Source organism: Mytilus trossulus, chromosome 6 (assembly GCF_036588685.1).
Source record: "Mytilus trossulus isolate FHL-02 chromosome 6, PNRI_Mtr1.1.1.hap1, whole genome shotgun sequence".
Lineage (NCBI taxonomy): Eukaryota > Metazoa > Mollusca > Bivalvia > Mytilida > Mytilidae > Mytilus > Mytilus trossulus.
The window spans coordinates 19358111-19502289 of NC_086378.1; the positions used below are offsets into that span (position 1 = coordinate 19358111).

At 33.4% G+C, this 144179-nt stretch overlaps 1 protein-coding gene across 1 annotated transcript; it reads right to left on the minus strand.

Moving 5' to 3' along the window:
• Positions 1-33734: 33734 nt before the first annotated feature.
• On the minus strand, positions 33735-105073 carry LOC134723247 (integumentary mucin C.1-like). The gene is made up of 4 exons (XM_063586872.1): positions 104979-105073; positions 101807-101860; positions 70764-71036; positions 33735-34172 (listed from the first exon to the last, which is right to left on the minus strand). Exons 2-4 carry the CDS (start codon positions 101853-101855, stop codon positions 33862-33864), a joined length of 633 nt encoding a protein of 210 aa, XP_063442942.1. The 5' UTR covers positions 101856-101860; positions 104979-105073; the 3' UTR covers positions 33735-33861.
• Between the last annotated feature and the right edge of the window lie 39106 nt (positions 105074-144179).

The window sequence follows — 144179 nt, forward strand, 5'->3', positions numbered from 1 at the left end:
TTCCCATAGGGTCCTATGTTAAACTAAGTCCCCCGCTGGGTCATCTTGAATGATGGATCGGCTACAAAGTAACAACACTTGGTCAGCACCTCATAAGGAACATTCATGCCATGTTTGGTTTCATTCCATGCAGTGGTTCTCTAAAAGAAGTCATTTGTATGCATTTCCCATAGGGTCCTATGTTAAACTAAGTCCCCTGCTGGTGGCCATCTTGAATGATGGATCGGCTACAAAGTAACAACACTTGGTCAACACCTCATAAGGAACATTCATGACATGTTTGGTTTCATTCCATTCAGTGGTTCTCTAAAAGAAGTCATGTGTATGCATTTCCCATAGGGTCCTATGTTCAACTTAAGTCCCCCGCTGGCGGCCATTTTGAATGATGGATCGGCTACAAAGTAACAACACTTGGTCAGCACCTCATAAGGAACATACATTCCATGTTTGAATTCATTCCATTCAGTGGTTCTCTAAAAGAAGTCATTTGTATGCATTTCCCATAGGGTCCTATGTTAAACTAAGTCCCCCGCTGGCGGCCATTTTAAATTATGGATCGGCTACAAAGTAACAACACTTAGTCAGCACCTCATAAGAAACATTCATGCCATGTTTGGTTTCATTCAATTCAGTGGTTCTCTAAAAGAAGTTCAAAATGTAAAATGTTAGCGACGACGACGACGACGACGGACGACGACGGACGACGACGGACGGCAAGTGATGAGAAAAGCTCACTTGGCCCTTCGGGCCAGGTGAGCTAAAAAGGGAGCATAGAACTACTAATCAAAGATAGTTTTGAAGATAAGGTTCAAATCTCGGTTAGACTTTTTGCATTTTTTGTGTTGTAATATTAGATTTTAATGTTTCTATCATATTATTTCGAATGTTGGCTTAGTTCATAGAGTCATTCTGGTTCATTTTGACTATATAGTTTACTAGTTTATCATTTCATTAAAGAAAAATACTGCATCGCTTATTGTATGTATTCCTATGACCATACTTTTGACTTACTTTCTATTCATGTGTTTACATTTACTACATATATGCAAGGAACAACTGCCGTCAAACTGATAATGGTGCCTGTACATAACCAATAACACGAGAAGTTATTTTACAGCAATAAAGCCCAAATGCGTCGTGTGTAATAAACACATAACTTAAAATTAGGCAATTGTATACAAGTTTCAAAACAACACAAATAATTTTTCGAAACCTATTTTTAACGTGGTATTATATGTAACAAATGCAGTCAACAGTCATTTTGTGACAAATTCACTAACTATGCTGTTCCCACGTATCGACAAACCTGAAGATCATAAATGCGTATTAATGTTCATTAATTAAAGTTTATGTAAGTGTTTATTTCCTTGCAGATGCCATTTTTTTTACTTTATCTCTTATCTTGACTTATTTATGGAAGTCTTGGAATTGTCTGACCGCAATGTTAATAGTCTATCTTGTTTGATATAAGGCATGTTAATCTTAAGTAACTCCTCCCTTACTTGTCTAGGGTACATTCGAAATTTAGTCAGGTTGCAGTGGTAATTTTTTTATATGATTAGATACACATGTTTATTTTTTGGACTATTTCTATTTGAAATTATTTACCCTCCATCCGTCCCTTACACCTCCGAGATTGTGGTTTGTGTTTTGGCAACATGTGCAGCAATTTCGTTCGGACAATGTAATAATGAATTTGAATTTCATCCATTCTTTACTTGTCACAAAATTATTATCTGAGTTCTCAGGCAGCCCTGAATAAAATGGATAACGAGGCAGCCCTCCCGTCGGGTGAAGTAATCATTTGTTTGTCCATTTGACAGTTCTTTTGGATACATGTTTTAGTGTGCAAATGTTTTTTTCACTCGAGGTTATCCATCTCAGGTTGTAAAGTGAGCCCATACCCTCTAAGCATGGGCTGGGCCAGCGCTCAACATGCAGGTATTAAAACTAAAAGAGTGGGTATACTTGAGGTACATATGTTTGACATGGGTTGGGCCAGCGCTCAACATGTCACTCGTAGAGAGGTATTTTGAAGTAACATATTGTTCTTTGAATTATGCTTCGAGCTCTTGTAAATAATCTCCTTTAAAAGGCTCGCTTTGCTATTAAGTTCACATTGTTTGAGGTTTCATTCAATACTCTACGAGTTATGTTTCTGTTTGATGTATACTAAAGTGGCTCGTGACTTTCTACTTAAAGTATATGGTGAAAGTTATTTGAAGTCACGGTACCACATCTAAACTCTGTCGTCAAGTGGAAGTGCCGCGATAGATGCTCGAATAATGTGAATTTAATTGAGATATGTATTTTATTTTTATTTTTTAAATACATATCAATTGCTAGCATGTTGCCCGTAACGCCAATTTTATATTTTGTATTTTTTTTTTATTATATTATGTTTTTATTACTTTTGTATATATATATTATGTCTTGAATACAAGCCTGTGTAATTCTATACAATAAATATTAGTCATTCTGAATTGATTTGATTACTTTAACTTAAGTGGCAATTTGTTATACTTCATCAGTCGTTCTATTCTGTATCTATGACAGATCTAATCTGTACCGTTACACACATTTAAATCTTAAACAGCTGGAGAAAGTTCATCGCTCGTTCAAATCTTTATCAAAAGAAACACGGCTCATAAACGTCATTTTTTGAAAATTTAATATATTAGCAGAGGTATTGATTTTATCAACTTATCTAGTATATTTATAACTCTACCGTTCAAAACTTTATACCTCCCTCTTTTGATAATATAGAACCACCTATAATTTCATACACATACAAAAAAAACAGCAGAAGTTTAATTTTTAATTATACGTCGGTTACATCCGACGTGAATATAGATAGTAATACTCCCTTAACTTGAAACTGTGAATCGTCGAAGTTTAGATATGTTCCCTACGGCCATGTTATTACAGGGGACCTCAATATGGGCGTATGACATTTGCGCCGATTTTGAAAATTTTTCATTCTTTCATTTGCGCCGATTTCATTTTTTCATTTGCGCCGATTTTATATTTTTTCTTAATTGGATTTACAGGTAAGTTACAGGTAAGTTCATACTTTTACATTGGCTGAGCAGAGAGTATAAAGACAAATCAAGTGACATTGCAATTGGTAAATGGCTATCCCAATGTTTCGGGTTACCATTCCTTTCCCTAAATGAAATCGATGACTGCTTCACGTTTGACATTGCCTGACGCTCCGCTCCTTTGATGACAAATATCATACATTCTTAGACAACGTACGTACAAGTACACATTCGGCATAACGGTCAACCAATTCGTGATGGCGTCCATAAAATTAACGAAAGGATGAATTTAACTTCACCATTTGGAACTCTTGGTTTAATAGCTTCCTTGTGAGAAAATGCGATCTCTAGAAATGCCCCCACCAGTACGGATGTCAGACAAAGAAAAGATGGCCTTCGTTATCGACAATTACGCCAAATATAGAAGAGACGAAATCATAAGAAAGATGTGTTGCCTTTACATACTCGGAAAGAACAGATTTATGATTTGCATGTATTCCGTTTAATGATATTAAATGAAAATAACATTACTGGATGGAGAGTTGTCTCATTGGCACTCATACCACATATTCTTATATCATTTCATCTGAAATTTACCTGTTATTTACCTGTAAAAAAATCGGCGCAAATGAAAAAAAAAATCGGCGCAAATGAAAGAAAAAATCGGCGCAAATGCAAAACGCCGCACAATATCGTCCAGGACAGAGAAAATTTTTTGAAAAAAGGACCAAAATATCGTCCTCCATCTAAAATAGATTAGAAAGAGTGTCGTCAAGTCACCAAAGATGCTCTTTCCTCATTTTGTAAAAATGGTGTAAACGGGAAAAATCTGATAAAAAATCTCTTGATTCTTATTTAAATAAATGTATGAATGTGGTAGATAAGAGAATATCACATTTTGAAAATAATTTAGAAGTAAATAATAGAGTACATAAGACACCTATTTCCAGAATAAGAAATAAACTTCAAATACTTTCAAAGCGGTTTGTGTTTGTACCGGCCGACAAAGCAGCCAACAATGTGGTTGTGGCATGACGTAAATACTACACGGACTTTCTTATGGAAGCAACATTTCTCGCACGATAAATGGAAGCTTTGAATAAGACGACTGGTTCAATTCACAAAGTAAAATTTCTTTACCAAGATTCATATTTTTCTATTTTTGAAAAAAGTATAATACAAATATTTTTCCAGAGCAAATAATCCGAATTTAATAGTCTACGAAGAAATTTTAACATAAAGGCAAACAATTTGAGTATTATGTCCGGAAAATGCAGTCCACCTTTAGATTTTCTCCCATGTTAAAATGTCGCATTTTTCTTGAAATTTTCCTACCCAAACTCCTTAATCTTCTATCACATTATCACATATCTTAATATTTAAACGCTCACTATTATTTTGTAACAAATAATCATTCCCTTATAGTATTTCAGATGTTTCTTTATTGATTTTAGCGCATGAATCACCAATATAGATCTTAAAATTATCAAAAACAATAAAAAAATGACTTCCTATTTGCTAAGGAAAAGGTTGTGTCATCAGCATTCTGGAAAATAGTGGAATAAATATTTGTGCCGGGTATTTTTATACTAGTAATTTCTGAGTTTTGTAAAATTGCCTGTTCTTATGTTTCTGAAACAACAGTGTATGAGATCGAACTTAAAGAACATCCTTGTTTTATTCCGTTATTAAGACTGAAATATGGGGTCAATTTCACAAGTTAGTCCATCAGGACCTTTTGGTTTTCCCTTTCCATTCCATTTACCGAACGGCAGATCTCATCAAAAGTAATATCGTACTCACACAATTCATAATCTGAAATATCTATTGTTCTAATAAGAAAATTCAACATCTTGTTTTGTCATCGTCATTTGTTTTAATACAATAATATAATTTAATTTTGGCTGACGTTATTTTGGTATCAGCCCATAAACATAATTTAGTCATGTGACCATGACGTCATCAACGTTTTTTTCATGGTTTTCTACGGTTTAAAATGGAATTTAGAATTAAATTATAAGAAATGACTATAATATTTTTTCTGTCTCTTCGAAATAACATAAAAAATGTGGTGCAAACTGTTAAATAACCCTCTACGCGCTTCATTCAGTGTGCACCAAATTTCTTATGTTATTTCTTCATAGACAGAAAAAATATTACAGTCATTCCTTAAATAGATTAGAATAGAAATTAAAAGTTATATCTAAAATTTCACCAGTTTTACGAGAAAAATTTAAATGAAACTAGAACATAGATACCCTCGACATTGCATACACATATAATATAATTATTCACCATTTCTGTGTCAGCATCTTACATTAATTTGTAGGATTCTCTACAATAGATAATTCAGCTGATCTTTAACAACTCCATGCCTTATATATCATGTACGGTGTTACGAAGCTACATTACAACTGACGAGGAAAGGTTACACCCGGCCACATTAAGCTCTTTATTTTGAGAGCCTAGGTAGTCGAGTGGTTTAGCGCGTTGGTGCCGGTGTTAAATAGCCATTCTTCTAGTATGATTGCCAATGAGACATTTATCCACATGTGTCAACTAGTCTGTCTTTTCATTTTTTTTCCTGATCCAATCTTTGTTGTCCCGTGTATTTCAATACCCCACTTTTTATAATCATATTACCAACATCCCCTCTTAGTTTGTAGCCTCCCCCTAATGTACTACTTTAAATAGATAAAGGAAGCTAGGCTCCTTGCAAGATTCATTTTTGGAATAAAATTATAAGCTCAATTTCATTCAGTTAGACATGCAAAATTGTAAAGGCCTTTCTCAACTATGCTCTTGCTTTGAACATATTTTCCACCCTTTACATAGCTGTAGCGAGTATAATAATTTTGTAAAACCGATCAATTATCTTTCATTTTCCATTTTCCTTGTGATTTCAATTTTTTAGAGTCACTTTTATAAGATTACATCATTCTTGGAATTTATACTATCGTATTCCATTGTCAAATTCCTAAAACTGCAAAAAATATCACAAAATTGATATTACTGTTTTCAGCCATCTCAAAATTGAATATCAGTGATCAGATTACACGTGCCCCCTTGTTGCTACTGGAGATAATATTACATTCGCGTCCGAACGCACATGATATGACATGCGCATTTCCATGGCCGTACAAATAGCTCTGGCACTATTTGTCCGGCTAGCCGGACAAATAGCCACTCCGTATATATAAATATACTAAATAAATAAATGATTTGGAAAATACGTTGAAGGTATAAAAAGTCATGAGAATTCCAAATGCAATTAGGTTATATCCGGGCACTCTGGTTCTAAACCTTGGTTCCATCTGGGTTTTCTGGTTCTGAACCTTGGTTCTTTGGTTCGAAACCATGGTAACTGGTTCAACATCCGGGTTGTTTGGTTAAAGCAACCCAACTTCTTGGTTCCATCTGGTTCTGTTCTAGATCATTCTAAAGTTCCTGTTGAACATAACAGAAGATAACCGCAAGTATCCGAATAATAAGGTAAAGTAGGTCAAAGACGCTAAAATTGTTTTATAACATTAAACATTTCAGCATCGACGGTAAAGGAATCTGTAAGGTATTTATCTTCTCATTTTAAATATTTTGATTAGGAAACTAGATAAAGATAAAGCATCGTATAGATTTTAAAAATAGACCGAAATATACAGTATATCGAACATTCTTTTATTAACTCAGTCGTTCTGTAAATATGTCTAGAAGTTTTAAAACCACCCAATTAGGACATGTCGTTTATATGACCAACGATATGTGCATCTAGCCACCTGACCAGTTGACGACTTGCATATATATTTGACTGCACATTTATTTTAAAGTTCGACTGAATTTTATTTAAAGCCTTTGTAATAATGTCAAATTTGATAGAAATACATGTGAGGTATATGTAACATATTTTTGTTCAAAACAGAATGTTAAAAGACATATACAAGGAAAGTGATGATCGATAAGTTGGTAAGCTTTAATTAGTTGAAAAATAAGTTATAAAATATTACATAAATGTATATGTACAATAAATTTGTCAAATTTGATACTCATTATGAAGGGCATGTATATATTCATTCGGCCCAAAAAAAAGAAATCAAAATTAAGATTGAATATTTTTATAATAAAATTATGTGCATGTGTTAATTACAGTGCTAGTGTGATGTGTATCATCAGCACAATAGTCAGAACTTCTGTGTTGGTGCCGTTCCGAACGTCTCATAAACGGGTTCCGCTCTCCTATCTTTAGTTTTCCTCAACCAAATACTACAAAACTTATACGCAATATATAAAAGAAGATGTGACATGAGTGCCAATGAGAACTCTCCACAAGAGACCAAATGACACAGAAATTAACAACTATTATAGGTCACCATACGGCCTTAAACAATGACCAAAGTCCATACCGAATAGTCAGCTATAAAAGGAACCCAAATGACAATGTATAACAATTCAAACGAGAAAACAAACGGTACCTCCATCTAATGTGACATGAATGCCAATGAGATCTCTCCACAAGAGACCAGATAACACAGAAATTTACAACATAGATGGGGCTGAACATATTAGCGGGATCCCCAACCATCCCCCTAACCTGGGGCAATGCTTATTACCACGCAACACAAAATCAAATTTGAAAATTCCTTTAAAAACAAAAACCTTATACGCAATGTTTATTACCCCATATTACAGATCTATTAAGTTTGATATTGGGTGGCGTCACTATCCATGAGTTATTAGATCTAAAAAGATGTGGTACGAGTACAAATGATACAAATGTCAACATGGAGCCTAGTGGCTTTGAACTAGCTGTCAGACAACTGCGAGTACTCTCAGATCTGTTCCTATTGTCTTTATGTTGTCGGGATGTTCAAGTACCCGGCTACGTCCAATTGTGTTTTGTCCATCTGATGAGTTGAGCCCTTTTCAACTGATTTTTAAAGTTGGTTTTTATGTTGTACTGTTATACCACTGTCCCATGTTAGAGGGAGGGTTGGGATCCCGTTTACATGTTTAAACCCGCCACATTTTTTATGTATTAGTATGTGCCTGTCCCAAGTCAGAAGCCTGTAATTCAGTGGTTGTCGTTTGCTTATGTGTTACATATTTGTTTTTCGTTCATTTTTTTACATAAATAAAGCCGTTAGTTTTCTCGTTTAAATTGCTTTTACATTGTCATATTGGGACCTTTTATAGTTGACTATGCGGTATGGGCCTTGTTCATTGTTGAAGGCCGTACGATGGCCTATAGATGTAAATGTCTGTGTCATTTTGGTCTCTTGTGGACAGTTGTCTCATTGGCAATCATACCTTATCTTATTTTATATGAATATGGTGTTTCCTTTCTTAAACTTTAGTTTCCCATAACCAAATGTTTTGAAACCTATACACAATGCTTATGGTCACAAAACGGTACAAATTACGTGAATCCTGCATCTATATGTGGAAGTTTGCTTATAGTTTTTTTTTAAAGCAGGGGCATCTGTGGCCCATAAACATATTCTACATTTATTTCAGTAAACAGCTTTCATTACTGCCATTGAATTCCGGTCGAAGGCCACCAATGGGTCTTAAACAAAGCGATAAAATCCCTCGCCCGAAGGCGGGCTTCATATGGCCTCTTAACAAAATGTGTACTAGTTTAAACTCCAAAACATAAAACTGAACTTATAGTTAAAACATACAAGACTAACAAAAACCAGAGACTCTTGACTTGACGCCAAGGTAATCATATCAAGTGACACACCCAATATGCATAGGTCAAGAGTCAAAAAGTCATAGTTTCGTCAAGAGTTCTTTGTAAAAAAAAACCTCACAAAGCAGATTTTTAGGAAAGGGTCATCGTGGTACACAAAACTTATCTTATATCAAATATATCTTTATATATAATATAGATAGTAGTATATCATATATAAGAAGATGTGTCAATAAGACAATTCTCCTTTTATTTCAAACAAAATATACAAGTTGTACATTGAGGGCAAAGGTCAAGCTCACACGAAGTTTCTCGGGCCAGTTGACTCACCATTCTATGACAATACATCTACATGCCGCATATTTAGAAGCAAGGTCAATTGAAAATTATATTTTGAGGTCAAGGTAATATACATACCGTATCATGATGACACATCCAAAGTGCATAGGTCAAGAGTTAAAACGTCATTGTCTGAACAAGAGTTCCAGGTCAAAAATACACACAGCAGTCCTGAACGAAAGTTTAATGGCTAATGCCATGATGCACTATGCATGTTAAATACAGAAAACCTAGGTCAAAGACAGAAACACAAGAAATATAACTCATTTCAATGGAACGGTACTTGTATTGCAGGTTACTATATTTGCCTTTAAAATAGAACAGTCTTTCACAAAAGTTTGAACACGATTCTTTGCAACGATTATCTTACCATTGTTAAACGAGAATCGAGTCGTGCAGCTTTGTCAATAAATTTAAACTGTAAGATTAGACATTAAAACACTAAAAACTAGAGTTAATGTTAATTTCTAACCTTTCCATGTGATAGTACTATCATGGTAAACAGACGGAAAACATGATACAGTCATGAAACTTTCGAGCATGATTTCTGTACTCAGACTCGAGAATCAACCAATCAAATTGCTGGATTTCATGTTTCGAGCATGATTTTTGTGCTCAGAGCACTGAGCAAAGTTTTATGCCTTCAAGGCCAGAACAATACAAAACAAAAGAAAGTAATGATACATACTAAATTTTAATCACAATGCACAAAAAAGGAACCTTAGTTTTCGTTCAATTTATTTATCTAAAATATACGTTTGCGTTAAACAATGGAAATAAACACTGTATATTTATATAAACGATTTATCTTGTAACATTTAAAAAAAAAAATGTTTAATATTTCGGATAACAGATTTCCTTCTGTGAAAATTTTGTTTACGACATTGAATGCTGCGGTTGCAAAGAAATTTACATTGGAAAAACCGGTAATAGTTTAGTAGAAAAAACACGCGTTCATCGATAACACATCTGACAGCCGCAATACAAGAAAACCCCTCTTAGTGAACATTTAGATCGTTGCGGTAGAGTTTTTTTTTTTTAATTTTCCCGTTCTTTAATTTTAATGTAGAATGTGACATTAGAAAATTCATAAAGAAACAATACTTTATAATCAAATTCAAGCCAACACTAAATCACCCCGTATAATACCGATACAAATGAATACTAACGTTGACACGTTCGAAGCGATAATCAGGACAACATTTGGGATGACAACAATTTTGAATGCCTCTCTAGAACTTATTTAAGTATGTATAAATATGTTAATGTGCATGTTAGTTTATTTATTCAATTATAAAGTTGTTGTAAGTTTTAGATATTGCATAGAACGTTTGATAAAACTGCTAGATGCAAAACGCACAGACATGGTGCAATTTCATACGTTTTATGAGATAAACAATGCTGAATATCTTTTCGTGCATACACATTTGCGTATTTTATAATATCTTAAGCAATAAGAAATAACTATACGTTGAATTACTATGTGCTTTCAAATGTTCCCTATAACTTAGAATAAACGCAATATCATACTAAATAAGTTTTCTCGAACTGTATTGTTCGTTCCACCAAATGTGTCGCGTTGGTTGTGCGGTTTCAAAAAATCACTGTACAATTCGTTGACAAGATCCGTCACAAATCACTTTTTTGTCAAGGTATTCTAGATGGTGCCGGCGACTCTTTTTCTGTATTTTATTGTTCATGTTTATCTGTTAACTTAGACAAAATAAGTTAAACTTAAAATATCAGTCACTCAAAGTCAAAATTTCAATGTTTAACCAGCGTACATCAGATATGAATGTTTCTATTTGAAATTGGGACTTTCAACGTTATTCCGGATGAAATAAACCGTTAATAAATATATTCCAGAAGAAATAGAGTTTCAAAAAGTATAGTGCAGTCAATAAAACTTTAATGAGCAAATGCCGATGTTGGTCCATATTCGCCTAGACGAAAGTAGACATAGGAGCTCGTTGAGTTCAGTTTGCCGAATGACTTACATGTACCTGGCATTCTTATTGCTTTATTTTTTTTATTTTTTTTTCATATAAAGCTTTTTAGATGTGGTGTGATGGCCAGTGCGACAACTTCACAGCTAAGTTTAAATGAAGTGGGTGTCTTTATAAAACAATTATTATAGTCCAATGTACATTATTTCAAAATGAGGCATAAAACCTATACCACATAGTCTGCTAAAAGAAGCCCCGATATAAAAAATATGTGAAATAATTAAAACGAGGAAACTAACGGTAATATATTGATAACTTAAGAATTATGTATTAAAGAAGAAAAAAAATATGACATATCTATATAACCAATGCACTATAGGCTCCGTAATTGATTTTTCCTTGGCCATTCACGAAGAAATAATTGGACTGGCAGAGCAAAGCAGTTTATAATAGACTATTCGGAATAAAATTGAACGAGTTATTTTGTCTTTGAACTGCTCTTATATTTTGTATATTTCTTAAAAAGTAAACAAACAAACATTAAAAAAAGACAAATTAAAGAAACAATTAACGTAAACTGAAAGGGAAATAAACAAAACAAATATACAATCGAATTAAAAAAAACCATCAAATTCAGTCGTTCAATGCCGTCGTTTTTCAACGTTTCATTTTTCCATGTAGAAAACGTCGTAATTCGACGTTACGTTTGGTGCGTAACGTCATTTACGTTGGACCGACACAAAAAAAAGCGTCGGGATTAAACAAGTGAGCCCCAACCTTCTCCTCAACCTGGGACATTGGTGTAACAGCACAACATGATAAAAAAAACACCTGTTCAGTTGCAATTAGCTCAACTCAAAATGTCGGTACAAGACACAAACACTATACACATAAAATATCGACAAAGGAGTAATTGTAGTAACTGATAGTATTTTTCAAAATGCATTACAACTAGGAGGTAAATCAAGTATTAGTCAATATATATCCAACAGTTTTTGGTAAAGACGTAATAAAACGCATGAACTTGTGCAATACCAAATAATTTTAAGTAAACAGTATCAAGAGAATGTACGATTTTATAAGTTCTCATACATAAGTATGCATATTTTAATAATGTTAAGTGATGTTTTTAATTTAACAGGTACAGCAAAACTTTCTACATTGTAGCCAATTTTTATTTTATTTTTATTTTATTTTATAAGCGAATTTGGTAAAGGGTGACTGGGAAATATACTATTAGATATGGTCATTTAGGGCTTTTTTTCGACCGGCAGTAAAACCTGACCGAAGTTGGCCACCGGTTTAGTTGTGTGGGATGTAAAAATACGCAGTCACGCCCAGTCCGAATGGGAATATAAGATCCAATGTCTCGTGTAGAGAGAAAACCAAACTTATATACTGTGCGAATATATATATAAAAAAAAGAAGATGAGTTATGATTGCCAATGAGACAACTGTCCACAAGAGACCAGAATGACACAGAACCCTTGCAAAAACTTTATGAGAGGTCCATAAATGGCCTGTTGAAAGGCAACCTTTGTGTCCTTATTCAATATACCTCATCTTATCCATTTTGCAGTCCAAACTTCTCTGACGTAATTCCGAAGAGACTCCTTCCAGGACCTACATGTAGTATGTGTTGCTACTTTGTGATTATCCTGAACACGCATGACATATTCGCATGTGAACGTTAACAAATAATGGGGTACAGAAATTGGTCAGTATACCAACTGTGAAACGTTTCATTTTTTATTGATAACTTTTACGACTTGAAAGAAGAAACAAAGCAAATGACTAAGGTTAGGTTGATCATTGATGCTTTGCGCAACCGCATTATTTACCAATGACGCCAATAGTAACCGGAGAATATAAATATGGTCCCTTCAGTCTTCTCCGAAATAAGTAAAAATTCGAATAAATGCATATGGGTGGGTAGACATTAAGGTGCTTATACATGTAGTAACCAGAATTACGAACCATTTAGATTTAGCCACCACAGTAGAAAGACTGTATTGTTCGAGGAAGTTAAGCACAATCTTTATACCTTAAAACTTAAACAAACAAAAATATAATTGAAGAAACCAAACCAGTTGAATAATGAAAATTGTCTCTTAATCTTTACATTTTCACATTAATGTATTACTATAAGTTACATGGTCATTGTATACATATATTTTGCAGCCTTAATGTAACTTTATTGTAATCTATGACCCCCTATGACTCGCCTCTAAGATTCAGCCTATAATCCATTGATTGTTTTTGATTGCTGCATATATTAAAAAGAACAACTTTAGGTCAGCGTCCAAACAACACAAAATGAACAGCTATAGGTCAGCGTACGGCCTTCAACAATGAATAAAGCCCATAATGCATACTCAGCAATAAAATACACAAAAATGAAACATGTAAAACAATTCATACGAGAACACTAACGGCCTAATTTATGCACAAAACAGTGAATAAATAATACATATAACTACTGAATTACACGCTCCTGGTTTTAGACCAGGCACATACTGAATATGGCGGGATTAAACATGTTACTGGGCATCCAACCCCCTAACCGTAAATTGACTGTCACATAAACACTTTCAAAAATTGTATCCAATTAAAAATTGGACGTGTGTTACTGTTACTGTCTGCTTAGCCATATATGCATCTGTCGAGTTTATGTTGTATTTTCAGTTTTGAATGTGTTTTTAATTTTTTAATCTTAAACAATGAAATTTCCAAAAAATGCATGTTTTAAATGCTATGAGGTACGAGAAACATGAATTTTTGAATATCTAAAAATACCAAGCACGTTTTATCATCGATATCGTCGTGCGTTTTTTAATGTTTGTATATAAAAATGTCACATATTCGAAAAACCTTTTACTTACTAATGAGTATTAGCAAAGAATATATTGGAGCAAAATATCCGAAGAATAGATATTGGATTTTCTATAAAAGTATTATTTTTTATACTGTCTGAACTCAGTGTTACACGGTGTGTTCGATGATTCGAACGCATCATTGTCCGGTTTCAACTGTATCGGGGTTATACAGGGTGTAAATGCGCATTAGGTTGCCAATAGCATTACAATTGGCTTTTCATATTTTACTTTAAATTAGAACTTTTATCTCCCTTTTGTAATTTTTACATAATACGGCACCTTTCATTTGAAGTTTTTACATATTCATTTGCTTAATAGTTTGGCTTCTGAAAAAAAACCCATGGTTTTATATAAAGATTGATATGTTATTCCATTAAAAAGAATCATGATGAACTTTGTTCTTGCAACTTCGTATAGATAGGCGGAGCATAGACTATGGTATAATCTTTTTTTTTTTTTTTTTTTTTTTTTTTTTTAGGTTAAACCATGATTTAAACTCCGCATCTTTGTATAACTCGGCCAGTTTTTAATAAAAAAAAACAGAGAAGGCATCTGGTCCCTGCTTTTAGTTTTAGGAGTAAACCGTTTAATGATACATGCACACTTTTAGAACATTAGTTAGTTTGGTATATACAAACACTTAATGACTGTGTTGTTCAGTATAATAAAAAACATAATGACTGGTTGTGCGGGTAATAACAAGTTTGTTGTCCCTTCGCATATCAACTATTGCTCTCGAAATTCAGAAATGCTTAGGCTACGTCCTGCACTGACTACAACCATAGACAAAATAGGTATAACGCGACATCGCAACTCCCGTGGTAATTTAAAAAATCCTCCAATCCCGAGGCTGCATCTAAAAACTATTGAACGGTCAAATAGTTCAACACTTGCAATTTAAAAAAATATTCATACTATTGTGTACTTAGTTTATATGGAAAACGATCACTGTGGTATAATAACTAGCTATATTTGCCAGCTAATAGTTTTAAAGACAATTACCCCGGTCAATAGTATTTCCAGTTCTTTTTCATACTACAATGTAATTTTTCAATTCACAATACTGACACCATTGAATGTTCTGCTATTATTTGTGCGTTTAGTATCGGAAATATCGTAAACGGTACCAGACAACTATCATTTGATTTGTATGGGAAAAAGGGGGGGGGGGGGGGGGGGTGTTGCATAGTGTCTCATACTGCCTTGTTTTTTTTTTCTCTCTCAAAAGTCCTGTCCTGTCTTTTTATCAAATTTCATCCTGGCGCCTCATAAAAATCTAATGGGGGTCTCCTTTCGTGATACACGGTCAGTACACGCACAGCCAAAACAAACCAAACAGCAAAGGAACAGCGCTTTTGTTGCTTCATCATTTGTATAACATTTTGCCTAGTATTGAGTTAAATTATCAACTTTCATCTTATGTCTGAAATGTGCAAAAAGGGACGTTTTTCTTTTCAGTAGTTTCTATTGAAAGTGTAGAGATAAGTATATTATAGTCATTCTATCGTCACATCAGTATCTAAATTTTTTGATTAAGCAGACGCCACTGAACCACATGTATGCCCTGAAAGTGATTAGCTGATTAAGAGTTAGGAGTTTTGATTACATGTACAAATATAGAAAAGGAAATATGATACAATCATACCTCATTTTGATTAATTTTTAACACATTATTAAAGACAATCCCCCCCCCCCCCCCCCCAGGACACAAAAGTGTACAAGAGGTCAAGTGCTATGTCTAAGTTAGAAAGGAATCAAAGTAAAGTTTTGTCCAAGATTCCAATACTGAAAACAATTTTACTTATTTGTTTCATTTATGTTATAATAAAATGTATGCGTGTATATTCAAATACATATAAATATAATAAAAAAATATTCATTTAAGGTTTAAAAAATATTGTAAAAACTGTTATCTAAATAATGGAATTGACTGTTTAAGTTTGCTTTCAAAAACATTACTTGCTAGATTCTGCGTTCTCAAAAGGGCCGCGTAAGGTTTTCAGAGAAATATGAGGCAGGCATTACCTGTGAATGGGGACGAAGTCTGTATGAATTGTTTTTTTCTAACTTAAATATTTGTTAAAAAAAAGAAACGGAAATTCCGAAACGTTTTCGATTTTGGTTCTGTTGTTAGGGATTTTACTTGTGACGTTATTATGGGGACGAAGTGCCCAATAACAGTAGAAAATTCAATAAAAAAAAATTCGGGAAAATCTCCCGAATTTTTCATTGTACTAATGAACTCAAAATCTATCAATTTTTTCTATTTCATGTTTTGAAATCCCGGACCTGCGCAGAAATATACAATGTACGTCCTTTTTTTCCCGGTCTCGTTTGTATGAAACTTTGAGTAAAATATATATTTATCAGTCTAGTATAAAATAGGAAGGAACTAAATACCAATTTCATTTTTTAATAATTCCTTATATAAAAAAAACGTTACCTGATGAAAGCGTTCCTTTGTTTACATTGCATATGACGTCATAACTTAAATAACGTCACAACTAAAATCCCTAACAACAGAACCAAAATCGGAAACGTTAAGGTATTTCTGTTTTTTTGGTTTTTTTTCAAATATTTAAGTTACAAAAAAAAAAAATTCATACAAACTTCGTCCCCATTTACAGGTAATGCCTGCCTCATATTAAAGTTATGACGTCATGTTCAATGTGAACAAAGAAACGGAATGCATCAGGTATCTTTAATTCATAAAAAAGACAAAGAGTTATTAAAAAAAATGAAAAATTGGTATTGTGATCCTTCAGTTCCTATATTTTACTAGACTATTCAAAGTCTCACGACAACGACACCGGAAGAAGAAAGTAGATTTCTGCGTTCTGCGCAAATACGGGAATTGAAAAAGCGACAAAAAAAAAATTTGAATGATTTTGAGTACAATGAAAATTTCGGGCAATTTTCCAAATTTTTTTAAATTTTTTTTAATTTATTTTTCTACTGTAATAGGGGTCTTCGACCTCATAGTATTTTCAGTAACTTTTTCTCTTGTATTCTACTTTTAATCGACCCTATTTGATCTTCATAAGTTGGAGGCAGGTGAAACGGTGGACATTACAAGAAAAATTAAACTTAATCATCAGTTATGTTCAAAAGGGTGCTTATTGAAAGACGTGGATGAGGTATTCAACAGAGGATATATGCGTTTTCCAGTGACTGAATAGTCAGGAAACGCTGCCTTAGGGGGAATACTATAATTACTCCAACTAATATCATCGCAATCTTTAGGAGGCTTTTAATTGTATTTTGACATATACAACTCGGCAAAAATCATCAATAAAATTACATATGATGTCATTAGGAGTTCTCTGAAAGAAACAGATTCAGACAATGAATTTATAAAAAAGAAGACAAATCTTTAGATGAAGTACCTATTTTATTATATGCATTGCCACTGCGTGTCCGTTGAGATGAAGGTGTTATCATTGACGAAATCTCTTTACTATTATAATGGATGGTTGTAGCAAACCATGTGGCCGAAGTCGGGTAAAAAGGTTGAGTGATTTGTAAAAAGAAACGTATATTTTGTAAGTATACTAGATTGAGTTGCAAAGTTCTGCATGTGTGTTGTTTTAAATTAAGCATTAGTCTCAGTAAAACTCGTTGATTGCAAAACATTTTCAGAATATTCAGATCTTTTTGACGAATTAACCTTATAAGAGAGTTGGGAGTGTTGATCGAAAGATGTCGATTGAAAATCTGATGTCACCTTTTGAAGGTCGTTTAAAGACCAAAGTTGCGTTTCAGACAGCATTGCACTTGTGTACATATCAGAACTTCTTGAACTTTATATTCCTGAAGAATAAACCCCTTCTAATTTTTAGCTCACCCACCTTGCCCGAAGGGCCAAGTGAGATTTTCTCATCACTTGGCGTCCTGCGTCCGTCGTCCGGCGTTAACTTTTACAAAAATCTTCTTCTCTGAAACTACTGAGCCAAATTAAAACAAACTTGACCACAATCATTATTGGGGTATCTAGTTTGAAAATTTGTCCGGTGACTCGGCCAACCAACCAAAATGGCCGCCATGGCTAAAAAAAGAACATAGGGGTAAAATGCAGTTTTTGACTTATAACTAAAAAACCAAAGCATTTAGAGCAAATCTGACATGGGGTAAATTTGTTTATCAGGTCAAGATCTATCTGCCCTGACATTTTCAGATAAATCTGACAACTGTTTGTTGGGTTGCTGCCCCTGCATTGGTAATGTTAAGGACATTTTGCTGTTTTTTGTTATTATCTTGAATATTATTATAGATACAGATAAACTGTAAACAGCAATAATAATGTTCAGCAAAGTACGATTTACAAATAAGTCGACATGACCGAAATGGCCAGTAGGTCCGAGAACACAATTAATTCGTAGTGCATTTCTTTTAGAACATAAATGAAAATTTAAAAAATCCCACCTGCGTTTTCTCAATGAAACTTTTACAGTGTGTTGTACTACTTTTGGGACAAATTATATCAAAATTATAGAAAACTTCATCGTCTCTAACTCAAAATATGGACAATTTTATCTTTAGGCCGTCTTGAAATCTTTTGACAGGTTCCGAAGTGCTATTTTTCAACCTTTTTCACCTGGACCAAATCACTACTTTCCTTTAAAATTCTGGACCCTAATTTCTTTACAGTGTAATTTCACCCCCCCTACTTACAATTTGAGGCATTAAACATGGAGAAATAAATTTGGAAGGGGTATAAAAAGTAATGGCAAGTAACCCACTGTTAACACTAGGGACTATATTCGTGAACAACGAAAATCAAGGGACGACAATTGTGGTCTCGGACCAGTAAAGACCCCTTTAGGAGTTATTGCCCATTATAGTCAATTTTTAACCATTTTTCGTAAATCTTACTAATCTTTTACAAAAATCGTCTTCTCTGAAACTACTGGCCCAAATTAAACAAAACTTGGCCGTTATCATCTGTGGAGTATCTTGTTAAAAAAATGTGTCCGGTGACCTGGCCATCTAACCAAGATGGCCACCACGGCTAAAATAGAACATAGAGGTAAAATGCAGTTTTTGGCTTACAATTAAAAAATTAAAGCATTTAGAGCAAATCTGACATAGTTAAAATGTTTATCAGGTCAAGATCTATCTGCCCTGAAATTTTCAAATGGATCAAACAACATGTTGTTGGGTAACTGACCCCAATTGGTAATTTTAAGGAAATTTTGCCGTTTTTGGTTATTATCTTAAATAACATTTTAGATAGAGATAAACTGTAAACAGCAATAATGTTCAGCAAAGTAAGACATAAAAATAAGTCAACAAGACCAAACTGGTCAATTAACCACCTAAGGAGTTATTGTCCTTTATAGTCTATTTTTAACAATTTTCATAAAATTTGTATATTTTTAATAACATTTTCCACAGAAACTTACTGGGCCAAGTTCATTATAGATCGAGATAATTGTAAGCAGCAAGAATGTTCAGTAAAGTAAGATGTACAAACACATCATCATAACCAAAACACAATTTTGTCATGAATTTATCTGCTTCCTTTGTTTAATATTCACATAGACCAAGGTGAGCACTACCGGCTCTTTAGAGCCTCTAGTTCCTACTTTGAGCATGAATCGAAAATTGTAGCTGTCACAGGAGTTTGGGACGTCTCAGTTGTCACGGAAAACCCATTTACAAAAGATACATTTGAAATTTCAAAAACACTGGCCGTTGTATCAGTCATAAAACTCGCAACATAGGAACTAGTGCTTAAGGTGCAATATAAAGGAATTCTCAATATAAAATGGAGATATTGTCATAGAAAAAATAGAGTATCTATGACAATACCTTCCATAGAATCAATGAAACAAAATTTATTGTTAGTTTTAGTTTGTTCATTTTATTTTATTTCAAATAATGACGAATTGACATTCAGAATAATTTCATTATGATGTCTTTTAAGTTTAAGTTTGAATGAAAAAGGTATATTTGTAGGACCTGGTATCAGTAATAAAAAGGAATTCCTATTTTTTATCAATTTAATCCTGTCTTGATCCAGTATTCATGAATATTTTGTCTACCCCTTGTATTAATGTAGTAGACATTTATTTGTATAGAAACTATTTGGTTACATCTGTAAAAACACTTACCAATATTCAAATTAATTCTTGGAACAATAATAATTGTTATTATGAATTTCACTATATGCACATAGTTCCAAGGCCTATTTCACTGAGAATGAGTTCTGAAAAGTGATAACATGTGTTTCTCTATTTTCTAAACATGTCTTCAGTATCAACATATATTTGGTAAAATTAATTTAATAATATCCATATGTAAATAACAGCATATGGTGCTTCAGGGCATACGATACAGTTTTGAACCTTTATTTACAAGTTGATGAAAATTTGCATATAGGCTATTTTTTACCTGATAAAATCAAATGTGTAATAAAAAATATACCTTCATGTTCTACTTTTTGAGTAAAATGAGGTCGAAATTTTGTATATTTGCTCAAAATTCAGATTTGTGTCCGTATTGTCTTTTTCGAAAGAAAGACATAACTTTTTTGTTTTAAAAGATAAACACAAATTGTTTTTTGTTAAATGATCGGTAATTTCTGTATTTTATAAATATCATTAAAAATTATGCAATTTTTCTTCAAAAATGACTCATATTTATCAAATGTTCATGAATAGAGGAAAAACGTAATTTTTAGCTGCATGTTTATCAAAATTAAAAAAAAAAAGCGCTATTTACAGTTTTATAAAATTTGGGTCACATAATCTCCATGCAAAATGAAACAAATTCCCGTTTAAAAAATTAGAGTTCCATGCACTTGTTTTCAAATTAAATCAGTTTGAATGACAAAAATCCGTCGGAAATGCGTCTTTTCCCGATATATCAAAGTTTGACGTCGCGAACATAACATTTTACGTTGGCAACGTCATTACCTTCCCTTTTTAAAGTGTATCGTATGCCCTTAATATAACAAAGCTTATTCATGAGAGTGCCAAACAAAGGGACGTCACTCTTAAATTTACTATCGGCACCGCATCGTAAGAAATAATGCGTATTTCAGCGTATTAAATGACACAAATTCGACATGTCATAGTTCAAGTTATGTTACATAACATAATTCAAATTCAGCAAAGCTTCCCAGCAAGTTAAGAAAGAAAATTACGATTTAATTTCCTGTTCTCTTCACCGATCAATATATTTCTTACATACTGACAAATGTTCACTTAAAAGCGAAAAGTTTTAATTCATGCAAAAAACTACAAATTCCCCAAAACAGGCGTCACTTTTTACGGTTCACTTTTTTTGGTAAAAAAATGCCCATATATGGTAATCACATGACGTCCGTTGTTGCTTTAAGAAATGGGACCAAACCGGGGTCAGCTTTCCGACTGCACGCGAAAATCACACTAAACAGCAAAGGAACAGCATTTGTGTTGCTTCATCATTTGTATAACATTTTGACTAGTATTGAGTTAAATTATCAACTTTCATCTTATGTCTGAAATGTGCAAAAAGGGACGTTTTACTGTTTCAGTAGTTTCTATTGAAAGTGTAGAGTTTAGTATGTAGTCATTCTATCGTCACATCATTATTTAAATAATTGATTAAGCAGACTCCACTGAACTACATCTATGTACTGAAAATGATTAGCTGATTAAGAAATAGGTCTCTTGATTACAAGTTCAAGTATAGAAAAGGAAATATGATACAATCATACCACATTTTGATTTATTTTCAACACATTGTTCAATGCTATGTGTAAGTAAGAAAACATGAAAGTAAAGTTTTGTTCAAGTTTTCAATACTTGAAAATAGTTTTATTAATTTGCTTCATTTATGTTAAAACAAAATGTAAAGCGTATATTTTCAAATACATATAAATATAAAAAAAAAAAGTATTCACAGATAGATTTAAAAAATATTGTAAAAATTGTTACCTAAATGATTGAATTGACTGTTTAAATAAACTCAACATAGATACCAGGACTAACTTTAATATATACGCCCTTCAAAAACATTACTTGCTAGATTCTGCGTATTTAAAAAGGGCCCTGTAAGGTTTTCAGGGTAATATTTTCAATACAATTTTTCTCGTATATTTTTTTTTAATCGAACTTTGTTCTCCATAAGTTGAAGGCAGGCGAAACGTAGGGCATTATTTTTTTTAAGCTAAATCATCCCAGTTATGTTCATAAGGGCGCATCTTAAATGACGTGGATGAGGTATTCAACAGAGGATATATGCGTTTTCCAGTGACTGAATAGTCAGGAAACGCTGCCTTAGGGGGAATACTATAATTACTCCAACTAATATCATCGCAATCTTTAGGAGGCTTTAAACTGTATTTTGACATATACAACTTGGCTAAAATCATCAATAAAATTACAACAATGATGGTAACTACTGCTGAAGTAGTAGTTATGAAGATAATGTTTTTGTTTTTTTCACTCAATCCACTGTTTATTGTACTGGTTGACAATGTACTTATTAGTTCAATAACTTCGGATGTCATTAGGAGTTCTCTAAAAGAAACAGATTCAGACAATGAATTTATAAAAGAAGACAAATCTTTAGATGAAGTACCTATTTCATGATATGAATTGTCACTGCGTGTCCGCTGAGATGAAGGTGTTATCATTGACGAAATCGCTTTACTATTATAATGGATGGTTGTCGCAAACCATGTGGTTCCGAAGTCGGGTAAATCGGTTGAGATTTGAATAGAAGAGTGATTCGCAAAAAGAAACGTATCTTTTGTATGTATACTAGATTGAGTTGCAAAGTTCTGCATGCTTGTTGTTTTAATGTAAGAATTAGTCTCAGTAAAAATCGTTGATTGCAAAACATTTTCAGAATACTCAGATCTTTTTGACGAAATAACCTTATAAGAAAGTTGGGAGTGTTGATCGAAAGATGTCGACTGAAAATCTGATGTCATCTTTTGAAGGTCGTTTAAAGACCAAAGTTGCGTTTCAGACGGGATTGCACTTGTGTGTATATTAGAATTTCTTGAACTTAAGATTCCTGAAGAATAATCCTCTTCTAATGTTTCCGACTTTCCGCTTGAATCGAAAATTGTTGCTGCCACAGGAGTTTGGGACGTCTCAGTTGTTACGGAAAACCCATTGACATGAGATACTTTTGAAATTTCAAAAACATTGGCCGGTGTGTCAGTCATAAAACTCGCAACAGAGAAACTAGTGCTTAAAGGTGCAATAAAGGAATTCCCAGTATAAGATGGAGATAGTGTCATAGAAAAAATAGAGTATTTAGGAAAATCTGAGGCAAATGAGGTTTCTGAAAAAGTTTCAGGAACGGAATTGCTTGTTTGGAATATTGTTGGTACTGTTATTTCATTATAATTATACGATAATGTTGAATAAGCAGGCGGCGCAAACGGTTCAGTCATTATTTGGCTAGTGGTATCAATTGATCCTGGTGTATAGTTTGCGGCTGTTGTAGTAAACATACTTTGATAAGTGGTCATATACTTTGATACAATTCCTAATGTTTTCGTCTCAATTTCATAGGTTTCAGTACTGGCACCAATGTTTGTTGTTTCAGTATTAGCATAAACATATGTAGTTTCGATATTCGCATTTAAGCTTGAAGTTTCAGTACTCGTATAACTTGTTGTTATTTCAGTTTTCGTATAAAGGTGCGCAGTTTCGGTATTAAAATGATAAAATGTAGATTCAGTATGCGCACTCATGTTTGTACTTCCAGTGTTAAAGTCACTTGCAGATGTTGCTGATATTTCAATCGTTGTTATTGTTTTATCAGAAATCATGGATAAAGTTATGTTGCTAAGTTCAGGAATACTGTTGATACTTGTCGTTCCTTCTGTAGCTATTGAGGTACTCATCTGTGATGTCGGGCCTAAAATGAGGTAAAAATCCTCAAATAAAAACCAACATACTGTTTTTTTATTAGTCATTAGTAGTATATCGCCAGCATCCACTTGTGCAACCGTTATATATATATACATGTAAAGCTGTGGCATATATATATGAGTATATATTTAACAAATATATAATTGGAAATCACTGTGTGCGCCGGCGTCTTCTTTTTCCACAAATGATCATAACGAATTTAATTCATAGATTAATAAGCTTGATTATATCGTTGATTTTTGTTTATCAATGATATTAATATGTCTCCTCCAAACCTATCCGTCGAATATGTAAACTACGCCAACACACAGTAAATATTAACTTCAACTTTCATACAAATGATAAAATTTCATTTTAAAACATAGGCAACACGTATAGTGACTTAATCGCACAGATGGCGCAAGATCTTTTAACTTGCAAGGACAAACCTACAGTACGAATTGAACTAACAACTTCGCAGTATTTGTAGGAGAGACAAGCAAATAATCATGTTAAGGTCATTATTTGTGGGAAAATATCTTAATCTTCGTTAGGTCATTTTGATTTAAAAGATATTCCTAAATTACTTGAGTTTAAATAAAGTCAAAATTTTGAGTTTAAAAAAGTCGAAATTTTTAGTTTAAAAAAGTAGAAATTTTAAGATATTAGAAAGTCAAAATTCAAGTTTAAGTCAAAATTTTCGGGATTTGAAAAGTCAAAATCTCAAGTTAAAGTCAAAATTTCGAGATTTGAAAAGTCAAAATATCGAGTTGTTAGAAAACAATAAAATTAGCAGTAAACTTTGTTTTCAAAGTCGAAATTTTAACATTTCAAATCTTAAAATTTTGACTATAACTTGAAATTTTGACTTTCCAAATCCAGAACTTTTGATTTAAACTTGAAATTTTGACTATAACTTGAAATTTTGACTTTTCAAATCCCGAAATTTTGACTAAAACTTGAAATTTTAACTATAACTTGAAATATTGACTTTTCATATCCCGATATTTTGACTAAAACTTGAAATTTTGACTTTTCAAATCACGAAATTTTGACTTAAACTTGAAATTTTGACTTTCTGAAATCTTGAAATTTCGACTTTATGAAGAGTCGACATTTTGCTTTTTTAATTCAACATTTCGACTTATTTTAAACTCGAAATTTCTACCTTTTTTTTTTACTCGAAAATTCGACTTTTTTAAACTTGAAATTTTCGTCAGTATTTATACGTTTGCAATTATCACATTCACAGTCATTTTCATCAGCAAGCGGAGAACCATATACATCACAAACTTGATAAGCATGCATACATTAATAAACTTGATCATTTTAAAGAGGTTATTTTAGAAAGGAAATCTTGTTTTTTCGGAGGAATAAATAGAATATGTGTCAGGTACAAATATGTATTTCAAGTCTGAACTTCATAATACATATGTGTATCAAAGATTACCCCGTTATTCCGACACACTTATATTACGCCATACTTTTATTCAACAGTCTTATATTTAAAGACCAGGGTTTATAGTAGCGTCATAAGAATGCCAACTTTTTGAGTTTAATCAATTTTCCACAATTAAGAACCAACATTTCAAAATTCAAAAACTAAAAAACTAAGCAGCTCATGAGTTGTCCTGAATATGCATGGCATATTTGCCACTTGATTTACCATTGTTTAAACAAGGCAGAGTTAATGATTGATATTAGTAAACGAAACAGGCCTTTGATACCAACTATAAATCATAGATGCTAAATGTCCTCAGATATGACGATCACATGACAGTGTCGTCGAAACTAAAACATGGAATATATGGGAGAACATTTTTTTCTGTCAACATGCATGTTCTTTCCGAAAGGAATTTTCAATATTAAATGTTCATCCATTTCTTAATTTAAGAATACAACCAATTTCTTAATATAAATTGCCAAAATGTGTGAATGACGCTTTAATAATTTGCGTCCATGTCTACATGTCTACTCCTTCTAAAATTATAAAAACTGTGCTTGAATACTAACAAGTTTTAAAAATACTAAGAAAGAGTAAAAACTTTTAAATAAAAATTCCGAGATTATAAAAGATGAAATTTTTATTTCAAAGTCAAAATGTTGAGTTGAAAAAAAGTCGAAGTTTCGAGTATAAAAATAGTAGAAATTTTAAGATTACTTAAAGTCAAAATTTTGAGTTTAAAAAAAGGTGAAATTTCGAGTTTTGAAAAAGTCGAAATTTTGAGTTTACGAAAAATCGAAATTTCAAGTCAAACAAAGTCGAAATTTTAAGTTTAATATAAGTCGAAATTTCGAGTTTTTAAAAAGTCGACATTTCGAGTTTTTGAAAAGTCGACATTTTGAGTTTGAAGTCGAAATTTTAAGACATTAGAAAGTCAAAATTCAAGTTTAATTCAAAATTTCGAGATTTGAAAGTCAAAATTTCGACTTTGACAAAAACGTTTTATGCCAATTTTATTTTTTTATTCCCTCATACGCTTCCGTACTTTTGTACATTTGTCAATTTTCAATTGCCAACTTATTATGCACTATCCGAGAGTTATGTTTTAAAAAAACATATTCCTTATTCAAATTTTGAAGATATACTTATTTTACATTGTGCTAAATATAGTGTGACGTGTTTGAATAATCAATTTACATATTGTGATATTTTGATTTCTTTTAGAATAGATTGAAACATAAAAAGGCAGGGCAGAGATTACAACTAAAACAAATATGCAGAAGACAATTTTTCATCCTAACCCTTCCTAATAAAAATGAAATGGTAGCTCCCTGACAAAGAATAGTTATAACAGTATTATTACAGTTGTTGTTGTTCAAATAGTTTGGAAATCCATACAGTCGGTACCTCAAATTTGTTCATAATGCCCTTTGTCACAAAAGACCAAGGCCAACAATTGCTTGAGAAAACTAACTTCAATTATTCATACTAAGAAGCAACTGACCATTTTAGTAATGAATAAAATTGAGAATGGAAATGGGGAATGTGTCAAAGAGACAACAACCCGACCAAAATAAAAAAAACACAACAGCAGAAGGTCACCAACAGGTCTTCAATGTAGCGAGAAATTCCCGCACCCGGAGGCGTCCTTCAGCTGGCCCCTAAACAAATATATACTAGTTCAGTGATAATGAACGCCATACTAATTTCCAAATTGTACACAAGAAACTAAAATTTAAATAATACAAGACTAACAAAGGCCAGAGGCTCCTGACTTGGGACAGGCGCAAAAATGCGGCGGGGTTAAACATGTTTGTGAGATCTCAACCCTCCCCCTATACCTCTAACCAGTGTAGAAAAGTAAAAGCATAACAATACGCACATTAAAATTCAGTTCAAGAGAAGTCCGAGTCTGATGTCAGAAGATGTAACCAAATACATATTACAAAGTGCTTTGCTGCAAACCGCAAAGGTCGGACCATGAACAGTTGGGGCTAGTTTGAACACGATATTCAAGCTTGATATTGTCTGAATTTGGATTCTGATAAATTTTTGACATAATATAGGTTTCTCTCACAAAATAAATGTGATCAAAGATCTTAAAAATCTATGGCGCAATACTGTGCAATTGAAGATTTCTTCTTAAAACGTTTCAAAAAAATTATGAACCTTCCACAAATATTGGGAAAAAATCCCGCTCCTTCCTTAGAGTCATTTTTTCCATATTTGTCAGATTTTCTAAATCCTCTGGTTTTACCCATTTGAATGCCTTAAAAAAATTGCCATTGACCCCATTTTTCTTTTTATAATTCTTGTACATGTCTAATTATAAACCATTTGTAAAAATGTTATAAACTTTATTTTTTTATAGTTTTTAAGAACTGCTCAATGATAAAGCTATGAAATATCAAGAGAGAACATTTTCCTGCAAACATTTCTAATGGCTAATATCTCGAAAATAAGCACAATAACTCCAATATATTTTTTTGTTTTTTAGATTCCTCAATTAATCCACTATTAATATATACAAGTGGTATGTAAAGCTATTTATTTTGAAACTAACAGCGAACTTCCCTTAACACATCCTAGAGACTTAGTTTCGGAAACTGCAAAAATGCTTGTTTAGTGCCCTTTTTGGTCCCTAATTCATAACCTGCTAATACCATCCTCCTTTCCCATTTAATCCCAATCTTACATTTGTAGTACTGAACCTTCATATACAATTTTCAAGTTATTGTCCGGAAACCAACGGACGACAACGACGACGACGACGTAGACGACGGCGACAACATCATAGCATTATACGAAGTAAAACAATTTTGCGGTTGTATAATATTATAAAAAGGACAATTTACCAATCAGATGCGCTACTAGCAATCATGAAGACAATTGTTTTCATTATAAGTTAGCATGCTTTGACCCAACTAACATGGTTATTTAAGCCCTCATAGTCCATCAGCTAGTTCTCAAAAGCGCGCTAGCTAAGGAGTTTGTGTTACACCCCAGGGTACCGCGATTTTTTTTTTTTATAGAATTCAACTTCATTATCTTATGGATAAAATACAAGGTGTTAGACTAAAAAAAGTTTCCAAAAGAGGATCAAAAACGTCCCTGCCAATGGTCACCTGATTAAGCAATCACGACTCAGTAATTTTTAATTAATTTTTTTATATAAAGCGATTAAAAAAAAAAAAAGTATAGGTTTAAACAACTAAAACAGATACAAAACTTATCATATTAAATGCAACTCGGAATTTTTTTTTGTTTAAACAAAAAGTTTTTTACATTACAAACAATCCGATTTTCAGGGTTCAAATTAAGGCATATTTTCTCCTTTCATTAAGAAATTCGTCATACAATTAAAAACCAATTGTTCAGAGAACAATTGAAAGTCTTTCCACACCAAAGAAATTTTCATAAGAAGATAGTTTTTCATACTGATGCGATAAATGATGGTTTGATTATCTTTTTGAGTGGTATAAGGGAGATATTATGCTACTTCCGGTAAAATGTATGTCTCATCCGGTCTCATATGATAGCTTCTTTCACACTGATTCTAAAAATATATAGTTTCTATATACTTTTGTATGTAGAATGGGAGATAATTGGCCACTTCCGGTTTGTTGGAAGTCATTTTTAGTCTTCAGTAATCTGTTTTATGTATCTATATGACAAAATATATGGATTCTGGGTACTTTTAGGTGAAAAAATTGCAAAAAAGGCTACTTCCGGTTTTCTATAGGTCACTTCCGGTAGCCATTTTTCAAGAACATTTGTCACTTAACCTTTTGTATGATGTGAAATGTCTTTATAATGAACCTTATTGAAGTTATAATCAAATAACCTCATATCAAGACATTTCAGGGGCAACAACTCCTATAAGATGCCATTTATTTGTATAAGACTAAATGTACCATATCTTCATTACAATTAAGCAGACATTTTGCACTTGTTCTTTTAAATGTATCTCTCCTAGTGTCAGAAAAAATGCAAAAACAAGCAAATGTCACAATTGAGAACTTGACCTTGACCTTTGACCTTGACCTAATTTTCTAAGTTAGGACCCAGGGGACTCAAATAAAAACATTCCAGAGTTATACGGTTAACTGTTTATGAGTTAAATAAACATACCTACAAATTTATTTTGTAAAGGTAGATAACTCCTATAAAATTTCATCGAATCGCTCCGATCCAAATACGCCAAAAATTACTGAGGATGTAACGAACAATTTGTAAAAAGAATTTTGTCGCTATCTTGTTTTGTTACGAAGGAGATTCACACAGAGTGTAAACAGTGAAAAGGGAGATAACTCTTACATAGAAAATGGTTCAGCTTAGCAGGGTGAAATTCAAAAGCGCATAAACTATACGATACCATATGAGAAATTTCTAAGCGACATATTGCGAAACAAACATTTATCGCAAGAACAAAATTTGGCGGAAGAAAAAAAAAATAAAAATAATTAAAAACCAATTGTTCAGAGAACAATTGAAAGTCTTTCCACAACAAAGAAATTTGGATAAGAAGGTAGTTTCTTCATACTGATGCGATAAATGATGGTTTAATTATCTTTTTGAGTGATATAAGGGAGATAATATGCTACTTCCGGTAAAATGAATGTCACATCCTGTCTCATATGATAGCTTCTTTCACACTGATTCCAAAAATATATAGTTTCTATATACTTTTGTATGTAGAATGGGAGATAATTGGCCACTTCCGGTTTGTTGGAAGTCATTTTAAGTCTTCAGTTATCTGTTTTAAGTATCTATATGACAAAATATATGGATTCTGGGTACTTTTAGGTGAACAAATTGCAAAAAAAAGCTACTTCCGGTTTTCTAAAGGTCACTTCCGGTAGCCATTTTTCAAGGTCATTTGTCACTTAACCTTTTGTATGAGGTCAAATGTCTTTATAATGAACTTAATTGAAGTTATAATCAAATAACCTCATATCAAGACATTTCAGGGGCAACAACTCCTATAAGATGCCATTTAATTGTATAAGACTAAATGTAGCATATCTTCATTACTATAAAGCTGACATTTTGAACTTGTTCTTTAATATGTATCTTTCAAAGTGTCAGAAAAAATGCAAAAACAAGCAAAAGTCACAATTGAGAACTTGACCTTGACCTTTGACCTTGACCTCATTTTCTAAGTTAGGACCTAGGGGACTCAAATAAAAACATTCCAGGGTTATACGGTTAACTGTTTATGAGTTAAATAAACATACCGACAAATTTATTTTGTAAAGGTAGATAACTCCTATAAAATTTCATCGAATCGCTTCGATCCAAATACGCCAAAAATTACTGAGGATGTAACGAATAATTTGTAAAAAGAATTTTGTCGCTTTCTTGTTTTGTTACGAAGGAGATGCACACAGAGGATAAACAGTGAAAAGGGAGATAACTCTTACATAGAAAATGGTTCGCCTTAGCAGGGTGAAATTTAAAAGCGCATAAACTATACGATACCATATGAGAAATATCTAAGCGACATATTGCGAAACAAACATTTTGCGCAAGAACAAAATTTGGCGGAAGAAAAAAATAAAAAAAATAATAATAATCAGAACAAAAACAATAAGTCTTTCCACAGAAAAGTGGAAAGACTTAATAATCAGAAGAAAAACAATAAGTCTTTCCACAGAAAAGTGGAAAGACTTAATTACCCGTTTAAGCTAATTAAACTTGAGAAATAATCATTATGCAATGTTTAAATCATTTGCAGTATCTATATATCGTCAAAAATATGAATTATTTAATAAAATATATGTACGTGCAAACACTCGTGAAATACCGGAAATCATCAAATTACCGTCTTTGATTCAGTATACAACATGTACAATGTATTCACACATAAACATTATCAATTTGCAACTGAAAACAAACTATTAAAATTGTCGATTTATGATGTTTTTGTGAGACAAATTATTTTATAAAGTGAATGTGTAACGAAATATTTATAAGACAATTACAAATTAAGGTATTTTTTTTTGTGTTCAGTAAAGCTGCACTTTTTCGAACTCAATAAAGGTGTGCTTGATAACATTTTGTGTTTTAGCTATGAAGTGAATGACTTAAGATTGTTAAGTCATTCAATCTACAAACATCGCTTTGAACGAACGTCAAATAGTCAGCTGTACTTTTTACTTTCTTAGGTTTCTTAGAGATACAGACAACAATGGCTTTGTTGGTTTCAGTTTAAATAAAGATTCTGATAAACGTTGGTTGCTAAAATAAAATGCACATGAAAGCGCTTCAATATCATTAAAATGTCGAGACTCGGTAGGAATGGTTAACCCTAAAACATCCGCCCAAAAAGAACTCAGAAAAACACAATAAGCGAGACAAAAGTGACGTTTTGAAATTGTTTCAGACACTGCAAAGCTGGCCAATTCCATTATAACATCTGAGCAGTCATATGGCTTGTCCTCGGGTTCTGTTGCTTCTTCGGAATTAATGTGCGACCTTCTTTACGCGAATGAAAAGGGAAAATTTGCTTTAGAAATTTTCATTACGGAACGGCTTATTCAAAAGTCAACCGTTATCTTCAAAACCCTCAAAAGAAAATCATTGCTTACATTTTTAAAAAAGGAAATAAAAGGCAAGCAGTTAATGGCTGATAAGAACAACAAAACATTGAGAGCAGGTGAAAAGAAATGTCGCCTGCTTGTCATAGCCCAGACAAGATAGTCGGTTTTGCGATAGGTTCTCCAGTTTGAATTAGTTCTCTTCCAATGTCTCTTGCACACTTTGATGGTACACATGTAATGAAAAATTAAAACCTGTCGTGAGTGATCTTTTAGAAAAGGCTCATTCCTTAGGAATGCATGTGGATATTTGATGACATGGCAGTTATTCAAACCATTACTAGGATACCAAGCACTTTTTTCGATTTGGCAATTGTTATTTTTAAAACCATCCTTTTAGTTTCTAAAAGTGGTCCCGCATTGATTTTGTCACTGTATAGTATCGCACAATATTCGTAAGGAAATTATAACAGCAGGTCCTTGAGATGGCAAATCATTACGATAAGTTCTAAACCATCACAATCGTGTTCTTGTGAATGGAAGAATTTTTTGTTAGTTGGGGGAAACAAAGTTGCTTTTGTTGAATTCTTTTGTTTTGAAAAGAGTTAAAAATCCTATAGATTTACACTTGAATGTATTGATTTATTTGTATCAAATGGAAGTATGTGCCACAAAATATATGTTGAAAATGAAATAGCGTAGAATCGTTTTAGCTTTTAATCAAACAGGAAGAAGCCGATAAAAAAAATGTTTTTTAATTAAATGTAAAAACATGCAGCTGATAAAGGTAACGACTCCATTGTTAAAAAACCTTCTGAAACTGTTGTGGAAGTATTGGCTTACTATTTTCACAGTTGCATATCAATTCTAACATTGTAAGTCTGACAGATACATCATCCCAATGCAGATTATTAAATGTGCAATCAATGGGTGCAAATTTGGTGAGAATGTTTGTAGAAAACTGTCAGGATTTAGCGCCAATACAGGTTGTGATTCAGTAAGTGTTTTGTCTGGTAAAAAAAAAGCAAAGTATTCGGCTTTTTGACACGTTATGTGGAGTTTTCAGAAGGTCTATTCCATACTGGTGAAACCTTGGAAGAGGTTGACAAAGAGTTGTCAAAACACTCTCGAGAGGTTTTTGTGTTCGATATATGGCTACGAAATTAAAAATATCGATAAATAAAGATTCAATTAAACAAGTCAACTTTCAGTAATTTGTAATTTAATTTGTTAACATATATGTTGTTCATTGAATCTCTTGATAGAGGAAATTAAGAAATGAATGAATGCATTCGGAAAAAAATACTATATCAAACTTGCTTGGATGCATTATTTTAACGGAGATCTATGAACATACTGATACGACTGAACTTGGAATATTGCACTAGGATTTGGGTATCCCCATTTTTTTTCTGTCAGTGTATCTAATATACTTTTTTCTTGAAGAATCTTAATTATCGAAAACACAATCCTACATTTGGGGACAGGCTACACGTGTTTGCCCTTTTCTCTAATTTTCTATGAATTAAAAATCGCCGAACAATCTAAATGAAGAATCGTGCATAATCATATATGAGGACCTTACTTGACCAAACTTCACAGAAACAATAACAAACAATTTAAGGATCTTTTGGAATCATAGATGAAGCCAATAATGATTGGACCGACTATTTAATTTACAAAAAAATTCATAGCTAGACCAACAAAAGAGGGAATCATTTTTGCAAAGTAACACATTAAGGATCCTTTTTCATAATGCATAGATACTTGACCTATCAAATGGAAAGAAACTAAACTGAAATGATAACATTCAATTTGGATAAACAATTTTTTCTTCTTCAAATAAATCAACTTTATTGGAAATTGATCTGTTTTTCATTTGAAGATACATGTAGTACCCTTCGTTACTTCGTTTATGACTTTTAATCATTTAAGCACAGTGAACAGATGAATTTGATTATCAAATCGATTTGTTTACAACTTTTCAAATAATAACTCATGTCTCAATTACAAATAACAAATTTTGAAATCATATTGTTGCAGTTGGTTCGAATTTCTTTACATGTCTATTCACTACATGTTATTCATTCCATGCACTTTGTAATTGTTTCTTTTTGTTTCTTTGCCAGATATCTATTGATGCTTTCGATTTCTGATTATAAAATATCCAACTACACAAAATGACGCTATAACAAATACAACTATTTCAGCTAAAGTGAGGTAGTTCAAAGCACAAGGCTTCTCTTTAAAAAATATACGACATGTATTGGGGGTTGTTGAATGCGTTGGTGAAGACGTTGGTGTTACTGTTGATGATGATGTTGATGTTGTTGTTGGTGCGTTTGTTGTTTTTATTTTTGTCGTTGATATTGATGCTGTTGTTGGTGCTTTTGATGTGCTTGTTGTTGTCGTTGTCGTCGTCGGTGTCGTTATTATTGTTGTACCTGTGAAAGAATATCTAGTTTGAATATCGATAACACCGTTGATGTCAACCTATAGTTTAAATTTTACTCGTTCAATCATAATTGTTTTATTCACGCCATTCTTGTTGTTGATTCTTATCAAATGTTTAAGTGATTGAGAAGGTGAGTACACCCAGCACATGTTTACAGTATATTTGAAAAGTAACATCGATTATTTCGTATATACATTTTTCTGACGTAGTCGGTATAGTTTCGGTTTGTGCCCTTTGAACTTAAAGACGCTCAACTATGGCAACTTCTTCTTCTTCTTCGGAAGTCCACCCTATTTGCAGGGTCACCATATTAAAAATATCCTAGTTTTAGGTTAATTTTTTTTAAATGCGTAGTTATTTATAAAATAAATAATAAATAAAATTGTTAGGCTTTAATATGTACTTAGTTTGAGTAAAACAAAATAATAAGGTTAAAAGGTAAAAACTTGTATTTACACTGTACATAGGAGAAAAAAACAACAGAATACGCATGCTCGAAAATCCTTTCTGTGATTGGACAAAATGCTGTCATGGTGGGTGATTTGGTTGTGTTTGAAAAAACGTCTCGAAAATTATATCGTGATCGAAAGCAATTGAAAAACTATAAATATTTAAACTAGATCTTACAAAGATTTATATTTGTATTAAAATAAAAGCTCTTTGCATCCATGACAGCTGTTTATTCGGGACAATTATATAATTTTTAATGTAAACTTTGTTGTACAAACGTACATGACTTTTAGAACGCACCTACGCATGTGGGATTTCCGCGGGGTTTTGGTGAATGTTAACAGAAAGATACTACTTATAATTCCAATAGTTTCTAGCTTTCTTAACCATGCATTAAGTTTAATGGAAACAGTAGTAAATAAAATTGAGAATGGAAATGGGGAATGTGTCAAAGAGACAACAACCCGACCAAAAAAAAACAACAGCAGAAGGTCACCAACAGGTCTTCAATGTAGCGAGAAATTCCCGCACCCGGAGGCGTTCTTCAGCTGGCATCTAAACAATTATATACTAGTTCAGTGATAATGAACGCCATACTAATTTCCAAATTGTACACAAGAAACTAAAATTAAAATAATACAAGACTAACAAAGGCCAGAGGCTCCTGACTTGGGACAGGCGCAAAAATGCGGCGGGGTTAAACATGTTTGTGAGATCTCAACCCTCCCCCTATACCTCTAACCAAAGAGAAAAGTAAACGCATAACAATACGCACATTAAAATTCTATGTATATTTGTTTCTTGCTATTTGCACTGGATTTTTTTACAAATAAATTATTTAGGTATCATCATAATATTCTTATATATTATTGCCTTAATATAACCAGGCGTAGTAAAGAATTTCTTGTAGTTACATTCAGATGGAGATTTTATTAAAGAGGTCCTGCATCATTAAGTCATTGTGCTTCTGAAGGTTATCGAAATGATAGTTTTAAACATATACTTAAATTTAAATACGTCGGATATCTTTTTTAAAGACAGTTCTTGTTTATGCTATTTCTTCATAGACAGAGAAAACCATGACCTTGTGCAATGCCAAGTTACAGGTATCGACAGATTGTAGATCCATGTATATTTAGCTTAGTGACCTTTTTAAAATGAGCAAGTCTACAATACCGTTAGCATTAAGAAACTACTTCCATTGATCATACAAAAACAGATGCCAACAGTAACAACTTGTTAGCTTGAGGTGTTTTTTTTATGAATTTATATCATTCTTCATCAATTTCTTAGTCTGTTGAAACCTTTAAGTTTTTCTCAGTACCGTTTTGTTTTTTATTTAAGGAATGACTGTAATATTTTTTCCGTCTATGAAGAAATAACATAAAAAATGTGGTGCACACTGAAAAACGCGCGTAGCATTTTAGCCAATCAGAAGACGCGTTACATCCAAAATTAAATTATTTGATCATGGCATAATGTTGACGATTAGGAGCAAAGTACTGTGATTCGGTGGAAATACAAGTACAGTAAAAATCTACAAAAATGCAATAATTCCTAAATGGAATCATCGGATAAGTATGAAAATCTTGATAGTTTGAGCAAATTGACCCAATCGAGTTTTTACTAAATATCATAGTTTTCAAGATTTTACACAATTAATACAGGACTGGTACATTTAACCCCACATGTTCGGTTCTCAGTAACAGCGGCTATTTAGATTGCAACTGATTATGTGCTTTCAGACGACAAGATTTTCAAAAATATTTGCACCAAAATATGAGCCGACCATGCCCCAAATATAAAATCTGTATACACGCTTAAACTCGGAATATCAAAGGAACCTCAATATATGATCCATTAATTTCTTAAAATAAAACAAGAGGCTCACACTAGCCTGAATCAGACTGAGTCATCATTATGTTTTTGCTTAAATGTTTCATCGATACTTATTTTTGCTTTTCAATATATTACATGTTTCATGAGTGGCTAAAAATTCCATTTAAATGTTCTTTGTATCGGTCATGTTTTCTTCAAAAGCCAAAAGCCAAAAAAAATGCATTGTATCCCTATGTTCCATTTTATCCATAGTGGCAATGTTTCTTGACGTACAAGGAATAAAATACAAAAATATACTAGATACTCTGAAACTCATTCAGCCCAAGTTTGGCTGAAATTGATTCAGCAATTTCAAAGGAGAAGATTTTTGTTAATCAAGCAAATTAGACGAAAAAGTCGTCTTTAAACAGCTTAAGGGGTCATTTGATAATTGTGGTCATATAATAAAATTGAGAATGGAAATGGGGAATGTGTCAAAGAGACAACAGCCCGACCAAAGAAAAAACCAACAGAAGGTCACCAACAGGTCTTCAATGTAGCGAGAAATTCCCGCACCCGGACGCGTCTTCCAGCTGGCCCCGTAACAAATATGTACTAGTTCAGTCATAATGAACGCCATACTTATTTCCAAATTGTACACAAGAAACCAAAATTAAAATAATACAAGACTTACAAAGGCCAGAGGCTCCTGACTTGGCACAGGCACAAACATGCGGCGGGGTTAAACATGTTTGTGAGATCTCAACCCTTCCCCTATACCTCTAGCCAATGGAGAAAAGTAAACGCATAACAATACGCACATTAAAATTCAGTTCAAGAGATGTCGGAGTCTAATGTCAGAAGATGTAACCAAAGAAAATAAATAAAATGACCATTATACACAAATAACAGACTTCTAGCAGTTAACTGACAGCTCCAGACTTCAATAAAACTGACTGAAAGATTATGATTTCATCATATAAACATCAGGCACAACCCTTCCCGTTAGGGGTTTAGTATCATACCATCATAACATATATGAGAAGAACATAACCCGTGTCATAACAACTGTTTTTTGAATAATGTGTTTAGTTCCGATGTAAAGACCCTATATAAACCTATTTGTAGATCTTACTTTGCTGAACATTTTTGCTGTTATCTTTATCTTTAATAATATTCAAGATAACTTGACCTAATGAACAATTGAACCTCACATAAGATTTGCCCTAAAAACTTATAGTTTGAGATATAAGCCGAAAAACTACATTTTACCCATATGTTCTATTTTTAGCCATGCCAGCCACGTTTTTTACCAAACAGAAAATTAAACACATACTTTATCAAAGATACCATAAGGATCTTCCAGCTTTAGTTTGGTTGGAATTGGTTCAATAGTTTCAGAGAAGAAGATTTTTTAAAGCAAGTGTAAAATTGTCCTTAACGTGCAATAACTCCTAAAGAGGTCAATTGACAATTTTGGTCTTTAAACCTATTTGTAGATCGTACATTGCTCAACATTTTTGCTGATTACAGTGTATCTTTATCGTAAATATTATTCAAGATAAAAATCAAGACTGCATTGTTTGAATTACCATTCTAGTGGCAGCAACCCAAAAATGGGTTGTTAGATTTATTTGGAAATTTCATGGTTGATAGAACTTGACCTAATTAACTATTTTACGTCACATCAGATTTGCTCTTAATTCTTTTGTGTTTGAGATATAAGCCAAAAACTGCATTTAACCCCTATGTTCTTTTTATAGTCATGGCAGACATTTTTTTTTTGACTAAACAGTGCAAAATTTCCTTTGAATTACCATTTCAATGGCAGCAACCCAACAATGGGTTGTTAGATTCATCTGAAAGTTTCAGTGCTGATAGAACTTCACCTAATGAACACTTATACTACGTCAGATTTGCTCTAAATGCATTGTTTTTCAGATATAAGCTAACTACTACATTTTACCCCTATGTTCTATTTTTAGAAATGCCGACCATGGTTGTTTTAAATACCCTAAGGATCATTTAGTTTAAGTTGGGTAGGAATGGGCTCAGTAGTTTCAGAGGGGAAGATGTTTGAAATAGTTTACACCAGACGGACGACGACAGACGACGACGGACGCAAAGTGATGACAAAAGCTCACCGTTCCTTTTTGGACCATTTCGACTAATTTGAAGACATGCCTCAAAGTTGAAAAATCTAAATACACATTCAGATTCAGCATATCAAGGAACGCTTATATTATATTATTTAATGAAATCAAACAAAGTTTAATTTTGGATCTTTGGACCTTAAGATGGATCAATACAAAACAGACACTAAAATCCATATTCAAAACACTGAATTAAATTCAGCATATTATAGACTCCCTAGAACTGAAGATTTTTGGATTAAATCCAATGAAATTGACAAAGAAACAAACAATTTATACAAAGTATTGGTGCTGGTCACATTTAACAAAATCGATAGGGTTTATAATAACCCTTTAATCAATCTCAAACTTTATTTCATGGTATAACACATTGTAGCATAATTTTAAAATAGCAATATATAAACTTAGTTCTCAATAAATGTGCAAAAATCATAAAAATCCAATTTTTGACCCCTTTTCCAGCCCCTTTTATTAAACGGTTTGGACCATAACCCCTTAAATCAATCTCAACTTTCCTGTTGAAATATGGAATTTTGTAGTAAAATTTATTGGACATTCATACTCCAATACACGATTGTTCTGAAACATGAAAAATTATTGTTTTTAACCCTTTGTTGGCCCTTAATTACTATATAGCTACGACAATATCTACCAAAATAAGTGTAATAAAATTGATAATGGTAATGGGCAATGTGTTAAAGCGTCAACAACCCGACTATATGGCAGATAACAGACAAAGGACACCAATGGGTCTTCAATATAGCGAGAAACTCCAGCACCCGAAGGCGTCCCTCAGCTTGCTTCTAAACAAATATGTATACTAGTTCAGTGATAATGGACGTCATACTCAACTCCGAATTATACGCAAGAAACTATAATTAAAAATCATACAAGACTAACAAACCTTTCTATAGTGGTATGAAACCTTGTGCTAACTGTGAATATATTACATTTGTAACTTGTAAACTCAAGTTATTGCCTGCAAACCAGAAACAAATATTATTTTGTTTTTTGCCCAGTTTCGACCTCTAATTATTTAGCGATATAGGTCATGACCCTTTAGAAAATATTAAATACTTTTTGTTTGAAGAATTGAACATTGTGGTAAATTGTATAGAAATCTTTATTTTTATACAACAATACTATATAGAACGGTGACCACACCCAATATTTAAAAAAAATAATCGTCAAATATACTATATGGCTATATCATATATCATTTGATTCGGAAAAATGAGTACTTTTGGAATATCGATGTCGTCAAAAAGAAATGTGGTAACAGTTTTGCATAAATTAAGATCAAAGATCAACATACTGTTATCTTTTTTTCTTTCTGTATTTTCAAAATTGTAAGATATCAGCAGCATTTAGTGTTAAATTTTAAATCAATTAGAAATGAATTATCTCAAAATGTAAAAAAAAAAGAATTTATTACTTTGTAATCGATTAATTCTGAAAATTGGCGTTTTTCAATCAGTTGTTCTATTATACAAGATCAATACAAATTCCGTTAAAGTTACAGTAGTTACTTTGCCAGGTGACATTCAACCACAGCAATAAAAGATAAATGTTGTTTTCAAATAAAGCTTTCTATCCCGAATGTTTATTTTGGAAAAGCTCATGCATGTAATTCATTGCAACCAAAAACCACTAATTACCTCGAAGAACAGTTACAATTAAAAAAATCCAATCAAAATAATAAAAAAACAGATTTCATCCAGAAGCATTTTCTGATTCTACATAATTCTTACCCTTGAAAGGAGCAAAGTTCCGTAGATGTAAAGTTTTGTTGAGAACAAACACTTTTCACATGAAGATTTTCCCTTACATGAACACGAAAGATCCTGCAAGAATTCTGCTGACATATACCCTTTAAAATAGACGGGATGTAATGAAATAATTAATTTTCGCAAACCATATTCTAAAGGTGACGGAACAGGGAGTTAAGCAACGTGTGATGCGGTCAAAATTGCTGCTGCACATAGAGGTAAACTAAATAAACCTACTGTTAGCAAGCTTGACACGAATTTTATTCATCTCATGATGGAGTGATTTAAAGCGATCATTCCTCAGATCATACATCTTCGAAACTAAATTCTTGCACAAACAGGGGCTTTATCTTCGTCAGTACTCACAAAGCTCTGTAACTACAATAGTCGTGTGTATCCTTTAAATTCTTCTAACGAGAAAAACTAACGGCATCATTTATATAAAAAATAAATAAACGAAAAACAAATATGTAACACATACACAAACGACAACTACTGAATTACAGGTTCCCTGGCTTAGGACAGGCACATACATAAACAATGTTGCGGGGTTGTACATGTTAGCGGGATCCCAACCCTTTCCCCCAACCTGGGACAGTGGTATAACAGTACAACATAAGGACGAACATTAAAAAACAGTTGAAAAAGCTTAATTGACAGCTAGTTCAAAGCCACCAACAACTAATAAATCATACATCTGAGACTAAACTATCAATCCGTACACATCCAACTGCACCTGCAACGTTCATGCATGTGTCATTATTTTTGCAGTAGTGAACACACAGTACAATCACACCCGTATCAGAGTTCCGTATGATTATTCTGTCACTCTTTTCCATTTCTGTTAACTTCATGTCAAAGTATAAGACATTAATTAGCATACGAGTATTGACACTTGGTGAGTGCTAAGCCAGTTACGACAGTCATTAACATTATTGTGTGAAATAACTTCGACAATTTCGGATTTACAATCGTTCAAGCTGAGTAAAGCTCACTATAAGGTGGAATGATAGTGGATTTGGCATAGTTTTGAAGAAGAAAAACTACCAAAGAAATAAGGGAGAGTCTGTTTGTTTTCTTTAACAGAAAGAAACTTCTTCCAGTCAGAAGTCCTTCTTCCTTCAATAATCTGATACACTTTGGTTGAAGGTGTACTCTTTGTGCGGCTTTCCTTTTCAACAGACAACTTTATTGACCTTTTCATGTCGTAGAGGTTAATAAAATGTCTGCTACTGTGTGCGCTAGAGAAAAACATGGGTCATATTTTTAAAATCTTCAACTGCAAGGTCACTATTTTTTTTTTTGCTTTTTTGTTATCATCAATACATGTAAGCAATGCCATACCACCTCTCGGTGGTAAGTTGTGAGTGATAAGCTAAAGGAAGGTAGGGAAAGTGCACATGAGGCATCAGCATCAGCATTGCATTGGTTCACAAAATGTTCAACAAACGGTCCATACTCTACAACACATTGCTGGCAGTTTCCATCATTAAGTCTTATAACAGAACGTAAGAAGCAACGTCTACTCTTTACAGTAAAGGAAGTGATTCAGTACTTTTTATCTGTCACACGATACAGTTTTAAAAATTTAAAGCCATGTATTGCCTTTTTTAACTACTAGAATCTAATCGTGAAGGACTTTCTAATTCAAACATTTTCCAGATAACTACTTGTCCAAATTCAGACTGTGTTCTTAATTTTTGAAATATATAAAAAGAAAATAACCCATATCAAATAAACATACGAAAATTTGAAATCTTTTAAAAATACATAAAAACACGATAACCAACATAACATGGGACCATGAACTAACAAAAAAGATTATATTGTAACAAAAAAGATTATATTGAACAAATTTCAGCTATGAAAAATCGTTGTAACACCAACTTGAGTATTCATTTTGTTTTTTCTTGAATTTTATTTAAAATTTTATATGCATTGGTGGGTCAAGTACAGTCTAAAAACCATGATATAGTCGGTATGTATAAAGACCAGTATAGTCAAAAAAGAGAAAGGTATGGTCTTTCTTGTGTCCAGATAGTTGTATTGTAGCAAGTCCTTCAATATGAAAAATGTTTGAGTGGATTTTCAATTTTGACTTAAACAAGAGGCCCACTTGGGTAGATTTCATTGAAAAAAGGGGGAGGGGTAAACTATTGAATGTGGTTCATTTAAACAGGAGGAAAAAAATAAAAATAATAGATAAGAATACTCTTCTAACTCCACAGTATCCAAATAATAGGAAAGCATTCACAAAGATAGACCAGAATGAGATTTACAGATCATTTAGTAGACATGACTGATTTCCAAATTTAATGAAACTAAGTAAATGAATAATTTTTTTAAGACATGTCATTATTGTTATAGGTACCAGTCTTGTATTATAACTCCAGTTTCCGGTGCATGTCAAAACATGGAGGGAAACCAAATAGTGCATTTTTTTCTGACCTCAATTTTATCTGTTTGATTATAGGTTTATGCTGAATTGAAACATATATAGACTTAAAAAAATCTAGCATGTGGATATCAATCCAGGAAAGTGGAAGGATATCATGTTTAATGGAAGTGGTGCGGCCTGATAAAAATAGCAAACAGAAAGTAGAAAAAACAAATTTTGACTTCAGGATTGCGTAACTTTTATTCTTTGTGCAAGACCCCCCCCCCCCCCCCCCTTTTTTTTTTATTTAACCACAATTTCACATTAGTACATACATGATATGAACATGAAATTTTTTTTCTATGTAGCATTTTTTATTTTTTTATTTTCAAAGATCAGCTGTTTTGCATGTAAGACTATGGATCAGTCAATTACAAGACTGCAACCTTAAGGGGTCAATGGAAAATGTTGAATTATTTGTAGACCGTTTTTTGCTGAACACTATTGCCTTTTACAGTTTATCTCTTTCTATAATAAACAGAGACATTATAGGCTTCATTGAAAAATTTCAATCCTGCCGGTTTACCTTCTTGAATATCTCAGTATACTCCATATTCAAATACAATGAAAGTCTAAAAGAGGGACGAAAGATACCAAGGGACAGTCAAACTCATAAATCTAAAACAAACTGACAACGCCATGGCTAAAAATGAAAAAGACAAACAGGTACCCAATCATGAGGATGTAATTGAACAAGACCATAACTCCATCAGTTGAGATAATTCTATTTTGAAGGGAGTGAATGGCACCTTATACCGTTAAAACAATACTTATCAAATTAGGTAAAAATTCTGAATGATGAATAAATATGTTTTTGTTTTGAAACAATACTAAGTAAGCAAAAATAATTCAAAAGAAACTGATAAGAAGAGATAGGTTTTTGAAAAAATAAAAAATGTGACAAAATATGACTTTTTCTTCGAAAAAACACAATACCATTTTTTTGAAATTGTTTGATTGTGCCTAAAATCAATACTTTGTGTTAAGAGAAGAGGAAGTAAAAAGATATTAATTTACGTTGAAACACAGGTTGTAAATTCATATTTTTGAAATATTGCTCTACTACAATTCAATTTTTATAAAAATTCCATCGTATTTTTTTTAACGACCAGGCAAATCAGATATTCATCTACAACGTGTAAAGAAATCAGATGGTTGTTATTCACATTTTCATGACATTTGAATGAAAATTTACTTTAAAAACAGAAACTCTTCCAATTTCTTAATCTACTGTCCATGCAAGGAAAACCTATAAAAAAAATTGTAAGGGTTCCGCGAAACCCAGTGTCTCGCCTACTTTTGCTGTTAATCACACACTCATCCAAAATGATGAATCCAAAATAAAATTATTCCTCTAGATACTATCTTTTGATTGTCAGAAGCTTCTGTCCATGTTTGGTAAAAATCCAGGCTAATTTAAGAATCTTGAAAATGTTTTAAATACTTCAACTGCAGACTGTATGTAATGTTAACTGGAAGAAAAACTAAGTCCATTTATAAGTAAAATACGGGGAAAATGAAATTTTATTTTTACAAAATTTACTTCTGGATACAATCTTCTGATGATAAACAAGCTTCTGGCCAAGTTTCTTACAATTCAAGGATAGTTTAAGAAAGTTATTAAAATTCTAAAAACTTTAACCACAGAGTGAAATATAATGTTTCCTGGCAGAAAAAAACTAAGTCCATTTTTTTAGTAAAAAATACGGGAAAAATGGAATTTTATTTTTACAAAATTTACTTCTGGATACTATCTTCTGATGATAAACAAGCTTCTGGCCAAGTTTCTTACAATTCAAGGATAGTTTAAGAAAGTTATTAAAATTCTAAAAACTTTAACCACAGAGTGAAATATAATGTTTCCTGGCAGAAAAAAACTAAGTCCATTTTTAACTAAAATACGGGAAAAATGGAATTTTATTTTTACAAAATTTACTTCTGTATACTATCTCCTGATCATAAACAAGCTTCTGGCCAAGTTTTGTACATTTCCAGGATAGTTTAAGAAAGTTATTAAAATTTTAAAAACTCTAACCACAGAGTAAATGTAATGTTTCTTGGCAGAAAAAACTAAGTCCAATTTATAAGTAAAAAACGGAAAAAAATGGAATTTTATTTTTACAAAATTTACTTCTGGATACTTTCTAATAATTATAAACAAGCTTCTGTCCAAGTTTCGTACAATTCAAGGATAGTTTAAGAAAGTTATTAAAATTTCAAAAACTTTAACCACAGAGTGAATATTTGTGGACGCCGCCGACGACGACGCCGACGGAATGTAGGATCGCTATGTCTCGCTTTTTCGACTAAAGTCGAAGGCTCGACAAAAATGAAACCACTACATTAAAATGGGAACACATTTTTAGCTCTGGCTTGAACACCCCTGTTCTTTACGCATTTCGATGGCAATACCTCGAAAGAACAGGATATAAGGATTTAAGATAATCGAAGGATAAACATTTTTTTGTTCCAATTATCTTAGGGATATAAGCCGAAAAAAGTCCATTCTGTAAAATATTGGACAGGTCTGAAGCCGCAGATACATTATTATTTCAGTGGATTCCAAAAGGATAATGTCAAACCAGCTACATTTAATAATGGCAAGTTTGATATATTATATGATATTTCAAAATGTAGCCCTCTGTTATTTGTTTCTTGCTTATTCTAAAAAATTTTACTAGTTGAATGAGAAAAAATGAGGACAGGTTCTTGTTGAACCTTATCGAGTGCACCGCAGTCGATTTTATTCAAATTCAAAATTAATATGAACATATGAAGAGATAACAACATGCACTCAGTTATCTTATTTTGTTTAAATTTCCAAGAGACTGTAATTGTTTACACAAACGGAACCACCTGAATACACAACCCCCCATTTCCCCCTTTTCTATTACCATTCTTTCTGCAAGGTCGTCTCGCTCTTTTTTCGTTTATTTGTGTCTTATTTAAATGTTACCAAAACGAAATTTTGGGTCCATTTCCTTTTGAAAATATAAAACGATCACTGCGAACGGACACATAATTGGTATGTTTGACAGATAAAATGCGGTAATGTCTTCCTTTTTTTCTGCTTCCCATAATCATCGACGATCATACGCGAAGTATTGCATTACATTCATATTTAACCAATTATATCAGACTTAAACAAGAGGCTGTCACAACGACAGCAAACCGGATTTATTAGCATTTATTTGTGTCCTGGCAATATCACAAGAACCATTACTGATGATTGGTGAAAGTTAAAATTGTCAATATCAAATTTGACCTCTATTTTGTCATCAGTATCAACATGTTAAAATTTGAAAAGCTTAGATTGAATGGTTTGTGAGTAAATGCAACAACGTGAATGGAAACACCATTTTACGATCTTTCAAGAACCATAACTCCTGAACGGTAAAAGTCAAAATCGTCATTATTGAACTTGACCTCTATTTTGTCATCAGTAACAACATATTAAAATTTGAAAAGCTTTGGTTGAATGGTTCATGAGAAAATGTACGAACACGACTGGAAACACCATTTTTCAATCTTTTAAGAACCATAACTCCTGAACGGTAAAAGTCAAAATCGTCATTATTAAACTTGACCTCCATTTTGTCACCAGTAACAACATATTAAAATTTGAGAAGCTTTGGTAGAACAGTTCATGCGTAAATGCACGGACACGACTGGCAACGCCATTTTTCAATCTTTCAAGAATCATAACTCCTGAAGGGTAAAAGTCAAAATCGTCATTATAGAACTTGACCTCCATTTTGTCACCAGTAACAACATATTAAAATTTGGGAAGCTTTGGTAGAACTGTTCATGCGTAAATGCACGGACACGACTGGAAACGCCATTTTTCAATCTTTCAAGAACCATAACTCCTGAACGGTAAAAGTCAAAATGGCCATTATTGAACTTGACCTTCATTTAGTTGTCAGTAACAACATATTAAAATTTTAAAAGCTTTGGTTGAACGGTTCTTGAGTTAATGCACGGACAACATTTGATTGCCGCCCGCCCGACCGACCGCCCGCCCTGCCGCCCGCCCGCCGAGCATCCCCAATTTAATAACCTACATTTTTGTCACAAAAATCCGGTTAAAAAATCAACAACTTGTAATTCGAAGCCGAAACCTGAAAATTATAAAAACTATTAAAGTCCTCTAGTTCATGAAGGAAGTTCTAGATTCGCAATTTGTACACAGGATAAGGTTTATGTTGTTCATGGCTCTTGTACTGCAACATGATCTATCAAATTTTAGAAGCATTACTTAATTGCTTTTCCATTTTAATTGTAGTTGAAAATTATGTTAGAAAGAATAAGGGCAACACCAGAGGTCAATTTCAATAACCTAAAGACGGACGAGGATAAATCTTTTGAAAAAAGAAATCCATAGAAGCAACAAAAACAAGACTTACAACGAGCATAATCAACTTATTGAATTAGTGCAAGAGACAACCCAAAAGAACACGAGAAAATGGCTGTGATGTAAGTATTAGTAGTGGCAAAAATATATTTGAAAGTGATTTTTCCCCTCAAGAAACCGTTTTGATGAGTGACAAAATTAATCTATTGGAAGGTGACTTTAATAAAATGTTGTTTTTTGTAATTGTCATTTGTTATTTTGTTATTTTTGTTTGAAAACAAAAGGGGTAATTAATGGTTTTTTTTCAGTGAGTGAACTATCATTTACCTGTACGAAGAAGTTATGCTACCTTTAGTTGTCAAATATTTTTTAAGAAAGATCGACAAGGGCTATTCTTGGAAAATATTGGACATCTAAAGGTAACATGATGGTTTCTTACAGGTAAATAATAGTCCAATCACAGAAATAAAGAACAGGTAAAACAATAGAATGACGTCACAACAATGTTTTTATAGTAGATGGCCAATTAATCCTACAGTGCAGAAAATCAAAATTCGAAATTTTATGTTCAGTCATAATTGTTTTTATTAAGATTTCCTTTTATTTAAATGTTCGAAAATAAAAATAAGATGTAAACTTATATATTTTTCTCTAATAGATATGCCAACAGTCAATAGTATTATTGTCGGTACATTACAATTCGTTTTACGAAAGCGCGCCATTTTTCAGTTGAGGTCGGCCGACGCATTTTTCAATTTTCGTCGTAGGACTACTGAGCGCCGCCGAATAACATGTTTGCCAAAAAGGCACATACTGTGCCACTTTTATCATGATGCTCTGTAAAAAAATGTGTTGTAGAATGAAAAGCTCATGTGACTTTCTTTTTTGTCAAAGGTGAAACTATAGTGCAGTGCGGCATATTTTTTTAACAGTTTAAAGTTAAACTAAATTTCTGGAAAAAAACCTCTCTTCCCTTGGCGTCTTCATCAGAATTTAACTTGGGCGCTATTCATCTGTATTTATCTCGGTAACATTTCCAAGTAAGGTCTTTATGAAATGAAATACAGTTCGTGAAAAAATAATTATCTAATAATATTATTATATCTCCCTTAAAGGGCATGGTTTATAAAGTAGTTGTATTTACAATGTTCAATCTATAGTCACTTACATGTGTATAATGATTATCGTACCTCCTGTAGATTTATTGGGATATGGTGGTTAAAGTACTACACTAGTGACTACATTCAATTTATGAAGGGTGTCTTTAAATATTAAGTTAATTACAATATAGGGTTAGTTACCATATGGGGTTATTAAGGAGTTTCTTCCCTTTCAAACCAAAAACAAAAATTCTGAAAGGTTTCAACAGACGAAAAGATTGATCATGAACGATTGAAATACATTCATAAATCAAATTTATACGTAACAAGTTTTTATTATTGACATGTTTGTATAAACAAATGGAAGTAGGTTCTTACTAACACTATCATTACAAGTGTAATAGTAGTACCAGGTTCTTAATACTAAGTAGTGAAGACTTAATCCCTTTGATAGACTGTTAATCTATATACATGTAAAAATAGTCGGTAAGATGAAATTCGCTCTCAACCCATATGAAAGTTACTGACCCAATATATATCGTATGAGGCCACTAACACACCATGTTACTCATATCATATACAGTAAATGATATATAAGGCATAATGATGGATATTTGTTAAAGATCAGCTGAATTATATATTGTAAAGAATTCTACAAATGAATGTTAGATACAGTCACAGAAATATTTATATTATTAGTACGACAGAACCAGTGACGACTCTTCAACAGGTTTTATGCATCGGATCACCAGCAGTGATGGTGATTCAAGGCTGACAATGCATTCCATTCTGTATATATAGTTCGCATAAACAACAGCCACACAATGTTAAATCTGTTTTGTTCTCCCCTGACCGGGATTCGAACTAATTCTTTTAAGATATAGTGGCGCCAAAACTCATAGCACTATGCCCGACGCTCTATACCAATCGACCACTTCGGATTTATAAGAATAAAGGTTTCGGTGGTCGGGTGTTAACTTTTCCTCGTCAGTTTTAATATAGCTTCGTATCACAGTACATGATATTTAAGGCAGAAAGATGGATTAAATGTAACAGATCAGCTGAATTATCTATTGAAAACAATCCTACAAATTAAGGTGAGATGCAGTCACATAAATAATTATATTATAAGTACGGCTGAACCAGTGACGACTCTACAACAGATGTTAGCAATCGGATCACCAGCAGTGATGGTGATACAAGGCTGAAAATACATTCTTTATATATATATATATTATTCGTCTAAACACCAGTCCAACAATGTTAGATCTGTACATTTCCGGAAGCAGACTTTTTGTTCTTCCCTGGCCGGGATTCGAACTCATGCTACTGTGATATCATGGCACTAAATCGCCTAGCACTATGCTCGAAGCACTATACCCCTCAACTACATTGGCGTTATGAAAATAAAAAAAATGGCCGGATGTTACCTTTCCTCGTCAGTTTGAATCTAGCGTGTACTACAGCAGATAAAATATAAGGCATGAAAATAGATTAATTGTTACAGATTAGCTGAATTATCTTTTGTAAAGGATACTACAAATTAATGTAGGATGCAGTCACAGAAGTTATTTTATATATAATATATTAGCCCAGTTGGTCGTGTAGTTTAGCTGGACGGCTACAGTGCAGGCGATTAGGTGTCACGATATGTTAGTAGCATGGGTTCGAATCCCTGCAAGGGAAGAACAAAAAAAATTGAGAAAGCAAATTCACAGATCTAACATCGTTGGGTTGATATTTAGACGAGTGGTAAATATATATATATAAATTTATATAAACGAGTCTTAATTGAAAATACGTTCTAACCTATGATTGCGTTGGATAAAAACCATAATTTTTATACGTGTGCATGTAAAACGAATTTCGTTGTAGAAGGGTCTAAAAACAGCACAAACAACATTTTCGAAAGACCAAAAAAGTATATTTAAACAAAACGCATTTGACTAATATACATATATATATATAAGTACTCTGAGTCAGTGACAACTCTACAACAGATTTATCAATCGGACCACCAGCAATGATGATGATATATGGCTGTGTACATTATGTATATATGATATGCTACATAGCTGTGAACAATATGTATATACAACTCTTCTTAACATCAACCCAACAATGTTAGATCTGTAAATTTACTTTCGCAATTGTTTTGTTCTTCCCTCACCGGGACTCGAACCCATGCCAAATATATTTCACTTTTTTTGTCTTTTGGAAAACGTTGTTTGTGCTGTTTTTAGACCCTTCTACAACGAAATTTGTTTGACATGCACACGTATAAAAATTGCGGTTTTTATCCAACGCAATCATAGGTTTGAACGTAGTTTTCAATTTGGACTCGTATATATATATATAAACAAGTCTAAATTGAAAACAACGTTCAAACCTATGATTACGTTGGATAAAAACCGCAATTTTTGTACGTGTGAATGTAACACAAATTTCTTGGTAGATGAGTCTATTTAAAATACTTAACAAACAACATTTTCAAAAAAGACAAAAAGTGAAAAGTATATAAAATTTTACAAAACGCCTTTGACTAATAGGTCGATAAATGACTATTTAAAAAACCTCAACATAAATAAATAATATTCTTACACTGTTGATTTTAATTTCCATACTTATGTATGAAGTTGACGTTATATTACTATAAAGTGGATGTGGTTCAGTAGTCTATCGCGCTGGACATACGGCTTAGCGGTTTGGTTGGTAGTATATCAAAGGTGTGAGTTTAAATCCCTTTGAGAGAGAAACTTTGTCAGCATACTCATCTAATTCTAGCACTGCTGGGTTTAATTTTAAGACAAATATATTTATATAATATGATAGAAACATTTACTATATAATCCGTGTCGAATCCTATTTAAGCACTCTATCGTTGCATAATTAAGTGGAATTTTTTAACAGACAAAAAAATGACTTCTAGATTGAGTCTCAGGATCAGTAAAGGATCAGTCTTTGTTTTTGTTGATAATTTAACCCCACTCTTTATTTCTATATTGGTTATGCATTAAGGATGTCAATGAATGTCAGAGCAAAAGCTTGCATACAAGATATTTGAAAGCGTATTACATTTACATGTCCATATAAATATGTTAAATATTTCATACCTTCTATTGATCCCATCGTAGTTTCGACACCTTATTAAAAATATCGAAATGTTGAGTTTCAAAATACAATTACAAATAAAAAAATACCAACCAAATACAACACACTCGTAGACATCTGAGTATAACATTTGAGGGAAAACGTCACAAAAAGTTACAAAATGCAACCAAAAACAAATAACAATATAGATCTAGATCTGGAAGTGAACATATAGTCACAAGAAAAGATGTGCCAATATAGATGATTGAAAGCTCTGATATTGACAACCAAAATAAAAACTTGTTAAGAAGTAAAAACTTAGTGTGTTTAAAGATCATCCATCAACACCAGGTTCTTAATATACCAAACATTACTGAGATATGCCATAAAAGTGATAAAAATAAATGAACAGACAGACATACAATAGGAAAAAAGTAATATCAAATCTTAATTCCGCCTTACTTATATCCGGATGTCAATAATTGAATAACATATTTTGGTCTTTGGCAATCGTCAATGACAGTAAGCAGGGTTTAAGAACATCAATTGTTCGACCTGTTAATAGTCAAATGCATTTGTATAAAATTTATTTTTTCACTCTTTTGGTCTTTTGGAAAATGTTGTTTGTGCTGTATTTATACCCTTCTTCAACGAAATTTGTTACATGCACCCGTATATGATATGCAACATAGCTGTGAACAATATGTATATACAACTCTTCTTAACATCAACCCAACAATGTTAGATCTGTAAATTTACTTTCGCAATTGTTTTGTTCTTCCCTCACCGGGACTCGAACACATGCCAAATATATTTCACTTTTTTTGTCTTTTGGAAAATGTTGCTTGTGCTGTTTTTAGACCCTTCTACAACGAAATTTGTTTGACATGCACACGTATAAACATTGCAGTTTTTATCCAACGCAATCATAGGTTTGAACGTAGTTTTCAATTTGGACTCGTATATATATATATATAAACAAGTCTAAATTGAAAACAACGTTCAAACCTATGATTACGTTGGATAAAAACCGCAATTTTTGTACGTGTGAATGTAACACAAATTTCTTGGTAGATGGGTTTATTTAAAATACTTAACAAACAACATTTTCAAAAAGACAAAAAGTGAAAAGTATATTTTACAAAACGCCTTTGACTAATAGGTCGATAACTGACTATTTAAAAAACCTCAACATAAATAAATAATATTCTTACACTGTTGATTTTAATTTTCATACTTATGTATGAAGTTGAAGTTATATTTCTATAAAGTGGATGTGGTTCAGTAGTCTATCGCGCTGGACATACGGCTAAGCGGTTTGGTTGGTAGTATATCAAAGGTGTGAGTTTAAATCCCTTTGAGAGAGAAACTCTGTCAGCATACTCATCTAATTCTAGCACTGCTGGGTTTAATTTTAAGACAAATATATTTATATAATATGATAGAAACATTTACTATATAATCCGTGTCGAATCCTATTTAAGCACTCTATCGTTGCATAATTAAGTGGAATTTTTTAACAGACAAAAAAATGACTTCTAGATTGAGTCTCAGGATCAGTAAAGGATCAGTCTTTGTTTTTGTTGATAATTTAACCCCACTCTTTATTTCTATATTGGTTATGCATTAAGGATGTCAATGAATGTCAGAGCAAAAGCTTGCATACAAGATATTTGAAAGCGTATTACATTTACATGTCCATATAAATAAGTTAAATATTTCATACCTTCTATTGATCCCATCGTAGTTTCGACACCTTATTAAAAATATCGAAATGTTGAGTTTCAAAATACAAATACAAATAAAAAAATACCAACCAAATACAACACACTCGTAGACATCTGAGTATAACATTTGAGGGAAAACGTCACAAAAAGTTACAAAATGCAACCAAAAACAAATAACAATATAGATCTAGATCTGGAAGTGAACATATAGTCACAAGAAAAGATGTGCCAATATAGATGATTGAAAGCTCTGATATTGACAACCAAAATAAAAACTTGTTAAGAAGTAAAAACTTAGTGTGTTTAAAGATCATCCATCAACACCAGGTTCTTAATATACCAAACATTACTGAGATATGCCATAAAAGTGATAAAAATAAATGAACAGACAGACATACAATAGGAAAAAAGTAATATCAAATCTTAATTCCGCCTTACTTATATCCGGACGTCAATAATTGAATAACATATTTTGGTCTTTGGCAATCGTCAATGACAGTAAGCAGGGTTTAAGAACATCAATTGTTCGACCTGTTAATAGCCAAATGCATTTGTTTAAAATTTATTTTTTCACTCTTTTGGTCTTTTGGAAAATGTTGTTTGTGCTGTATTTATACCCTTCTTCAACGAAATTTGTTACATGCACCCGTATATAAATTGTGGTATTTTCCAATGCAATCATAGGTTTGAACGTTGTTTTCAATTTAGACTTGTATATATATACATTAATATGAAAATTGGTCTAAAGCCAGTGAGGGTATAAATACAGTACAAACAACATTTTCCAAAAAAACCTACAGAGTGAAAAAGTATGTCTTACCTAAACGCATTTGATTATACAAAACAAAATCACAAAAATGCTGAAATCCGAGAAAAATTCAAAAAGTTTCTTTTCAGGCGGTGCACAGAATAAAAATAATAAATTTACAAAGCAACATTGTCTAGCAATTTCATCTATCTTTTGATGTTTCAAGACTATGCTATATATACGTTTTAATTTCAATTCTCGTTGAGGGACACACATTGCTAACATTAAAATCTAGTTCTAACACTGTTGGTTTTAATTTGCTGACTTATATAATACCAGTAAAGTTATAATTTCAAATGACGGTTTTGGTCGAGTAGTCCAAAGCACTGGACATACGGCTAAAAGATTTGTGATATAGTGTATCAAAGATATAAGTTTAAGTCCCGTTTAGGAACAAATATTGTCAGCATAAAAATCTTATTCTTGCACTGTTGGGGTATAATTTTTAAACTTATATAATACATGTGTATGATATAAACGTTTACCATATGACTATATTCTTCATACTTAATAATCACTCTCTCGTTGCATTAAAAAGTGATATAATTCAAACAGACAAATGAAATGACTACATTAACTAGATTGACTATCAATAAGGAAAGGATCAGTAAAGTCTATATTTTGTGTTTTTATATTTTTACCCCACCTTTACTATGAATCTATGTTTAGGTAATTTTGCCATTTCTATATTGGTTATGCACGAAGGATGTCAAGGTATGTCAGAGCAAAAGCTTGCAAACAAGTTATTTGAAAGCGTATTACATTTACATGTCCATATAAATATGTTAAATATTCCATACCTTCAGTTGATCCTATTGTAGTTTCTACACCTTAATAAAAATACTGAAATGTTTAGTTTCAAATTTACATTAACAAAGTAAAAAATCAAATACACCACACTTGTACACATCTGAATAAAACAATTATGAAAAGGTAGTTTGATAGTTACAAAAAATAGAAACAAATAACAATATTGATCTAGAAGTGAACATGTCCTTGAGGTCACAAGAAAAGACATGCCAGTACAGATTATTGAAAGCTCTGAATTTGATAAGTTTAAAAGAGTGTGTTTAAGGATCAGCCGTCAAGACAAGGTTATCAATATACCAAACATTACGCAATAACATGTAATAAAAATGAACAGACCGACATACAATAGGAAAATATTAATATAAAATTTCAATTCCGCATTACTTATATCCGGATGTCAGTAATTGAATAACATATGTTGGTCTTGATGCCAATTTTAAATGGAGAATTTGATGTTTATGTCAGTAAAAACGAGAAACATGTAAATCACTTTTCAATATAAAACTTGCCGTCTCATTTATAGCAGACCACAAAGTTTAACGTGAAAATAACATTTTTTTCATTGTTTAAATATCTTTTATTGAAAATTAGAATGTTGACATATTTCTAACTGGGTGTAGGGTTCTACCTTTGGAAGGGCCCTACAGGTAGACAAATAAAAGACGTTTTTAATCTAAAGACTGAGAAAGTAAAATGGGTCGAATTTGGCGCTCAAAGTTGTGAGAGTAACATCATAGACGGTGTGACGTCAACGTGGGTCATTTGCATAAAAAGGTCAGTAGTCCCATTCGTTGACAATAGGGCAGAATATAGATGCATTTACTAAAATGAGTGCAAATAATCGACATAAGATAAAATCGTTAGTGGATATGGTATATAATTATACGGTCATCATGGATAATCTACATAATTCGATATTTCATAAGGAACAACCACAGAACTGAGGAAAACGCGTGAATTTCCCCGATGTAATCGGTAGCAACGTCCGGGGATATGGGTAAGCAACACTCAAGGGCTATAGATTTTGTAGCGACGTGCGTTAACCAATCAAAATACTAGAAATATACTCAGGCGGGGATAATATTTGTTTCTACTGTAAACCAACTTAATTTCAAGGATACTTTATTTCGCGTTTAGCCATATCTAGCATATTTCGCGGCGATTAAATTTCGCGCTTATCAAATTTACCTGAGGAAGTTAATTAAGAAATAATCCAAGCTTTACATATTCGCGACAATTTATTTTCCCGAATTGTTTTACTCGCGAAAAAAAGTTGGTTTATAGTATACCGGAATGATACCGGAGCTATAGTAAATGTTTTCAAATAAAATTAAACCAACGGGTGTTTGATTCGTATTATTTATTTTTAACAACAAGAAAGCACAAAATACACGGTCGTATTTAGTGCCAGAGCCAAACAACTATTTTGTATATATTTAGTTTAATCAAGTTTGAATTACACATAGTATTTGTTTCGCGATGTTTACAAGTAATTCTCATATATGTCTATTCAAAATAGTTACAAGGTGTTCATGTAATATAATGTTGTCAGTAGCAATACACTTTGATTTCATAAACATTGAATTCTCACTGAACAGTACGTCAATAAGTATTTGTCGAAAATATAAGAACGGACTGTCTTTCAAAATCGCTATGCACTGGTGCGAATAATGTCCGGAATCAACTGAACGGCGGTTATATCCCGTGGTATAGAACAATAAATCATGTGACCCTAAACTATAACCTAATATACATGTATCTTTATATTTTTATAATTGCTTATTTGCTTTTTATAATACACCGACTCAGAAATTCATATATATTTAAGGTGACTCTTTCTTTATTGCATTTGAAACGTTTTACGTCCAAACGTAAATATTCTAATACGAATTGCAATGCACGTCAAATGTGCTACAATACTGTCCAAACGACATTAACTTCTAATTCGTATTAACAAAAGCGTATTTCTAATGCAAATTGGATAATTCAAATCAATTCGAAAGAAAAAAAGAAGAGTGTTTGAACGCGATTAGAGAATTCGATTCGCATTCAATTCGAATTCAGTGTACGTGTGAACGAGTCATTAGATGCATACGCAATGACATAAAAAATATCAATTATCCAGTCATACAAGCAACCATTGTTTGTACAAAATGAAAACGTTTCGACTCATTCAATCATGCAATTAAGTACGTTTTGTGTTTAAATCTCAAAAACCACGCTTAGGCAACATTTACACTATCAAAGCAAGTAAACTAGCCACACCTTTAAATTACAAGCATTAGAAAAATAGCTTTAATGACGTTGAATTTAAGACCTGAACAGAAACTTTACTTTTTAGGTGACTTGGATTGGCTTAATCGTCCAAGATGTATGCATTTTATGTTGTCGTGTCTTGGAAGGATAAATTTTATCTTATATATAGATCTGTATCTGGACAATGTTTAGAGAAAATATGATTGACTATAGTAGCAATGAATACCATTTTTAAGTTATTTATGTATACATAAATAACTCAGACTTTCAATCACTAAATACCCGTATATAATCAATCCTTCATAAATTTGTAATGAGTTGACCGAATTAAAACTCTATATAATGAACAATAATCTATTTTTTTCTGAGAAAAATATTCAAACATATACAAAAGAAATTATTCGCCCTACATTGAAAATGAAAAAAAAGTATAGTATCATTATTCGAACGTGAACATGAATCGCATATCGAGAACATCAACTGGCGTTCTATTTAATATCAGCAAGCTGTATAACAAAACCTGTTTTAATTTAAACGATATTATTAATTTTGTGAAACGGTTCAAATTTCTGCGAAAGAAACTTAACAGCTACTTTTAAATCTCTTGTACGCTCTGTTCGGGGACTATTCTTAATATGTTAATTTGTGCGACTATCTACTTTTGCACCTGGATGGCTGTAGGCGCGATGAAAACCCGTCTGCATCTCATACCTATATCATGAATTTATAAAATCAGTACACACTATATATTATTTCTTTTTTTATTCCATAACCACGCATTTGTCGTCTGTTCATTTATCATTGTACATCAGAAATTCATCACGGATACAGTAAAAACGGCATTTCAGGATTTACACATTACATACACTGAATTTACATAAAACTGAATGGCATAATAAGTTTGTTTCGAATGAATATGCAAAACTACCTATTTATAAATTATTTAAAATAGAATTTAAGGTATGAAATTGTATTTGTAAATATGTTGCAGGGAAATATTGTGCTTTTACAAAATTTTGCTGTGGTGTTGTGCCCCATAAAATTGAAATTGGCAGGTTTCAAAACTCACCTATTAATGATATAATATGTTTTAATTGTAACGATTATACACTTGAAGATGAGAAACATATTCTTTTTAATGTCCACTATATGCAGACTTTCGTGCTGTTTTGTTTAGTCATGTTTATTGATGCTAATTCTTTTCGACATGATTTTAATAGTATGTCAGTGGACGATAAATTTATATATGTTCATTCAATGAGGAAACATGTTTAATTTCAGACTGCTAAAACCCTGTAAGATATTTTTTGAAAAGAACATGTTTTTTTTTGTTCTTAACTATCAATAGAATGTGTTTCTTTATTATTTTCAATATTTTAAATATCATCTTTAAAGTCTCTCATAACTCTTTTAAGAATGGCTTTTGTTTAATATGTGAAGTTGTAATTGTATGTAAATGTTTGTAAGAGGTGAGTCTTAAATAAATTATTGTCTTGTCTTGTCTTGTCTTTTGTTTTGTATTCTACTTTCTTAGCTAGATAACGTCAAATCAAGCCCAAACTCTCTTGAAACTTATTCCCGTTTTAATCATATTTTTTTTCCATTATTAATTTTAATCGAAAATAATGGATTTGGTTTTATCCGTTTGTCATCTTCAAATGATAGTTTCGTATTATTATTACTTTAGTATTACTAGATTTATTACATTTGACCGGGCGGGGTTTGAACAGTTCGCTTAATTAAGATCAGTCCATCTATATAGACAGGAGTTTGGGATACACTCATTAATGAATTGACCAGTTATTCGTCCCATATCATACACTCGGTTCTTTTGTATATGCGTTTGGTTACACTGATAGGTGATTATAATTCAATAATAATTATAATGGCAATCATCCTTACCACAAACATCTTCAAATAGACTGTCCTTATGCAAATTAAAACATAAGCTCCGCCCAATCAGTTGAAAAATCATTGGTAATAGCAATATGTATAACCGACGAAAAATGCATGTGCATATAATATTTTGACATTTTCAATTGAATGGATAAAAATGTAGAATCATCACCATGTGCGGTTTTTATAAAATATGAAATGGCAAGGAGTATCGGCAATATATAGATTCATGTGCCTGTGTATCGATATGCATGATTGATCACAATGCAACTTTAAATATATAAAATAGAGTTCAAACCTGACACTGTGTAATAGTTATCCCATGAGGCCGCGGTGTGTCAGAGGGTGATCTAACACTGACACAACAAGTCCGAATGGGATAACTGTTTTACATCCCAGCCGTTTAAGATCAGACGAAAAACCATCTACAATTCATAAGATTTAGTTTAGAACGCCACCCAACCATTACAATATACTTTGTATTTTACTATATAATGCATACCCTGAATGACCCCCGAATACGATGATTAAATATGAAACCATGTCAACTCGCCATACTGGCCAATCGGCCCACACTAGATAGCCACTTTATAAAAAATAGCCCCCTTACCTGTTTACCGACTCACCCCACTTTTGAAAAAGCGTAAAATCAAATTGAACAATCAGTCTGACAACTCACTTATTTACGAAAAGGGTTCCAACCAAACTCAATAAAGGTCTGCCCAACTTATAAAAATATGTTGCTTCCTTTAAGTATGTTGAATTACTGATAGTTGGTATCCAGTCGTCCTGGTTTACTGGTATGTGTCGTGGGTTGATATGCTAAAGGTCTTGAGTTCGAATCCTAGCATAGACTCTACGTAAATTTTGATAGTCTTTTCCGTATAATTAATTATAAGTTTTATAGTGGATTTGACATTCCCGCCAAAATGTTACAGAACAAAAGAAAGAAAGCAAAAAAAATAAAATCAAGCTGGTGTGATCTGGTAGGGGTGATCCGGCTCAGATCACATCTAGTAGAACAAAGGAGCTGGGATGTAATTTATGTGATTTCCCGCAACCTCGAGTTTTAAATTTGAAAATTTAACTGTCTCGAGTGGATAAATATCGTATCACACTCGATGCAGTGGTAGAATATATATTTATCTGACCTATACATTTTAGAAATATGATTGGTTAAAAGCAACCGCGTGGAAACCGTGTGTATTTCATATTAAGCTTGTAGGCAGGGCTTAGTTCAATACACGGATAGTAGTGGTGTTGTTTCCCTTTTTGAAAACAACAAAGTGTTGAGGAAAAATCTAAAATGGTTCAACAGACAAAGAAAAGGGCAATGAACGATTGCATTAAATCTATAAAACACATCTAAAGCTGACAATTTGTTAATGTTGGCATTTGTTTTTGTATAGACAAATAGAAGTAGATTCTGAATACTAAGAAGGGAAGATTTAATCACTTTGATAAGCCACTAGTCTAAATACTTAGTATAAGATAGCCGGTAAGATAAACTCGTTTCATAATGTGCTAGTGACCTTACCCTATGTATACGGGGTAGATACATTCTATATATATCGTATTAGGTCAAAATCTATCTATGTAATAAATATTTTTCTATTTGAATGAAAAACATTCTAGTTATCAATTCTACATAACATATTGACGTTATTTTCAGAACAAAGGGAAGTGACATATTTGTTGAGAGATACTTATGTATGATTCGATATCTAAATAGATTAATTTTATACGTCCAAAACGCTTTTTAGATTTTTCTTCATCGGGAACAGTCGAATCTAAAGACTGTGTAAGCCATGGATATACAAGACCGTAACTCACAAACAGCCATAATACTATAAAAAAAAGGTATGATATAACTTGATTAAGGCCAAATATATCATATTTTTGTTTCTGTTTTCATTTCTGTAAATTATTTACAGTGTTGAATTAACAAAGCTATCCATATTTATAGTTTAAGAGATAATAATTAATTGTTTTGATAAACAGATAAAATACTTCGCTAATCGCAGTCTGCGACGACCGCACAGGTTGAACAGTTGGGGCAAGTTTGGACACAATATTCAAGCTTGGTACTTTCTGAATTTGGCTTGTGATCTAATTTTGACATAATATAGGTTTCTGACACAAAATAATGTTGTCAAAGAGCTTAAAAATCTAATTTGCAATTGAAGATTTCTTCTTGAAACAATTTATACTTGAAAAAAAATAAAACAAATATGAACCCCTTAAAAAATTCCCCTCCCCAAATTTTTGAATCTCGCCTCTCCTTTGAAAAATTACCCCTTAACTCAATCCCAGCCTTCCCTTTGTGGTATGGAACTTTGTAGTACAACTTTATGGAGATCTAGTCACCAAGACATAAGTTATTTTCTGGAAAGTAGAAAAAATGTTTGTATTTGGCCCCTAATCCTTTTCCTTTTTTGGGAAATTACTCCCATACTCAATCCCAGTCTTAACTTTGTGATATGGAACCTTGCGGTACCATGTCAGAGAGAGCCATACACTTACACACAAGTTATTTTTCCGAAAACTACAAAAAAACTTGTTTTTGGCCCCTTATTCCTAAACTATTGGTACCATAACCCCCAAAAAACAATCCCAACCTTACTGCTGTGGTATTGAACATTCTTGTAAAATTTCATACTGATCCATTCTCATAAATTAAAGTTATTGTCCGGAAACAAAATGTTTTTCGGACGACAACGACGACGCAGACGATGACATCATATCATTATACGAACGCAAAAACGTGTTTGCAGTCGTATACAAATTAAGCGCACAAGACAGTTCGTTACGCTGGAGCTAACCGATGAAAGCATTGTCAACTGCGAATGTAAATTGAAATAACTCTTACAGGCACGTTTTTTGTATGGCATATGAGGATCTACATTTACCTACTGTCTAAGTAAAATAATGCCGAGAGGAATAACTTTGCATATAATTTAACAATATCATGGTTTCGAAGAGGAGTTAATCGATTATTAATGATAGTTTCAATATGTCGTCCAATAGTCAAATGCAAAATTAACTACTTTTTCCAGTCATACGTTTTGTCTTTTACAATTGAAACTGACAATCATTTGTAAAACACAAAAAAACTGTCGATACACTTATCTGTAGTATAAGGCTTGAGCGAAAATAGAAATTTGTGTGATGTAAAATATGCGGCTTTCAAGGGTTCATTGGAAGAGTAGTCAAACTAGTCGGAATAACACAAAAAAGCATGTTCGAAGAGGCTTCTCGAAAATACGCTACTGGCAACGGTCTGTTCATATGGATGAAAACCTTAAAGAATGACAAAAATACCACATTTCACCCCTAAAAAATAGGACTTAACAAGAGGCTGTCAGAGATAGCAAACAGGATTTTCTTGCAGAGGTCGTACGCTGAACAGTTAAGCAAGTATGGTGGACAACACATTCAAGCTCTGAATTGTGATAAAATATTTGATACAGCATAGGTTTGTGACACACAAAAAAAGTTATCAAAGAACGAAAAAAAAAATTGAATTAGACATTTATCTAAAATGGTCTAATATCTAAAATCTATGCACATAGCTATAGCTAGAATCGGCATTTCAAAGAAATTAAAGAATTCAACTCTAGATGTAAGACTTTGTAATAAAACCTATTCTGTTCAAGGGGATATAACATTATTTCCATAAACCGATATTGTAAAGATAATAGATATAGGAAGATGTGGTGTGAGTGCCAATGAGACAACTCTCCATCCAAATAACAATTTAAAAAAAAGTAAACCATTATAGGTCAATGTACGGCCTTCAACACGGAGCCTTGGCTCACACCGAACAACAAGCTATAAAGGGCCCCAAAATTACTAGTGTAAAACTATTCAAACGGGAAAACCAACGGTCTAATCTATATAAAATAAAACTAGAGGCTCGTAAGAGCCTGTGTCGCTAACCTTGGTTTATGTGAATATTAAACAAAGGAAGCAGATGGATTCCTGACAAAATTGTGTTTTGGTGATGGTGATGTGTTTGTAAATCTTACTGTAATAAACTGTCTTGCTGCTTACAATTATCTCTATCTATAATGAACTTGGCCCAGTAGTTTCAGTGGAAAATATTAATAAAAAATTACCAATTTTATGAAAAGTGTTAAAAATTGACTATAAAGGACAATTACTCCTTAGGGGGTCAATTGACCATTTTGGTTATGCTGACTTATTTGTCAATCCGACTTTGCTGAACATTATTGATGTTTACAGTTTAGCTCTATCTATAATAATATTCAAGATAATAACAAGCTCTAAATGCTTTGGTTTTTGAGTTATAAGCCAAAAACTGCATTTTACCCCTATGTTCTATTTTAAGCCGTGGCGGCAATCTTGGTTCGTTGACCGGGTCACGCCACACATTTTTTTAAACTAAATACCCCAATAATGATTGTTGCCAAGTTTGGATTAATTTGGCCCAAAAGTTTCAGAGGAGAAGATTTTTGTAAAAGATAACTTAGATTTACGAAAAATTGTTAAAAATTGACTATAAAGGGCAATAACTCCTAAAGGGGTCAACTGACCATTTCGGTCATGTTGACTTATTTGTTAATCTTACTTTGATGAACATTATTGCTGTTTACAGTTTATTTCATCTATAATAATATTCAAGATAATAACCAAAAACAGCAAAATTTCCTTAAAATTACCAATTCAGGGGCAGCAACCCAACAAAGGGTTGTCCGATTCGTCTGAAAATTGCAGGGCAGATAGATCTTGACCTGATTAACAATTAAACCCCCATGTCAGATTTGCTCTAAATGCTTTGGTTTTTGAGTTATAAGCCAAAAACTGCATTTTACCCCTATGTTCTATTTTAAGCCGTGGCGGCCATCTTGGTTCGTTGACCGGGTCACGCCACACATTTTTTAAACTAGATACCCCAATTATGATTGTGGCCAAGTTTGGTTTAATTTGGCCCAGTAGTTTCAGAGGAGAAGATTTTTCTAAAAGCTAACGACGACGGACGCCGGACGCCAAGTGATTGGAAAAGCTCACTTGGTCCTTCGGGCCAGGTGAGCTAAAAACGAGAAACGAGAAACAAATTTACATATGATGTCTCATTTATTTTCAAATTATAATCTAAGAAGAGCTGTCAGATAGACAGCAAACCAGATTTTCCTGTAGAGTTTGAACCTTAAACAGTTGAGCAAGTATGGACACAACATTTAAGCTTAAAACAGCTCTGAATTAAGATTTTAATTGAATATTGGATACAACATTAGTTTGTGACACAATATAAATGTCGTCAAAGAACCCAAACATTTGAAATTAGACATTAACCTATTTAATATGGTTCAATATTCAAAGATCAGCTTATCAAAGAACCCTCAGAATTCAATTTTTGACGAAATACTTCTTAGTTAAATCTTTTCTATTAAATTTTTTTTTTAATCTAAAATTAGATATGATTTAACCCTAGACTCCTAAAGTAGATATGATGCAATTAGATATGATGGTATATACATATTATTTAATTGTAATCAAATAATAAAAATAATTGTCAAATAAATTTGTCTCTCCAATGATTAAAAAAATACTAGACGGTGTGGTATATTGATAGAAGGTGAAAGTCATTATAAAACACTTAGTGTAATAAAACTTTATATGTATAATTGATAGTTCACAAACTAATATAGATGTTCCAGAGTATTTGGACCGTACGCGTACGGTCCGGACCGTATACGTATACTCGTACGGTCCAACCATACGCGTACGGTCGGACCGTATGAGTATACGTGTATGTTCCAGTACGATCTGACCATACATGTTATTGGATCATATGAACTTACTCCTTCAAACAAACATTTATAACAATCTTTATTTTTAGTTTTACAAATTGTTATTATTATTAAGAATTTTTAAAAATATTGCTAAGTTTTTGTAAAGTTCTACATGACAAAATGCTAAAAGCTGTTTCAATTTGTACTCCGTTGGATTTGCAGTATAATATTGTGGAATATATTTATTTCTAAGCAGTTTTATTTCCTGTTTTTGACATTTAAAAAGATAATGAAATTCATTCCCTATTCCATTTCCACAAAGATGACAAATTCGTGCATTTTTTGGAATTCCGGACCATCTTCCCGTTTCTACAGGAATTTTTAAATTTGAACATTTGAGTTTTGCCATATAAATCCTGTCACACAGCTTCAACTTTATCAAATAGGTTTCCAAACGAAATTCCTCTTTATAAAATGAATAAATGCACCTCTTGAAGAGTTATTCATTAGTGAAAACCAATGTTGGATGAATTGATCATTCAGTTTTTGTGAAATAATGAGAGTTAAGTTATGTTGATCTGTTATATGCATTTGTATCTAATAAACTTGACCAATTTCCTTATATCAGTCAGACCGTACGCGTACGGTCCGACCGTATGAGTATTTTGAAAAAGTACGCATACGGTCCAGACCATACGCGTACGGTCCAAATACTCATACGGTCTGGAACATATATATGCAACTTTTCTTATTTCAACTTTTTAACTTATAAAAAGAGATTATTATCTAATGAACTTGCAAATCTTAAATACCAACAGGATAAAGTAAAAATTAAAATTGACACACACAACAACAAAATTTATATTTATAGCACTAAGAAATATCAGTTTAGCAAAGAAAATAAAAAAAAACTTATTTGTAATTATGTAAAATGTCTAATAATGAACATTTAACTTCTAACTATATTCATATTACTCATCTATAGTTTTTAATCAACAACACTTTGAAAACAGATTTTATTTTAATTAATCTGCCATTCTTTTTATAATTATCAGATAAGACAATGACCACATGCTTAGTAAGCTGATAACAAGTGAAAATTATTTATAAGGCATATCATACCATGTATATTGTGAATTCAAACTTTAAGTATATAATTTACCATTTCTGAACGAAGAGAATAACCCAATCACTTTATAAATATAACTTTTGGATACTAAAAAGGAAGCTTACTCAACAACAAAAAGAGCTAAAATCTTAAAAACTGAACTTGACCTTCATATAGTGGCAGGACACAACATATATAAATGTCCGTCCGCCCGCCTACCTGTCCGCCGTTTATTCAATAACAAATTCAAATCAATAACCGATTTTAACTTAAAATATCCGGTTAATAAAATTAATAATTTTCAAATCAATCTATCACTCCAATTATAATTGGGAGATTGAAAATTACCAGATGGTGTTTTATCTTAATAAAAGTTGAAAATCATTTAAAACACTTAATGCTATCAAATTAATTATATAGTAAATAAGTCCCAATATTTATTCTTTCATTTGTAACAAACTAATATAGATCTGCAACTTATCTATGTAAGTCTACAACTATATGTACATAATGTAATGTAATGAAATATATCCTTGAATAAAAATTTGTTATTATCTAATGAATTTGTAAATCTGAAATGAAACAGAATGAAGTACAAAAATAAAATTAACAAACACAACAAATATAGCATTCAGAAAATTAATTTATACAGAAAAACAAATAAACCTACCACAAAACTCTTTACAAAAATGACTTGTTTGTTTCCTTCGTACAAAAATGAATTAATTCGTCAACCAGATACTCCGCAGGGCGTAGCTTTATACGACCGCAGAGGTTGAACCCTGAACGGTTGGGGCAAGTATGGACGCAACATTCAAGCTGGATTCAGCTCTAAATTTGGATTGTGATTAAATAGTTGACACAGCATAGGTTTCTGACACAGAATGAATGTGGTCTAATGAACTTAACATTTTTTTTTGCCTTTGAGAATTCACTTTGCTATTGAATATTAATCCTCTCAAAAAAATGTTTGAAGAAATTTAAAAATGAATTAATTCATCAACCAGATGCTCCGCAGGGCGCAGCTTTATACGACCGCAGAGGTTGAACCCTGAACGGTTGGGGCAAGTATGGACACAACATTTAAGCTGGATTCAGCTCTAAATTTGGATTGTGATTAAATAGTTGACACAGTATAGGTTTCTGACACAGAATGAATGTGGTCTAATGAACTTAACATTTTTTTTTGCCTTTGAGAATTCACTATGCTATTGAATATTAATCCTCTCAAAAAAATGTTTGAAGAAATTTTCTTTTTATTTATGAAATCTGAAATGAGAAAAATTGACCGCCCCCCCATTTTTTTTCACATCCCCCTTTCCCTTATTCCAAAACTGATCTCAATTCGAATTTCTAATGGATTTTGCAACAATAATTACTCATTTAAATACATCATAAAATATTAAAATGTAAAAAAGTGATTGTTATCACTGAATGTAAAGATTGTTTTAATTTATCAGTTGGTAGTAAAAGTGAATATACATTGTATTTTGTATAAAACAATGATTTAAGTTGATTCAACTTCTATTCTGGACAAAGAAAGATAACTCCAATTGAAAATTTCTTGCTGTTGCGCAATATTGTGCAATTATATTTTTCTTGCTATTGCGCAATACTGTGCAATTGAAAATACTTGCTATTGCACAATACTGTGCAATTGAAGATGTCTTGCTATTGCGCAATACTGTGCAATCGAAAATTTCTTGCTATTGCACATTACTGTGCAATTGAAGATTTCTTGCTATTGCTGAATACTGTGCAATTGAAAATTTCTTGCTATTGCACAATACTTAATATAATAATTTTGGATCCTGATTTGGACCAACTTGAAAACTGGGCCCATAATCAAAAATCTAAGAACATGTTTAGATTCAGCATATCAAGGAATTCAATTTTTGTTAAAATCAAACTTAGTTTAATTTTAGACCTTTTGGACCTTAATGTAGACCAATTTGAAAACGGGACCAAAAATTAAGAATCTACATAGTTACACAGTTAGATTTGGCATATCAAAGAACCCCAATTATTCAATTTTTGATGAAATCAAACAAATATAAAAAAGAAGATGTGGTATGATTGCCAATGAGACAACCATCCACAAAAGACCAACACAAACATTATCAATTATAGGTCACCGTACGGCCTTCAACAATGAGCAAAGCCCATATCGCATATAGTCAGCTATAAAAGGCCCCGATAAGACAATGTAAAACAATTCAAACGAGAAAACTAACGGCCTTATTTATGTAAAAAAATGAACGAAAAACAAATATGTAACACATAAACAAACGACAACCACTGAATTACAGGCTCTAATTTTGGACCCCGATTTTGACCAACTTGAAAACTGGGCCAATAATAAAAAATCTAAGTACATTTTTAGATTCAGCATATCAGAGATTCCAAGGAATCAATTTTTGTTAAAATCAAGCTTAGTTTAAATTTGGACCCTTTGGACCTTAATGTAGACCAATTTGAAAACGGGATAAAAAATTAAGAATCTACATACACAGTTAGATTTGGCATATCAAAGAACCCCAATTATTCAATTTTTAATGAAATCAAACAAAGTTTAATTTTGGACCCCGATTTGGACCAACTTGAAAACTGGGCAAATAATAAAAAATCTAAGTACATTAAATTCAGCATATCAAAGAACCCCAAGGATTCAATGTTTGTTAAAATCGAACTAAAAAAAGTTTAATTTTGGACCCTTTTGGACCTAAACGTAGACCAATTTGAAAACGGGACCAAAAATTAAGAATCTATTTACACAGTTAGATTCGGCATATCAAAGAACCCCAATAATTCATTTTTTGAAGAAATCAAACAAAGTTTAATTTTATACCCTTTGGGCCCCTTATTCCTAAACAGTTGGGACCAAAACTCCCAAAATCAATCCCAACCTTCCTTTAATGGTCATTAACCTTGTGTTTAAATTTCATAGATTTCTATTTACTTATACTAAAGTTATGGTGCGAAAACCAAGAATAATGCTTATTTGGGCCCCTTTTTCCCCCCAATTCCTAAACTGTTGGGACCTCAACTCCCAAAATCAATCCCAACCTTTCTTTTGTGGTCATAAACCTTGTGTTTAAATTTAATTGACTTATATTTACTTATACTAAAGTTATTGTGCGAAAACCAAGAATAATGCTTATTTTGGCCCCTAATTCCTAAACTGTTGGGACCAAAACTCCCAAAATCAATCCCATTCTTCCTTTTGTGGTCATAAGCCTTGTGTCAAAATTTCATAGATTTCTATTTAGTTAAACTAAAGTTATAGTGCGAAAACCAAGAAAAATGCTAATTTGGGCCCTTTTTGGCCCCTAAATCCTAAACTGTTGGGACCAATACTCCCAAAATCAATCCCCACCTTCCTTTTGTGGTCATAAACCTTGTGTTTAAATTTTATAGATTTCTATTGACTTAAGGTTAGAGTGCGTAAACTAAAAGTATTCGGACGCCGACGACGACGACGACGACGCCAACGTGATACCAATATACGACAAAAAAAAAATCAATTTTTGCGGTCGTATAAAAATTGAAAAGAAAAGGGTTATAACTGAATTACGAGAAAATCAATAATCACGACAATTGAACTTGGCCTTCTTTAGTCAATGGAAACAAGATATATAAATGTACGCATTTTCATGGCAGTCGACAGCATGCCCGCCCGCTAAACATCACCAAATCAATAATCGATTTATAATTCGAGAATCCGGTTAAAAAAAATGTAAAGTTACTGTATTTTGGTAATTTGTATCACTTGCACGTATTCTTTACTAATGAGTAATACAAGTATTAGTGTTTGAAGTCAGATAAGGTTAGATACCAGATATCACACCAAATTCTCTGTAGACATGAGTAAGAAACCAAAGAGTTTTATAATTAAACATACATGTATTAAACAATTGCTATCTTATCGGAGCATTTGACAAAACAAGACAGGACAAGACGTCACAAGACAAGACAAGACAATTTATTACAACTTAGGCAGCCGTTACGGCGCATATTTGCTTTATTCATCATTATACGTTTCGTTGTGGTGATAACAAAAACCGTTTTTTGCTACTCAGATATACATTTGCAGGGAAAAAATCTCGAAAATGCTACTTGGATATAAATGTGCAAGGAAAGTCTTGACAAATATTTTTTTAACAAATCACAGTACGTCAGATTCGGTTTTGCATGTATAGAGGGAAAACAAATGATTCCCTCAATTTTTCATTTGTGGTAAAATAAACTGTGCATTTCAGCATATAAACATATATATTTGATGTTAAAACCACCAGTCTTTTGTATTTGCTGTTTTATTAATATATTTGGAAACTACAGGTGACATGGATACAAAAGCTTATAAACGGGTAAAAAGGAGGGACAATTAGATAAGTTTACTGGTGATGGCTATTACTTTCATGCAATGTCATGTTAGGTGAAATGTCACTGCAGTAATTAACAGGATAAAATTTTACTGAAGCCAAGTAGTTTTTTTTATTTGAAACAAAATGATAAATTTTTTTCATGCTTTTTTAATAAGTGCCAATTTTAACAACGACTTACAAGCGACATCTAATGATTGAATTTTTCCTAAATAATCCATTATTTATTTCGTACATCAGTTTAATGAGTTATTAAAGGTACCAGGTTTATAATTTGATACGCCAGACGCGCGTGTCGTCTGCATAAGACTCATCAGTGACGCTCAGATAAAAAAAGTTACAAAGCCAAACAAGTACAAAGTTGAAGAGTATTGATGAACCAAAGTTCAAAAGAATATGGGACATGCAAGTCATAATTGTAATAGTTTGTAACGTAGACAACTACATTTGTAATGCCGATTTCCCCGAGTAAGAAGAATTCAATGTAAAAAAAAAATGAAGGTCATTGTTTTCCTGTGATGCATTTTTACAGCAAATAAACAAATCTTCGTATTTTTTACATCATTTCTGTACTGTGCTGACTTTGGAGCAAAATAACGAGTACTAATGATGAGGTTTCATTTTACTAAGTATTAAAGTTTTATCACTAAATACACAGATACTTACAAGGATTTTCTGCAATAACTACTATAGGCGACATGGATGATCCATATGAACATGTCCAGTTGCCGCTGTGTGTTGAACTGCTAAATGAAAGCGTGTAAGTTGTAGTTGTGCCAGCTTGTATTATATTAACAGCACAGCTTGGAGCGCAGCCAGCTTCAATGTTATTATTCAACACAAAATTAATGACTTGGTTAAAGTCAACTGTTGTGCACACTAACTTTATTTCATCTCCATTTCCCAAACACGTTGTTGATGGTTGCAATATTTGAGAACCTAGATAAAATGTACATAAATTAAAATAAAAAAAAGTTTATAAAAAAGTATAACTAAATTAAATTAAAGAGGTAGTATCTACTAAATTATGGTTGTAGAGAAAAACTGAAAACTGTTGACATGCAGTATACTAGATATAGGAAGATGTGGTGTGAGTGCCAATGAGACAACTCTCCATTCAAACAACAATTCAAAAATTAAACCATTATAGGTTGAAGTACGGCCTTCAACACGGAGCCTTTGCTCACACCGAACAACAAGCTATAAAGGGCCCCAAAATAACTAGTGTAAAACCATTCAAACGGGAAAACCAACGGTCTAATCTATATAAACAAAACGAGAAACGAGAAACACGTATATATTACATAAACAAACGACAACTACTGTACATACTGTATAGTTTTATATATATATATCAATAAAATGGTCCGTATGCTCAATTTGGTACGACCGCAGAGGTCGAACCCTGAACAGTTTGGGCAAGTATGGACACAATATTTTAGTTTGAAACCGCTCATAATTTTTATTGTAAATGAATATTTGACACAGCATAGGTTTGTGCCAAAAAATAATATGGAACTGAAAATTTTTGAATTGGACATTACCTACTATGGTCCAATATCTAAAAATCAAGTACATGGTAAGGATCAGCATATCAAAGAGCTTCAATAATTCAATTGCTGATGAAAATCAAACAAAAGCTTAATTTAGGACCCTTGGTACTACAATGTGAAACAATTTGATAACGGAGCCCAGAAGTTTCTTAACATTTAGTTGAGGCAAAATTAATTAAGAGAACGAAAACGAAAAATTCTTATATTTACATTTATAAATAGGCATAACTCGAGAAGGTAAAAGAGGAAGGAAAAATACCAGAGGGACAGTCAAACTCATAAAAGTTACGCAACATAATTATTAATTAAAATTAATCTGTGTTTTGTTCTAATAAACATTGTGTCTAGGATTCATAACATATGGTTGAGGCAAACTAAAGTAAGGGAATGGAAGCTAAAAATCAGCAGTATTTAAATTTGTAAGGGCCAATACTTTAGAACAGAAAAATAGACGCCACCAAAATTCAAACAAAGTTAGAGAGCAGAAATAAATTTCGGGACGAACGAACGGACGGTTGTACAGACAGACAATGGTAAAAGTGTATGGCCTTCGCTACGACGGGGACATAATTTGTTACTCAGACTTTGTAAAACGTCACCAGTGTCTGAGCAGAAAAATATGAACCAGGGGTATATTAAAGAACGTCTCGTCCTTTTTCTAAAAAAAGTTCATCGGAAGGAACCAAGACTTTGTCGATAAATATTCCGTATCAACTTCACAAATAATACATGATGGTCTTGATGTATAGATTATATGTACTTACGTTGTTTATAATCTTAACTACGTGTTTTATTGTTCTTTTATTTGACTTACATGTAGTTCAATAACTAATATTACTTTTACTGTTTGGTCTGTTTTAAATGATATCCGTTTGACGTGGCTCGGGACTTATACATCCCTTCCATGTGTATGTATTATATTTAATTGTTTCTGGTGTGTTTTGTATATGCGACTTTTTGTGTTTCCTCGTTTCCTATAACGTGACTTTGAACTTTTCAAGATCCCGGCATTATGTTATTTTTCTATTATATGTCATTATGTTATTGTTCTATTATAGGTCATTATGTTATTGTTCTGTTATATGTCATTATGTGATTGTTCGATTATATGTCATTATGGTATTGTTCTGATATGTCATTGTTCTTATATGTCATTATGTGATTGTTCGATTATATGTCATTATGTTATTGTTCTGATATGTCATTATGTTATTGTTCTTATATGTCATTATGTTATTGTTCTTATATGTCATTACGTTATTGTTCTATTATAAATTTGATAATACTTTGAACGACATACGACAAAATTATTTCATTCGCGTAGTAGTATTAACCATATATATATATATACTTCTTTAAAAAATCTAAAGAACTACTGGATACTTTTTTTTATCTCGGTCTGTTTCTGTAATTAATTATAACATAACTTTTGATTTTATAACCCAAACCACAATTCTCCATATGAAATTATAATTGTTTTGAATAGACATTGAACGACAAAATTTCTTTTTTGTGACGTTTACATTTTTTGACGCCCAACACGCGAAACAAGGAATGTTTATTTTTAATTTAATAGATGCTTTTTGTGTTTTTTGTATATTTTTGTTTGTCTTGAGATTATAACACAGTGACTGCTGTAACCATATTTTGACTATTTTACCGATTATGTCAGTTTTGTTCACGCATCGTTGTAAAAACAACGGAATTTGATGCGACTGTAATAAAAGTGTGAAGTTTAGCGCCATAAAACCAGGTTAAATCCACCATTTTCTACATTTGAAAATGCCTGTACCAAGTTAGGAATATGACAGCTGTTGTCCATTCATTTAATGTGTTTAATCTTTTGATTTTGCCATTTGATTAGGGACTTTCTGTTTTGAATTTTCCTCGGAGTTCCGTATTTTTGTGATTTTTTTTAACAGAATAATAAATAAAAAATAACAAAATCCCAAAATATTTATCATGTAAACAAAGTCTTTTATATGTAAACCATAGCTGTAATCATCTTCAAAATATCTAATAATGAACTATCAATTTCAAACTACATATATACATTCCTTCTGACACTAAGAAAACACAAAATTATAAAAACAAATCTGTCTCTCCAACTACAATTTTGTTCCTGATAATTAACAACCTTAACCACAGCACTCAAATTGAAAGGTTTTACACAACTACTGTTGAAAAAACGCCGACATTAATTAACAAACAGTAACTGTATGGTATAAGCATTTTAACTATTTATAATAAAAATACGAATATTTTAAAAGCAATATATAATTTAACAAGAGGCTGTCAGAGTGACAGCAAACCAGATTGTTTCTGCATATGTCACAGAATACCAAGCATGGACACAACATTAAGAACAGCTCTTAATTCGGATGGTGATTTAATATTTGACACAGCACAGGTGTGTGACCCCAAAAAAAATGAAATTGAACAATTTATTACGATCCAATATCAAAAATATAATTCAATTTTAGAATTAGCATAGCAAAAACCCCCAAGATTTTTTTTTACGATACCTTTATTTCTGTTTGACGGGAAATAACTCAAATTCATATAATCAATAATTATAATCTTATAATAAACAATCAGTGACGATTAATTCTCTAAAATTAGATATGTTATAATCAATAATTATAAGAAACAACCAGTGATGACTAGAATCAGCACATTAAAGATTCTCCAGATTTCAATTTTTCAAGTTTAATTTAGGACCCTTAGGACCTCAATGTGGTACTATCTTTTTGATAATGAAAATAAATACAGGTTTAGATTCAGCATTGCAAACAACCCTATATTTTTTTTTATTTTTACAATTCATGTTGAAATCAAACACAGTTACATTTTAGACCCAAATGTGGACACACATATAAACTTGGCCCAAAATCAGAAATCTAAATACATGTTTATCAATATAGCTTAGTTTTTAAAGGAGTTCACTTCATCAATAAAATTAGGTTTTTTTTACAAAAATACAGTCCTATAAAGTTTATAATCATCAACACTAAGGAAACAGTAAATTTTCAAATAAATCTATCAATCCAATTAAAATTGGGTGATAAGAAATTTTCGAGTATGATATTTGTAATTAAGATTTGATGAAATTCCATTTGCTATGCGCCAACAACATCTTTTAAAAGTACCGAGCGATGTCAAATGGTTATTACAAAAAAATATCCATTATTTGATTTCGTGTCATGAATAGAAACCCTATATCCTTTGTTTTTCTATTATATTAACATAAAATGCTTCTCGTGCTGTGTGGATGCCGTCGAAAGTTTCCTCGTGCTTAGGAAACATACCCTTCTCTATTTTTAGTTATGTTGTATCTATCAATTCTATGACAGTTTGTACACTAAAATTTTGACAAAGACTTCCAATAAAATGACACACGTACGTAACACGACATACGGACCAAATGGAACTTGTTGTTGCAAACCATTGTATTTGATTAAGTTCGTCGCTCAAGTTTAAACTAAGTATCACAAGACTTGATCTCACACACTGAAATGTTCGTCCAAACAAAATAGTTTTATAATGACGAAAAATGATAGAACTCTTGCATTTTAAATTTATCACGTGTTTTTTTCAGAATCCAACCTTTAACTTCACTAACTTAAGATCACGTATTAACACAAGTATCATAAACATTTCATACGTGCAATTTGGGTTATCTTTTATGTTTTTAATTATGACAATTATCATAAGTCCTTCTTGGCTTCAATGAACATTACATTAAACAACAAATCGGAGAACTAATCTTGTTTGTATTGGATACCTAAGCTTCACAAAATTCCGTACAAACACTGGTTCATTGCCGGCTCATCTACACTTTCCACGAAATATTTGTCCATTAGATTGACTAAAATTCTGTCCGCAGTGAAAGCGGGTCTTCCGAAATACTGTGAAACTGTTTACTCGCGTAGTGGTATTAACCATATGTGGATTCTTAAAAATTCTAAAGAACTTCTGGATACTTTTTAATCTCGGTCTTTTTCTGAAATTAGTTCAATCAAATTTTTTTATTTTTCAACCCTGTGTACCACCATTCCCCATGTGGAATTGAAAAATCGTCTAAAAGAATTAATCCACAACGCCTTTCAACATAACAATGGTAGCATACGCTAAACATTTCTTACTTGTGATATCAAAAGACTTATTTTGTTAATAGTGAACAAAAGGGTTAAACATGCTACACAGAGGAACAAGTGATCAGTATTATGGAGTTACTTATCGACGATATATTTGTTGAATTTGGATGTAGACTTTTTCATCAAATTGTCGCCATTACTATGGGTATGAACTGTGCACCTCTCCAAGACGATCTCTTCTTATTTTCATATGAATCGAAGTTCATTCGGACACTTGTCAAAAACAAGAAGATCAAAGAAGCCAGCTTGTTTCATTTCACTTATATATTGATATATTGATGATGTTCTTTCCATTAACAATCCGAACTTTTCTAATTTGGTTCCATTTATATATCCTTCAGAACTAGAAATTAAAGACACAAAAGACACGGCTTCCTCTGCCTCGTTTTTATACACCCGTCAAAATTTTGACGGGACGTATTATGGTATACAAATGTCGTCTGTCTGTCCGTCTGTCTGTCCGTCGTAAATATGTTGCACCGTAACTTGAGAAGGACTTATCCAAATTTCATGAAACTAAACATAGTTGTTTTTAATGACGGTTAAACGATCTGTATACTGTTTGGTGAAAATAAGATTAAAATGTTTGAGCTACGGGACTTTTTAACTAAAAAAGGTCCGTGTTTTTTTTTCATAAGTCGCGCCGTATCTCAAAAACAATTTATGATTATTGCTTATAACTTTACACACTCCTTATTTATATTAATTAAAGATCTGTATACGTTTTGATGATGATTCAATATTTTGTTTTTGAGTAATTGAGTATTTTGTAAAAAAGGGGCAGGGGTTTTGCACATGTCGCACCGTATCTTAAAACGATTTATGATTATTGCTTAAAATTTAACACACCTCTTAGTTATATAAATCTTAAGATCTGTATACCTTTTGGTTTTGAGTCAAAATTTTATTTTGTAAGAAATATTGTTGGTTGAAACAAAAAAGGCGGGTTCACATGTCGCACTGTATCTCAAAGACAATTTATGATTATTGCTTAAAATTTTACTCACTTCTTAGTTATATTATTCTAAAGATCTGTATAATTTTTTGGTTTTGATTCAAAATAAAATTTTAGAGATATTTGTAAAAAAAAAAGGGGGGGAGTTTCACATTTTTAATTTTGAAAGTATCAATTTTTCCCACCTTAGTAGCAATATAACAACTTCACCTGCATATGGGATATAAATTTCCTAACTTATTTGGTATTCTAGAGCTTTCAGCTCCTACTCAGACATTGTCTGAACAGAAAGTTGATGAGCCATGAGTATGTCAAAGAACGTCTCGTTGATCTAAAAACTTCTAAAAAAGTTTATCGGAAGGTACCAAGACTTTGGTGATAACTATTTCGTATCAACTTCGCAACATACATGATGGTCTTGGTGTATAGATTCAGCGGACCGACGTTGATTATCATCTTAATAATATGTTATATTATTCTTTCATTTGTCTTTGTCTATTATTATTATTACTTTAACTGTTGGGTCTGTTTTCGGTGATATCCATATGACGTGGCTCGGTACTTAAACATCCCTTCAATGTGTTGTTTGTATTATCTTTATTTTTGCTGGTGTGCTTTGCACATGTGACATTTTGTGTTTCTGTAGTATATATGACCTTGCTCTGTACTTTTAAACATCCCGCCATTATGTTATTGTTCTATTATAATGCCATTTTCTATTATAATTTCATTCGACGACAAAATTATTTTATATCACATGTTGTGTGACGTTTACATTCTGACGTCAAACAGAGGTTTCCCGATTTGCTACCGTACCAACCGTAGTACGAACTGAGAGCCGTCATTTAACTTTTGAAAATACTTGATGTATACACTTAATATCAACGATTGTTTTATGAATCATATACAGAACTATTTTGACAATTGTTAGCTGTAATTTGGTAGTAAATTCATATGGTTACTTATGGTATTCATAGTAAACAATATTTGTGTGCACTCGATTATGCTTTCCCATTGATTAAACTCAATGTTTACATGTAGTTTACATCATTTTTTGTCTACATGTAGTCGATAGTCAATGTAGGCCTTGTGTAGGTTTAAAGGTACACAAAACTAGACATTCAGAACTTTAATTTTCTCATGTATATTTAAAAAAAGAAAGAAATGTTTATATAAAATTGATACGTATAACACTTATTAATAAAGTTCTTTACAGAAATATATGTCTAAACTTGATATACTTATTTGTTATAAAAAACATATAATATAACGAAGCCTCGTTAACCCTTAATCAAGACTCATCCATCATCATTGCCGAACACATATTTCATTTGAAACGGTCTTCCCGAATCGATTGAACATACACAATGATAGAAATATTTGCTACTGGTCTTCATACTCAAACATCGATCTACTCATAAATGCATTACTGAAAAAAGGGTGAGGTTAATTGTTTGTTTGTGTAGTATCTCAGATCCGTTAAAAACAATTAGAAATAATAAAAAAAAAACATTACCCCCTCCCTTTGAAAAAATAACATTTGAAACAAACAGAAAAGATAGAAATGTAGTGATCCTTAACATCGCAATTCTTTTTCTTCGTCTGTAAGCACGATGATGGCGAGCCTACGTTTTTAATGCGTAATCGAAACATCTTTAAACTACTGCAAATAATCCAAAATGACTTTCTTAAAGTAGCAACCTTTACTTCAAAAACAGGGGGGGGGGGAGGGTTCTGAGTCAGAATTTATTCTCGTGCGAAAGTTTATTATTAGTTATTTTTTTCCAATGGTACCAATTCAATATTTAACACTATAAAGTATGAGGAATATATTTTTATTCTAATCATCTGAATGACCCGATTTGTTTTTACTCAAATTGTGGAAAAATCCATCCCCCTTTTTTATAAAGTCAAATGGTCGTTCTTTGACTGCTACAAAAGTTGTTCGAAAATTTAAATTCGGTTCTATGTAGGGGGTCTCATTGGGGGGTTCTGATCCTGGATCCCGCTTACTGTTTTGTCAGTTTTCCGTATTCCGCTTACTGTTTTGTCAGATTCCCGTATCCCGCTTACACTATGTACGTAAGCATTTCTTTTTTTTGTAATTTCCCGTGTCCCGCTAGACTTCATTTCCCGTTTTCACTGCACAATAATTTGACTTTTACGTGTCCCTCTTACAAAAAAATCGGCAATCCCGCGTCACGCTTAGACCCCAATGAGACCCACTACGTAATGAACATTTAAATGACATATAGTTTACAAGTGTGAACAAATCTTATGTATCACTGAACGAGCATCACTGAAGAGACATGTATTGTCGAAATGCGCATCTGGTGCAAGAAAATTGGTACCGTTAATTTTATTATGTACAGGTAGCTAAACAAGGTATATAGATGTGAACAAATTTAATGTGAAACTAGTGTGCATTACATTAAACCAAATGTAAACATGTTTACTGTACACGGCGTTTGGTGTGAAAACGGCCTTACTCACTTGACATCTTTCCTTTTTGGAAAATTAACTGTACCCTTGGATCAGAAAATTTTCTTTAAAAAACCTTCCTTAAATCACTATGCTATGTAAATATTAGAAACTTGTCCTTTTTTAAAACTTCATATATCTTTTTCGCAGTAAGAGAGTGAGAAAAATAAGAAAACCTAGAGTTAAGTCGTATTCATGATACATTTAAACCTGTACCAAATACGTAGAAACATTTACCAACCGATTAAATAGTTATCAAAAGTACCAGGATTATAATTTTATACGCCAGACGCGCGTTTCGTCTACATAAGACTCATCAGTGACGCTCAGATCAAAATAGTTAAAAAGCCAAATAAATACAAAGTTGAAGAGCATTGAGGATCCAAAATTCCAAAAAGTTGTGCCAAATACGGCTATCCTTAATTTTGAGTCCAGAAATCAGTTATAAATGGTGCAAAAGATTGTATAGCAACATAATATTTCCCGTAGAACAATACCAAGAGTTAGAAAGACATATTCATAATGCATTAGTGCAAACATAGTGAACAAATACGCTGGGATGTAAGGCGATTTCTAGCATTGCTATATGATAAAATGATTAATGAATGAATATTGATTAACATTATCCCTCGTAGATCATATATACTACTCGCAAGGTCGTGCAGTACACACATTTACTCGCGATAAAAGTTACCAGTATTAATGTAATAACAATATTTAATGACATAATAATAAACGAACAAGATGAAATAATATCGTAATGATAAATATTTCGACCCAAGAAATGGTGTTCGTTAGTGTCATAAAATTTATAATCATTGTAATATAATCAACAAATTGTTCCTAATGATTACATCCACCCCGAAAAGTTCAGTGACAAAATATAAGAAAAAAGATTGATCGATATTTTGTTCATATGTGTTGCGTTTAAGAATTTTTTTTGCTGCAATGATCTAAAAGATAAATTAATTAATAACAATTGATTTTAATGAGAAGTCAACACAATTTGCACACAATTTTGCCATTTTAAGGTTCATCATAACAAATGGACAAATATGGCCGAATTTTTAACTAAAAAATTACTCTGTGTGCAGACTTACCTGTGCAGTTTGGAAAGTTTTAAGGCCTAGCATCCACTACATATATAAAAGTTAAATGTATTTTGCATATCAGACAGATGAAATCTTTTTTGGATTTTATTAGGCATTTGTTTTCCTTCCTGTAGAAGGTGTAAAAATAAACTAAGTTGGGATATAACTTTGAGATGCTCCCTCTCAGGTAAGAACTGGTTTGTTATGTATTGATTGTCCTTGATTGGCATGGACAATAGATATCTACACATTTATAGGTGAGTTAAAGAGTTTATCTGAGTGGACAGTATCAAAGTAATTCAGGTGTTTGTTTATTTTTACATCTTCTGCAGGAAGGAAAAAAATGTCCATCAAAAGCCAAAAACGATTTTATCTTTTTGGAGCACAAAAAACATTTAACTTTCATATATCTAGTGGATACCAGACATTAAAACTTTCCAAACTTCACAAATAAGTCTGTACAATTAGTAGTTTTAGAGGTGAAAATACGGCCATATTTGTCTATTTGTTATGATGAACCTTAACGTATACTAGTTATAACGACACCAGTAAGATATTATCAATAAATAATTTCTAATTATTCCAAATTCTATTTAAGTATTAGAAAACATTCATTATTCTATTTTTTTTTCTAAATATACACAAAACAAAATCAAAGAAACAGAAACGCAAATCTGTATTTAGAATTTAAAGGTCGATGCAACTCAGTTCCAGTAAGGACTGTTTGATTCTTTCTCTTGTGCACACAATCAATATTCTCGTATAAAACCACGAACAAAGTGTTCTAGAAGCAGTGAAATCAGAATTAAATAAAAGTTTAAGACTTTTTATCGATAATATGCAATTTGAATTCTTTAATTTTATCATGATGAATACAATAATCTTATGCATTAAATGATATCTCCAAACAGCATCAACGGTTATGTTACGTACCAACCGTACCTAATACGTAGCAAATCGGGAAACCTCTAACACGCGACTCTACAATTAAGTTTATGTGAATCTTGCCATTCAGTTAAAAGGACTTCAAATATTGCAATACCTTATAGGTTGATATAAAAAAAAACATATATAAGTAAGCAATGACTGTGGATGTTAAATTTGATAAATACCTTTTGTGCTTCTTTGTTAATCATTTGTTTGTTTTTGTTCTGATTGAGATTGAAACACGTTGATGACTACTGTACCCCTATTTGGACAATTTTACTTATTATGTCTGTTTTATTCACGCGTCGATGTAAATATAATGTAATGTGATGCAACTGCCATGCAAGAGAGAGGTTTAGCGCTATCAAACCAGGTTTAATCAACCATTTTTCACATTTTGAAAATGCCTGTGCGAAGTCAGGAATATGACAGTTAACATCCATTCGTTTGATGTGTTTTAGCTTCTGATTTTGCCATTTGATTAGGACTTATATCTAGAAAATGACTATGAAAACACAACTTTACGATTTCAGCTTGCCATTTGTGACTTTTTTTCATTTTATAATCACGAGTTCCAAATGATGAAGTTGAAATCATCACTTCGTAAATTTTACAGACGCCATCACAAGTTGGTTAGTCGTTTTGGAATGTCCGTTATACAGATGACATCGGATATGTTCATTATGTTGTGACTGCAATCCTGTTTCCTTTTCACGAATGTGATCTACCGAATAAAACTATTTACTCGCTTTGTGATTTATTAGCAACATGACGTGTGCCACATGTGGAGCAGGATCTGCTTACCCTTCCGAAGAACCTGAAATCAACCCCAGTTTGTGTTGGGGTTCGTATTGTTGTTGTACCCCTATTTGTCACCCTTTGTTCACGCATCTTTAAAATGCTTGTAACAAGTCCTGAATATGACAGTTGTTGTCCATTCGTTTGATGTGTTTTATCATTTGATTTTGTCATTTGATTAGGGACTTTCCGTTTTGATTTTTCATCGAAATTCAGTATTTTCATTACTTTACTTTTTTCGTACATTTTCTGTTCAAATTTTCGAACAATTGTTTAAAAAGGCTAAACTAACTTTACTGAAAGTTACAAACAATGACAAGTGTTCAATTCACCAAAATACCTCTTGCGTTTTTTGCGAAGGTGAATGAAAGGGAATTTATTTGATACAAAATACAACAAGAGGCTACCAGAGAGACAACAAACCGGATTTCCTGAAGAGGTCGAACCCTGAACAGTTGAGTAAGTATGGAAACAACATTTAAGCTTAAAAAAGCTCTGAAATTTGGATTGTGATTGAATATCTAATACAGCATAGGTTTGTGACACAAAATAAATGTGGTCAAAGAACTGAAAAATTGTAAATAAGACATCTACCTAATACGGTTCAATATCCAAAATCTATGTACATTGCTAGAATGAGAATATCAAAGAACCCCAAGAATTCAGTTTTTTATTAAATACTTCGTAGTTAAACCATTTCTGTGCAAAGGAAAGTAACTCAAACTTTGTTTCAATGAATCAATAATGCAAATTTAAAATTGGATATGATGTTAAATTTATTTTCAAATTATAAGCTAATATAATTAACAGTTTTCAAATAAATATGTCACTCCAATTATAATTCGGTGATTACCAGATGGTGTTATCTTGTTAAAATGTGAAAATCATTTAAAAAAAACTGAGTGTAATCAAATTTTATATATGAAGTGAATAGATCCCAATATTATTCTTTCATTTCGAACAAACTAATATAGATCTGCAACTTATCTATGAAATTCTACAGCTTTATCTACACTATTTTATGTTAGGAATTAAATCCACAAACAGGATCAAAACATTTAACATTTTCTTGGATTAATTTGCACCTCTCATAAATGCAAATTGGATCCACACTTTTTTTATTCGTAGAATCATCAAATTTGGCAATAATGTACCTCTAGGGATAAATAACACAATACAAAAAAAAATGTGTGGCTCGCCTGGTTCGGCAACTGGAGTGAAAACAGTGACAAAATCCTGTAGGGTATTTTTTTTTCTCCCATAGGATTTTTAAAAAAACCTACAGGATTTTGGGAAATCCTATAGGATAAAGTCATAATCCCATAGGATTTTTTTTATATCCTACAGGATATTTAAATCCTAAGGGATTATAAATCCCTTAGGAGAATATATTTTCTCCCTTCGGATAAAAAAATCCCTTAGAAAAATTAAAGGTTTTCCTATAGGATATTAGTCTAAAAAAATAATCCCATGGGATTAAAAATATTCGAAAGGATTAATAAATATCCTAAGGGATTTTATAACAGAAAAAATATCCTGTGGGATAAAAAAAGATTCCTAAGGGTTATAAATAAATCCTAAGGGAGATTAAAAATCCTATGGGAGATAAAGGCAGCTCATAAGAGAGAAAAAATCCTATGGGAGAAAGAAATATCCTATAGGAGAAATAAATATCCTATGGGAGAATGAAATGTCATAAGGGTGAAAAATCTATTTGGGAACAAAACCAAAGAAAATAGATTTTTTTTATTTGTTCTTGTAGTAAGTCATGATATTATTTTATTGGACCAGATCAAATATCCCAAGATTTCATTGTTCAAGAAATGTAAATTTTTCTACCAATGACACAAATTCCCGATAAGTGTGCTTTAGGCATGGAGCTTGCATTAACCTACTGCTACTGGTCCTTTGTTATTTTATGTTTATTATTGCCATTTGCGTAGTTTCATCTGTTACCTATTCCTACATCGGACTCTGGCTTCTTTTAAATTGAGTTTTCTCTTGTTTTATGCATTGTGGTTGTTTATTCCTCATTTGGTTAAGGAATAGGGCCGGTTGAGATATCAAAAGTCTGTCTTAAAGCAGAAACATTTATCCTTTGGTAATCTCATGTGCTTTTTTTCCATTTAAGTTCAAACGTGCATTCTAGCGTTTAATAGCAACCATTTCACTGAACTATTATACATTATTATTAAGTGACCAACAGAGGTCCGCATCCATGTGCGGAATTTTCTCTCTGCATAGAGGACTCATCATTTTGAACTCATCAGGGCACCTGTACTCAACCGGCTTGTTATTTTACTGAGACACGACTGTGACACCATCTAAACAGAAACTATGAAAAATCAGAAGCAATTTTAAACAACACATGGTGCTAAGAATGCCATCAGCTCTTCATTGAAAGTAATGACAAGACGGAAACACGCGTCCAACGGGTTTATCCAATACACTACAATTACTTAAACAAACTTTGAAAATCGTACATAAGTGCTTTTGATTTTTATTAAGTATATCTTGTTTTCCGTGAAGATATATTTATGGTGGAGATGCCTGAATAGATTTGCCAGTTACTTTACTTATTCGATTGTGTCCTCAATATGCATGTAGTATTTGCAACTGAACATTTACATTAACTTACAACAAAATTTGATAATAACTGAAATTTTATGGAACTCAAAACTAAATGTTCTAAAGACAGTATTGTTCACCTAGGTCTATAAGCATCTCTGACGACAGACACATCAACACGTTAGGCTAGAATATCATTCGTGACTAACACATTTAAATAATTTTTGCTGATAATTTCAGAGATTAAAAGGACAAATAATTTTGCTTTTGTTTTATTTCTCTTTTTCGTGTGCATGGCTTTGATGTGCGCCAACTCTTAAGTTAGAATATGGTCAGCTTGTTAAAATGTTTATGTATTAAAAAGTTTTATCAATAAAAAGGAATAGAAATGTCAACAATAACAAACTGCGATATTCTATGCTCAAAATAGATATAAATATAGTCAGTGATATAAGTGCTAATATTACAGTTGATTTGGCAATGGAGGAAAAAGTGTTCCTATTCATCGAAAATTTTACAAACTTTACACATCATGTGTTCTCTTTGATTTTATTTTTATAGCAACCTATTTCAATTTCAAAGTTGTGGTCCCTCACGCGGAATTTTGTTAAAATTTGAAGTGAATAGGTCAAACACAGCCTTCAACACGGAGCCTTGGCTATATAAAGCCTCAAAATGACACGTGAACAACCGTTCAAACAGGAAAACCAACGGTCTAATCTATAAGAAAAACGAGAATCACTTATGAACAATACATCAGCAAACGACAACCATTGAACAACAGATATCTGACCTAGGACTGGAGCAAACAAATACAGTATAGGTGTATATGTTTAAAAGCCTTAATATACGAATAACTCCATAAATTAATTTACAATGTTTTTATTTATATTAACACACACAAACATATAGCATTCAGAAAATTAGATTATACAGAATAACAAACAAACCTACCATAAAATTTTTCAAAATCTGTTAAAAAAATAGTTATTTCTCTTTGTACAGAAAAGGATTTATTCATCAAAAACTTAAAAGATGAAATCGTGAAAATTGAACTTGACCTTCATTATAATTAATCACAGGACACCATATCTAATTTTGAAAAAAAAACCTAGCGTTTGATGTGCATGAATGGGCACTGTTTGGTAGCCGCCCGCCCGAACAACCAACTGCTCGCCCGCCGTTCATCCACAAATCAGTAACCGAGTTTACCTCGAAAATCCGGTTAAAAAAGGGGTATTAAAATGTCACAAATTTCAATCCACTAGAGTGATACCTTTCCTGAAATCATAAACAATTATCTATCAAGATATGCAAATAAATCATATGCCTTTTTTGTTCGTTTTTCCAAAACGTCAATTGGAAACATTGTGGATCAAATCTTTGATGAATAACACTACAATAATTTCTGGACCTATGGGTGGTATGGATGTGAAAATAAGGACTGTCAAACAACAAATGGCATATAAACTATGCTTAAACAATTAAGATGTTCATATAAACCCCTTTGGAAGGCTATATTATTCTTCAACTATCTAAAAAAATATTGAACAAAAACTTTATATCTAAAAAATTCACCATGGTCAAAATCCGAAACAAATTTTAAATGTGTATTGATATCTAAACATGATAAATGCATCGTCTGCTTAGGCATTAGTTATGTTCCAGGAAATACTGATTCCTGGGTAGTTCGAAACCTCTAAGGACGGTTTATCTGAAAACCTTTACTAACCTGACAAATACTACACCCCCCTGTTTTAAATAAATAGGCCCCTTTATTTAAGTTGGCTCTGTGAATTCACCCATAATCAGCATTTTAGCAAGATATTTCTTCTTGAATAACAAAATACTGATTAATAAGTAAAAAAAATACATCATTTTAAAAAGTATACAAAGTACCCTTCCTCCTTTTGACAGACTCTGTTTGTATGGGTCTACTGATATACTGACATATAATACAATGTGTTCCCAACTAATTAGTAATCATTAAATTGTACATCGTTCTTCTCTGAATTATACACAAACTTCCCTCTTCTTTATACAAAATAAGCCCCGGACTATTAGCGGCTGAAAGTTCTATATATGGTTGGACCTAGGAGATTGTGTTGATCAACTTTCATTATCCGTCGGTAGGAGTTCGGTCTCCTTTTTCTTTACACTTTTTTAAGGGAGAACATTCCAGGGTTTAATGTCTTCTGTAGGAACCCAATCTAACTGTCACAATGATCACACGTAAGATTGTAATCCCACTGTCTACTTTGGAAGTCTGCAGATTTGAATACTACCTAGCCCCAAAACTTTGTATTATTAGCTTTCAAAAGTGACCTCAATCTTGAACATGTTGAATTCGGGCTTCCGTGATTATGTATGCAGATTCCTTGACGACTACAGATTCGACAATTACAAAAGATGGACGAAAGATACCAAAGGGACAGTTTAACTCATAAATCTAAAATAAACTGACAACGCCATGGCTAAAAATGAAAAAGAAAATCAGACAAACAATAGTACACATGACACAACATAGAAAACTAAAGAATAAACATCACGAACCCAACCAAAAACTAGGGGTGATCTCAGGTGCTCCGGAAGTGTCAGCAGATCCTGCTCCACATGTGGCACCCGTGGCAGACCTCATACGGAAAGAGTGTCTACGTCTTCCATCTCGCGCTTAGCATTGCCTGGCATAATCCTCGACTGAATCCATCATAATTTTAAAGTTGTATTTCCAATTGATGGATTTAGGCTCACGATATTTCGGACCTTTCGATAACACATTTCGTAGAGAAGTGTTATTAACAATGTTGAGGTCACCGGTAATAACGTGGCCAGCAGGATTATATGTGAATTGGGAACTAGCCCAAGTGCAATCAGGAGGTTTAGACTTGAAGTCGTCAATATCGAGATCCTGCAAAACGTGTTTGTAATTGAAAATTTAGTTGTAAGAGGTTTGGTATAGGTATAAGAAATGATTGGTACAGACTGGTCTTTGAAATAAGGAGGTATTTTTGATTGAACTAATTTATGATGAAGGATATTGCCTTGAAGGAAGTTGACGCCATCGAGACTTTTGTTGGCAAAGGAAAGATTAAGGAAAGATCTTTTCTCTTTTTCATCTTTTCCAATGCGGACTGGCTTGAAAAGTCTGTGACTTGCAATATCCGAAATTATAGCTTCAAGTTTGTATTGGTTTGAATGAGGGTTTGTAACAGTGGATTCCAAACATAAATTGAACAGAGAATGAAGTTTTGAAAGGGGTTATGAATAAAGTTTCGTGCGAATGTGATGAATACCTAACGGCTTTTGTATAAATGGCAGCAAGTCATTAATAGAGACATCATGCAGAGAAGGTGATGTATAATTACGATGACCATGACTGCGTCTACGTCGAGGAGTCGAGTTGAAAATATTCATCACAGTCACCGAGACTAGATAGAATACCTATACCATCAATTTTGTCATTGCAACCATAAGGTGTCGCAGTTCCCAATTGTCTAATCCAGTAGTACTCTTTTTGTCTACTGAGAGTCGTGGACATATTAGGATTGTTAGAGCTATGGTATATCTTTTCGATAATGCGAACTGTCATAGAAACAATGGAATGGTCGGGCTGATTGAAATGCTGGTATAGAATGTCGTTATCATTGAGGTTAATGTCTGATCTATGACCGCACATACGTTTGTTCAGCCTTCCTTTCGTTTCACCGACGTATACCAATCCGCAAAGGTTGCACTCTAATCCGTAGACGACATTTATCGATTTACAATTCAGATCACCGTAACTTCTGGTAAAATATGACTTCTTGGTCAAGTGAATTCAGCATCTGTAATTAAAATTGCACAAGTTTTGCAGCCTTTGGTCTCACATTTTGAAATGCGACAGTGTTGTATTGTGTCATCAAAAACTAAAATGTCTTTAAGGAGAACTAAACAAGGCTGTATATGTGTAATACTGCTATTGTCACTAGGAAGATGATCTGAATGAGTCATGTTTGAAATATTTGTCATGTCTGGTGATGAGGGGACAACTGCCGTATCAGACGACACCGCGTCCATGGTGACGTCTGTTTCGGACCTTTTTATACTGGGCGACGTCCGAGCAAGTTTCCTGTTTGATCTTCGTAAATTCATGCAATTGTAGTTTTGCTACTGGGCGGATGATGTCCTCGGGGACCAAATGTCCACCAGCAGAGACATCGACCCAGGGGTTATAAAAGAGGGACGAAAGATACCAAAGGGACAGTCAAACTCATAAATCTAAAATAAACTGACAACGCAATGGCTAAAAATGAAAAAAGACAAACAGACAAACAATAGTACACATGACACAACATAGAAAACTAAAGAATACACAACACGAACCCCACAAAAAACTAGGGGTGATCTCAGGTGATCCGGAAGGGTAAACAGATCCTGCTCTTATGTGGCACCCGTCGTGTTGCTTAGGTAGCAATACACAGTTAGGAGGTTAGTTTCGCATTTTGGCCCCTGTGGATTTTTCAAAAATGGAAAGTTATTGTGTAATAAAATTCATTTTTAGACAGCTGAGTACTAATTTAGCCTTCAAAGATGGTTTATAAGAGCATCAAGATTGTTTTGAACATGTTTTATTGGCTATTTTCTGTTTGTCAATCCGTATTTTCATAGCTTGACCGGCCATCGGTCCAGAAATTAATGTAATGTTTACAAACACTTTTTTCTACACGAAGTTTTTGACGCAATTTTACAAAAAAATGAGACGAAAGGCATATGATTTTCATTGGATCTACTGAATGTAAACAGTTTCAGAAAAGGTATTACTTCAAGCGATTGAAATTCTACTTTTAGCCAAATTTTTGGGAAATATGTGACATCTTTTCCCCCCTTTTTGCAATATTTTATAGCAAATAAGTGCAGATTGTTGCCATGGATTAACCCAAAGAAATTATATTTTACCAATTGATATACTGGATATAAAATCTATGGAAGATTCTTATTTCATACATAAGCACATATATGACACAAACAGTAAGCTTAGTATTGCAAGAAAGCAATGAAAAGGGGGTGGTAAAATTTATGAGGGCAAATTTTAATATTTTTTCCTAACTGTTTATTGCTACCTTATGGCATACTTACCAAGCTCAGAATTGTATAATTTAAGACTTTTCATACCACAAATCTATTGATATTTAGATTCTAAATCAACTTCTGAGGGAATTAAGTCTTTAAGAATTACAATACATGTCAATTTTATTGTTTACAGTCCTTAGCAACCAAAATTAGACATTTTGACACAAGGCTTATATTTGTACTATAACGGCTTAACCGTTGCTTCTGAAGGATTGGGGTGCATGTAGTAGCCTAAGAATTGAACGCGTTTGTTTTTTTCTTGCGAATATATCAAATTATTATTTTTATCAAGATTTCATGTTACATTTTGGCATATATTAAATGTATAGTTGAATCAGATTTAGGAAATTAATTCCCTGCTTCCAAGTTTTTTAATCAAGGCTTAGGTATGCAATAAACATGAAGATTAACATTTTCATGCTTGAAATTGCTAAATTTTGTAGAATTTTGCATCATCAGGTATCTTATTAAGATTTTCAACTAAAAAAACTGACAAAAAAGGTATAGTTTTAAAGATTTGGCCAAAAATTGAGGTAGAAACAAGATTTTAAACTTTGACTCGGCATTTTTCATTAAATCAATTTTTGTCGCGTTTCAGTGTCAACTGCTAACCTTCATAAAATATTCATTACTCAACCAATTTTCAAAAATAAAAGGCCATTTTACTCGTTTAAGTTAGCAGAAAACAGAAAATTAGTAAAAAGGGGGAATTCGAAAAAAATATTTACTATTATGGTAGCAATACACAGTTAGGAGGTTAGTTTCGCATTTTGGCCCCTGTGGATTTTTCAAATAGGAAAGTTATTGTGTAATAAAATTAATTTTTAGACAGCTGAATACTAATTTAGCCTTCAATTCAAAGATGGTTTATAAGAGCATCAAGATTGTTTTTAACATGTTTTATGGGCTATTTTCTGTTTGTCAATCCGTATTTTCATAGCTTGACCGGCCATCGGTCCAGAAATTAATGTAATGTTTACAAACACTTTTTTCTACACGAAGTTTTTGACGCAATTTTACAAAAAAATGAGACGAAAGGCATATGATTTTCATTGGATCTACTGAATGATATATGTAAACAGTTTCAGAAAAGGTATTACTTCAAGCGATTGAAATTCTACTTTTAGCCAAATTTTTGGGAAATATGTGACATCTTTTCCCCCCTTTTTGCAATATTTTATAGCAAATAAGTGCAGATTGTTGCCATGGATACACCCAAAAGAAATTATATTTTACCATTTGATATACTGGATATAAAATCTATGGAAGATTCTGATTACATACATATGCACATATATGACACAAACAGTAAGCTTAGTATTGCAAGAAAGCAATGAAAAGGGGATGGTAAAATTTATGAGGGCAAATTTTAATATTTTTTCCTAACTGTTTATTGCTACCTTATGTGATAACAAATCCGGTAAATAGTCTAATTCGGTAGGTCATATTCATGAAAGGGAAGGGGATTGTAGTTACGACGTAAGGAACATATCCGATATCATTTGTGAAATGGTTATTCCATAACGGTCAACCAACTTGTGATGGCGTCCGTAAAATTTATGAATGGATGATTTCAACTTCACCATTTGGAACATTTGGTTTAATTACAACTTGTTCGTTGTTGATTAGACAGCAAATACATTATGTTGTAGCCTCTCTGTCAATTTCTCCTTTTGAGGAAGGGTCCACACAAGGGAGAAATTAATGACGTTGTTCATGATTGTCAGTCCTTCCTCCGTCTACAACAAGAGTAACACACGACGACCACTGATACTTCTGAAAAACAGTTACTATATCTTCATCACTGGCAAATTCTACAGATGTGGTATCATAACCTCACAATCGTCTAAGGTGGAGTCTCAAATTTCTTGGGCCTGCTTATCACTTGCCAAAGTTGTCTCTGTTAGGGCAGCAACTTCGTGAAGGTTTTTGTTTTCTTCCATTGCCATGATGATATTGGGTACTGTACCCTCCTGGTCCCCTTTGAGCACTGCTTCAACTAAGCTGCTGAAGTCCAGTTCCTCATGAATTGAATCAAAATGAAAGGCCTGGATAAATACAGTGGATATAGTATGATTCCTTCCTGATTCCCCCGGCAAAAGACTGCCATGCTAAGCTACCAAAAGAATTTAAGACCCTCGTTCTGTGACCTCTGTACATCTATTTCCATTTCGACCTCTCAATGAGGCTTTAAGTCGGTTGGCACTTACTATCTGTGTCACCAATCAAAGTCAACTTTGTATCCATGTCAATCTTTACAACTTTGTGTATATCTGATAAAGAGTACCCCTCAAAACCAAGAAAACAAAAAAAATATAAGTGGCAAGCTGTCTCTTCTGAGTGTAATGTACCAGCCAACCAATAATTTGAACTACAAAAAAAGCCCAACACAAATGATTTTAAAACAACCGGGTTTTTTATTACTCCTGGTTTTTTTTTCACGGACACCCGACACTTTTTGGCATGCAGCAACCAGGAGAAAACAGAAAATAAAAGTGCTAAGTGTTCTGTCTACAATAAAACCAGTGCTGATTACCGGTGACTGGTACCCAGCTGTCCCTTTCGAGTCAAGCAAAGTAATCTGTCGTTATGTCGTCTACTGCCACAATCTTCTTCTAAACTACCGTGAAGTATTCCTCCAGAATACTCCACAATTGACTGAAAAATTTATTCTCCTGCTGGAAGAACTCAAAACAATAGTTTTCTTCCTCTTACACATTTTGTTGTCCACCACCGGCACGGGAAAACCTCAAAACAGTACCATAAAAACTGATAATGTCCTCTAACTGCCTTAAATAGTCGGCCCTGTGTCACAAACGACTCGATTGCTCTTAAGTATGAATGCATCGTCTGCTATGTAATAGATGTGATGTTTGGGTTAAATCCCTTTAATTTGGTTAAACACAAATATATTTGCACTCAATGACCCAACCAGGCCCATTTGTAGGGGACGTCAACCTAATTTTTGAAATGTATGCTTTCTGGACTTTCATTTGATATGCAAAAACCTGACCATCTGAGAAGTTTGAATATTTGCGCTAAATGACCCCAGCCTGCCCACGGGGATGACAAAAGGGTTTAAAAATTTTCATTTTTGAGTAGAGCTCATAAGGACGTTCAATTTGATATATCAAATGACCCAATTTTGCAAAGTGTCAAAAATGACGCAATATCAATTATATAAATAGAACTTTTGCAACTTACAAAGTCAATGCAAAACATGAAAATTTCAAATTGAAATTTTGGTGTTTTTATCCATGGAATGTTTTTGGTATTTGGTCAAACAGTTATCTATGTTAACCTCTTCAATTTCTAAAACATTTTAAGTCGTAACCTGTTGTTGATTCAGAAATACATGCCTCCGCTCGCTAAATTTTGAACTGCAATTTTTCTAAAACGACAACAGATATCTCAAATCTGTAAAGTGATAAATGATCTGCAGTTAACAAAAATTTGGACACTTCTTAGGTTCATCAAAGTCACAACGAATCATCAAATATATGATGCAATACTAAACTTAAGAACCGGAAGTGATAGAGATATGGGACTAACCCCATTCAACTCAGGACCACCTGACCTTTCAAGTATCACAAGGTCAAGGTCATAGTTCACTTTAAAGGTCAAGGTTAAATTTCACCATGACATGACATTGACCTCAAATTGAATGTCTTAAAGTACTGATCATTTTAACAATTTATAGTAAGTTGATATCTGTTATATTTTCAAAGATAGACACACAATACTATACTTTTACTCTTCGTAAATTCATGCAATTGTACTTTTGCTAATGGGCGGATGATGTCCTCGGGGACAAAATGTCCACCAGCAGAGACATCGACCCAGTGGTAATAAAAGAGGGACGAAAGATACCAAAGGGACAGTCAAACTCATAAATCTAAAATAAACTGACAACGCCATGGCTAAATATGAAAAAGACAAACAGACAAACAATAGTACACATGACACAACATAGAAAACTAAAGAATAAACATCACGAACCCAACCAAAAACTAGGGATGATCTCAGGTGCTCCGGAAGGGTAAGCAGATCCTGCTCCACATGTGGCACCTGTCCTGTTGCTTATGTGATAACAAATCCGGTAAATAGTCTAATTCGGTAGGACAGATTCATGAAAGGGATTGTAGTTACGACTTAAGGAACATATCCGATATCAATTGTGAAACGGGTATTCCATAACGGTCAACCAACTCGTGATGGCGTCCGTAAAATTTAAGAAGGGATGATTTCAACCTCACCATTTGGAACTCTTGGTTTAATTACAACTTGTTCGTTGTTGATCAGACAGCAAATACATTCTGTTGTAGCCTCTCTGTCAATTTCTCCTTTTGAGGAAGGGTCCACACAAGGGTGGAATTAATGACGTTGTTCATGATTGTCAGCCGTTCTTCCGTCTACAACAAGAGTAACACACGACAACCACTGATACTTCTGAAAAAACAGTGACTATATCTTCATCACTGGCAAATTCTACAGATGTGGTATCATAACCTCACAATCGTCTAAGGTGGAGTCTCAAATTTCTTGGGCCTCCTTATCACTTGCCAATGTTGTCTCTGTTGGGTCAGCAACTTCGTTAAGGTTTTTGTTTTCTTCCATTGCCATGATGATATTGGGTACTGGATCCTCCTTGTCCCCTGTGAGCACTGCTTCAACTAAGCTGCTGAAGTCCAGTTCCTCATGAATTGAATCAAAATGAAAGGCCTGGATAAATACAGTCGATATAGTATGATTCCTTCCTGATTCCCCCGGCACAAGACTGCCATGTTAAGCTACTAAAAGAATTTTAGGCCCTCGTTCTATGCCCTCTGTAAATCTATTTCAATTTTGACCTCTTAATGAGGCTTTAAGCTAATTGGCACTTACTATCTGTGTCACCAATCAAAGTCAACTTTGTATCCATGTCAATCTTTACAAGTTTGTGTATATCTGATAAAGAGTACCCCTCAAAACCAAGAAAACAAAACAATATAAGTGACTAGTAAGCTGTCTCTTCTGAGTGTAATGTACCAGCCAACCAATAATTTGAACTACAAAAAAAAACCAACACAAATGATTTTAAAACAACCGGGTTTTTTATTACTCCTGGTTTTTTTTCCACGGAACCCCGTCACTTCTTGGCATGCAGTAACCAGGAGAAAACAGAAAAATAAAAGTGCTAAGTGTTCTGTCTACAATAAAACCAGTGCTGATTACCGGTGACAGGTACCCAGCTGTCCCTTCCGAGTCAAGCAAAGTAATCTGTCGTTATGTCGTCTACTGCCACAATCTTCTGCTAAACTACCGTGAAGTATTCCTCCAGAATACTCCACAATTGACTGAAAAATTTATTCTCCTGCTGGAAGATCGGTTTTTCTCCTCTTACACACTTTGTTGTCCACCACCGGCACTGGAAAACCTCAAAACAGTACCATAAAAACTAATAAAGTCCTCTTACTGCCTTACATAGTCGGCCCTGTGTCACAAACGACTCGATTGCCCTTAAGTATAAATGCATTGTCTGCTTTGTAATGGATGTGATGTTTGGGTTAAATCCCTTTAATTTGTATAAAGACAATTATATTTTCACTCAATGACCCAACCCAGCCCATTTTAGGGGACGTCAACCTGATATTTGAAATGTATGCTTTGTGGAATTTAATTTGATATGCAACAACCTGACCATCTGAGAAGTTTGAATATTTGCACTAAATGACCACAGCCTGCCCACGGGGATGACAAAAGGGTTTAAAATTTTTCATTTTTGAGTAAAGCTCATAAAGACGTTCAATTTGATATATCAAATGACTCCATTTTGCAAAGTGCCAAAAATGACGTAATATCAATTATATAAATAGAGCTTTTGCAACTTACAAAGTCATTGCAAAACATGAAAATTTCAAATTGATTTTTGGGTGTTTTTATCCATGGAATGTTTTTTGGTATTTGGTCAAACATTTATCTATGTTATCCTCTTCAATTTCTAAAACATTTTAAGTGGTAACCTGTCGTTGATTCAGAAATACATGCCTCCGCTCGCAAAATTTCGAACTGCAATTTTTCTAAAACGACAACAGATATCTCAAATCTGTTAAGTGATAAATGATCTGCAGTTAAAAAAAAATTGAACACTTCTAAGGTTCATCAAAGTCACAACGAATCATCAAATATATGATGCAATACCAAACTTAAGAACTGGAAGTGATAGAGATATGGGACTAACACCATTCAACTCAGGACCACCTGACCTTTCAAGTATCACAAGGTCAAGGTCATAGTTCACTTTAAAGGTCAAGGTTAAATTTCACCATGACCTGATATTGACCTCAAGTTGAATGTCTTAAAGTACTGATCATTTTAACAATTTATAGTAAGTTGATATCTGTTATCTTTTCAAAGATAGACACACAATACTATACTTTTACTCTTCGTAAATTCAAGTATCACAAGGATGCCAAACAAATGTTGGAAGAAAAAAAAGAAAAAGAAAAAAAACCTTAAGAAAAACAATAAGGTCTTTCCTAACGTAGTGGAGAGACCTTAATAACAAATAAAACAAGGCATGCAGCATCCAAATTAATAGTAATAATAAATGAATTACTTTATTTTTGAACTTGAAGTTAGCTTCAGAATAGTTTCAGAAAGTTTCATACTCTTGTTTTGTCTGATTGTGTTTCATAAAATGTACATGCAATTATTGTACATTTGTAAATAAGATTTAGGCCGTGTTCACATTGACCTAAATTCGGTGTTGTGTTAGTGTAACTCACACGTAAACTAAACACAATTGCGTTCCCATTGATAAAACTCAATGTTTACATGTAGTTTAAATCATGTTTTATCTACACACAGTCGATAGTCAATGTAGGCCTTGTGTAGGTTAAGTGTACACAAAACTAGGCATTTAGGACATTAGTTTTACCGTGTATTTATTTAAGGAGGAAACTATTTTTGAGTAAAATTGATATTTTTGATAATTATTAGTATAGTTCTTTACAGAAATTGTTGTCTAAATTTTACAGATTTTTTTTTGTTAAAAACAAATTCACGTACTTTATTAACCCCTGATTAAGACTCAAAGCAGCATCCTTGCCGAACCCATAAGGCAGGAACAAATTGATTTTCGGGGGGGGGGGGGGGGGGGTATTATAGTTCAGTATAAAACATAAAGGCATGGGGGGGCTATTATAGTTGAGTATAAAACATAAAGGCATGGGGGTGGGGCTATTATAGTTGAGTATAAAACATAAAGGCAAGGGAGTGGGGGGGTTAGCTATGGATTTTTTTTGGAAACAAAAAATGTTTCCAGTTTTTGGCCCTGAAAAAAAATTGGTTTGTTTCACCCTCAGCTGCCACTTTATATATATAATGCTAAAATTGATTTCGACTTGTCACCAAAAGTCCTGGAAAAATCAATAGCCCACGCCCCTCTACCCCCCCCCCCCCCTTTTCCCTCCCTAAAAAATGAAGTAAATAGTTGCTGCCTAATTCATTTGAAAAGGTCTTCCCGAATCGACTTGACGTACATAGAAATATTTGCCACTGGTCTTTACTCAAACAACGATTCACGCATAAATGCATGACTAAAAAAAGTGCGGGGTAAATGATATGTTTGTCTAGTATCTCAGATCCGTTAAATAACACTTAAAATAAATTAAAAAAAACGTGACCCTATACTTTTACCAAATACTCCTTGGAGAAGAAATACCATTTGAAACAAACAGAAAAGATAAAAATTTAGAGATCCCTAATAACTCAATCCTTTTTTCCGGCTGTAAGCACGCTGCTGCAACTAACGTTTTCTAGTGCGTAATCGAGACATCTCTAGTATATTCAAACTACTGCAAATTATAAATATGGCTTTCATAAAGTAGTAACCACTTAACTTAAAAAGGGGGAGGGTTATTTTTTTTTTATCTGAGTAAGATTTTTTTTTGGCGCGTACGTTTTTATTCCTTTTTTTTCGATGCTGGTGATCAAATACATTTTTTTTCAATATTTAACACTATAATGTATGGGGAAACTATTTGATTCAGAATATTTCTTTTATCATCTGTATGATCATTTTTTTTTATCAAATTGGGGATCGGAATATTTCCATTCCCACCCCACCCCCCCTTTTGAAGTCAAATGGTTGTTCCCTTACCGCTAGAAAAATTGTCCCAAAATTTTGAATTCAGTTCTACGTAATGAACATTTAAATGACACATAGTTTACAAGTGAGAACAAATCTTATGTACAGGTAGCTAAACAAGGTGTATAGATGTGAACAAATGTAATGTGAAACCAGTGCACACTACACTAAACTAATTGTAAACATGTTTACTCTACACGGCGTTTGGTGTGAACACGGCCATAGTTTTCAATTGATTTATTGTCTGTTCATAGATACAATAGCCTACTAAATATAAAGACCGTTATTTTGATCACCTTATAAACGTATAATCGAAGAAAGTTACATGTCAAACTTATATAAGGGCATATATACTTGATAGGGTATACTTAAAATTTTACCCTTTTACATCGATTACTGTTTCAAACAATAATAATGCGCAAATGGGGGAAAATAATAAATTAAGAAAAAGAAGTTAACGATTTTAAGTTCATAGGTCCCTAAGTATATATATACGATAAGCCTATGTGGTCGAGCGCACCGGATACAGTGCAGGCGATTTGGTGTCACGATATCTCTGTAGCATGAGTTTGAATCCTAGCGAGGGAAGAACAAAAAAATTGCGAAAGCAAATTTACAGATCTAACATCGTTGGGTTGATGTTTAGACGCATTGTATAAAAAAGAATGTACACAGCCATGTATCCCTATCACTGCTGGTGATCCGATGGATAGATATGTTGTAGAGTCGTCATTGCTTCAGGCGTACTTCTAAATATAAATATATCTGTGACTGTATCTTACATTAATTTGTAGGATCCTTTACTATATATATTTCTGTTGATCTAAAACTATTCCTTCTTCATGCCTTATATATCATGAACTGTATTACGACGCTAGATTAAAACTGACGAGGAAAGGTAACACCCGGCCACCGAAAGCTTTAATATTGAGAAGCCCAGGTGGTCGAGCGGTCTAGCGTTATATTTCTATGTATTCTGTGTAAGCTTTTTGTCAATTTGAATGTATGTGCTGAATGTTAGATAAAAGAGAGAGAGAGAGTATATTAGTATATTTCTATATTTCTATAGATTGAATATAATATGATATATTTATGACTATACAAAAGTCCATAAGCAGACAATTATGTTCGTGACATATATATTTCACGCATTATAGATGAATTGTAAATGTAAAATATTGAATGTTTCTTTTCGGAGAAAGGACAATAATGGATAATATTGTTTTCATTGATGTGTAATTCTGAACTGTGATATGTAAAAACGAAGTGTGATTACAATAAAGATGAAAAAAAAAATTTAAAAAAAAGCGCACCGGATACAGTGGATGCGATTTTGTGTCACGATATCTCAGTAGCATGAGTTCGAATCCTAGCGAGAGAAGAACAAACAATTTGCGAAAGCAAATTTACAGATCTAACATTGTTGGGTTGATTTTTAGATGAGTTGTACATATATCGCCAACGGCAGTCAGAAGGGTTTAAGAACATCAGTTGTTCGACCTTAAAATATACTTTTTCACTTTTTTTGTCTTTTGAAACATGTTGTTTGTGCTGTATTTAGACCCTTCTACAACGAAATTTGTTTTACATGCACACGTATAAAAATTACGGTTTTTATCCAACGCAATCATAGATTTGAACATAGTTTTCAATTTAGACTTGTTTTTTCGTTTTGGGCTTGTATCATATTTACCCTCCGGTGTATATGATCCGTTCATCCTATATTGACTCTTTAAATTCAAGAGTCTATCCTAAATTTAGGGAAATTAGATGGCCTTCCAAATACCATTTCGGTCCCTAACATCACTGAAGAGACATTTATTGTCGAAATCCGGATCTGGTGCACACAAAAATATTGACACCTCATGTTTGTGGTATAACATCTTGGCCATACGTTTATTGTTTTCTGTTTAGTATAAAATTTATATTAAGATCCATTTTGTTACATCTTGTGATCAATCTTTTTTGGCAATCGCCAATGGCAGTCAGCAGGGTTTAAGAACATCTGTTATTCGACCTGTTAGTCAAAAGTAAAATCACAAAAATACTGATCTCAGGGGAAAATCAAATCGGAAAGTCCCTAATCACATGGCAAAATCAAATGACAAAACACATCAAAAACGAATGGACAACAACTGTCATATTCCTGACTTGGCACAGGGATTTTCAAATGTAGAAAAATGCGTTTTGTTTAAATATACTTTTTTTTAACTTTTTTGGACTTTTGGAAAATGTTGTTTGTGCTGTATTTAAACCTTTCTACAATGAAATTTGTGTTACATGCACACGTATAAAAATTGCGATTTTTATCCAACGCAATCATAGGTTTGAACGTAGTTTTCAATTAAGACTTGTTTATATATATACTAGTCAACAAAAGAAACGATACACGACTTTATTTTTATATTAAAGATGAAGTTTTCCGTTTATAGGACCAATATTGAAGGTAGTAATACTTAATGACCATGGAAATATAAATCAATTTTGGAAAAAAAATATTTTTGCTTTCATGACGTCATTTGGCAAAATTTTTTGTTGTTGATAAAATTTACATAAAACGACAATTTTAAAAACAGAAATTCCAACTAATGATGCCAATCTCTCATTTAAAGATAAAGACAATGTTTGCCATCAATTCTTTTTTGAAAATCATACAGTTTCTTCCTTTATTTGTAATGCAAAGTTCGGCCCCACAAGAAATCGTTAAAATGTATACATTATCAATTGATTTACCATAGACAGTATGTGTAAACTGAAATTCAAAAAACGGTAACAATCTTAAAACTAATTAGAAAGGTTCCAAATTTACAGTGTGTTGTTTTCATATCTATAGCATTGAATTGAGACAACAACCAAAAAAAAATTTGCATTTTTTGAAATTTCAAAAAACACTTTTTTTTACCAAAAAATAAAAAAAAAAACAATATTTCAACCCATTAGTTACAACATGAACATGACTTGATAAGCATATTGAATATTTTGAAACAAATTTGATAATTCATTTAGTAATTAGAAAATTGTGTGTCGATTTTTTATCCAACTTTCCGCAAAAATAAATTGCACCCTATGATCGTTTGCACGGAATTTAGTTACGTTCCGACAGGTTCTGATTTTCATTATCATATGTGCATACATTGCAAATGATAGCTTTTTGAAATAGTGTTTCTTATTTTGTTTTATGTTTAAAACTTTTTGATAAATTTTATTCCAAAGTCGTGTATCGTTTCTTTTGTTGACTAGTATATATATATATTATGTTTTTAATTTGCGTTTATTGATTGTTCTACTGTTATAGGGGACTTCGTAATAACTATCCGATGCGATTCCTTTTATTCATGTCATTATATGTCACATGTTACTTATAACCTTAGCTGTACGTGCCGCATCTGTCAGCCGCACCACCAAACGGTGTATTTAGGATTTGCTATATACACGAGTCATAATCACGGGGTTGACACTACTAAATTCAATCATTGTCACAGTGTTTCCTATTGTAGTATTTTAATCAGCATGACTTTCTAAGATGACAATAAGAATACTAAAAATCTAGGCGTAGTAGGTACAATTTCCAATTTGTTACATTTGTAGCCGACATGACGTAAAAATGGCGAATCGAAGAATTCAACTTTATTTATAACTTATATAGGACAATGCTGTTAATTAAAAACTACTCCACTCCATGTCCTTTTGTTTTCCAAATAATTAATACTACCTATAATTGATAAGTTTCAGGTCGACGGGTCCAAAGCAGAGAAGACTGTGTATCTTGTAATCAGCATGACTTTATCAGATGACAAAACCAATACTAAAAATCCAGGCTTAAATAAGACTTAAACATAAATTATAGATACTTTAATTCAGTCACGCCGGACCCGCGATATCACGGTTGTGTTCTAGTAATTATATCTAATTCAAATCTAATAAAGTGATTAAACTTACACGATTTTTCAATAAATATGGCCACTGTTAATACAAAGATGATATCCATATTGCCTGTAAAATGTAAAGGTAGAATATTGAAATGAATATATGAGAACATTGAGTTCTCTACATATTTTTTCTTAATTAAAATAAATGTGTTAGGATGGTCTTAGGACCATCGTAGTTAGGACGCAGCGATGTTAATGCAATTTCGATAAGATTTGGTCAGGGACAGATAACCCCGTAAGGACCTCATTAGGTAAGAGAATTTTACTTGGGTCTTAAACGTATGGCGGAGAAGTATAAGTGTACTTTATTACGGAACATGATGTTTTAGATGGAATATACATAGTAGTTATCAAAGGTACCAGGATTATAGTTTAATGCATCAGACACGCATTACGTCTACATAAGACTCATCAGTGACGGTCAGTTCAAAACAGTTCCTTAATGCCAAACAAGTATATAATTAAAGAGCATTGAGGACCCAAATTTCCGAAAAATTGTGCCAAATACGGCTAAGGTTATCTATGCCTGTGATAAGAAAATTCTTAGATTTTTGCAAAATTCATAGTTTTGTAAACAGGAAATTTATAAAAATGACCATATAATTGATATTCATTGGCTGACTACATAGCTGGTGATACTCTCGGGAACGAAACGTCCACCAGCCGTGGCATCGAGCCAGTGGTGTTAAAGGTAAATTATACCAGGATTATAATTTAATACGCCAGACGCGCGTTACGTCTACAATGTACATAACACAAAAATCAGGACTACCAAAATTAGTCAAGTCCTATGAAACTGCTACAAAAAAAAATACAAATAATTACTTGGCTTGAAGGAACCAACACAACAAATCAGGAGTGGATTTCATAGAAATAATAAAATGCTTCGCTGAGCGTAACCTGATACGACCGTTGAGGTTGAACTCTGAACAGTTGGGACAAATTTGGACACAATAGTCAAGCTTGATACTGTCTGAATTTGGATTTTTGATCAAGCTTTTGACATGGTATATGTAGATTTCTGACACACAATAAGTGTCTAGACCTTACAAATCTATTGTACAATACTGCGCAATTAAAGATTTCTTCTGGAAACGTTTCAAAAATTTGAAATTTGGAAACAAAATTTGAACCCCTTTAAAAAATGGACCCTCAAACTTGTTTTAATGCTCCCTAGGAGCACCCACACTCAATCCAAGCCTTTCCTTTGTAGTATGAAAATTGAAGTACAATTTCAGAGATATCCATATACATTTTAAAATATCTCAATTGTCTGGAAACTGTAAAAAAGCTTGTTTTTTGGCTCTTTTTTTACCATTACCTCCTGCATGAATTGGGCAATTACCCCCAAACTCAATCCCAGCCTCCCTTTTGAATTATGGAACCTTGTGGTACAATGTCAGAGGGATGCATTCACTTACACACAAGTTATTGTCCAGAAACTATTAAAAAAAATTGTTTTTGGTCCCTTTTTGGTCCTTTATTAATAAACTGTTGACACCATAACCTCCAAAATTAATCCAAACCTTATACTTGTGGTATTCAACATTGTGGTACAATTTAAGAGTAATTGAAATACTTACACACAAGTTATTATCCTGAAACTAGAAAAAAATGCTTGTTTTGAACCCATAATAAATTCCTAAACGGTTGGGACCATTATCCCCAAAATCAAACCCAACATCCTTTAGTGGTTCTAAATCTTTAAAATGTTAAAATTGTATTGATTTATATTTACTCATATTAAAGTTGTTATCCGGTAACCATCTGTCTTTGGACGACGCTCACGACGACACTGTGATACCAATATACGACAATTTTTTTTTTTAATTTTTGCGGTCGTATAACAACGTAGTAACACAAATTATCACACAATGAACGAATACATTTGATATGTGATACACTGCAAATACATAGTTAATAAAAATAAGGGATGAATAATTAAGGTAAAAAGTAAATAAATAGGTTCAAACTAAGGTAAAAGTACAAAACCGCTGTGAAATGTTAAACATTTTTTTAGAAAAACATCAATTTTTACAAAAATTACGTCATAATATACACAGTCAGGTATATGAAAATAATTTTGTTGTTAAGTATGCATCTTCTTCTGTGTGTAATCTTCCGTTTAGGAATACCAAAAAAGTTCTTGTATATCAATAAAACTAATCTAAAACTTGGTACACATGGGGTAAATATCAACAATAAACCTATTATACAATGGGTGCTCGATAAAACTTCATATGTACCGGTGCCAGAACAGTATTTGAGGAGTAATGAAATAATTTTGATGTTCATGGTACGAAGAAGTGACCAAAAATATTTTGTGTTAAATACAAGGACATAATTATTTATCAAAATGTGTTTGTTGTAAACCAAAAAACATGTGTTTTCCTTAAATGATTCGCTTGGCGTATTTTTTTTACCATCATGCACAGTATTTGGAAAAGGAAGTTGAACCAGTTTACATACATTTTTCCCCTGCTTTTTGCGTCTGTTAATCATAAAAATAATCCGACCACCGACGTCGGACCGTTATTCTTTCTTTCGCGATCTTTCTACTCGATAAACCGAAAGACAGCCACGATGAAATGTGTAACAGATAAATATTAACGGTTACCAAATATACATAATAAAAAAAATTTACGCATGTTATAAAAAAAGCTATGACATAAGCTCGTGCCATAAAAGAAAAAGAAACCGAATAATAATTATAACGAAACCACATAATATAAAAATACAAGGAACATTATAATGAAATACATTTAACAAGCATGGCGTTCCATAGTTGCGCAGTGATTAATTTACTTTATTCTCAATTAATCTACGATTTCATTTTCGTTTTTGTTGTTTGTGGGGAAAAAAAGGGGGGGGGGGGTACAAATAACAAATATGTATTGGATATTAAATTATATATAAAAAGAAACATTTTGGATTAGTTTGAAGATAGTGAACTCTAGTCTCTGTAAGCGTCAGTTTAAAATAATGTCTTCATAAGTTTTCTAGGTCGTCATGACCATATAATTAGGATTCTATGTCCTTTTCGTAGACATCTTTGTTTGCGGGACCATGACCATTTACAAAGAAAACAAAAAACAAAACAAAAAACAAAATTAAAGTAAAACAAAATAATTGTCATAAATATAAACATGTTTTTGATTTTCCCTCACACTTTTGTGACTTACCTTAAATCAGATCGATGTAATTAATTGTCCTCTAGTTTATACCCTTCAGGTATACACATTCTACACTAGGAAGTAAAACGGATAATTAAATAAAGGGAAACAACAAGAAACAAACCTGCAAATTTTCTTTTATTACATGGTGACCTCCCTTTAGCTTCATGATTACAAAACAACAATGGCAGTCATATTGTATGTTTAATCTATTATCATATACATGTAAGCGCACTACCGGATTTAGGGGGTTTGGGGGTAATGCGCGCAAACATAATGCACTGGGATCAAAGGATCTAATTAAGACAATTCAAGGCTGCTATCCCTATATTTTATTACTTTGTTGGTTTTATGATTTAACGACGATTTCTGTTAGCTTGATTTGAAGAAAATACTTTTTCAAAGTTACAACGTTTCTGGAGAATAAAAGTATACGTTTCCAGAAATTGTATTGATTACTTTTTCTGAAATTAACCTGGTAGTAAATTAATAATATTCGAATATATGTTAGATAAATTATTTATTCATATTTTTATTCCAAAAATGTTTTGATGGTTGGAGGGGTCCTGATCCCGAAAAAAGGTCCTGTCGGGGGTATAGGACATTTATCTGGACTCCGGGATCGGGTGTTTTTAAGCTCGGGATTTCGGGATCCGGAAATTCTTTTTTATTTTATTTCGGGATGTCGGGATTTAAATTTATTTAAATTCGGGATTTCTGGTATCAGGACTCCTCCTACCCCCAAAAATATACTAGAAATTAAAGTTTCACCTTATTGAAAGATGACGATGTCGGAATTGATATAGTTTTATGTTTCACCAATCTGGAAATGTCTATGATAGCCTATGAAATATGATAACTGGTGTTTCCATAGATGGCACAGTTAATTACTTGATACATGGTGTAAAATGGTAACTACATTCCTCTTGTGTTTGCGACAAGTTACTTCCACTTTTGATCAAAATGTGGGATCTGCTTATTGATTTGTGCACTACCCGAAGACTAACTCTCCAGCTCGAGGTAGATAATATTGACTTTGAATGTGCAATGCATAATGCTGTTACAAAAATTTTATGCTGCAATCAGTTGTTGCTGGTTTCATTTAGGAAAAAGTTCAACGAACAGTAACTCCTTCATTTATTTTCCCGAAGGGTAATCATTTTTTTTACAGGAATCGTTACTATTTTCTAGGAAAAGTAAGGTATTTATTTCCGGAAACGTAGACTTTTTTTGCGGAAAAGTCATGTTTTTCCCTTGAAAAGTAATGCCAATTTTCGGAAGCATAAAACGCCGTTCACTCTATCATATCCATAAGATTTTTTTTTTAAATGACACCTGCTGAGTCTAAGGATATTGCAAACTTTATTTCCACATATATATCAAGTTTTTTCCTTTTCATAATTTTCATAAACGAGAAATGTACGGTTAAAACGATGCTTCATATATATGCGTGGCTGCACTATTTCCCATGCATTGTCTAGTCAACTTCACATGACGGAATTAAATGCACAGTTTAGGCTACAGACGACAACCCCGGACAGTTGTTAAAAAACCCGGTTAAGAATTGGGTAAAGCAAATGGTTAATGTTAATCTCACAACCCCCCCCCAAACAGGCTTATTAATATCACAAGACTTTAACAACACACATGATAAGACGGCTAGTGGAATAGATGCAAATGCTGGTATACATCAATTGCAAAACGAATGGATATGATCTGTAATTAAATATTTAAAAAGTGTATTAAAATCTATTATTTTTAAACATAATTGCAAGACTCAATGGCTTGCTATTTTAAAATGACAAGAACTTAAATTCAGTGAACAGACATTTTATGTAAACAAATCCAAAATTATTAGGGAAACCTCTTATGTCAAGTTTACTGAATCATGAATTCAACTGGTGTTACTAGATTATTTCTCGTTTTTGTTAAGTATACTTTAGGTTTTAATGACAGCTTTTATGGTGAAATATTCTAGGATGCTTTCAGGTGTGGCGCCGAAAAGTTATCATTAAAGACAGTAAAACGATATTGTAAGAACATCAATATATTATACACAAAGTATTGCAACACCTTGATTTTTTAAACCTTGAAAAATCAGCCTCTTATTTTGGATAGAATATGATAAAATATTTGTAAAATAGTATTGAAACATATTAAATGAAAACATTGGCATTTATACGAATAAAAAAAATGTATGAAAAAAATGTTTTATCTAATCACAATTTCGATAACAAAAGTGAAGTATTTTTTGTACAAAAAAAATGCATTTTACAACTTTAACTGTAGTCGAACTTTACGAGTTAACAATGTCAGACATATACAATTATTCTTAAGATGATTGTTGATATCATGGTTGGTCGTTATACCGTTACTCCACAGAATTAGTACTTGGTGCAGAGTCAATTAAAACGGATAACCGCCTCTTAACGTCTTCTGATTCCTGCCACCAATCGATGAATTTATTGCTGAGGTAACCACAACCATTCCTGATGAAGTGCATTGTTAATTTCTTGACGTGTTTGAACTGGGGGTGTCCTTTCGTACTTTACGCCTAATAGTGTCCATGGTTCAAATCTGGGCTACGATCGATCAGGTGAAGGAAGATAAACCGAATTCCATAGGAACAATGGATCTTCCTCCGATAGACTAACTTCCAACTTTAGCGAGCTCTGCACTACAATAGATACGGGCCACAGTATGTCTGTTCGTAAGTAAAGGTCCCCGCACGATAACAAGTAGTGATGAGTCGATCTCGAACAGTTCTTGTTTAAAGTCTCCTGTATGGCAACCACTCTCTTTTTATGATTGTACTGTTTGCAATAGATTTCCTTCTGACCAACCTTCCTTATGCTTAACTTTTCCTAGCAGATGTTATGGGGGTCTTCTTGATCTCGGAAGGTCTTTAACATCGTTTGTTACCTGATTTTTATTCTGAAAACCACTTTTGTGGAATGATGATGACTAACAATAAGTGCAATTGTCACAGCGACATACCTGCCTCTCTCATGCTAATCTGCCATCTTGCTGCAGTTAAGAGTTGTGGAGTACCCATTACAAGGTGTCAACACATATCTTTATAAACTTGGTTATTTAAAGTAGGATAAAAACATCGGCTTTATTGTTGACGGGTACAGAAGTAAAGCTGCATGTGCAGATAAGAACTTGTCGAGTAGATATTAATTCATTAAACTCATGTGAGATTTAAATAATATTTAACTAGTTCTATTTCAACAAATTATATCTCAAAAATCATTAAGAGTGTTTTTTTTAAATTGAATTTCAATTCGGTGTTGCAATACTTTTTTCCATGTGTATACATGTATTATAACATGACAGGTTTAAAGACATGCACGTGACATTTTGGCCGGAATAACGGATGGTTGTCTACATGTGAAGTAAGGCCATAGAGTATACACCGATGGTTAGAAGGGACACGTGTATTCGTCAAATTTAAACGTTAGTGAATTATGTATGGAAATCTAAAAGAATAAGAAAAAAAAAACCAAAAAAACAAGTTTAATACACGCTCCGGTATCTATTTGAAGTAGACCGAATTGCTCATCGCAACAAATTATCCAATAGACATTATACGAACTATCGTAAAAAGATGTAGTAACTAGACCATTTTTTCTTTACAATGACTATTTATTGAATTATTATTTCTTTTCCATCGTAGTTATGAGCGTTAAAAAGTAAATCAGTCATTTCAAAATAAAGGAACAAATTCGGAATCTGAACGTTTCCAATCAAAAGAATTAAAATAAAAGCAAATTAATCTAAAAAAAACAATAGCATATTGCTTTGGTAATATTTAAAAAAAAATATGCAATCTTACCAACACCCGATAATTATTATTTTTGAAATGGTGTGCCAGCTGGTGTTAAATTTTGTCCATCCTGTTACTTTTTTTTAAGAGAAAATATCCAATGAAAAGTGTGGCTCACACTTGCATAGCAGTGTTCATTTGAAATCACATTTACATTTATCATTTTTGTAGATTACCCAAAAAAAAATGGCAGTTAGTCTGTACGTTCAGAAACATCATCACATCTTTTATTTTTCAAACGCTCTTAAAAAAATTGTGGAGACAGTGGCAGCGAAAATTTATTATTTTGTCCCTTTTCAATGATACTGACTGGAAACCTATTCAATAGATCAGTTATGTTGATTGTCAAAATTATTTTACACTTTTTTTGGGGTAACAGGAACGAACAAAGGCAGTAAAAGGGAGGACAAGGTGGTAACAGTAGAGACGAAACATAATTTAGGTCACAAAAATCAATAACAAAAAACTGGATTTTGAATTTTCTATAGGGATAACGAGAGATATAAGTATTTAAACATTATACACGAACCAGTTATACGTGTATCCCTGTCCGGGTCAAACAAACAAAACAAAACAAAAACAAATGAAAAATTGGTATTGCTGTTTTTTTCGCTAAGCATGAAGTAAGATTTGGTTGCCGCAAGTCGTAAAAATCAGTGTACATAAGATGACATGCCGTTCTGTGAACTACCGCTTTTAAAGATCAAGTTCAGCATGTTGGTTGTTATTTATTTGTCATATTCTCTTCCTGAATATGCCTTTAAAGGAAAATCACACTATTTATACCACTAATAATAATTCATTGAAATTTTGCATGTGGACAGATCTTACTTATTACATGTACAATATTTTAGGCGAAAAAAATGTGGGGTCACCGATGTTGTTTTCGAGATCTGACGTCATCAAAAAGTAAAGAATTGCGTAATACCGAAATATAGAAATAGCGCTCTAAAATGCTAAAAGAAGGCAAAATTATTGAAAACCGATGTTTAACTGGTTTAGCTAAAACAGTAATTTGTAACTTTTACCTTATACACATTTATTTTTCTCAGTTTCCTTATTTTTTAAGGCCTTTTTACATTTCCCGCCATTTTTAATTGCTATTTATTATAGATTTTTCTTGAAATAAAAAAAAATCTACTAATGTGTTTTCCTTCAAACATCTGCATAAGTTGCAGCTTCAGGGGAGATTTTAAAAGCATAAATAAAAAAGGGGGGTCACCGATGTTTTAAATCCGCTACAACGGAAATAATCTTATTATCGATTTTTGGCGGGAATTATAACCTTTTCTCTTAACGTTATAGAACGACGTTGCTAGCATAGCAGTATTTCTTGCAATGCTTTAAACTATTGTGTTAAACCTTTTCACTAAAAAATATATAAATAACATTTTTTTAAGGTATTTTGTTCGGTGTGAGCCAAGGCTCCGTGTTGAAGGCCGTACATTGACCTATAATGGTTTACTTTTATAAATTGTTATTTGGATGGAGAGTTGATTCATTGGCACTCACACCGACGCAACGTTAGATATTGCTACTACCACGAAAAATAGCGCTAAGTAAATATTTAACGGGTAAATTTTCTTAAAAATGCTGAAATAAATATTTCGAATTATATATGAAAATAAAGATTGCTTCTTAAATTTTCACATTAAGATAGAGAAAGAATAAAAATATAATATTTATAGGCTTCGGTAGACACAGATTATCAGAAAAAAAAGCGTTGTCCCATGTAACAAACTCGAAACATAAAACACGAAAAATTCGCGAAATGTTTAAGCAACTCTTAAAATTTTTGCATGAATGTTTTATGACCTGAAATATTTCAGTATTGGTTTACATGGGTGACTCCATTTAAAATATGCATAGACATTTTGAAATGAATATGATGTTCGGAAATGTCCCATGGGAAATTTTGTTCGGAAACTTGAAACATTTCAGTTAAAAAATATAATTTTGACAAATAATTTTGTTTTGTATACTCAGTGTAAGCTCCAAAAATTCAAATTAATAAATAAATTGAGCCACATATTCAATTCAAAACAATAGTTTTGAAATGTCTTGCGGAAATGTCCGAGTTAAACTTTCATACCTTCACAAAACTTTTACGGCCAAAAAACAGAGATTTAATTACGTGAAGATTATTTTAATTTCGGCTTTGATTTCTATACCAATAAAAAGTACTTTAAAAGTTGAAGTAGGTACACCAAATTGTATTAAGATCACAGAATTGTCTATAAAAAATACTGATTAATGAAAATGTCTTGCAAGGTTGTCCGTTAACAGTATTTGACGTCGCCGTAATATGCTAGGGACGGCATGAACTGCATTTGCGGGTTCCTTCCTCCACTTAATGTAAATGTCCTGCTTTCAACAAAACAAAATGATGCCCATATTACAAACTACACATCTATTACACAATCAAAAAGTAAGAAAACTTCAGTATTATAAATATTAAGCCTTTGTATTGTCTCTTGTACAACTGCTTGAATTAAATCATACGCGGGTTAAATATAAAACGCAGCAATATTTCCAAAAAACACATAATTACCAGCAGTAACAGTTAATATCCTATGTTAATTATAAAATCGTATTAGATTAGAATCTCACGGAATTTCTCCTTGTGTGTTATACTTTGCATTTACCCAACAAGGAAAGCAGGATATTTGATAGTGCGCGTTTCCAAATTAACGTCAAGTTTTCTGTTACGGTAAATGGTAGCAATATCTGACGTTGCGTCACCACATCTTCCTATACCTATTTTGAAGATGTAGGCGTAAAAAGCAAAACTAATTTCATATGTTTAAAAACATGAGGACATGTTAAAGAACATAACAATACAACTGAACGAAAATTCAAATAAAATATTTTTTTATTGTCAATGATTCTGATATACATGTATGTAGTTTCTGACACATTTTAACACTGAAAGCTTGTCATTCTTGGATTTTTGGATCAACTCCATAAGTTCACGAAGAGCTTCTGAGTTTGTTTGGATTTTGAATGATCACGGAGGCGTAAAAAAAGGGGGGGGGGGCGGAGTCTGTCATTATAAAAATGAATAAAACACACAGATTTGCCGCTGGTGTGGGTATTTATAGTTGGAATGTCAAATAATGGCAAATATATCAATAACCTGCAACATTAAGAAGGCAATATATCAATGGGTAGAAATTCTTATATCAATTAATGGGTCATACGTACATGATGTGCACCTACTGTAGACTAAAATGTGTGTTATAATCTTTTTATCTTCTAATATCATCTCATTTAAGTAAGATAGTGATAGCTGTAAAATATATATGTGAAGAAGGGATTTTCACATTATTAATTTATGAATAGGACAGGGGAGTTCAAACCACAACCGGAGCACGGTATAATATACCCACAAAGGCATTAATATGTTGAGCACCCCCTTTTTTTGGAATAAAAGACATTATTTTGTGTCATAAGTGTTGCTGTCGTCTTGTAAGGTCTGTATATCTATTTGCCTGTAACGAGAAAGTATCATGTCTCCAAGAAAGCAGTACAAAAGTTGGCTAAATATGATGATAGTTTTACAACCCAAGCAGAACAAAATAATAGATCAAGGAAAAAAATGAACCAAATTAGGTTCAGGTACCAAATATAGTCCTATAATATAAGACTCCGCATTTTCATCCAACATTTTTTATCGGATATTTTCTTTTACTATCAATGTTGAACCGCAGATTGGTTAAACATTGATAGTAAAAAAACATATCCGATAAAAACGCCATATATTATAGGACTAGTACCAAAGATAACATTTAAGTACAAATCGCAAAAAGTAAAGCATTCAAGGAGTATTGAAAAGAAACAATGCGTATTCTATATGACGTCAAGCTTGAATAATAGCTGTACAGTAATATCGGCAACTGAGTTCTAAATAATAGTTGCACAATTAATAATTTTGTCCATCCTGTTACCAGTCAAGGTAGCACTTGACTTGTTCTAGAAATACCACAATACAAATGTACATTTTATGAATTAATATATACCGTACGGTAAAAAATGTCTGTAACAATTTATTTGCGATAATGTAAGGGGCATTTTGAATTTTCTTACAAAGTACCCGGTATGTCCTTTTACCATTTTTGTCCCTCCTGTTACCATTGTCTTTGTTACTGGAAGGACAGTAACAGGATGGAAAAATTAGTACATAACCCAAATTGGTTTTAAAATAGTCGCTCCCTAATAATTGATGTAGTGTTTTTATACTTCCGGCCCGTGCCTAACTTACGGTAACAAACTTTTCATTAGAGATTTCAAATAAAATGACTCTTCTCGACATAACCGACCTTACTCAACGTATTTCGTCCTATTGCATTGAAGCATGACAGAGGATGCATGTTTTGCTCTTTAAACACGCATCTTTTGCTGGAATATACTTTAAGTAAAAATCTACCCCAACTATTTTTTTTAATCTTTAAATATTTTGTCATTCAACTTTGATGGATTTTATTGACACAGATATTATAATGAAATAAGTAAGTTAGCAACTTGTAATCAAATACACCCATCATTTCTTATCATTTCACTTGACCCATATATTAGTTCTTCTTAAATTAAGAATTTAAAAAAACTACCAAGAATAAATTTAGCATGAAGATATATAATTAAGGAATTCCGAAGCGAGAAGGTTTCTTTTTTTACAAGTTTTAAAGTAGATTTCAACACACCCGAATAAATAAATTTGGTGTATTTACTGTCTTCTGATTGGTTAAAATTATTAGTTATATTTTCAATGTTGTCAATTTTTATGGCGAGACGCCCACTCTGAAGTTGTGTATTCATACGCCAACATGTGTGTACGTTGTTATTGTTAATATAAATAATATAAAAAGTTCTTTGAGCCTTATTTTTGATAGAAATTTATTTATAATGAATGGCAATAATTTATTTTGAATTTATTGAACCATAAAATTAATTTTTGACTCTTCACATTTTACATAATCCGCTTCGCGGATTATTCAATGTGAAGAGTCAAAAATTAATTTTATGGTTCAATAAATTCAAAATAAATGATAGCCATTCATTAAATGTAAAGGTGTACTCGACTATTTTTATTTAGAAAGTTATTTTTCTTTAATTTAATTAAAGATATTTTGATGTGGGCAGAAATTGATATAATTGATATATAATTCATAAAATAGTCTTTACCTATACTTATGTATGGGACGAGTTTTTTGTCCATGTATACCTACATGTAAACGTGCATTCGAGGACATAGGGGTAGAGGGCGTACTTCCCCTTTCGGTCGCTAAATAATTTTGAAAAGCTTATGTTTTCCACAATATCTATAAAATTGAGAATGGAAATGGGGAATGTGTCAAAGAGACAACAACCCGACCAAATAAAAAACAACAGCAGAAGGTCACCAACAGGTCTTCAATGTAGCGAGAAATTCCCGCACCCGGAGGCGTCCTTTAGCTGGCCCCTAAACAAATATATACTAGTTCAGTGATAATGAACGCCATACTAATTACACATTTTAAGCGTATAATCGTCCAAATTATTTTTCGCATCGCTCCGATCGTCAGTATAAATTCAATAAGCGGGAATTACACCCTCATTCAAATATCTTGGATCCGGCCATAATAACAAATTGTAATGCACGAAAAAAAAGTTAAATGATCGTCGTTTGACTTTGATAAATTCTTTTTAAAAACAACAATATCTGAACATTAGGCATCTCGCATGAGATTTAAAAGTTTAAGACTATTGAATTGAATTTTTTCCGTGATTGAGTAGCTAACTGAACACAGCAATAGGATACACGGAAACTACATATAATCTCCTATACAGTTATGACCACTAATTGTCCTACAGACACTCTGTACTTTTGACATGACAAAAGGTCTTGCTTTTTTAGACTGTCTATGAACTTTTTATACTTAATTTGTGATATGTACAAAAACAAGATGTAGTATGATAGCCAATGAGATAACTCTTCAGAACAAATGACACATAAATTTTAATTACTATAGGCCACCGTACGGCTTCCAACAATGATCAAAGCCCATACACCATAGTAAGCTATATGAGGCAACAAAATGACAAATGTAAAACAACTAAAACGATAAGCACTGAATTACAGGCTCCTGAATTGGAACAGACACATCTATACTAGGACAATGGTGTAACAGTACGACATAATTGATCAACATTATAAATATTATAAACTGGATAATTATTCTCTTTTTATTAGTTGTAGTTGTCAGCAGCTGTGAATACTATCAAATCGGTATATGGAGTATAACATTATTTGGAAATACTAGAAATTGCTGTTTTTATGCTTTGTTACAGTCTCACGAGTCAATCCCTTTCTTGCTGTTTTAATTGTGACATGATCATTTGATAAACATACTTCTATGATCTCTATAGGCTTTAGCTTGGACATTGATAAACTATGTAGCGCGTAAAATAAGCTCTCGACATAAATTGGCTAAAATATCCGATAAGAGTTAAGCCTCAAGTTATAATACTAACGATGAAGAAGCCTCAAGCTTTATATACAATTCATGTACTTACGACGGAGATTTAGCCTCAAGCTATAGTACTTATGATGATGATGAATCTGATGTGTCTTATATCCAGCGACAAATATTACATATATATTAAGGATGATGCATTGATAAGGATAAATGCATACACCTCTTTGTACATGCCCAACACTAAGAGTCGCATTTTCATATGCTAGGTAACAAGAGAGCGTAACCACTATAACGACATACTTTTTTATTTCTACGAGTAAACCAATGCCTGCTCTTACTCGTGAATGCATCATACTTGGTGGAGAAGCCGAAAAATACAGTCTTAAAGTCATTATATCAGGGGGTCCAACAAAATAATTGAACCTGTATTCGAGGCTACCAAGCCTGCTATCAGTCAAGCCCATATACTAGTATAAAATGGTGTTTTTTTCCAGTCGTGTAACACCTTCACTGGTGATCCTGTCCATGGATCTGTCGCATAGTTGTCATTTCTAAATCTCCAAAGCGAGACAAAAATTGAAACTAGGACTTTTCGCTAACTCAATAAATATATGTTATAGCTTTAGAATTTCTTCTAATTGGATAACTAAAGGTAAAAGAAAATTCCCGTAAAGACTGAAGTGACATTGTTGTTGTCTCAAAAATGTAACAAGTATGTAAATTGGTTGTCCCCTCCACTTTTTATCAGAGATACTTGGGGACAGGATATTTTAGCTAATTACTATTAACTATAATTTGCTAGTTTACTATCCGAAGTGTTCAATCTTTATATACAGATTATTAGTCATCAGTTGCTAATCAAGTACACCTTCCAAACTACAATCTATATAGCGAATAGGTGTGCGCATTTATTAGCATACATTATAATAACAATATTCTTTTTTATAATGTTCGTTGACTTTCACTTGAAAGAAAAGTGTATGTCAGCTATTAAAATTTAAAGAAGTATAAGACCTGTATTATTTTTTTTTTAAATATACACATCCCGTTGACGTACGTTTTCCCTTTTGATTTTTTTTTCGGAGATTAACTGCAGAAGAAGAGAACGTTTGAAATGATGCTTAATAAAGTATGATGCAATCCCAGTTATCAACTTTAACAGAGACACATTCTGATTAATACGGAAGCCGATAAGGGCCATTCAAAAAAAAAAAATTATATCGTAATTTCGACATAACATGTCGTTATAACGACATCGCTATGTCGTAATTTCGACATAACATGTCGTTATAACGACATTGCTATGTCATAATAACGACATCACTACGACATAGCTATGTCGTAATAACGACATCGCTATATAAATAAAAGAATATGTATTATGATTGCCAAGAGACTAAATGACACATAAATTAACAACTATAGGTCATCATAATGCCCTCAATAATAAGAAAAGCCCCCGCATAGTCATCTATAAAAGAGGGACGAAAGATACCAGAGGGAGAGTTCCCGAATTGCTGTGTGGCAGACAGTGTTATTAATTAATTATTATCTCCCTTGGTTTAACTCCAAATTTCATATTCAATGTATTTCATTGTTAAATAATTTACACGAAGCTAAATAAGTATATATTTGTTAATTGCATAGCTTTTGCTATTTGAAAATCGTAAAAAGTCAAAATATCGTAATACAATAGAAAACAAAAGAGATGGGGTATCTTTAATCAGCAAATGCATAGCGAAAAATACACAAAAAGCAAAGGAACAATCTTTTTTAGCGAACGATTTTTATTCCCCTACATACACACATACTTTATGTTAATATATATGTATTTACAAAAATGTATAGAACAGAAAGTGCGCTCCTCTACGTATTTTACTCTATCGAGAAGGGCACTAGTTGGGAAAAAATGTAAACTATATTTTGAGGTCTTCTTTACGTTTTCTCGGTTTTCCAAACTCTTAACCGAGATCGTAAACAAAAATCAAGGATTGCAAATATAATATTAAAAACAGATCGTATATCCCCCAATCACATAATAGTTATATACGAGGAATTTACGGATACGAAGTGAGCATAAAAAGAAAACGAATTGAATTAGAAAAACACCAACAGTGTTTGTCTATGATGATTTGCTCGCAAAATTATTTTCCAAATTCAGAGAACCTTAAATAATTTTAAAAAGAACATATTTAATAAACATGTGTACCTAGTTTCAACTTGATCTGACTACAACGTCGTCTTAGATTCAATCTAATACAGTATAAATGGAACGATACACGGAAAAACGAACGAACGAACAAACCTGCAGACCAGATAACATTATGGTATTTACTGTTGTAGGCGTAGCATAGAGTAACTATTTAATGTGAGTTGACTTAAACTCGTTCCTGTGTACAATGTATCAGCTTTCAAATAAACGAAATATATAATGTTCGAAAGAATTACTAAATACTGGCTTTCTAACCATTTGGCATCCTAAAATGATCCGAGTACACAGTTATCGTCCTTTGATTTTTCGTTGTCCACGAATATAGTCCTTAGTGTGGACAGTGTGTTACTTGCCATTTTTTTTTTATACCCCCTCCAAATGTATGATTTCTTCATGTTTTATGCCTCAAATAGAAAGTTGGGGGATTAAAGCACACTGTAAAAAAATTGTGGGTCATGCATTTTAAAGTAAAGTAGTGATTTGGTCCAGTTAATAAGAAAAGGTTAAAAAATAGCACATCAGAAGCTTTCAAAAGATTTCAGGACCCCCTGAACATAAAATTGTCCATATTTGGAGTTAGAGCCAATGAATATTTCTTTAATATTTGGATTTTATCGAGAAAGTGTGGGGGGAGGTGGGTGGGAGTAAAGCGACTGCTGCCACCAACCGTAATGGACCAAAATGAGAAACTGAGTATGTTGTTGTCAGCTTCTGGTGCACTTTCCCACCTGGGCATTTTCATGAATAATAGGATCTGGGACAAGCTTCAAATCCCACTAGATGTGGAAAAAAAATTTGCCGTAGAGAACTGTACAGAAAGACTGAAAAATGAGCCCATAGCCATAACTGTATAGGTACCTCAGACTTTGGATGGTCAGTGAAGTCTTCAGGTGCACTTTCCCACCCAGGGATTGATACGAGTTGAAGATATGGATAATAGCTTGCAATCTAACCACCTGCGGTCAAGAACTTTGCCGTAGGTGGATTGGAGTAAAGCGACTGCTGCCACCACCCGTAATGGACCAAAATGAGAAACTGAGTATGTTGTTGTCAGCTTCTGGTGCACTTTCCCACCTGGGCAATTTCATGAATAATAGGGTCTGGGACAAGCTTCCAATCCCACTAGGTGTGGGAAAAAACTTTGCCGTAGAGAACTGTACAGAAAGACTGAAAAATGAGCCCATACCCATAAATGCATAGGTACCTCAGACTTTGGATGGTCAGTGAAGTCTTCAGGTGCACTTTTCCACCCTGGGATTGATACGAGTTGAAGATATGGATAATAGCTTGCAATCTAACCACCTGCGGTCAAGAACTTTGCCGTAGGGGGATGGGAGTAAAGCGACTGCTGCCACCACCCGTAATGGACCAAAATGAGAAACTGAGTATGTTGTTGTCAGCTTCTGGTGCACTTTCCAACCTGGGCATTTTCATGAATAATAGGGTCTGGGACAAGCTGGAAATCCCACTAGGTGTGGGAAAACGTTGCCGTAGAGAACTGTACAGAAAGACTGAAAAATGAGCCCATACCCATAACTGTATAGGTACCTCAGACTTTGGATGGTCAATGAAGTCTTCAGGTGCACTTTCCCACCCAGGGATTGATACGAGTTGAAGATATGGATAATAGCTTGCAATCTAACCACCTGAGGTCAAGAACTTTGCCGTAGTGGATGGGAGATAAGCGACTGCTGCCACCACCCGTAATGGACCAAAATGAGAAACTGAGTATGTGTTGTCAGCTTCCGGTGCACTTTATGTAAGGGCTGTGTCTTATAACACCATTTAAATGAAAGTAAATAAAAGGTTGATGCCTCTAATCACATAGATCGAAAAACAATTGATAGTATGCCTTTAGTGAAATGATTTACACTGAATCATCAATAAATTGAAGGTTGGTTAAGCACAGAAAATGAGTGAATTTTACACGGCATGATAGTAATAGTTAAAGGAATTCAAATTAAGAGATATACATGTAGGAAATCCTTTTTGCCGACAAGCTGACGTTATCATATTTTCGCCCTCAAATATAAACCATTACGTACATCGGATATTCGTCTTTACAATATATGACCTGTATAGTTATATTGACATAAATATAATCTGAGATGTTCATTTAAAAGATGACATTTTGAGAAAAATTAAAAAAAAACCAGCAACGTCGCTCTAGTAAAACTAGAAAATAAGATTTGAATTGAAAAGTTATGGAAAGCCAAACCTAAATATATTTTTGATTGACTAAATATTAATTCTTGATCTTTCTGATCTCTCAATCTTCCTAAAATTATCCATAAAGTAAATTGATATATAGAAATAAATGAAATTAAAAGGAATTTGTATACACATTTTGTCTATGTATTTCGGGAGGACTCAAAGTTCTTATTTGATATTCAAAGTATATAGCGAAAATCTAACAGAGACCGCTGGAGTGAGACCTCCTGGTCTTTCACTATACATAACCATATTGTTAATCTTGCCTATTTCGTATATAAATAGATGCCATCAAAAGGATTACCAAACAATACCATTTTCGATATGTACGGAGGGCTTAATGTGTTACTTTTCAAATGAAAATCGTAAACATAAAGATAGATGGGTACAAGGCGTTGGCCAAATCTTCCTGATCTATCAATCTTCCTAATATTACACATAGAGTTGGTTAATATATAGATATACACGATATAACACGGAACTTGAATATACTTCTCGTTGTATAATTATGAAGGGCTCAAAGTGCCAGCTTGATATTCAAAATATATAGTGAAAATCTACCGGAGACCACTGAAAAAACAGTGTGACCCTCCTGTTCTTTCAATATCCGTACAGTTCGATAATCTTGTCTATTTTTTTGTTGATATACAGATGCTATGAAAAGGATTTCCAAGAGAAATATCATTTTCCATGTATACGAAGGGCTTACGGTGTCACTTTTCAAATAACAACCGTAAAAATATAAAAAGTATATAGATATTTATGGGAATTTCTCGTTACACTGAAGACCTGTTGGTGACCTTCTGCTGTTGTTTTTTCTATGGTCGGGTTGTTGTTCCTTTGATACATTCCCCATTTCCATTCTCAATTTTATTATGATATAATAAAGAAATCGGTTACACTTTTCGTCTTCTTTATTTTTTGAGGGCTCAAAGTGCCAGTTCGATATTAAAAAAATATAGTGAAAACTATTAGTTACCGGTGAAAGCTGTAAAAATATTGAGACCCCCCCCCCCTTTTGACATTTCACTTTACATTACTTCGACTTTCGTATACATTTTTTGTAGTGTAACGGTTTTGACGTTGGGTGACTGGAGTAACCTGTCGCATCGGCTTTAATCCTTCGTACATATTTTGAATATCTAACTGACACTTTGAGCCCTCTGTTACCATAGAAAACAAGAAGGTTACCAAAATTCATTTCAGTCCTGTTTTACCTTTATAAGAACTAATTATCTGCATAGTATTGGGAAGATTGAGACATCAGGGATCTTACCATCGCCTTATGCCTTTAACCTATATTTTGGACAGTTGTAAGATAAAAATTGACAATTTAAGCCCTCCGTAAATACTACAGATGACATCACTCTTGAAATTTATTTTGATTGCATCTTTATATATACATACTAGTAATCGAATTTTAGGAACATTGAAAGACCAGGTGTGTCTCACTGTCATTTCAGAGGTCTCCAGTAGGTTTTCGCTTAAAATGTCTTTTATGTTTGTCTTCCATAAACTATTTCTAAATGTTTCTAGCGTGGTCGGGTTTTGTTTTTGTTTTAAGAAATTATATATGTAATACAAATCTCGACTCACAAAAGATTTTATATTTGAGGACAACGAGAGATTGCAATAGCTTGAAGGGGTCATTAGACAATTTCTTACATATCTTTTGACTCCTCTTATATATGACACTCATGCTTTTAAAGTTATCAAATATTTTAATTTAGTTTAGATTTTTCACAAAATTTCAATATCAAACCGAGTTGAATATAGAATATCGAATGACGAATAACGAAACGGCCGCTAACTTCACATATATCTCACAGAACTAACTACATGTATGCCCTAGACCAATACAATAGTTTGTCAGCATGAAGTGGGGTACTGATTATGTCATATAGTCAAACTTTACTCCATCCGGCTGACCAAACTAACAGATTTTGCATATGGGCCATTAAAACAGAGGAAGAGGTAACTAAGGACAATAGCACTTATGCCAAGACCAAGTAAGAGTTTTCAGCATAGGGTCGGAGGAACCCAGTATATCGCATACTTAAAGTCCAACTTAACGATTGACGGCTCACCGATCTAAGAGATTCTCCATGTGAGCCATTATTTCAGTGGTAGAGGAAGGGATGAATTTTGAAAATGGCAAATGGTCACTTTGCAAAATAATTTTCAGCGGATTTGATTTTTGTTTCTCGGCACAATGGTATTCATATTTGACTTTGTCTATTGAAAACCATTTTTTACTTGTGTACATACTAGTACACACTCATCAGCACTCACTTTCACCCCGATTAATAAAGTTTGCATACGACATCGATAGCAAACTTCTCTCGGCTCATCTATCATGTCCTTGGTATGAAGATATTCTTTTTCATCCTTTTTTCATTCATCGGCGGTTATATTCTGTTGAGCGCTTACTAAACCTATTATTCCAAGCTGTGATGTATATGCATTCTAGATGTTGCATCTATCTCTAATCTAGATTTAAAGTATCCATTTACACTTTAATGTAAATCAGCCAAATAATTTTGTTAGTTCTGACTGGCGAGATTAATGGTGACATAACCATGTGATTCTGACCAACACCGATAGCACAGCAGACATGAGCTCTGCTCTTTTGATATCACAACAGTGTTCTCGATACATAAACTCATCATAGATACCAGGATTACAATTTTATATGTACCCCAGACGCGCGTTTCGTCTACAAAAGACTTATCAGTGACGCTCGAATCAAAAAATGTTTAAAAAACCAAATAAAGTACGAAGTTGAAGAGCATTAGGGACCATAGATTCCTTAAAGTTTTGCCAAATACAGCTAAGGTCATCTATTCCTGAAGGGTCTTTCTCATATAGCGTTGGACGAATCGACCAAGAATAAAAAGATCATAACAGTCGAGATTCATCGACTTGTTCAGGGGTTATGGAATGGAGTAATATATAATGTTGCACACCATCTATGTTCTATTGTGTGAAAGACTAAACGTTTCTTTTAGCTGTATTTACTTGTGAGGGCGTAAATTTACTGCAGCCAAATTACATATTAATTTATCATCTTTTCGAGTTATTCGGGATATTGATGATACTTCCTATACAAAACAGTTAACGTCTACTGAATTAAGATGATCAAACTTATAATTACCAAGTTCAACATATTTGACGTCTAATCTTATTTCGTAAACCAGTTATTTCCTATCCATTTTTCAATATCATTATTTTGAAATCTAACGTGTGTGTATTTGATATTTTGGATACATTTTATAGTGTCCATAAACTGATGTGTGAATTTTAATGGTCAAGATTTATCTCTTGTCATCTATAGCTGACAAAGCATTCTTGTCAATTTTATAAAAATATTTGGATGATGTCTCTAAATAATATTAATTCATTTGCTGTGATACTGAACATTGTTTCTTTTCTTCAAAACTTATAGTTTTTAAATGACATTTTTCTTAACACCTTTTTGCTTTACTTATATTTTACCATCTACTATGTGGGTGTACATTTTTGTATCTAAACTAACAAACTCGTCACTATATAAACTATCATAAATAATTCCAATTTCAGTTTGGTCATCACCTGTTTCAATTTTTCAACATATGGGAAGATATCCACCCGTTTGAATAATACGAACTACACTATCTGTGTCGGTAAAGAAATGTTTAACATTATTTTCATATAATTTGCGTATAATTTTGTAATTCAAGTGTTACATTCATGTTTTTGAAACAGGAAAAATGCAATACTCCAAGTAAAATTGGCTAAATAAATTTAAGCTTTGTTTTTTTTAAATGAACTGCTATCAATAAACTCTGGCGTAAAACGTTGGTTTAGCCACACATTTTTTTCATTAATGAATCGGATCTCATGCATATATTATTTATAGTCTTTGCAAACATATATCTTTCATCATCATGAACATATCCTGACATGGCTTTTGATCTGGAAGTTGTATTTTGATTTATATATTTATCAAGCCATAGGGTATGAGAAAACATAAAATAAAAATATAATACAAGTCCATTTCATTCATAATGACACATATTGTTTAAGATTCCAATAATTGAGCACATACTTGTTGCGTTTTTTTTTTATGTTGGTTAGAAGTGGATAACTATTTGGTGCTTCAAGAAGTTTTTTTATATTTAAGATCGCATTCAATTATTATCTTAAAGAACTTTCATATATGTTCACTTTCATATGGATTTACCCAATCAAAATCTCCTTGCAGATGAAGGTTGTGCCATAGCCCTCCCAAATAAATTGCTAACAACAGAACAAGTATTAAGTTGTTTATTTATTCATGGCCAACCTCAAATTGATTATAGGCTTTATCATGTTTTTGTTATTTCATGGAAATTCTTGCTTTAATTGCCCTTTCAAACAAAAGCAGCACATCTATTATCTGAATGCAGTTCCAATTAAAATTTTGTAGTTCTGACGCTTACATCAAAAAGTCTTGATCAAATGTTTCAAATACTGAGCAAAATCTTCAACACTCATATACTCACCATTTATAAAGTTAAATCACAAAAAAACTGTACTCCGAGGAAAATTCAAAACGGAAAGTCCCTAATCAAATGACATAATCAAATAATGAAACACATCAAACGAATGAACATCAACTGTCATATTCCTGACTTGCTATAGGCATTTTCAAATGTAGAAAATGGTGGATTGAACCTGGTTTTATAGCGCTAAACCTCCCACTTGTATGACAGTCGCATCAAATTCCTTTATGCAAATCTTCCTTTGGTGGTAATTTTGATTTTTCAATCTGTTTTTTTTTTATCTACACAGTAATGTGGAAATGCAACCTTTTGTATAAGTACATTATAAAATACGTCAATTTCTGTATTTATTGTTTTAATAGGCCCTTTATTCAATTTTACGCCAGACAGTCTGAGGAATTCGGCATCAGTCTAAATGAGTCCATACCCGTATTTAACTTTCGTATTTTCTGTTAACAAAATAGTGTTCTTGTAAAATTAATCTTTCCCTTTCTAATTGTCAACTTTTTTCAAACAAATGTGCGTTTAACCCACTGTGAAAAAGAAAAAGAAATACTTTTGTAAGTTGATATTTCTATTTTTTTTCATTTTTGTGAGATGTATCGTGATATTGTTCAGTAACGTGATCAGTAAAGTGATAACGGTAGCGATCCTTTTTTGTTTACCCTCCATCGCAAACTCGAATAATGAGTAGTCTTCAGTCTCCTTTTTTTTTGAGGGGGTCTTTGTCCTGTTTAGTAAAATGTTTTAAATAGAGCACCACCAAAAAGTGTCCATGAGTTGAAACTTGTCATTTAAAGAAAAAGCCTTTGATCTTTAACATTGATTATCGATAAAAGGTCTATTACGGATCATTTACTTTTTTTTTCTAAAGAGATAGGCTTCATCTTCCTCCTTGTAAAAACAAAATTTATACTGATACCATGTTTAATCTTTTTAAAATAAATTTTGACAGAATCTAAATAGCAAATGCGCAAAACTTGAACTCATCTACCACAATTGTATTGTTATGAGTTACCTCAGCACTATTTTATGTGGATACAATGTCCAATATTTGATCCTTAAGATGAATATAAGTAATGGATCTCTTTGGCGATAATTTGCTTTTAACGTTCGAATGTCCACCCAATGCTCTAGCTGAAATAGATTCATATTTTCTTTTACTTTTTCTATCATATAATTATCACCAATTGGCAAACCTGTTGATCTCTGCCTTGGATAAAAAGTTTGTATTTTCTCAAAACTAACGTTTCAGTACCACATGCTGTACATAATCCTTTGCTTGTCATGATCTGGATTTGATTTTACTTCACAATCAAACTCAGATTCTAAATCTAAATACAAAATCATGGAAAAAGCAATGTTACCTATTGTTCCACTTTTCTTTCTCATTGCAAGTTTACTTTTAAAATTGAGAATGAAAATGGTGAGTTGGAAAGACACAACAACCGGACGAAAGAGCAGAAAACAGCCGAGGGCCACCAATGGGTCTTCAACGCAACGAGATGTTCCACATCCGGAGGCGTGCTTCAGCTGACCCCTAAACAAAAATATGTACCTATTGGTGGCCTTCGGCTGTTGTCTGCTCTATGGTCGAGTTGTTGTCGCTTTGACACATTCCCCATTTCCTGTCACAATTTTACTAGTATATTGATAATGGATGTCATAATAAACTCCGAATGATATCAATTAAGAGTTAAAAATCATACAAAAATCATACAAAACTAACAAAGACAACCTTACTTGGGACAGGCCAAAAAATGCAGCGGGGTTGAATATGCTTTGTGAGATCTCGACTCTCCCCATATACCTCGAGCCAGTGTAGTAAAGCAAACACACAACAAAACGCAATGAATAACTCAGTTTAAGATAAGTCCGAGTTCGATGTCAGAAAAAATAACAAAACAAACTAAGCACAATGACAATTAATGACACACGAATTACCAAAGGACTCCAAGTATTTCTCTATGATAAATAAGATGTGCTTTAAAAAACAGTTTCGTAGTGGACAAATGGAAAATCAACTTGTCTAAAACTATATTTCAAGAGTTATTTGTAATACCTCTATTATAGACCTGTTTGTAAATAAAAAGTGCAATCTTAAATACTCTTTGAAATAATATTATTTTCATACATATGTACTCTTTCGTAGGGGACATTTGTCCACTACGAAACTGTTTCTTAAAGCACATCTTATTTCTCCCATACTTGTTTAGTAGGTAACCGTTTCGTAGTGGACATATTCACATGTTTTTTTTCTTCAACAATCCATATATTGCAATAGTAACAAGAATAATTATTTTCATTAAAGCGCGTAATAGGCTGTGCACTGATATTTTGCATAATTTTAAAACCAGATACTGAAGGAGATTTGATAAGTTTCGTAGTGGAAATTAACAAATATACGCTATCGCATTTGATGTGCTAAATTGTTTTGGCCAACAATTTGACTGCCGTTATAAAAGCACCACTTCTTTTGTAAGACACTTATGTTTATATCTCTTGCAAACATTAATTTTACTGAACTGTTTATTAGCAATATTTAATGACTTTGTTTCGTAGTGGACATTTTGTCAGGAATGTCAGGGACACAACTTCTAAAATAAAAAAATCCTTTGTCAAAAGATTAAGATATGTTGGCTCTAAACATACTTTTGAATAATTAAAAAACCTACATAAAGTAACAATAACATTTAGTTTTTCTTTTTTTTTTACAATAAGTTAGATTATGAATGCAGAACAGGCAGTCTAGGGACATGCCATGCCATTTTAGTTATTTTGAACCATTCAGGAATCAATCCTTCTAAAAATAGTATGTTTTTTTGCTTAAAAATGGTCAATCTAATTCAATGTACTGACTTCACAAACTAGAGGCTCTAAAGAGCCTGTGTCGCTCACCTTGGTCTATGTGAATATTAAACAAGTGACGCAGACGGATTCATCACAAAATTATGTTTTGATGATTGTGATGTGTTTGTACATCTTACTTTACTGAACATTCTTGCTGCTTACAATTATCTCTATCTATAATGAACTTGGCCCAGTAGTTTCAGTGGAACATTGTTAAAAATTGACTGTAAAGGACAATAACTCCTTAGAGGGTCAATTGACCATTTCGGTCATGTTGACTTATTTGTAAATCTTACTTTGCTGAACATTATTGCTGTTTACAGTTTATCTCTATCTATAATAATATTCAAGATAATAACCCAAAACAGCAAAATTTCCTTAAATTTACCAATTCAGGTGCAGCAACCCAACATCGGGTTGTCCAATTTATTTGAAAATTTCAGGGCAGATAGATCTTGACCTGATAAACAATTTTACTTCATGTCAGATTTTCTCTAAATGCTTTGGTTTTAGAGTTATTATCTAAAAACTGCATTTTACCCCTATGTTCTATTTTTAGCCGTGGCGGCCATCTTAGTTGGATGGCCGGGTCACCTGACACATTTTTTAAACTAGATACCCCAAAGATGATTGTGGCCAAGTTTGGATTAATTTGGCCCAGTAGTTTCAGAGGGGAAGATTTTTGTAAAAGATTATTAAGATTTACGAAAAATTGTAAAAAATTGACTATAAAGGACAATAACTCCTAAACGGGTCAACTGACCATTTCGGTCATTTGACTTATTTGTAAATCTGACTTAGCTGAACATTATTGCTGTTTACAGTTTATCTCTATCTATAATAATATTCTAGATAATAACCAAAAACAGTAAAATTTCCTTAAAATTACCAATTCAGGGGCAGCAACCCAAGAACGGATTGTCTGATTCATCTGAAAATTTCAGGGCAGATATATCTTGACCTGATAAACAATTTAAAAATACAAAGTGGGTCGGACAAGAAATCATGTTTTTATTGAAACACGTTCATAAGATGTCTGCATGTTGATTTATATCTAAGTATGATGTCTGTGTACCGATGATAAAACTTAATACATGTTTGATATCGATAACCCTGGTGTAATACATTTTACAGTTATATGTAATTTCTTTCGGTAAAAATCTAATACTTTGTTACATACATAGATATATAAACACCAAAAGATTGTGACAAGGGATCGTCACCATCTAAAAATGGTTGGTTGGCCGGGTCACCGGATTATTAACAAAGGAAATAAAACAGTCATCTCTTTAATCATAAAATCTTTAATTAACATACTGAATATTATTAAATATTTGTATCAGATGTTGTTAATTCGATGGGTCTGTGCTGTTTTTAATCGATAAATTTAACTGATTACAATACAGAAACAAGTACACAATAATTGGAATTTCGATAATTTGTCGATATACGGAATCTCCAAAGCAAACTAAAATGTTATCTATTGAATTGAATGCCAGTTATTTCAATGTATCAACGCATTTAATTTTTTAAACCATTTTTGTTAAATGATGTTTGTAATTTTGAATGTTGGTGTCATGTTTTTGTTTTGAGTGCTTTAAAATATATTTCGTTTTTAAATCAAAATTAAACGAATCACTTCGCAGATTGCTCCATCTTATAATTTTTTGTTAAATTATAATTATTAATCCAATTTGTTTGACAAAAATGTTGTTCTTTCTTTCGAAATTTTGATCCTCAGTTTGAAACGAGTGTCTAAGAAAGTATTCCTGTTATTAGTCAATTTCAAACTATCGTTTCTCATAATGACCCTTTGAAAAATGTCCCCTTGTTACACATTGCAAATTCAGTACAAAATAGTGCAAAGTTTTCAACTTTCGGTATTTAGCTGACTGAAAATTGCTCACTCCAGACCTCCTTTCGTATATACAAAATTTAGTCCTGGTATCTTTGATGAGTTTATTTACACCTGTTCTACATTAAAGATGCCACCTTTCGGACTTTAACTGACTGAATATTGTTCATTCCAGGCCTTCTCTACATTTACGATGTTATTAAAAACTCTTAATTCAGAATTTTCGTCCATTTTATTACTTCACGATATTGATTTTTGGCTTTCTCTTCGAGTACGTTAACGGATCAACCTTAACATTCCTCGTTCTACTCCTCAAACTTAGTCATTGTTCACTTAAATGTATGCTCTCATTAACCTATATACTATAAAGTTCAATTTCAATAATTTATCTATACTTTATACAATTGAACATTTATTTGCGCTCGTATTATGTTATGGTGATGTCTGAGTTGGAAGACAACCAAATGCTTGAGTATGAGTTCATAGATCTCTATATGAAGTTTAAACAGAAGGTTCTATATCACTATAGTATGGTTGGAAATGTTTCTGGTGGATTTACCCAAAGGGGCGAAAAATATTACTTTAACTGGTTCATGGAAAATTAATTGTTTTAAAGACAAGAACTTTAGTAAAAGTGTATAGAATTAAAACATATTTTTAGAAGAAAGATCTATACCCCGATAAGACGTTTCGGATTGGTTTTGGAGGTTCACAGTGACCACAAAGGGGCCAGACACAATCATTTGTATGGTTTTAAGATAAAAAAATAAAAAAAACGAAATATAAGAGATATTTCTCTGATCAATATTTCAGCACAAAATTCAAAATCACAATAAGAACGTTTGGATTAATTTTGGAGGTTATTGTCATAGCTATTTAGGAATAAGAGCCCAAAAGGGTGTTTCAAAAAATATTTTTGTCAGATTTGTAATGGGGCCTACAAAAAATATTTTTTGGTTTACAGGCAACTACTTGAGAACGAGTAACCGCGTAAATGCCTATTTGCTAATTTTTCAGACTTTCTTTACAGTTCCCTACGGCACACCTAGTGGGATTGAAAGCTTGTCACAGGCTCTTTTATTCATGAAAATGCCCGAGTGGGAAAGTGAACCGGAAGCTACCAACCACATACTCAGTTTCTCATTTTGGTCCATTACGGGTAATGGCAGCAGTCCCTTAATTTCCACCCCCTACGGCAAAGTTCTTGGCCGCAGGTGGTTAGATTGCAAGCTATTATCCATATCTTCAACTCCTATCAATTCCTGATAGTATGGTGACCAGAGTGAACATTTTAAAAATTTTATCGTCAGAAATGGTATACGGCTGTATCATATATCATTCGAATCAAAAATTTATGTATTTTAAAATTAATTTGGTCGTCAAAACTAAATATGGTGCAGTTTTTCAGAAATCGAGATCAAAGGTCAAACACCATTTTCCATACATAATTGCAATGGATATTAGATAGCAACTAAAATACCTTATCGCATATTTTTTAGTAAAACAGCATGGGTTCTGTTTTTTCATTCAATTTTTCACCCAAAAATTACAAAATCATCCTAAAATAAACTGTTTCGATAAAGTGAAACACTTTAAAAAAAAAAGGGGGATGATTTTTAACTAAAAAAGAAGTATGTTTTCGAAACAATCATTATTACTAGCATCAAAACTATAATAAATGAATATAAAATATGAAAAAACATGTCTGCTTTAATATAAATATCTTTTATTACCCAATATAAGCTAAACAAATAAGTTTTGTACACTTAGATTAGGGTTGGTAGACGCCAAATTGACAACAAACTCTATAAACACAGACTGATATGTGGCTTTCAAAAAACTTTTTATATGTTCTACTATGCATTACAAGGTACACAAGCCAGCGCAGAACATATACACAATTGTAAAACGTATTTTGGATTACTAGAACTGCATTTAACTGTGTGAAAACTTTAGATTTTTAATAAAGGTATCAGAAATGCACATTCAATTTGCAAATCGCACCAAATGCGCTAGCCTTACTGTCTGTTAGGGCATGTGTATGAAAGTTCTTGCATGATTCTGATCCTTGGCAGGATCATAAGTCGGTACATGCAAGGTTTTGGTCGACACAAACACACGACTATTTACATTATGACTTTCCCTTACACGAACACACGAGGTCATGAAGAAAATCTGCTGACATGTTTCCTTCAAAGTAGACAGGATGCAATGAATCTTTGAATGATTTCCATCCCTATTCCAATAATGAAGGCAGGGGTGGTTTTGAAAGACAAGAAGCATGCCAAATGTTGGTCTGAAATGAGGCACTAAGGATATGCTGTCGAAGCGCCGTTTCAGAGGGTGGCAATCTGACCAGACTTGAATCCTTGCTTGTAGCAAACTAAACTCGAAGTTTGTTAATGTCCTGATGGCAGGATGCATATTTCTGCTTTTGGTCGTAAAGTCTTGCCACAAACCGTCTAGAGCGTGATATAGCAGTCTCTGTGTCGGAATCTCCTAAAGTGTACAGTTCACTGAAATGTCCAGGGAGCACTAATAGAGGATTTTAATGAACTTGACCAGGAAGTCACCAAAAAAATTAATGAGAGCCTGCTTATTTTCTTTAACAGAAAGAAATTTCTTCCAGTCGGGGACATTTCTACCTTCAATTACTTGAAACACATTTGCATGAGCAGTGACTTTGGTACGACACTCTCTTTCAGCTGACTTAATGGAGTGTTTTACATCATACCGATCAAAAACTTCAGCTACGTATACTTTTTGTGCTTTTGTAAAACAACTTGCTAAATAATTGCAATAGGCAAGAGCAAGATCTCCAAAGGTTTTATGTTTCTTTGCATCCATGCACTGAACTATAGCCATACCGTCTCTAATGTAAATTGTCAACGAAGGATCAAAATCTGGCAAAGAAAGAACCGGCGAGACTTCATTTTCAAACTGGTTTACTAGATCTGATTTACACGATTTTCTCATGGAACAAAGAAACCGGGATAGGCCCAAGTGGAAGTGAGAGAATAATTTCAATAGTAACATCATCACTGATGTTAGCTAAAACCAGAGCACGTCCAAAATCAATTTCTGGATTTATACGGCCAGTTATAATTTTGCCAGATTAACACTTAAGGGTTGTCTTAGCGTTTATATTTTCAAATGTTTTCAATTTGAACTTGGTAATAGGACTATAGAAGCTTCCGGATAGGTCTTAAGAAAGCGCGCTCTTAACAAATTTTCTGCACATATTTTCTCCTTCATCTACTACAGAAAGCAAAGAATCCTAAACTTCTCTAGTAGCATGCATGCCTGTAGAGATATTAATGAGACAAGGAGGGTCTGCATCTATATCAAAGGGGTCAGTCATGGTTTGGTTCAAATGAGTTATTTTTGCTTGTTCAGTGCCCATATCACTCCAAATGTGCAATTGAATGTGCCTTGCTTTTGTCTGATAGAAAACTCCCCTAGTTTAAAAGCTGATTCGATCTCTGTTGGTAGTTCGAGCATATCAAGAATATATACAGGCATCCATCTAGAGTAATTTGTACGGTTGGTAATGTAAAAATAAGGCAGCATTTTGGACGAAGACATCAAATCTGCCGACCAATTACCTTGTCGTTCTGCTCGTACATTTGACAACATAATTTGAACGGCAACGAGGAACATGTCATGTCCCAATATTTGAAAGTAGGTGATGCATCGTGACCCCATTCTTTGAACAGACCAATAAGAGGCTGTATATGATCTTCAAATAACTTTTGCAGTCTAGTTTTAATGTCGGAGTCTTGGTCCGTTTGATCACATATACCTGTATGGAACTCTAACAACACATTCCAGAACGCAGAAAGTATCTGATCGAAGTAATAGAGACTAAGAAACACGACAAACTGTGGAAACCACCAAGCCTGAGAATATGGCGATTAAAAATGTCAGGCTTCGACCATTTGACCTGTTGTGCGATTGCATAGAGTTGCTGGTCAAATGTTTGAATAGCGTAATCCTGTCCAGCATCATTAGACATGTCAAGACATTTCTTCATGGCAGTATACACTGTGGTCATATCATTCGGTTTAGTCTATAATTGGAGGATATGCTACAACTGTAACATCGGCGCCCTTTTTAGACAAAAGACTATTGTACATTTGTCAAAAAGGAATCCTTTAAGTAAATATCATCTTTACGCTAACCAGCTGCAGCAATAAACCGCGATTTTCTGATATGTGTAAATAAAACTACTGTTGCATTACTGCTTTTCTGGCAAATTACACATTTTTCTAATATTAAACTTGGTTTCAGCCGCTTTGCAGTACTTGGGCCAAGTTTCAACGGTTTTCACTGTTGTGCCATCTTTTAGGGGTTAGGCCAGACCTCAATTTCTAAAAATAACTTTCAACTAAATAATTTATATTCCTTTTAAATAAATCAAACCTAACAAACACAACCTCAAAATTGAACAAACAACAAACAAAAATATCTAATACCCAAAACTTTGACCCAATACAAGTAATATCAAGTGATAATTGCTATATAGTAATCGAACATATGGTGCGCTCGAAGTTCAAAATCAATAAGGTTTATAATATCAGATCACCCGTACCTGACACGACTTTCCGGAAATTAAGTAAGATTGTATTTCAATAGTGAATATTTTGAATGCTATTTTACATCTTTTTGTGAAATTTATTATGATAAAAAATTATGTCACTGAAAAGAGTATTTGCTGAATTTTCACGTTGCATGAATTAGTTCATATTTTAAAAATGCGTGCGTTCTTGCAAAGTATTGAAATCCGGTGAAGCGACAAAATGTCCAAAGTTTTAGAACTTTGTATCTTCATATTTATTTAACAAAAAACTTATAATGTTACTTTTATTGCTTAATGAATAACATATTATACGTGCTATTCAAATCCTATACGGAATACATATATTTGGTAACGATTTAAATAAAAATTGCCGAAATTACATGCCTTGTAGAGTCCACATTTCATGTCAGTTTTGCTAACAAAACGGCAAATTAAAAAAAACTGCACCGTACGACTTTTTGACGACCAGTCTAAAATTAAAGTAAACTCATTTCTCTAGATGTATATCAATTTTTAGCCGTATACCCTAAAGTGAAATTAAACTCTGTTAATAATCGCCTTTTCACTATTCCGTCACCGTACTATGAGAAGGAAAGTGCACCTGAAGACGTCCCTGTCCATCCAAAGTCTGAGGTACATATACAGTAATGTCTATGGACTCATTTTTCAGACTTTCTGTACAGTTCCCTACGGCAAAGTTTTTTCCCACACCTAGTGGATTAAAAGCTTGTCATAGGTAGCAATAAACAGTTAGGAAAAAATACTAAAATTTGCCCTTATGAATTTTACCATTCCCTTTTCATTGCTTTCTTGCAATATCAAGCTTACTGTTTGTGTCATATATGGGCATATGTATGTAATCAGAATCCTCCATAGATTTTATTTCCAGTATATAAAATTGCAAAATATAATTTCTTTTTGGTGTATCCATGGCAACAATCTGCATTTATTTGTTATAAAATATTGCAAAAAGGGGGGGAAAGATGTCACATATTTCCCCAAAATTTGGCTAAAAGTCGAATTTCAATCGTTTGAAGTAATACCTTTTCTGAAACTGTGTACATATATCATTCAGCAAATCCAATGAAAATCATAAGTCTTTCGTCTCATTTTTTTGTAAAATTGCGTCAAAAACTTCGTGTAGAAAAAGAGTGTTTGTAAACAGTACATTAATTTCTGGACCGATGGCCGGTCCAGCTATGAAAATACGGACTGAAAAACAGAAAACAGCCCATAAAACATGTCAAACATAATCTTGATGCTCTTATAAACCACCTTTGAAGGCTAAATTAGCACTCATCTGTCTAAAAATGAATTTTATTACACAATAACTTTCCTATTTGAAAAATCCACAGGGGCCATAATGCGAAACTAAACTCCTAACTGTGTATTGCTACCATAGGCTCTTTTTTTTCATGAAAATTCTCGGGTGGGAGAGTGCACCGGAAGCTGACAACCACATACCCAAATTCTCATTTTTGTCCATTACGGGTGGTGGCAGCGGTCGCTTTACTCCAATCCCCCTACGGCAAAATTCTTGACCGCAGGTGGTTAGAATGAGAGTTATTATCCATATCTTCAACTCGTATCAATTCCTGAGTGGGAAAGTGCACCTGAAGACTTCCCTGTCCATCCATAGTCGGAGGTACGTATACAGTAATGCCTATGGGCTCATTTTTCAGACTTTCTGTACAGTTCCCTACGGCAAAGTTTTTTTCCCACACCTAGTGGGATTAAAAGCTTGTCATAGGCTCTTTTTTTCATGAAAATTCTCGGGTGGGAGAGTGTACCGGAAGCTGACAACCACATACCCAAATTCTCATTTTTGTCCATTACGGGTGGTGGCAGCGGTCGCTTTACTCCAATCCCCCTACGGCAAAATTCTTGACCGCAGGTGGTTAGAATGAGAGCTATTATCCATATCTTCAACTCGTATCAATTCCTGAGTGGGAAAGTGCACCTGAAGACTTCCATGTCCATCCAAAATCTGAGGTGCATATACAGTAATGCCTATGGGCTCATTTTTCAGACTACTGTACAGTTCCCTACGGCAAAGTTTTTTCCCACACCTAGTAGGATTGAAAGCTTGTCCTAGGCTCTTCTATTCATGAAAATGCCCGGATGGGAAAGTGCACCGGAAGCTGACAACCACATACTAAAATTCTCATTATTGTCCATTACGGGTGGTGGCAGCGGTCGCTTTTCTCCAATCACCCTACGGCAAAGTTCTTGAACGCAGGTGGTTAATACGGAGAGTCAAACAGAAAATAGCGCATTTAACATGTAAAAATAACCTTGGTTCTTATAAACCATCTTTGAAGGCTTAATTAGTACTCACTTGTCTGAAAATGAATTTCATTGCACAATAAATTTCATATTTGAAAAATCCACCGGGGCCAAAATGCGAAACCAAACTCCTAACTGGGTACTGCTATCTACTGGTACCCAGACATTCGGAAAAACTCAAACAGGTACATGAGGTACTAAGCAAAACTGAACAACGGGGAAAATATGCCCTGCTTTTTATCTTTTTTTTCTGATTGTTATTTAACAAGGATCCTCTAGTGATCCTAAGTGATTACGCTCTCATTTGATACCAAAATATACTAAATACTAGTAGTATACTTATTGACAAAGATTTATCAATATGTATAGGCACTATTTTGTTTCATGTACTACTTTGCATCTTCTTTTTGACCGGGTCGATATAGTAGTTCTTTATCAATGGTATAGGAATAGACTATTTCCCTTTTCATGTATCAATTATTTCAGGCTGTTTAACTATTTGCTTATTATTATAATACATTTTCGTTTGATTTATTCTATTCAGTATTTATCAATTGAACAAGACATTCGATATCCTTTATTAATTTGACGTTTGTTATAATTGTGTAATGTTATTTACTTTTGCTTACCATTTTTAAAGAACTTATTTAAATGAAATAATCATTATATTTGAATGGCTTTAAGGGAATGTTGATGTGTGGACTGATAGTGGGCAAAGCATATGAAAATTGATACATTTGGGTTGAATGTGTTATAATAAGCCCTAAGCTGGTGGCATAGAAATGGCTAGGTTAACTTGGTATAGCAGTATTGTATGAAAAAAACTTCTGGCTGAACGTAGTCTAGAATACAAGTATTTTGATTTGATAAAATAATATTTTAATGAATATGTTTTTGTTTTCTTTCTCTTCATTAAATTGTTATTTGTTTTGATGCTTTGAGTACTATTTCAAGTCCCTTGGACTATACTATATTCTATATCCAGAGCCACTCTCCTCACACCTACATGATTTTAAGGGAAATACTCGATATTTTAGAATGCCGAGGGTATAGAAAGTCGTTACATGTTTTTTTCCGGTTCCTTGTTCACTTAAAACATTTTATTTATCTCATAGTAATTTGACATCTGAACTTCTGTACTAACTTAGATTTGTTCTATTCTGTTTTACATAACTTACCTATACACACCTCTGAATCATCAGACTTGAATAAACCGTTATGTACTATGTTAGCTAGCTTTAATTAATTTATCTATATTATATGTACGATGTAGTATGTTTTACACGTTAAGAAATCTTAGTTTAGCAAACAAATAACATTCCAGACATTTTTTATTTTGTTGAACTTTTGCCTTTTGTTTATTTATTGTTTTATTTATTTCTTATTTGGAAACGAACAGAAATCTCGAGTTGATATGAATGTATACTGTCCTGTAATATAAAATCTTTAAAAACTGAATAACTGATTTATAACATAAGCCTTGAGCAAGCACGCTACTCACCTTTATTTGTTGGAATCCAAAATAACATTCAGACAAAACTAATAAGTGTTTCCTTTCTAAAAGTATGTATTTTTCTGTTAATAGCGATACATCACGTATAAAATATTAGTAGAACGTTAGAGTATAATGCCATTTTGTGATTTTTAAGCATATCTCTAAATGGTTCTGTTACGTGTTTATCCTCATTGTTAACTTTAGCGGTCGATAGAATTGGTCGCTAGCTTGATTGGTAGCTAGAATTGGTCGCTAGCTTGAGTCTGGTTACAATGTATCAGCTTTCAAATAAACGAAATAAGAAATATATATTATGTTCGAAAGAATTACTATATACTGGCTTTCTAACCATTCGACAACCTAAAAGGATCCGAGTACACAGTTATCGTCCTTTGATTTTTCGTTGTCCACGAATATAGTCCTAAGTGTGGACAGTGTTATTTGCCATTTTTTTTATACCCCTTCAAAATGTATGATTTCTTCATGTTTTATGCCTCAAATAGAAAGTAAGGGGATTAAAGCACACTGTAAAAAGATTGTGGGTCATGAATTTTAAAGTTAAAAGTAGTGATTTGGTCCGGTTAATAAGAAAAGGTTAAAAAAAAAAGCACACCAGAAGCTTTCAAAAGATTGCAGGACCCTCAACATAAGATTGTCCATATTTTGAGTTAGAGCCAATGAATATTTCTTTAATATTTGGATAGTATCGAGAAAGTGTAGGGGGATGGGAGTAAAGCCACTGCTGCCACCACCCGCAAGGTACGAAAATTAAAAACTGAGTATGTTGTTGTCAGCTTCTGGTGCACTTTCCCACCTGGGCATTTTCATGAATAATAGGGTCTGGGACAAGCTTTCAATCCCACTAGGTGTGGGAAAAATCTTTGCCGTAGGGAACTGTACAGAAAGACTGAAAAATGAGCCCATACCTATAACTGTATAGGTACCTCAGACTTTGGTTGATCAGTGAAGTCTTCAGGTGCACTTTCCCACCCAGGGATTGATACGAGTTGAAGATATGGATAATAGCTTGCAATCTAACCACCTGCGGTCAAGAACTTTGCCGTAGGGGGATGGGAGTAAAGCGACTGCTGCCACCATCCGAAAGGTACGAAAATTAGAAACTGAGTATGTTGTTGTCAGCTTCTGGTGCACTTTCCCACCTGGGCATTTTCATAAATAATAGGGTCTGGGACAAGCTTTCAATCCCACTAGGTGTGGGAAAAAACTTTGCCGTAGGGAACTGTACAGAAAGACTGAAAAATGAGCCCATACCTATAACTGTATAAGTACCTCAGACTTTGGATGATCAGTGAAGTCTTCAGGTGCACTTTCCCACCCAGGGATTGATACGAGTTGAAGATATGGATAATAGCTTGCAATCTAACCACCTGCGGTCAAGAACTTTACCGTAGGGGGATGGGAGTAAAGCCACTGCTGCCACCACCCGCAAGGTACGAAAATTAAAAACTGAGTATGTTGTTGTCAGCTTCTGGTGCTCTTTCCCATCTGGGCATTTTCATGAATAATAGGGTCTGGGACAAGCTTTCAATTCCACTAGGTGTGGGAAAAACTTTGCCGTAGGGAACTGTACAGAAAGACTGAAAAATGAGCCCATACCTATAACTGTATAGGTACCTCAGACTTTGGATGATCAGTGAAGTCTTCAGGTGCACTTTCCCACCCAGGGATTGATACGAGTTGAAGATATGGATAATAGCTTGCAATATAACCACCTGCGGTCAAGAACTTTGCCGTAGGGGGATGGGAGTAAAGCCACTGCTGCCACCACCCGCAAGGTACGAAAATTAGAAACTGAGTATGTTGTTGTCAGCTTCTGGTGCACTTTCCCACCTGGGCATTTTCATGAAATATAGGGTCTGGGAAAAGCTTTCAATCCCACTAGGTGTAGGAAAAAACTTTGCCGTAGGGAACCGTACAGAAAGACTGAAAAATGAGCCCATACCTCTAACTGTATAGGTACCTCAGACTTTGGTTGATCAGTGAAGTCTTCAGGTGCACTTTCCCACCCAGGGATTGATACGAGTTGAAGATATGGATAATAGCTTGCAATCTAACCACCTGCGGTCAAGAACTTTGCCGTAGGGGGATGGGAGTATAGCCACTGCTGCCACCACCCGAAAGGTACGAAAATTAGAAACTGAGTATGTTGTTGTCAGCTTCTGGTGCACTTTCCCACCTGGGCATTTTCATAAATAATAGGGTCTGGAACAAGCTTTCAATCCCACTAGGTGTGGGAAAAAACTTTGCCGTAGGGAACTGTACAGAAAGACTGAAAAATGAGCCCATACCTATAACTGTATAAGTACCTCAGACTTTGGATGATCAGTGAAGTCTTCAGGTGCACTTTCCCACCCAGGGATTGATACGAGTTGCAGATATGGATAATAGCTTGCAATCTAACCACCTGCGGTCAAGAACTTTGCCGTAGGGGGATGGGAGTAAAGCCACTGCTGCCACCACCCGCAAGGTACGAAAATTAAAAACTGAGTATGTTGTTGTCAGCTTCTGGTGCACTTTCCCACCTGGGCATTTTCATGAATAATAGGGTCTGGGACAAGCTTTCAATCCCACTAGGTGTGGGAAAAAACTTTGCCGTAGGGAACTGTACAGAAAGACTGAAAAATGAGCCCATACCTATAACTGTATAGGTACCTCAGACTTTGGATGATCAATGAAGTCTTCAGGTGCACTTTCCCACCCAGGGATTGATACGAGTTGAAGATATGGATAATAGCTTGCAATCTAACCACCTGCGGTCAAGAACTTTGCCGTAGGGGGATGGGAGTAAAGCCACTGCTGCCACCACCCGCAAGGTACGAAAATTAAAAACTGAGTATGTTGTTGTCAGCTTCTGGTGCACTTTCCCACCTGGGCATTTTCATGAATAATAGGGTCTGGGAAAAGCTTTCAATCCCACTAGGTGTAGGAAAAAACTTTGCCGTAGGGAACTGTACAGAAAGACTGAAAAATGAGCCCATACCTATAACTGTATAGGTACCTCAGACTTTGGTTGATCAGTGAAGTCTTCAGGTGCACTTTCCCACCCAGGGATTGATACGAGTTGAAGATATGGATAATAGCTTGCAATCTAACCACCTGCGGTCAAGAACTTTGCCGTAGGGGGATGGGAGTATAGCCACTGCTGCCACCACCCGAAAGGTACGAAAATTAGAAACTGAGTATGTTGTTGTCAGCTTCTGGTGCACTTTCCCACCTGGGCATTTTCATAAATAATTGGGTCTGGGACAAGCTTTCAATCCCACTAGGTGTGGGAAAAAACTTTGCCGTAGGGAACTGTACAGAAAGACTGAAAATGAGCCCATACCTATAACTGTATAAGTACCTCAGACTTTGGATGATCAGTGAAGTCTTCAGGTGCACTTTCCCACCCAGGGATTGATACGAGTTGAAGATATGGATAATAGCTTGCAATCTAACCACCTGCAGTCAAGAACTTTGCCGTAGGGGGATGGGAGTAAAGCCACTGCTGCCACCACCCGGAAGGTACGAAAATTAAAAACTGAGTATGTTGTTGTCAGCTTCTGGTGCACTTTCCCACCTGGGCATTTTCATAAATAATAGGGTCTGGGGCAAGCTTTCAATCCCACTAGGTGTGGGAAAAAACTTTGCCGTAGGGAACTGTACAGAAAGACTGAAAATGAGCCCATACCTATAACTGTATAAGTACCTCAGACTTTGGATGATCAGTGAAGTCTTCAGGTGCACTTTCCCACCCAGGGATTGATACGAGTTGAAGATATGGATAATAGCTTGCAATCTAACCACCTGCGGTCAAGAACTTTGCCGTAGGGGGATGGGAGTAAAGCCACTGCTGCCACCACCCGCAAGGTACGAAAATTAAAAACTGAGTATGTTGTTGTCAGCTTCTGGTGCACTTTCCCACCTGGGAATTTTCATAAATAATAGGGTCTGGGACAAGCTTTCAATCCCACTAGGTGTGGGAAAAACCTTTGCCGTAGGGAACTGTACAGAAAGACTGAAAAATGCGCCCATACCTATAACTGTATAAGTACCTCAGACTTTGGATGATCAGTGAAGTCTTCAGGTGCACTTTCCCACCCAGGGATTGATACGAGTTGCAGATATGGATAATAGCTTGCAATCTAACCACCTGCGGTCAAGAACTTTGCCGTAGGGGGATGGGAGTAAAGCCACTGCTGCCACCACCCGCAAGGTACGAAAATTAAAAACTGAGTATGTTGTTGTCAGCTTCTGGTGCACTTTCCCACCTGGGCATTTTCATGAATAATAGGGTCTGGGACAAGCTTTCAATCCCACTAGGTGTGGGAAAAAACTTTGCCGTAGGGAACTGTACAGAAAGACTGAAAAATGAGCCCATACCTATAACTGTATAGGTACCTCAGACTTTGGATGATCAGTGAAGTCTTCAGGTGCACTTTCCCACCCAGGGATTGATACGAGTTGACGATGTGGATAATAGCTTGCAATCTAACCACCTGCGGTCAAGAACTTTGCCGTAGGGGGATGGGAGTAAAGCCACTGCTGCCACCACCCGCAAGGTACGAAAATTAAAAACTGAGTATGTTGTTGTCAGCTTCTGGTGCACTTTCCCACCTGGGCATTTTCATGAAATATAGGGTCTGGGACAAGCTTTCAATCCCACTAGGTGTGGGAAAAAAATTTGTCGTAGGGAACTGTACAGAAAGACTGAAAAATGAGCCCATACCTATAACTGTATAAGTACCTCAGACTTTGGATGATCAGTGAAGTCTTCAGGTGCACTTTCCCACCCAGGGATTGATACGAGTTGAATATATGGATAATAGCTTGCAATCTAACCACCTGCGGTCAAGAACTTTGCCGTAGGGGGATGGGAGTAAAGCCACTGCTGCCACCACCCGCAAGGTACGAAAATAAAAAAAAACTGAGTATGTTGTTGTCAGCTTCTGGTGCACTTTCCCACCTGGGCATTTTCATGAATAATAGGGTCTGGGAAAAGCTTTCAATCCCACTAGGTGTAGGAAAAAACTTTGCCGTAGGGAACTGTACAGAAAGACTGAAAAATGAGCCCATACCTATAACTGTATAGGTACCTCAGACTTTGGTTGATCAGTGAAGTCTTCAGGTGCACTTTCCCACCCAGGGATTGATACGAGTTGAAGATATGGATAATAGCTTGCAATCTAACCACCTGCGGTCAAGAACTTTGCCGTAGGGGGATGGGAGTAAAGCCACTGCTGCCACCACCCGAAAGGTACGAAAATTAGAAACTGAGTATGTTGTTGTCAGCTTCTGGTGCACTTTCCCACCTGGGCATTTTCATAAATAATAGGGTCTGGTACAAGCTTTCAATCCCACTAGGTGTAGGAAAAAACTTTGCCGTAGGGAACTGTACAGAAAGACTGAAAATGAGCCCATACCTATAACTGTATAAGTACCTCAGACTTTGGATGATCAGTGAAGTCTTCAGGTGCACTTTCCCACCCAGGGATTGATACGAGTTGCAGATATGGATAATAGCTTGCAATCTAACCACCTGCGGTCAAGAACTTTGCCGTAGGGGGATGGGAGTAAAGCCACTGCTGCCACCACCCGCAAGGTACGAAAATTAAAAACTGAGTATGTTGTTGTCAGCTTCTGGTGCACTTTCCCACCTGGGCATTTTCATGAATAATAGGGTCTGGGACAAGCTTTCAATCCCACTAGGTGTGGGAAAAAACTTTGCCGTAGGGAACTGTACAGAAAGACTGAAAAATGAGCCCATACCTATAACTGTATAGGTACCTCAGACTTTGGATGATCAGTGAAGTCTTCAGGTGCACTTTCCCACCCAGGGATTGATACGAGTTGACGATGTGGATAATAGCTTGCAATCTAACCACCTGCGGTCAAGAACTTTGCCGTAGGGGGATGGGAGTAAAGCCACTGCTGCCACCACCCGCAAGGTACGAAAATTAAAAACTGAGTATGTTGTTGTCAGCTTCTGGTGCACTTTCCCACCTGGGCATTTTCATGAAATATAGGGTCTGGGACAAGCTTTCAATCCCACTAGGTGTGGGAAAAAAATTTGTCGTAGGGAACTGTACAGAAAGACTGAAAAATGAGCCCATACCTATAACTGTATAAGTACCTCAGACTTTGGATGATCAGTGAAGTCTTCAGGTGCACTTTCCCACCCAGGGATTGATACGAGTTGAATATATGGATAATAGCTTGCAATCTAACCACCTGCGGTCAAGAACTTTGCCGTAGGGGGATGGGAGTAAAGCCACTGCTGCCACCACCCGCAAGGTACGAAAATAAAAAAAAACTGAGTATGTTGTTGTCAGCTTCTGGTGCACTTTCCCACCTGGGCATTTTCATGAATAATAGGGTCTGGGAAAAGCTTTCAATCCCACTAGGTGTAGGAAAAAACTTTGCCGTAGGGAACTGTACAGAAAGACTGAAAAATGAGCCCATACCTATAACTGTATAGGTACCTCAGACTTTGGTTGATCAGTGAAGTCTTCAGGTGCACTTTCCCACCCAGGGATTGATACGAGTTGAAGATATGGATAATAGCTTGCAATCTAACCACCTGCGGTCAAGAACTTTGCCGTAGGGGGATGGGAGTAAAGCCACTGCTGCCACCACCCGAAAGGTACGAAAATTAGAAACTGAGTATGTTGTTGTCAGCTTCTGGTGCACTTTCCCACCTGGGCATTTTCATAAATAATAGGGTCTGGTACAAGCTTTCAATCCCACTAGGTGTAGGAAAAAACTTTGCCGTAGGGAACTGTACAGAAAGACTGAAAATGAGCCCATACCTATAACTGTATAAGTACCTCAGACTTTGGATGATCAGTGAAGTCTTCAGGTGCACTTTCCCACCCAGGGATTGATACGAGTTGAAGATATGGATAATAGCTTGCA

Excerpts from the sequence above, each read along its gene's own strand:
- LOC134723247 (XM_063586872.1), bottom strand. The coding sequence starts at position 101,855 with ATGGATATCATCTTTGTATTAACAGTGGCCATATTTATTGAAAAATCG. Across the intron at positions 71,037-101,806 it reads CATATTTATTGAAAAATCGT|GTTCTCAAATATTGCAACCA; the intron begins GTAAGTTTAATC and ends CATTTTATCTAG. Across the intron at positions 34,173-70,763 it reads AGTTATTGCAGAAAATCCTT|GTACAACAATAATAACGACA; the intron begins GTAAGTATCTGT and ends ATTCTTTCACAG.